A 144,179-nucleotide genomic window follows, 5' to 3' on the forward strand; every position below is an offset into this window, starting at 1 on the left:
GGGCTGGTTCAACAGAAACAGGCCCGCATGTACAGCAGCCTGTCCTACAGAAGCCGGCCAAACATCCGGCTTCTGCCAAAGTGGCATGCCCGAAAATGATCTGCCGATTGGCATCCGATCAGCGCACTCAGGCAATAGTTGCGAGCGCTGACCAATGTGTTCTGATGGGGGGGTCAGTCTCTCTGTCAGAACACAATAGCTCAGCAGGGAGATTGCTGTACTAACATCAGATAGTACAGCAAGTTCCTCCGTTTCTTTTTCGTTAAGCCCACTGGGTTGAAAAAAAAAAAAAAAAAACGGATAGTGCCTACCTAGCAATAGAGACATATGTTAATGCTGTCTAAATGTTGTCTCCTTTGAGGTTGCGATGTATGCCAAGTTTCACCCCAGATTGTTGCAACTCTAAATTCTGGCAGTGTTGGACAAACAGACTCTGTGCTTGGACTATCCAATGCACCTGACCTCCAAGACCAGACTCTCTCTACCTTGGTGGATTTCCAGCCCAGCACAGTATTTTCCTCCAAGGTAGTGGTTCTTGTGATGGATGCTAGCCAGTTGGGCGGGGTTGCAGTCCTGGAAGTTTGCTTTCTTATTAACTTTCCAGATCTCAGTTCTAGAGTGACTGTCTCTTCAACAAGGACAGCAATTCCATTCAATGATATCACGACAGTGGCCTAAATAAATCATCAATGGGGACTAGAAGCCACGCTGCTTAAAGGAAGCAGACTAGATCCTCGCTTGGACATAACTGCATGTTCTGGCCCTGTCTGCCTTCCCCCTTGGAAAACATTCAGTTGGACTTTCTCAGTTGTGGAATAGGCCTAAAGTGTTTTATTCCCTGAGACAGGTAAGGGACAATAGACGTGTATTGGCTGGTGACCAAATTTAGAACATATTGAACAGGCGACACCCTCCAGACTCACTCTCCAGACTCACCCTCATCTTTATCTCAAGCTTGAGATAAAGGGCGTTCTGGTGATTCTCACTGGGGAATCGGGCAAACTCACATTGCTGGCAGATGCTCTGTGGCTCCTTCAGGATCTTCTGTAACAGGGGCCAATGTTGAAGCCACAGTTCTGAAAGACAGGGACCTATGAAAGTCTTATATCGCCATTGTTGAAGGCTAAAAAGTTGACTTTTCACATATTGTACCTGGTCCACTTTTGCACCTGGAAGGCCTGTTTTGCTTGATGTGAGTTGAGGAACTTTTATCCTAGAAAGTATTCAGTGGAAGACATTCTGTGATTTCTCCAGCCTGATTTAAATCTAAATCTGGCTTTTGAGTACCACAAAAGGTAAAAGTCATTTTGTTTCAGAGACCTTTGGCCTCTCAATTAATTAATCTGTTTCTCTCAGCTCTTCAGAAGCCTAAGGCATCCTTCCTCCCAAAGATGATTTCTTCTTTACAACTTAACTAGGACACTTAGTTTTATATCTTTATGTTTGAAGCCTGAAATGTGGCAAAAGGTTGCAAAGTTCAAGGGGGCCGAATACTTTCGCAAGGGACTGTATCTGGGTCTGTCAGCTTTGTTTGCTGTGTTGCCCACCCCTCAGTTTGACTGCTTTTGGATGTCACAGTTGTAATAATTAATAGTCTGTGTTATATACCAGCCTTTTTCAACCAGGTTGCCTTGAGGTTTCTTCAGGGGTGCCTTGGCAAAATGCCTAAAAATATCCCAAAAATTGTATTCAAGCCGGCGTGTGTATGAAGTCTGTGTTTTGGTTACATAAAGCCACGGGTTTTCATTGTACACCATTACAACTTTTTAGCTGTCGGTGGCCTATCGATCATTGGCATCATCAGTTAATATGGAGGATGTCAGTCGCCTCCACAGCATCCTTGTATCCCCCTCTCCATCAGCATTGGGTTCACATTAGCTGAGTGATGGAGAAAAATTGAGGGAGAAGAGTAACACTGATAATACTAGTCAATTTGCAAAAGTGTATTTTCTTTGGAAGAATAAATCCCCTCTAATGTTGGGTGTCCTATGTGTGTGGATGTTGCTGCATTATGTAAAACTATTAGAATCATTTTTACATTTTATAATGGGGTGCCTCAAGATTGTCCATAATTTTGAAGGGTGCCTTGACTGAAAAAGGGTTGAGAAACATTGTTCTACACTGTACAAATAGTAAAATGTTTCTTGGAGTACAGTACCAGATTTAGGCTCCTCTCCTCTGTTCTTATGATCTACCTATTGTTTGCTACAAAAATTAGGCTAGATATAAAGTGGAAGGATTTATATAAGGGGATGTCCCTGCAGCTTTTTTTTTTTTTTTTGCCTGTGTCCAATCACCTGAAGGTAGCTGCTTATAACTCAGTCGGAATGAATAAATGGGTTTGAATAAAAAGTTTGTCTGTGTTATGAGAGCATAACTTTCTAAAAGTACCCTAGATACAGCAAAGATCATATTTTAATAACCCCAGCTTAAACATGTAAGTTTTAATTGACTGAACACAATTGAATGTGCTATATGGACATTTTATGACCAGCCTTGCCACAGGAAACAAAAATGATCAGCCAAAAATACACATGGACTTTAAAGGCACATACACTACTTTCTTAAAAAATCCATACTTTATTAATAAACAATATTAACCACTTAAGCCCCGGAAGATTTTACCCCCTTCCTGACCAGGCCCCATTTTGCGATTCGGTCAAAAAAGGATTACATTTCCATATGTGATTGTGTTCCCAGTACCCCATTGCCAGGTTAGCATATGAGGGCGCAAAATTCGGGCCCATCGCGGTGCCCTGAAGTTGTAGGTAGAATTGTCTGTCAAATTCAAAATAATTATGAGTCAAACAGAAGGCCGTGGAACACAATCACATATGGAAATGTAATCCTTTTTTGGCCAATATCGTGTTTTACCACTTTCAACATAAAAAAATGGAAAAAATTCTGGCCAGACACTGGAACATCTTACGGGAAGACCCTAATCTTAAAACCATAATACCGGAAAGACCCAGGGTGAGTTATCGAAAGGCCTTAAATTTTAAAAATAAAGTGGCCCCTAGTAAAAATCAAATCTATCACTCCGACTACTTCTGTACCGATTCTCATTCCCCTTAAAGGAATGTTCCAATGTCCGAAACCTTTATGCAAAATGTGTTCGTTTGTCAAACACGGCCAAATCTCCTTTCAAACAAAAGGAAAAAGTTTTCATCTGGGTGAATTTTTTAACTGCTCATCAGATTTTGTTATATATGGCCTGTCCTGTCCATGTGGGCTGGTCTATGTGGGCCGCACCATTTGTCCAATTCGCCAACGTTTTGGAGAACATAGACGTTCTATAGAACTTGGCAAAGACAAGCGGTGTTCCTCGACACTTTGCTGAGGCTCACCAGGGATCTACTATAGGTCTAACTGTATGGGTTATTGAACAGATAACAAAAACCCTTACAGCAGCTGAACGTTATAAGAAACTATGTGCCAGGGAGACATATTGGATTTGCTCCCTGGATTCTTTCGCCTGGTGGCCTCAATGAGGGTATCGAGATTGCCACCATATTATGAATACCTACAGGCTATATTTGTTTCAGACATACATGAATGTATATATAGATTCACATGCCTATATGGATGCATATTGATATACAGGAGTGGATTGCCACATTATTTTAATCCTATTTATAATGAATCTATTAATTTTTTTCATAAAATCTCTGACGTTTACCATTATTATCTCTATTTATGAATACTTTTATCAATTTCTGACATCCATTAGCAATATCTCTCATTTAATATTTATATATATATATATATCTTCTAATTTTTTATATATTTTTGTATTTTTATATAAAAATATATATATATTTTTAAATCCTTCTTTCTTTTTTTTTTCACACATTATTTCTATTTCTTATTTTCACGTTTACTTATATTTATTTTATTTACTTTTTGTATATTTATTTTCTCTTTGTCATTGTTTAATAATTTTATAAACAATACCCACCGGTTGATAGCGTTGGTCAGCCACACACAGCCAGCTGGTATATCTTAATATAGGTATTGTGATACACCCATTTTTATATTTTTTTTATTATTTAATGCTACCAAAACATATTTTATATATATAAATATTGGTGAATTACTCTTTTAAAGTTGAATTTTTATCTAGCAATATTATATTGTGACTTTTGATATAATTGACATAATGATTATTATTAGCCCATTTGTATAGATTACTGATTAGACATATTCCCCTTCGTTTGCATCTCTCCTCCCATTTCATTATTAGCCCATTTGTATAGACCACTGATTAGATATATTCCCTCATTTTGGTTCATTTGCATCTCTCCTCCCATTTCATTATTTAAATGTACACCGTGTCACTTGCTATTATACTTGCTGTGAAGAAGGAGCACGGCTGCCCTCCCCCAGGCAGCAAGCACGCTCGGAAATGCGTCGCATGCAGATGACATCATCCAGGTTCGACTATCCACCAAGCCTCACTGTCAAGCAAATACACCGAGCCTACTTCCTGGTTCTAACCTTGCCGTACAAGCCAGCCACGGCGAAAGGATTTCGGTTCCAGCAGCACAGACGTCCATGACCGGATGATGTACACTTCTCCACACTGGAACCTTTGTTTTATGGGCATGAATATATGCTTACTAACGTGAGTGCATAATTTTATTCATTAAACCTGTTGCATAAAGTCTACACTTAGAGGCGCCTCTGTCTGTCTTCAAAATGGTACTCAGTAGTTCGTATGGCCCCCCATGTGCTTGTATGAATGCCTGGCAACATCAGGCCTGCTCCCAATGAGATGATAGATAGTGTCCTGGGAGCACAAGGAGGAATCCAGGACCCACTGCACCAGCATAGGGTCTGACAATGGGTCCAAGGAGTTCATCCCAATCCCTAATGGCAGTCAGGGTGCCATTATATAGCCTGTAGAGGTATTTGTGTCCCTCCATGGATATGCCTCCCCAGGCCATCACTGATCCACCACCAAACCAGTCATGCTGAACAATGTTATTAGAGGCAGCATAACATTCTCCACGGATTCTCCATACCCTTTCATGTCTGTCAAATGTGCTCAGGGTGAACCTGCTCTCATCTGCGAAAAGCACAGGGCGCCGGTGACAAACCTGCCAATTCTGGCGTTCAATGTCAAATGCCAATCAAGCTCCCGGTGCCAGGCAGTGAGCACATGAAACTGATTAATAACTCCCTCTACTACTTAACTGACCAGACCAATACCCCAAGAGTTTATATGACTGGATGCTATACTCTGATTAAAGTGTTTCTTACATTTTTTTTGAGCAGTGTTTGTGTGTGTGCATATTTATGTATCCATATAATTATTTACTAGCATGCTTTAGTATTGCCCAGCAGGTCTAAAAGCTAACTCTGTTGCTGGGAATTTATTATTACTTCTGTTCCTGGTGCCAAGGGGCTTTTAAATCCCTAAATAACTCCTGCGAGTAACTATCCATAATCATTTTTATTGCAATATAACACTAGAGTAGAAAGGTGCTTACCCTGTTTTCCTCATGTCCCCCGTTGGGAATCCATGTTGCGGTCCGGCGTGGGCTCTTTGCCCTCTGACCGTTGGGGCAGTCATATCAGCAAGTGTGTTTTAATATGAGCAAATATAGTACTAATCAAATTGTGTTGATAACAAATGATCTATGATGTTTTTGTACTTATTGTGTGTGTGCTGACCAAGTTTACATTTTCCTAAATAGACGCACCATTTTCTCCTGAAACATGTAGCACCAACTATACTAGTGTAAGAAAACCCTAGCACCTAGAGAGACTTGAAGTGTGTAGCTTAAATCTTTACAAGTCTCCTGGCATGTGCGGTATACATGCTTAACCCATTTGGAATACACAGTGCTCAATAGTTTATATATATATATATATATATTTTTTTTTTTTCTTCCAACTGACATTTTGTATGGAATGTTTTAATATTGTTTATTAATAAAATACGGAATTTTTAAGGAACTGATTGGTGTATGTGCCTTTAAAGTGTATTTTTCCAATTCCTCTAAATTATGCACAATATCGGGACAAAGCACTGATTAAAATTGTGAGTGCTCATGGTACCATCCACTGGGCACTATACCTGTATAGAAAACCGCTGCTAACCTACCAAGACGTGACCTTCCACCTAAAGTGACCGGCCAGGCAAGGAGAGCATTAATCAGAGAAGCAGCCAACAGGCCCATGGTAACTCTGGAAGAGCTGCAGAGATCCACAGCTCAGGTGGGAGAATCTTTCCACAGGACAACTATTAGTCATGCACTCCACAATTCTGGCCTTTACAGAAGAGTGGCAAGAAAAAGCCATTGTTGTTAAGAAAGTCTTAAGTAGTCCCATTTGTAGTTTGTGAGAAGCCATGTGGTGGTCACAGCAAATATGTGGAAGGTGCTCTGGTCAGATGGGACCACAATTTAACTTTTCTGCCAGAACGCAAAATGTGTGACAAAAACACTGAACATCACCCTGATCATACCATTTTTTTTTTTTTTTTCAGAAGGGACAGGAAAGCTGGTCAGAGGTGATGGGAAGATGGATGGAGCCAAACACAGGGCAATCGTCTAAGAAAACCTGTTTGAGTCTGCAAAAGACTTGAGACTGGGGCAGAGGTTCACCTTCCAGCAGGACAATGACCCTAAACATACAGCCAGAGCTACAATGGAATGGTTTAGATTAAAGCATATTCATGTGTTAGAATGACCCACTCAAAAGTCCACCCCTAAATCCAATGGAGACTCTGTAGAAAGACTTGAAAAATGCTCTCCATCTAATCTGACAGAGCTTGAGCGATTTTGCAAAGAATGGGCACATTTTTCACTCTCTAGATGTGCAAAGCAAGTAGAAACATACTCAAAATGACCTGCAGCGAAAGATGGTTTTACAAAGTATTAACGCAGGGGTGCTGAATAAAAGTTCACGTCACACTTTTTCAGATATTTGTAAAAAAAAATGTGTAAAATAATTTATAACTTTCCTTCCACTTCACAATTATGTGCGACTTTGTGCCAATAAAATACATTTATGTTTTCAGTTGTAACATGACAAAATGTGGAAAATTTCAATGGGTTTAACTTTTTCAAGGCACTGTATACAGAAGATCACCATAGGCGACAAGAAGGAGCAAGCTTGCAGAAGGGGGAGCACAGAAGTGCAAAGCCAGGGTGTCAGCAATAAATAAAAACCCACAGGGAACAAAAAGCTGAGGAGTTTGATGAATGCAAACCAAGGAGGTTGTTTGATGAGAAATGGGAACCATTCCAGGGGTGAGTTATCTTACTAAGCAACAGTCTATTCCCCTAATAGGTTTGTTTATTATGGGGAGAGAGATGTGTATGCTCTCCACCAAAAAGTGTATTTGTTTCTCTGGTGAGTTTCAGTTAATTCAAGAAACGGGCATATCAGGAAGGAGTTACTGTATATTGAATAGTTGTACAGGTGGGGGGGCTTTGTAGCTGGTAAGTGCTGTGACACCTAAAGACCGCATATTGATATAGAAACAAATGCCAAAAGTAAAACTTTGGTAAGGTTTATAGACAGCAACCTATACCAAAGTGCAAAAGAAAAAGTTGAGGAAGCAAGACACTTCTCAGCTCAGAAGGCAAGCAATATAGTAGTGCACAGCCTATGTACAGGGGTGGGTGTGTCGTAGGGGGTATAAACTAAGACCTGAGGGTCCTGAGCAATGCAAATGTAAAAGCAGGGTCCAGACAACAGCCCAAACCTTCCTTGGTAGGGCAGCTGCTAGGGATCCCGACTACAGGAAAATTCAGTTAATAAATTTGTCAGCAGGATCAAGTATGATTTTTCAGACAGGGGCAAACAGGGAATGCCATAAAAGCATGTTTGAAAACTTTAAATCAACCAAAGATTAAATATTGAGCTGAATGAAAAAACGGAATTTTTGTAAAATCTTACCTGTAAAATTCCTTTCTCTGAGTCCTCCGACAGTCGCCGCCTCTTCATATTCGTCACATATGGGGTATTAGACTTTGCTCCGAAGGAGTAGCTAGGCAACAGAATATGTTAACAATAAAGCTTTTAACATATCCCACCCTCAAGGGGTGGTCCCCTCAGTCAATACCCTCCTACTTCCTGCAACCATATCTCAGTTTTAGTGGAATAGCAGTAGAGTATACAACCAAACCCCAAAAGAGGGGCGGGGGCGGCGACTGTCGGAGGACTCAGAGAAAGGAATTTTACAGGTAAGATTTTACAAAAATTCCGTTTTCTCTTACGTCCTCCGACAGTCGCCGACCTCTTCATATTCGTCACATATGGGGTATTAGACTTTGCTCCGAAGGAGTAGCTAGGCAACAGAATATGTTAACAATAAAGCTTTTAACATATCCCACCCTCAAGGGGTGGTCCCCTCAGTCAATACCCTCCTACTTCCTGCAACCATATCTCAGTTTTAGTGGAATAGCAGTAGAGTATACAACCAAACCCCAAAAGAGGGGCGGGGGCGGCGACTGTCGGAGGACTCAGAGAAAGGAATTTTACAGGTAAGATTTTACAAAAATTCCGTTTTCTCTTACGTCCTCCGACAGTCGCCGCCTCTTCATATTCGTCACATATGGGGACGTCCCAAAGCAGTGCAAACATGAGGGGTGGGAAACGCATCCGCGCCGAAAGGCAACGCAGTCTCCGCATCAAAGAAAGGAACCTTACCAAAGGAAGGAAACCAGCTGGGCAACAGCAAAAACAAGTGCTCAACAGGAGCAACAACCCAGGAAAAGACAAAAAAACCAGGGGATACAAAACTTATCCCAACAGCCAGGAGTCCCCAACAAGGGACCCTAGGGAACAGCCGCACTAAGAACCTTGCGGCCAAAGGAAGCATCCGCCGATGCCTGAACATCTACTTTGTAGAATTTTGTGAAAGTGTGCACGGTCGACCAAGTCGCCGCCTTACACACCTGGGCTACAGAAGCCCCATGACGACAGGCCCAAGACGTACTCAGAGATCTAGTAGAGTGCGCCTTCACAGGCACAGGGGGAACCTTCCCCTGCAAAGCATAGGCCTGTTCAATGGTCTGCCTGATCCATTTGGCGATGGTAGAGGCCGAAGCCGCCATGCCCTTCCGAGGACCCTCTGGAAGAACAAACAAGGAGTCCGTCTTTCGAAAAGAAACCCTTATCGCCCGAACAACATCCAGAGAATGCAATCTCACCTCCTTTGGATGTTTAGGCTTCGCGCACAACGAAGGCAAGACAATATCCTCATTAAGATGGAATTCCGAAACTCGGTTCGGAAGAAACGAAGGATTAGGTCGCAAGACCACCTTATCCAAATGAATAACCGGGTACGGAGACTTGCAGGACAAAGCCGCCAGCTCCGACACTCTGCGAGCCGAAGTGATCGCCACCAAAAAGGCGACCTCTTTGGACAACATAGACAACGAGATCTCCCTGATCTGTTCAAAAGGAGCACGTTGTAACACAGATAGAACGAGATTCAAGTCCCAAGGGGGCAGAGGATCCCGCCTAGGGGGGACCAGATGCCGCACACCCTGAACAAAGGTGCCAACCAAGGAGTTGGAAGCCACGGGACGTTGAAACAGAACGGCCAGTGCAGACACCTGACCCTTTATCGTAGCCAGCGCCAAACGCTGATCAACACCCGTTTGAAGGAAAGACAGCACACGGGAAACCGAGTACGTGCGGGGCGAAAACCCCCTGGACTTACACCAGGCAAAATAGGCCTTCCAAGTACGGTAATAAACCTTCCCCGAGGAAGACTTCCTCGCGTTGATTAAAGTATGAACGACCTCTGGAGAGAGACCCCTCTCCTTCAGGACCTCGGATTCAACAGCCAGGCCGTCAAAGCCAGCGACTGTAAAGCAGGATGGTATATTGGTCCTTGAGACAGTAGATCGTCTCGAAGAGGCAGACGCCACGGGGCGTCGACCGCCAGATTCACGAGGTCTGCGTACCAGGACCGGCGAGGCCAGTCCGGTGCCACAAGAATCACCGTGCTGCGTTCCGAGTGTAACCTGCGAAGGAACCTGGACAGCAACTGAATCGGTGGAAACGCGTACATCAGCCTGTACTGATGCCACGGGGCCACTAACGCGTCCGACGCGTCTGCCCGAGGGTCGCGCGTCCTTGCCACGAACCTTCTCACCTTGTTGTTGAGACGAGACGCGAACAGGTCCACATCTGGAAGACCCCACTTCGCGCACAACATCTGGAAGACAGCCGGGTGGAGAGACCATTCCCCCTGATCCAGGGTCTGGCGACTCAGATAGTCCGCCTGCCAGTTCTCCACCCCCGGAATGTGAACCACCGTTATCGCCGGGACATGAGTCTCGGCCCAAGACAGAATGTCGGCCACTTCTCGAGCCGCTCGGGCACTCCTGGTGCCCCCTTGGTGGTTGATGTAGGCCACCGCCGTGGCATTGTCCGTCTGCACCCGAACCGGGCAGCCCTGCAGCCGGTCCGTCCAGCGATGAAGACAGAGACTTATCGCACGCAGTTCCAGAATGTTGATCGGAAGGGAAGACTCCCCCTCCGACTAAGTCCCCTGGGCGGACAGAACGCCCAGAACTCCACCCCAGCCCGACAGGCTGGCATCCGTGGTGATTACCGTCCACGAGATCGGACGAAACGACTTGCCCCCGGACACCAACGGGGACTGGAGCCACCACAGAAGGTTTTCTCTGGTGCGATGACTCAACGAGATCTGAAGATCCAGAGATTGAGGTCGCCCGTCCCACCTGGACAGGATCTCCGCTTGGAGACCCCGCGTGTGAAACTGGGCGAATGGAATCGCCTCGAAGGCCGAGACCATCAATCCCAGACATCTCATACACGTCCGCAGAGACGAGTGCGGAACGTCCCTGAGGGACCTGACTTCCTCCTGGAGAGTCCCGAGTTTGTCTGCCGGCAGGAAGACCTTCGCCTGCACCGAGTCCAGAATCATTCCCAGATAGGGAAGGCGAACCGACGGACTCAGTGTCGACTTTGGAAAATTTATCGTCCAACCAAACTCCTGCAGAGTTTGCATCGTGACAGACAGGTCCTTCTCCAGACCCTGGCTGGTCGCAGACCGAACCAGAATGTCGTCCAGATACCCCAGGACAGAAACGCCCTGGGCCCTCAATAATGCCAGAACCGGTGCAAGCACCTTGGTGAAGACCCGCGGAGCCGAGGCGAGACCAAAGGGCAACGCCACGAACTGGTAGTGATCCTCCGCAACGGCAAATCGAAGGTATCTCTGGTGACCCTCGAAAATGGGGATGTGAAGATACGCATCCTTCAAATCGATGGAGGCCATGAATTCCCCCGGAACCAGGGCAGCCACCACCGACCGCAGGGATTCCATGCGGAACTTGCGAACCCGCACAGAGCGGTTCAGAGCCTTCAAGTCCAGAATTGGACGAACCTTGCCCTCCTTTCTGGGCACGGTGAACAGATTGGAATAAAACCTCCGAAACCTGTCCCGATGAGGCACCGGAACCACCACTCCCTGAGCCCTCAGGTCCCGCACCGCCAGGTGCAGGTCCCGCAAGCGCTCTGGAGACAGTTGAAGATTTGAGGGAAAAAATCTGCTCTCCGGCCGAGAGAGAAACTCGATCTTGTAACCAGATCGAACGATTTCCTGAACCCATCTGTCCCGCACACGGGCCAACCAGGGCTGAAGAAAATCGAGCAAGCGTCCCCCCACCCCAAAACTGGGTGAGGGCGCCCCTTCAGGCCGAACTGTTATGGGCTGCAGATCCGGATTGGCCGGACTTCTGTTTACCAGACCAGGGCTTCTTCTGAGAGCCTTGACCTTTGAACGGTTTGCCCTTGTAGTGCGGCCGAAAGGCACGAAAGGACCCCTGAGGGGGCCGAAAATTAGCATGCTTCTTCCCAGAAGCCCCCTTAGCCTTGGGGAAATGGGGCAAGAGAGTGCTCTTACCCCCGGTGATCCCCTTAATCAACACATCCAGGGACTCCCCAAAAAGGCGAGACCCATCATAAGGTAGATTGGCCAAGGTCTTACGTGAAGATTGGTCCACCGACCAACATTTTAACCAAACCAGGCGGCGAGACAACACCGCCACGCTGTGCACACGTGCAGCCAACGGAACCAGGTATAGGTCCGCATCACACAGATACATGACACCCTGGTGGATTTGATCCACCATATCCAGGGTCGCCGGCGAGGCCGAGTCGGCCACTAGGACGCGCCTAAGCATCTGCGTCCAACTTGCGATCGCCTGGGCCGCCATGAGAGAAGCAAACAGAGCCTTAAGCATAGAACCCGTAACAGAATAAGTATGACGGGCAAGAGACTCCAGTCTCCTATCCGTGGCATCACGGAACACAGGGGAATCCTCTGCAGGAATCGCAGTGGCTTTGTTCAAAACCGCAATTGCGTGATCCACTGGGGGAGGCACACACCACCTTTCATCAGTGGAAGGCGAAAAAAGGATAACGCAGCTTGAATCTACTTGGTACCGCAAAAGGTGTGCGCAGATTGCGCCATTGATCCTTAACAGCGCGCTGAAAATCATCATTGCAGGGAAAAACCTGCGGCGTCCTGCGTTTTCTCTGCGTCCCATAAGCCGCCAAGGCAGCGGGGGGACACACTTCGTCCTGCAAACGCAGCGTTTGCTTAATGGAAGCAATCAACTCATCCATGATTGCAAGCTCTTCAGGCGAGCCAGGGGGAGAATTATCAACCCCCTCAACGTCAGCCTCCACCTCAGACCCCACTAGATCAAGAGAGGAGCGGGACCCCGATAAGGAGGCCCCCGCCATAACAGCCCCATCACCTTCACCCTCAGAATCAGAGGAAAGAGCAACTCTGGGCCTTTTAGTAGATTGAGCAGCCACCAGCATCTGCACCTGAGCAGCAAGGCCAGCCACAATAGTGGCTAAATCCCCCCCTGGGGGGGAAACAGCGGTCCCCTGGCTTTCCACCAATGCTGTAGGAAATTTGCCCTCCTGAGAATCCATTGCCCCTGTAATGCCAGACAACAAAGGGTTAACTGCCCCTTTTAAGCAAGCGCGGCAAGCGCAGCCCACCGCACCACACTCAAGCACAATAAGACCCCCACAGGGAATATGCAAACTGAACACAGGCAATGGATAGAACAGAAGGATAAAACCTGAGGAGACCCTCGCCGCTGCTGCTGCCTCGATCGGTGTTCCTGGAAAGAGGAAGTGATGCTGCCAGGGCGCTCTATGTAAGCCTATGGAGGCTACAAGAAAATGGCCGCCATGCATGTAAAACATGCGGCCGGAGCGAGTGTAGGCAAAATGGCGTCGTTTGGCGCCGAAACCGCCGCTCCACAGTGCATTAAAACACACATTACATTCCAAAATCAGAATACATGTCAGATCGCCGCAGCGATCGCTGTATATGCCCAAACATGCCAAAAAAACATGCCCCACAGCACACAGCTTCTCACACTGACCAGTCTGACACACACAGTGTCATACAGCTCCCCCTCCCCCCCTTGCAGCCCACAGCATGCAGCCGAGAGATAGGGAGACAAGCAGTGTGAATAGAGGCAGGTTACACAGTCCCAGACTGACACCCCCCCAGACAGACAGGTCCCCACATAAATACACTTACCTCACATGGCGTGGGGGACCCGCACAGGCGAACAAGCCGCTGCACATGAGGCAGGGAGAGTCGCATTCAAGACGCACACAATGGGGGTTAAGAAACCGCACCGCGTCCAGTGAGGTAGCCACCTCACCAATCATCCCTGCACCGAACAGGGATGGGTCGTTCACTGTGCCAGGAGCGTTACCTGGCTGAACGCTCGATGGCAGACTGGGAAGCCACTGACCCACGACCTGCGACCAGGGGGATCAGCCCGAGACCCAGTCCGCATGATCCTCTTCATCCGAAGAACTAACTAACGCTGACAAAATAACAGCTAAGTAAAGGTAGAGAGAAAACTCAAACAAAATTTTAAAAAGAAGAAAGAGTCTGGGACAGAAAGTCCCAGCACAGAGAGAGCCAGCCACTCCTGACAAGCTAGACATTAAAACTGAGATATGGTTGCAGGAAGTAGGAGGGTATTGACTGAGGGGACCACCCCTTGAGGGTGGGATATGTTAAAAGCTCTATTGTTAACATATTCTGTTGCCTAGCTACTCCTTCGGAGCAAAGTCTAATACCCCATATGTGACGAATATGAAGAGGTCGGCGACTGTCGGAGGACGTAAGAGAAAATGGATTTTTGGAAAATCTTACCGTAAAATCCTTTTCTCTTAAGCTCATTGACAGACGTAGTCCTCGTTGATTAATAACAACTCGGGTTTATACTGCCCTCTACAGGAGTAGGACTAGACAGGAAAGAAAACATTCTGGCCACACCTTAGGGGCAGTCCCAGAGGGTATATCCTCTCTCTCTCTCTCTCTCTCTCTCTCTGCTACAGCAAATCAGTTATGTCACAAAGCAGTGTTTAGAGAATTTAACCCAACCCAACTCAAAAACAGAGGGGCGGGTACTACGTCTGTCAATGAGCTTAAGAGAAAAGGATTTTACGGTAAGATTTTACAAAAATCCATTTTTCTCTGTCGCTCATTGACAGACGTAGTCCTCGTTGATTAATAACAACTCAGGACGTCCCAAAGCAGTACCACAAATGAGGAGTGGGAAAATGGAAATCAAAATCCAATCTAGAAGGCCCAACCGGTGCCAACTAGAAGTTTTAAAGGCTCATCAATCACACGATGAGACTCAACTGAAATTCCAACGGAAAAAAACCCTCGAGGTAGACCACCGGTCTCCTCAAATTGCGGCCTGCAAAACCTTGCGGCCAAATGAGGCATCCGCCGATTCCATCACATCAACTTTATAAAATTTCGTAAAGGTATGTACCGACAACCAGGTGGCCGCCTTGCACACCTGGACCACTGACGCCTGATGGCGGTAGGCCCAGGAAGTACTGAGCGCTCGAGTGGAGTGCGCCTTAACAGGGAACGAAGGATTCCGACCCTTAATAGAATAAGCCTGTACCACCATCTGTCTAATCCATTTGGAGATAGTCGCGGCAGATGCAGGCAACCCCTTTCTGGGGCCATCCGTGATCACAAGAAGTGAATCCGTCTTACGGAACATTTCCGTAGCCTTCAGGTATACCCTGATTGCCCGAACCACATCCAAGGAATGCAACGCATATTCCCGAGGATGATTGGGCTGAGGACACAAGGACGGTAGCACAATATCTTCATTCAGATGAAAGTCTGAAACCACCTTAGGAAGAAAGGATGGCTTCGGATGAAGAACTACCTTATCCCTATGAACCACTAGATATGGGGAATGGCATGATAATGCAGCCAGTTCTGACACCCTGCGTGCAGAAGTGATAGCCACCAAGAAGGCCACCTTCTGAGATAATGTAAGCAAGGGAATCTCCCTGATATTTTCAAAGGGAGGTTTCTGCAGAACCGACAAAACCAAATTAAGATCCCAAGGTGGTAAGGGTGCGCAAACTGGCGGAGCCAGGTGCCGCACCCCCTGGATGAAATTCCGCACCAGGGAATGAGTAGCCAAAGGCTTCTGAAAGAAGATTGCTAATGCTGAAACCTGACCCTTGATGGTGCTCAAGGATAGTTTCTGCTCAACCCCCTTTTGCAGAAAAGCCAAGATTCGGGTCACCGAATAGGTACGTGGGGGAAATCCCAAAGATTCACACCACGCAATATAAGTCTTCCATGTGCGATAATAGACTTTGCTGGAAGTTGCTTTCCTTGCTTTAATTAGAGTAGGAATAACTGAAGCTGACAACCCTCTGCCCTTCAGTACCTGGGTCTCAATGGCCAGGCCATTGAAACCAGCGACTGTAAAGCACGATGGAAGATCGGTCCTTGAGACCGCAGATCCTCCCTGAGAGGAGGTCTCCAAGGAACGTTCGCGACTAGCATGTCCAAGTCGGCCTGACCGGCCTGACGAGGCTAGCCTCGAATTTCCAGGATAACTGGAGTTCCCTCCATCTCTATCCTGCGGAGAAACCTCAGCAGCAACTTGAGAGGGGGGAAGACGTATAGTAGCTGATACTGCCTTTGTAGGCCGTTCAGCGCGTCTGCTGCGTCCGCTAGAGGATCGCGGCCGCGCGTTACCAACCTCCGCGCCTTCCTGTTGAGCCGATCTGCCAACAGATCCACCTCCGGGATGCTCTGATGAAGACACAGATGGTGAAATCCTTGGTGATCGACCTAAGTCATCACCCTGATATTGTCTGACTGGATCCGAACCAGGCTGCCCTAGAGCTGCTTGGTCCAGGCAATCCGACAAAGTCTGATCGCTCTCTGTTCCCACACATTTATCAGAAACTTGATTCTTATCAGGAGTGATGATTTCTCCTGGTTGAGCATTAGAGACCGAAGTCACCAGACTAGAGGCTCCTTGGTCTGTTTGCTCAACCGGATCCTATTCCTGTAGGGAACTGAGACTAATCTTTGGAAAAGGTAAAGAAAATGATCTGTTCAGGGAACGGTAACTACCGCTCCCTGTAGCACCTAAATGTTGGAAGGGAAGAATCGCACAGGTAGCAGTGATCGATACTCGATCTTGTGTCCTGATCGTATGATCTCCTGAACCCCTTACTCCGAGATTCAGGAAGGCTCTAGCTCTGAATGCCGGTGAAGACGTCCCCCCACCCTCAAGCCGGGTGGGGGCGCACCTTCAGGCTGTATTAGCCTTAACTTCAGGTTTGGTTGAGTCGGCCTTTTGTTTGCCCGACCAGCGCCTCTTGAACCCTCCTAGAGGGGCTTTGCCTTTCCCGCTCGCCCCAGCGGAGCGAACGAACCCTTTATGAGCGGCAAAGAAAGGTCGGCAAAGAAAGGTCCACGCTTGTTACGAGGTCCTTTAGCAGCCTGCGGCAAAAAAGTGCTCTGGCCCCAAGTGACATCCTTAATGATCTCATCTAGGGTGGCCCCAAATAGGAGATTCCCCTGAAAGGGGAGATTCGCCAAGGCTTTTTTGGAACCTAGATCCGCTGACCAGCATTTTAACCACAGCACACGTCTGAGGATTACCGCTGACATAGATGCATGCCCTAACAAGGGGGTGGCATCCAGGGCTGCGTCACAGACGAACTGCAGTCCTTGTATAATTTGTTCCATCAAACCAGATGCTGCCTGGGGGATACCTTTCCCCTTTAGGTCATGGCGTACCAATCTTGCCCATTCCGTTAATGTCTGTGAAACTAAACCAATGACAATCACTGGTCTAAAGGCTGACCCTATCAGGGAAAAAATAGTGCGGGACTCCGCTTCCATCTTCCGATCCACCAGATCCTTAAAGGACGGGATAACAGTGGCTTTATTCAGTCTGGAAATAGGTGGATCCACCACTGGTGGTACCGTCCATTTCTTAATGAGGGATTCCTCAAACGGATAGCGTCTAGCAATGCACTTGGAAACAGCAAAGGTACGTTTAGAATGATCCCATTCCTCTTTAATTTTATTACCAAAACATTTGGGTAAGGGAAAAACCTTTGCCGTCTTGGTAGGTTTACTAGTACCAAAGGGAATTTCCATCTCAGTTGCCTCTGCCGGTAAAACCTCCAGTCTTAAGGTTTCCCGGACCGCCACAACTAGTGCGTCCACCAATGCTTCTTCTTGTCCTATGGCGGAGGCAGGAACGTCCTCCTCACTGTCTGAGGGAACTTTACCTGAGACAACAGCCCCTGCAGAGGGTCCTGCAGCTGCCATGACCATCTCAGAATCTGAAGTATCAGATGACATAGGGGTAGGCGGGGGTCGCTTTCTTGACCCCCGTCCCTGACAGGCCGTCTCCACCCGAGACACCAAAACTGCTGTGAATGCATCCATACTCTGTGAACTGGAGGGTCCTGCGGCCACCTCGAGGGAGACAGGTGAGGGTACCTGTGTGGCAGGGTCCATGATTATTCCAGACACTTGCCGGAAAAAATTAATTTGCCCAAAAAAAATAAAACTTTTTTTTTTTTTTTTTTAGACCCCCAGCGCCACAGCGCCCCTCAGTGTTACCTGCTTAGGGACCCCTACAGAGCGAGAGAGAGAGAGACCCCAAGGCTCACCACTTGATGCTCAGAAGTTTCAATACAACCTGTTCCAGCACTGTCTATTACAGACAGGAAGTCTTTGGCTGGCTTTCCCGGGTAAAAGGAGGCGGCTCTGCCCCTTTGCACGCCTTCCGGCGCCTCCCCTTAGCTCCTCGAGGTGTTTGGTCACCTCAAACATGGCCGCCCCCATGCTGGAGACACGAGGCTACGCCGTGTAAAAGGAGGCGGCGCCTCCCCATAGCTCCTCGAGGTGTTTGGTCACCTCAAACATGGCCGCCCCCATGCTGAAGACACGAGGCTACGCCAATATGGCGGCCTCGTGCGATCTGTAAGACAATGGCGGCAGCCTGTATCAGATAGCGGTGCTAGCAGCGGCCTGCGGGATGTCTATGTTCGGCCCGGCGGCCTGCGGGAGTATCTCGGCCCCACAACCTTCACCCTGAATGGTGATAAGCCTGGCCGGCGGTACAGGACCCTGGCGGGCCACATGCGGTCCGTGGGCCGTCGGGAGGCAGCCCTCTGTCCTTCCAAAGTGACCCTTTGCTGGAGGAATGGCGATCTGGACTGCAGTGACACAGGCACCTCCCCATTAGGCATCGGCCTGTGTACACCTCTGACAGGTAGGATACCTTTTACTTCAATAGTAATGCCCCTTATAGTACTGCCACTGACTTCAGTCACCCTTACAGTTTTGCAATGACCTTAGATAGTCAGCTCCCAAACCAAGCCTCCTGGTTTTTGTTCACAAAAAATCACACTCAAATTGGGGGATCTGTGACCTGTTATAGGATAGAGGGGAGACCCATCCTACCATTCCAGAGAGGGGCCCACATCCACCACAAACCCGACAGGGGGGGGAGGGGGAACATACTACTCACCCTACTGGAACCAGGCGGGCGCCCACTCCTGACAGAACCCCTCTCCACCGGGTGGGGGGGTCGGGGTCTGTCGACCAATACGGACGCCGTGATTCTGTTGGTCATTGGCGTTCAGGCGAGACGTTTAACTCGCGGGGTCAGTCCCTGTCCAGTGGGACTATGTCGCGGCCCACCCAGCGTGGAGCTATGGCCTGCACGTGCTCGTAGGCTGAACTGGGGTGACCACTGGATCTCAACATCCAGCCCGTCGCCCAGTTACAGCTTGCTTGCTTGAAGATCTCACAGGAACACTGGAGAAAAAAGCTGTCTAAAAAAAAAAAAAATCTCTAAGAAAAATTCCTGCCAGGACCGAAGATCCTAGCAAGGCATCTAGGTCCTTACTCCTAACTAGACAGAAAAAAACTGATTTGCTGTAGCAGAGAGAGAGAGGATATACCCTCTGGGACTGCCCCTAAGGTGTGGCCAGAATGTTTTCTTTCCTGTCTAGTCCTACTCCTGTAGAGGGCAGTATAAACCCGAGTTGTTATTAATCAACGAGGACTACGTCTGTCAATGAGCGACAGAGAAATTAGGTTAAGAGTAGCCCCAGACATCACTTAGCCATACTGAGTAGAATGAAGGAGTCTTAAGAAGGCTGATTTTGAGCAGCTCTTATTAGGGCTCCAAAAAGTAGTGATGACTTAATAATGAACCTCTCCTGGTAAAATTTTAGTAAAGGGATAGGTGTAAATATAAGGTCACAGATCTAGACTCAGTGGCCTGTTGGAATCAGGTCTCTAAGACACCTTGAAATCTGAATATTTAGGCTGTAAACAGGGATCCCATAATAGAGCATCAAATAAATTAACCTAAATATTGTACAAAGCTGAAAATATCCTGATATGGAAAAAGATGGGGGTTGACCCCTTTAAATGTGTATGCAAAAAAGTGTCAGAAAATCTGTCTCACACTCAATGTGACTTTGAAGCATCAAAAGGGTGCACAGAATCAGGCTGTTCTTGTAAGGTAGCATGTTTACAGCTCACTGAAGAGGTGGTAAAATGAAAAAACATGGTCACAAAAATGGGAGTTTTGACTTACTGTAAAATCCATTTCTCTGCATTCATTGACAGACACAGCTCCTTAGGATTCTTGACCTTTGGGTTATGCTGCCCCCTACAGGAGTAGGACACTAGACAAAAAAAAAAAAAAAGAACTGGAGTCTCTCTGCTATAAGTACTCAGTTTTACTATCAGCAGTGTCAGAAGTATTACAACTCCATAGAGGGGTGGGTGCTGTGTCTGTCAACTAACGCAGAGAAATTGATTTTAAATCCAATTTTCTTTCATTAGTTTAACAAATAGTTTAACATATTAACAAACACAGCTCCTTAGGATTCTTGAACTCTAGGACGGCTCAAAGCAGTGTCAAAACATGAGAGGTGGGAACAGCAAAAAAAAAAAAATAAATAAATAAAATAAAAATTCCAAAGGCTAAACATTAGCCAACAGGAGCTAAAAAAAAAACAACTGGAGCCTACCTGATCAATACACCCCCAGAGAAGGAACAGACCCTCTAAACAGCAGCCAAGGGAAGCATCTACAGATGCAAACACATCCACTTTAAAGAATTTAGTGAAAGTGTGCACTGACGACCAAGTGGCCGCTTTGCAAACCTGCGTCACTGGCACCTGACGACGGAAAGCCCAAGAAGCTCTAAGCCCTCGAGTAGAGCACGCCTTAACAGGCAAAGGAGGAACCTGACCCTTGATCGAAAAGGCCTGAGTCTCAGTCTGTCTGATCCATCTTGAAATGGTCGCAGAAGAAACAGACAGTCCTTTCCTTGGCCCATCCAAGAGCACAGATAGTGAGTCGGACTTCTGAAAAGACTCCGTAGCTGCCAGGTACACCCGAATCGCCCAAACCAAATTCAGGGCATGCCACGCAACTTTCTAAGGAGGTTCAGGCCTGGGACACAGGGAAGGCAACACGTCTTAATTCAAATGGAAATCTGGGACTACTTTAGGAAGGAACGACGGACAGGTGCAAAGAACAACCTTATCTTACCACGTAAGGGGTGTGACAAAATGACGCCACCAATTCCGACTTTCTGGTGATAGCCACCAAAAAGGCCACTTCTGGGACAGCGTAAGCAGGGGACTCTCCCAAATTTTTTTTAAAGGGAGGCTTCTGGAGAACTGAAAGCACAAAGTTTAGATTCCAGGGCGGTAGAGGAGACCACACGATGGAGTCAAATGATGAACCCCTTGAATAAAAGGTACGCACCAGGGAGTGCATGGCCAGGGGTCATTAAAGAAAAAAAGACTGCCAAGGCCGACACCTGGCCCTTGATGGTACTCAAGGACAATTTCTCTTCAACCCCCCGTTGAAGGAAGGTCAAGAAAAAAAATCTACATAAAAAAATACTTTATATGCCAGGACCAAAGATCCCAGCAAGGAACTAGGTCCTTACTCCTAACTAGGCAGAATAAAACTGACATCCTATGCAGGAAGAGAGGGTGTACCCTCTGGGACTGCCCATAGGCGTAGCCAGAACTTTTTTTCTGCCTAGTGTCCTACTCCTGTAGGGGGCAGTATTACCCTACTGATAGGCATCAGAGAGAACTGCGTCTGTCAATAAAGACCAAATTTAAATAGGTAAATGTTACCTGAAGGCTGGATAAAATGAGCAAAGGAAGGAAAAACACAAAATCTGTATATGACCCCCATCACCTAGTACCTTGAAGAAAAGTTTGTGTGCTTAGCACTGCAGTGTCTTTTAGGATATATGTAGTGTATACTAATGATCTAACAGGACATTTAGAGCCAAGGAACCAGTATGTAATTTACAGGGAAACCCCATCTTTTGTCCACATCGCTGATCTGTCCAGGGTCCATGCTTTGGCAGTCATGGTGGGCATACCCCTCAAAGGGGTGTTTGGGTTCTGGGTGCCATAGAAATGGACCACAATCCTAGACATGTAAGGCACCCTGCAGCCAACTCATTTGTTGTACCACTTGCCATGGTTAGTGCCAAAATGCAGGAATCGGTCTCCAAAGCAAAAATTACAGACTGGCCCTGATGTAATAAGACTAATCACTCCGGGAACTGTTAATGAGCCTTGAGGCAAAAAAAAAAAAAAAGTAATATCTTGATAGAAGTGTCACATAATGGGCAGGGTTATATGGATACACTGAAGGGAATTCCCTGCAAAGGGCAGTATCCAGCATCAGTGAAGGAAACAAAGCAGGAAGATATGTACCAGAAGCAGAAGCCTGCAAGTAATGGGAAATGCACAATTGTTTGGTACTGTTGCCCAAAACAAGATACTAAACTTCAGCTATACATAACCCACTTATTTTTGATGCTACTTACTCATCTACAATGTAGAAATGTCCAGTGACCCTTTGGCCCCTTCATGGTAACTATAACCATTGTTTGAATGTTGTGCACTTCTTTCTTAAAACTTTGTGAAACCAAAATGTAAAGCACAGCAAATGTAGCAATAAATGCAAGCAAACACTGTTCCATAAATGTCAGGTAAAAATTCAAATGCATTCCAAATCAGTCTACACTGCTCCACACAAAAATGAACTTGAACATATTAAATGTTTCCATTAGTCACATGCTAAGATTGTGTGGGGAAGTGAACATCTAGATACCCTAAGAGACACTTCAAAAAAAAATAAGAGCACTTCAATACACCTAAGCTTATTTACCATTACCCTGGCAAATAAAGAATGTTTGCAAATGTACTTTTTCAGCTATTTCTCAATGTGCTGAGAGCTGGGGGAAGACGATGTGCATAGAAAGGGGCCTCTGCATACAGAATTATATTAAAGGATCTACATGCTTCCTAGACTTAAGCATAATTCACTGGCAGTGATGAGCAGATAAAGATGAGGTCTCCTCCACTCTTGGCTGATGCTTTTATGAACATTTCCTGGAGCTGTGCTCTATATAAATGATTAGGACTGCTAGCGCTAAACATTATCAGAAATGCAGCTTCAGGTATGACACTTTGTAAGCAAGATGAATTCCAGTGTGTAACATCAAAAAATAACAATATTCTATATAATGGCTACAAACACTTGATCTTTTTCACAGACCAAGCCAAGATCTTCCACTATGCTCAAACAAAACCAAGGATATTCAACTCCTAGGTGCCAAGTGCACACAAATATGCAGCCTCCTGGCAGCCAGGCCATGATCCTGAACGGCCACATAGCTACGGCATGAGCGACGATAGAGCTGCGCCAAAAGCCCCCCCGGCGCCTCACAAAAAGCTCCCAATCATGTGACCACCATGACAGCCAATCACGGTGGTCACAAGCCCCCCCAAATTCACAAGTCCTTAAAGCGCCAAAGGGTTAAACAAAGGAGGTCAATATGCCATTCTCATTCTTCAGTTTACTTAAAATATTACTAACAGTATTATCACAAAAAAACTTCCCACTCAGACTACTACTTTGCTTTTTAGCTCAGATAACAAGGATGCTGAAAATGTAATATCTGGAATTTGTAAGTACATTTTGACATTGCATGTAAAAACCTTTATAGAACAATGTTACTACTGTAAGCTGTAACATATAGAAGGCAACAAAGCATAACTACTCCCCCTTGTGTTTTTTACATTCATGGCAGCCTGTTTTAAAATTTATAAAGTATACATAACCACAGCATACTGAACATTTTCATATCCACGTTCATCATAGCTGGCTTTTAATGAAAACAGGAATAGCTAAAATGAATCAAGGTTAAAAAAAAAAAAAAAAAATACACTACAAATCCTGTACAAGATCTGCAAAAAATCAGTCTGTAGTAGAAATATAGGTAAGTGAAACTAGCTGTTGATGGGCTTCTTTGGTTTCTTTTTCTTCTTTGCCTTTTCAAGTTTTGCAATGTCCACTTTGCCCTTATCTTCATTAATTTTATTTTTCTTTATTACTGGTGCTCCCAAGTTCTCATTTGCTCCACCTTCTTGTTGTCCTGCCTTCTTTCTCTTCCTCTTCTTTTTCTTAGATTTAGTTCCTGGCTGCTTTTCTTCGGAGTTCTCCTCTTTGTTAGCTGTAGAATTCGGATTGTGTTCCTCTCTAGCTTTGCCCTTCTTCCGGTTCTTGCGTTTCTTGCTCTCTGGTAGGACACCCTTCTTTTTTTTTGGCAAGGTACTTCCTTCAGAAACATCCACAGGTACTACTTTTGTCTTTTCCTTTTTAGGCCGCCTACAATTATGGGAAAATAAAAGTAAAAAAAAAAAAAGTTATTAGGCCACTTGCAAGCTCTTACTTTTTTTTTACTATCAAAATGAATTTTGATTAGAGTAAAAGCTAAGCCAAAAATGTGATTTCATTTTAAAGTGGGAAAGGTTTATAACCTCTAAAGTTTTTATTGCCCCTCAGTTTTATTGCCTCTCAATTTCTCTGAATGAATAATAGCTTTCATACCATACAAAATTTGTCAAAAGTTTAAACTGGGCCAACAGAAGATAGGCTAAAATATTATATGCGAAAACAAATAAAAAAAAAAAAAAAAAAAAGCCAGTCAGCACGTGATGTTAAAGGATAAGTTCACCTTTTAAAAAAAAAATAAATAAATAAAAATAATAATAATAATAATAATAATAATAATAATAATAATAATAAATGCACATCTTTTTGCTGGGAAAAAAAGTGCATTTATTATTTTTTTACTTGGAGCCTGGAAAGCTTTGCAACTGTGATCAGCAGATCGCAGGTGCCATGCAAGGCTCCTACAGACTTCTCAGTGTGTCTATCTGCTCGTACATGCAAGCAGATGCACACTGACAGGAAAAATGACAGGAAAAATTAACTACCAGAATGTCAATAGCGTAATAGTAGTTCATTTGAACTACAAGCCGACGGCAGCTAAGGCTTTGAGGGCTTATAGTTTCTCATTCAAAGAGGACTGTGAATAAATGACATGTTCAGGCGGAGCCCCGCATGTTCAAAAAGGTGAACTTATCCTTTATTAACCCACTGCAACGTGAAATAAAATATTGAAGACATGCAGCCCTAAAATAATGTTGAAAACGCAACTAAAATGCCATCTCTCAGCCTAATGAATATATAAATATGTAACAAATGTATAGTTGTGTATACTGTATATATGTTTTATACATTTAGAAATGCATTGGGCTGAGAGACAATTTTAGTTTCATTGCACTTTTAGCATTTTAGTGCTGCATATGGTTTATATTTTATAAAGTTCGCTTAACATCCCAAAGCTACAGTGTTTAAAGTCTATTTACAGCATTAACCACTTAAGCCCCGGAAGATTTTACCCCCATTCCGACCAGGGGGTATTTTGCGATTCGGCACTGCGTGAATTTAACGCACAATTGCGCGGTCGTGCGACGCTGTACCTAAACGAATTTGACGTCCTTTTTTTCCCACAAACAGAGCTTTCTTTTGGTGGTATTTGATCACCTGTGCGATTTTTTGATCACGCGCTATAAACAAAAAAAGAGCGTCAATTTTGCAAAAATAGCAATATTTTTCACATTTTTTTATATGAAATTCCCCCCAAAAAAAATGTAAAAATCAAAATTTTTAAAAATTTTCGGCCAATTTGTTTTATGCTACCTATGTTTGGTAAAAAAAAAAATCGCAAAAAGCGTATTTTGATTGGTTTGCGCAAAAGTTATCGCGTTTACTAACAAAGGGAAAGATTGTCATTTTTGTTGTTTTTTTTTTTAACGCGTAATGGCGGCGATCTGCGATTTTTTTTGCGGTACTGCGACATTGCGGCGGACAGATCGGACCCTTGACTGACATTTTTGACACTTTTGGGGTTACCAGTGACATTTCTACAGTAATCAGTGCTATACATATGCACTGTTACTGTAAAAATACACTGGTAGTGAAGGGGTTAACTTTATTTGGAAGGGAGGGGCTGTGTGTGTCCCTAGGGGCGTGGTTTCTACTGTGATTGGCTGTGGCTCTAGCTGTAAGGACACTGATCAACGGATCTACATACCAGATCCGTTTTATCAGTGTCTTTGCAGCGAGGAGAATGACAGGCAGTTTGTTTACACAAGCTGCCTGACATTCTCCCTCTCCCCCGCCGATCGCCGAGTGGCCGGCGGACATCGGGTCCGCTGGTCACACGCGCGGGGGGGGGGGTCCGTGACCACGCGGGAGCGCGCCTCCGGGGGCGCGCGCTCGCTCCCTAGACCCTCACAAGCAAGCAACGTAGCCCTACGTTAGTTTGCCTGTGAGGGGCTGACCGCCGACGTAGATAGTCGTGCGGCGGTCGGCAAGTGGTTAAGTATCTCTTTACACAGTAAAGCAGTTTTCGAATGTGTCAATATAAGTTTGGAGAAGGAAGAAGCTCTTCTCCTTAAAGGGTAGTTTGCACCATATCGGTTGAGCTTCGCTTTACTGCACACCACACATGTATGTTGAACAGGGCACATAGAAAACAATTGTTTTCTATACATATTCGGTGGCAAGCACTAAAGTGCAGCTCAACGGATATGGTGTGAACAAGCCCTTACACAAGCTCTGTCTTTACTACAGCACCACTGTATGCTTTTGTACATTTGAAAGTAAAACAATGCACAACGCAAATACATACATAAATCCAAGTAACTTCATCACGTTCCAATACATGTCTTCCACTCTTACTGTTTTTCCAAATCCCTCTTTTTGGTTTAGATCTTGGAGGACAGGAAGGAGGTTCTCCAAACTAATTTCAAGTTTCTGCAATTGAAAACACAATGTTTTTTAAAGGCAACTTTGAAAGCAGACAGCAGTATTTCCAAAATATACCTTAGTGAAGGTGGGATGGGAAGCTTGTGTATCCCATTTTTGTACTTCACAGATACATATCAGCTACAGAAATCTTGTGTCAAACATACAGCACATGTAGGATGTCTGCATACAGAATGTTTAGTAACATCTCAAAACATGTAGAGCTGCAGACAGGAACAGGATCCAATCTCCACTCCTCTTCCCAAAACTGCATGGACATCTCTCAATATCTTTTAGTTGTGTGTGTATAGCCTTACACCAATTTAAAATGCTTATGAAAATGGGAACTTTGACTTGCCGTAAAAAAACAATTTTTCTGATGTTCATTTACAGACAGCTCCTCATCTTCATGACTATATGGGTTATACTGCCCCCTACAGGAGTAGGACACTAGGCAGACAAAAATGTAACTACGTCTATGGGGTAATCCCAGGGGGTATACTCCAACTCTCTGCTATAGGTATTCAGTTTTGTTACAAGCAGTGTCAGAAGAGGAAAAACCCAACTCCATAGAAGGTCGGGTGCTGTCTCCGTCAATGAACATCAGAGAAATGGATTTTACAGTAAGTCAAAAGTCCCATTTTCTCTTTCGTTCATCGATGGGACACAGCTCCTCATCTTCAGGACTATATGGGACGTCCCAAAGCAGTGTCAAACATGAGGGGTGGGATTAGTAAGAAAAAAAAAAAAAAAAAACAACCTTCACCAAAGCTTAACATATTCAACCAGGAATCATGGAGCTCAACTATCAACTGGAGCTCATCTGAAAAAAAAATAGAACACCCTTAAAGAGGACAAGTCCTCTAAACAGCAGCCTGCAAAACCTTGCGGCCAAAGGAAGCATCTGTAGATGCCAATGCATCCACCTTAAACATTGTGAATGTGTGCACAGACGACCAGGTACCCGCCTTACAAACCCGCAGCATTGATGTCTGATGACAGGAGGCACTAAGCGCCCGAGTGGAGTGCACCTTAACAGGGAAAGGAGGAACCTGACCATTAATGGAATAAGCCTGAACCACAGTCTGTCTGATCCATCTGCAAATGGTCGCAGCGGAAGCAGCCAGCCCTTTGAAAGGTCCATCAGTGAGGACAAATAGTGAGTCTGACTTTCTAAAAGACTCCCTAGCTGCCAGGTACACCCTTATTGCCCAAACCACATCCAGGGAATGCAAAGCAACTTCCTTAGGATGCTTAGGCCTGGGACACAGGGAAGGAAACACAATGTCTCCGTTCAAATGAAAATCAGAGATGACCTTCGGAAAGAAGGACGGACATGGACAAAAAACCACCTTATCCTTGTGAACCATCAGGTAAGGTGAACGACAAGACAGCGCCACCAGCTCCGACACCCTGCACGCAGAAGTGAGCCACCAAAAAGGCCACCTTCTGGGATAACGTAAGCAGGGGAACCTCCCAAATATGTTCAAAGGGAGGCTTCTGGAGAACTGACCACCCAAAATTGAGGTCCCACGGCAGCAACGGAGACTGCACTGGAAGAACCAAGTGTCTCACTCCCTGGATAAAAGGTATGCACCAAGGAATGTGTGGCAAACGGTCTTGAAAGAAAACCGCCAAGGCCAAGACCTGGCCCTTGACGGTACTCAAGGCCAGGTGCTGGTCAACCCCTCGGAGGAAAGCCAAGATCCGAGTCACCGAAAAAAGAAGCGAGGGTGAACCCTGAGGAATTCACACCATGCAATGTACATCTTTCAAGTAGGATGGCAAATCTTCCTAGAAATAGACTTTCTAGCATTAAACAGCATAGGAATCACAGACTAAACAGCCAAGCCGTCAAAGCCAGCAACTGTAAAGCAGGATGGAAGATTGGCCCTTGGGACAGCAGATTTTCCCTGAAAGGATGTTTCCAAGGGGCATCAACGACAAGCTGTACCAGATCGGTGTACTAAGACCAGGGAGGCCAGTCTGGAGCCACTAGGATGACCGGAATCCCTTCTGCCTCGATCCTGCGTAGGAGTCTCTGCAGAAGCTTGAGAGGAGGAGCGTAAATCAGACGATAATGACGCCAAGGAGCCACTAATACGTCTGTGGCATTGGCCAGAGGATCCCGAGACCGTGCCACAAACCTCTGCACTTTCCTGTTGAGGCGAGAGGCAAACAGATCCACCTCGAGAGTTTCCGACCGGAGACATGACACGGATGAAGTGACCATTCCCCCCTGGTCAAACGCCTGTCAACTGAGGTAATCTGAAGTGGTTAACGACATTGTATCAACATGCTGATCACTTCTGTCCCTTTAGTAAGATTTGGTTGGCACTGTGTTGTGGTGTGTTGCACTTTTCACACTGAAGCTGGTGCTGGGATTTCATCTTTCCCTTCTCACTTCTTGTGCCCCCTTGGTGATTGACATAGGCCACAGCCGTACCAGACACCCCTGGAGACGACTTGTCCAAAGAGCCAAAGTCTGATCGCTCGGAGCTCCAGTACATCGATCGGTAGCCTGGACTCTTTGAGTCCAAGACCCCCTTAACACACACTGTGCTGAGGACGCCGCCCCACCCGGGCTGGCGTCCGTGGTGACAACCGTCCGGGACAGGGGAAGAAATTATTTTCCCTGACGAAGTGCTGGAGATTGAACCCACCAAACCAGGGACCCGGCTCAACAGAATCAGATTGTCTAGAGACTAAGGATCCTTGTTCCATTTCACTAGGATCTCCTTTTGCAGAGATCTTGTGCGATCTCATGGAACTGTGCAAAGGGAACTGCCTCGAAGGTAGACACCATCAGGTCAGGCATCCGTATGCAAGTCCGAAGAGATGACCATCTGCTTGACAGCATAAGCGGCATTGCCTCCTGCAATTTTTGTCTGAGGCAGAGTCCAGCGTCCAGAGCAGATTTCTGAAGATTCAGAATCCAACCGAATTCCCTCAGAGTTCGCAGAGTAATCTCCAAATTGGCCAAAAGAGCAGTGGAAGACTCTGCTCGCAAAAGCAGATCGTCCATATACCCCAGTACTGCTATCCCCCACTGACGCAGCAATGCTAGCACCGGGGACAAAATCTTTGTGAATACACGAGGAGCGGAGGCAAGACCAAAAGGTTAACGCCTCAAACGGATAGTGCCCCTCACCCACGGCAAAGCTGAGGAAGCGCTGGTGGGCTGACGTCACCCGCTGGCACGGAGGAGACCGAGTGACACCGAGTCTGCCTCGCTGTCCCGGTCTGTTTGCTGTTAATGCCCGATGTCCATTTTTTCAAGTAAGAGGCTACTTTGTCATATGTTTTTAGCCAGATTAAAGACAATATTACACTATCCTGGTATCTCTTTCCTTTCTTACCCTGTCATTGGGGAGACATACAGGAGTGTTTAGTTCTAAGTGGAGCAGGTTCATGCTGACTGGAGATTGTCTTTTCCATCATTGACCACTGAGAGGATTAACAAGAGGTCGGAGTCAGTGATCTGTTCATGTGTGCAATGCCCGTATTATATCTATTGAGGTGAGAGGCCACTCTGGAAGGTGGAGGGAGTGTGTGGTGTTTTTCCTGCTGTCTGCACCTGGCTCCGTTGGAATACATTGGGAATTCTTGCACTTTAAGGACTATCACACCTTTTTGACCTTTTACCTGATCTCTTATCAGTTTCTTTTAGATGGACTGTGCATTTACTATTGATTTTATTGTTGTTCATTTTATTCGATTTTAGCTTTTAGAGAGCGCTGCACTGCCTATTGTTTTTTATCTTTGCTACCCAGGTTTGTTTCTGTGCCTGTCTAGTGTTCAGCTGCTATCAGTTAGGGAGAAGCGCTGATATTTCTATCATTTGTTATACTTTGCAGTGTCCACCTATTTATAAAGAAGAACATGTAGCGTGAGTGAAAAGAATCCAGAAAAATCCAGTCCCTGCAACACATCTAACATCGCGTAGCAGTGACATAGCAATCCAGGAAAAACTTGCCCATGCCCCAATGTAAAGTGGCGTGAAAGTGGTCTGTCACAGGACTGCCACTTTCAATCCTGAAAACTGGTATGCATGTCATCAACAGAGAAGCTTGATAATGCTGCATGTTCCACACGTGCCCGGAGTTCAGATTTAAATGTTTAGCAAGATGTGCAAACATCATAAAGACATCAAAATACACAGTGACTGAAAACAGAGTATGCATGTCACTTTCAAACCAAGAAGGAATCAGGATTAGGAATGCAACATCAATCATAGACAAACCGCAAATGAAAGATCAATGAAACAACTATCAGTCCTTCCACACATGCCAGGGTGCTAGGAGTAACCCTGGACTCTGCACTGTCCTTTCAGGCTCACATCCAATCCCTGTCCAAATCATGCTGCCTTAACCTCCGCAACATCGCTAGAATACGGCCCTTTTTAACCAATGACACCACCAAGCTTTTAATTCACGCCCTGGTTATCTCTCGCCTCGACTACTGCAACTCCCTCCTCATTGGATTACCTTTACATAGATTATCCCCTCTTCAGTCCATAATGAATGCTGCTGCAAGACTTATCCACCTTACCAACCATTCAGTGTCCTCCACCCCACTCTGCCAATCCCTTCACTGGCTTTCACTCACCCAACGAATTAAATTCAAACAATAGTTTACAATGCCATCCACAACTCTGCCCCCAGCTACATTACTAACCTGATCTCAAAATATCAACCAAGCCACTCTCTTCGGTCCTCCCAAGACGACCTGCTCTCTAGCTCCCTTGTCATCTCTTCCCATGCTCGCCTCCAGGATTTCTCCAGAGCTTCTCCCATTCTTTGGAACACTCTACCCCAATCTGTCCGACTGTCCCCTAATCTATCCATCTTTAGACGATCCCTGAAAACCCTGCTCTTTAAAGAAGCCTACCCGGCTACTAACTAATAACACTTTCACTTTCTCCATCAGCTCACCCCCACAGCTATTCCTTTTGTATCAATTGACCCTCCCTTTTAGATCGTAAACTCTAACAAGCAGGGCCCTCTGATTCCTTTTGTACCAAATTGTATTGTAACTGTAATGTCTGCCTTCATTTTGTTAAGCGCTGCACAAACTGTTGGCGCTATATAAATCCTGTATATTAATAACAGCAGGGGCTGGCCAAGCAGCCAAGACCAGCTCTCTCCAGGCAAACCCATACTGTTCAAAGCTGTGGAACCACATCTAATGTCAAATACACAAATGCTGTGGTCACAGAAATAAATTCAAGATAACCAGTCATCTCACAGATTCATCTATGCTTGGTGGTTCTCTAGTAATTAGTTCACCCTACAACTTGTTAACTCTAAACTAACTATTACATTGCCACTTCAATGGGAATTAAAACTAAGCCCTCACCAATGGTTTGTTTAGTAAATCTCATTGTATTATAGATTACATTAATTTGTCACACTGTGTAGTTTTCGCAATTCAAAAACACGACTTCGATTAGTTTCCTAAATAAAGTATAACTAAAGAGTTTTTTTTCTTCTTAGATATGGAAAGAATAATGGCAATTTAGAACCACAATCAGATTTTTATTGCGGTCTATGTTAGTTTTAGGGAAATTCATGCTTTCCAACTGCCCTGATCACCAATGTCACTGGAAACAAAACATCATTTTGAGCTGCCACCAGAACAAGAATAGAGAAAAAAATCATCCAACAGGGACACTTGTTTCTGCGAGAACCTCCTAAGTGGAGATTTCCCTCACATTGCAACAATATCCTCACACTTCCCGTTGAGGATGGAAAATAAAGGAAAAGCTCTTACATGAAATACAATTGGGCAAAAAAAAAATGCCAGCAGTTTTAACCTTCTCCTGATCATGTGACCGCTGTGAGGGGGGCCAAGCCGCAGAACTGTGTGTCTAATAGACGCATGAAGCAGCGGCTGGGGAGCGTGCACGTGTCGTTGCCCAAAGGGCAAGCAGCTTTCTCTGGGGGGCATTGCTTGAGGGGAACAAGCCAGAAGCGCCAGCGGGGGACCCGAAAAGAAGAGGATCGGAGCTGCTCTGTGCCAAACCACTGCACAGAGCAGGCAAGTATAACATGTTTGTTAAAAAAAAAAAAAATCAAACAAACAAAAACAAAACTTTAATACCCCTTCGTGCCTAAGCCTTTTTCTGACATTTGTTGCTTGCATGTTAAAATCAGTATTTTTTTGCTAGAAAATTACTTAGAACTCCCAAACAATATAGATTTTTTAGCAGAGACCCTGGAGAATAAAATGGCGATCATTGCAATATTTTATGTCACACGGTATTTGCACAGAGGTCTTTCAAATTAATTTTTTTTGAAAGACACACTTTCATGAATTAAAAAAATAAATAAACAGAGTTAACCCAATTTTGTTGTATAATGTGAAAGATGATGTTACTGAGTAAACAGATATATAACATGTCATGCTTTAAAATTGTGCACACTCGTGGAATGGCCACAAACTACAGTACATTAAATTCTCCATAGGCGACGCTTTAAAAATTTTTTTACCGGTTATTCATATTTGTTTAGAGTTACAGAGGAGGTCTTGTGCTAGATTTAGAGCCCATTCACACTAGCACGACTTGTGAGGCGACTTGTGTAGCCCCAGGTCGCTTGACATAACAAAAGCAATGTTAATCAATCAGTGCCATCTTAATTGGCACTACTGAAGTCGCTCCGACTTCAGAAAAGGGTCCTGTACTACTTTGAGGCGACCTGTGATCCGACTTGTCAATGGGAGTCGCCTCCTTCTCTTAATTGACACGACTTGTTATCAGACTTTCCAGGAAGAAGAAAGATTAGCCAGGCATTCCCCACATTGCAGCCATGCCTATAATGGAATATATATATATATATATATATATATATATATATATATATAAAATGGTATATATATTCCATTATCTCTGCTTGGTCTGTGTGAGTGGCACTGGTGGACACTGATTCGTGGCACTGGTGGACACTGATTCGTGGCACTGGTGGACACTGATACGTGGCACTGGTGGACACTGATACGTGGCACTGGTGGACACTGATACGTGGCACTGGTGGACACTGATACGTGGCACTGGTGGACACTGATACGTGGCACTGGTGGGCAGTGGCACTGGTGGACACTGATACGTGGCACTGGTGGGCAATGAGAAAAAAAAAAAAAACAGAAAAGGGGAATTAGGTCACAACACATCATATTCTGATTGGCCAAACACAAAGTCGTCTGTCATATAAGTCGCGCAAAATAATTCACAAGTCGCACTGAAGTCGCGGTAAAGTCGTGGTAAAATCGCGGTAAAAAGTTGCTCCGACATGGGGCGACTTATGGTCGTGGCAGTGTGAACTGGCTCTTAGTGCTCTTGCTCTAACGATCGCTGCGATCTCACATAATGTGGTTTTAACACCATTTACATATGCAGGCAAAAATATTTCTTATTTAAATTTTATTTTTTTTACACTGTTCCTTTTAGAAAAAATAAAATGTTGATCACTTTTTTGCTGTCACAATTAATGTACACATACTTTGTGACAGGTATTTTTTATGGAGGGATCTGGGGTCCAAACCCCTCTTCTGCACTTCAAAGTATTCAAAACGCCCAAGTTTGGTGCTTTTGAATATTGTAATTTTTCTTTTAAATCTGGCGCCTTTAAGGCTTCAATACCTGGAAGTGATGTCATGACATCACTTCCGGGTTTCTACATGGGAGACCCGATCTAAGTTGAATTCGGCTTTGTTCGGGTCTTCATCCAGCCGGCAGATGTGCCAGCTGGACACTCGGGTCTCCAGGTGGGATCAGAGTCCCAGGCGAGCCGTGGATGGTGGCGGGAGGGGGAAGGGGAAGAGGCGTCTCTACCTGCTCCTTGTAACAAAAAACGAGCAGCTGCTCAGCCCTACCTGCAGGCATCACTACAGTACAATCCCCTGAAGCCGAGGCTGCATATTTGAGTTTTGTCGGCGAAGGGGTATAGAAACAAACTAACTGAAGTCTTTGATTGTTGCAGTCAGAAAGGTATTACTAAAACAATTTCATATAGGAGAGTCAAATCATTTATTATTTTTTTATACATACCTGTTGATTTATGACTCTGAGTAGGTAGTTAAGGAGTTCAAAGCACTTTATTAATTTTTCTTGATCAACTTTCACTTTAATTTCTTCTGTAGTTTTTAACATCTGGCAAAACAAATTCAGGGTTATCCAAAAAAATATTCTATTATCATATATACAGGTGCATCAGCATTAGATCAAATTAGATCAAAACGGTCATTTATTTCTGTAATTCATTTCAAAAAGTAAAACTAATATTCTATAGATTCATTACACACAGAGTGAGATATTTCAAGCATTTCTTTCTTTTCATTTTGAGGATTATGGCTTACAGCTAGTGACAACCCAAAATTCAGTATCTCAGAAAGTTTATTACATAAGACCAATAAAAAAGTCAGGGTTCCTTTCACATAAATTGCTGCATCAATGCAGTGTGTCATGGAGGCGATCAGCCTGCGGCACTGCTGATGTGTTATGGAAGCCGAGGGTGCTTTGATAGCTGCCTTCAGCTTGTTTGCATGGTTGGGTCTCGTGTCTTATTTTCCTCTTGACAATATCCCACAGATTCTCTATGGGGTTTAGGTCAGATGAGTTTGCTGGTCAATCAAGCACAGTGATATCATGATTAAACCAGGTATTGGCTCTTTTGGCAATGTGGGCAAGTGCCAAGTCCTGCTGGAAAATGAAATCAGCATGTCCATCAAGCCAGTCAGCAGAGGGAAGCATTAAGTGCTCTAGAATTTTCTGAGAGAGGGCTGCGCTGACTTTGAACTTGATAAAACACAGTGGACCAATTGTGAAGAGTTTGGGGGAGATGTTGCTCAGTGGTTCAAAGTCCTCTTTTTGAATTAAAGTAAATTTTGCATTTCATTAGGAAATCAAAGTCCCAGAGACTGGAGGAAGAGTGGAGAGGCTCAGAAACAAAGGTGCATGAGTTCCAGTATGAAGTTTCCACAGTCAATGATGACTTGGGGAGCCATGTCACCTGCTGGTGTTGGTACACTGTTTAATCAAATCAAAAGTCACTCGTCCCCCCCCCCCCCCATTCTGGGGATTGTTATTATATAAAGGTTTTGTTATTACATATATATTCAAACTTGTCTTAAATGTATTGTAAATTTAGTATATATTTTTGCTTTCAGAGTTGGTTGATCCTCTTATGCACATGTAAGAAACAGGAGGTCCTGAGAAGGCAGTTATCCAGTGATACACGTCAACCTTATTTCTTGCCCGTTTCAACTCAACCACCATGGTCTATATCCGCTAGGTGGATAACAATTGAGGATATGAAAGTACAAAAATAAATTATATATATATATATATATATATATATATATATATATATATATAGGAAACTGTTTTTAATATGTTTGTATTCATTAAAATAAAGATGGGTATTTTTTTTTTTTTTTTAAAAGGAGTTATGGAATTTGTGCTTATTGGAGGGATATTTAAAATCCTATTACATACAGTCGTATTACTTATTGACTTTTGGATGAGACCCTCTATTAGCACATACATCTAGCAAAAACCTTCCCCAAACACACCTTACATTTTATTAGCGTTTCATTTTTTAAATTGAGTTACTGAAATAAATTATCTTTTTGATGATATTAAAATTTTTGAGATGCACCTGTGTAATTTGATCAACTTGCAGTTTGAAAAACCAGACAGACATTGTATATTGTAATGTCGCCTACAGAAAATCAGTCTGACATTCTACAAATTTGACCCGACTCCTCATTTACAGTGTTTATCTTGCTTTTAGTATGTCACCACCTCACAGCTAAGAATGTGTTGTGATCCAGCTCAGGAAATCCTCTCTGCATTCCAGTCAGACACCTGTCAGCTAAGCAGACTGCCGTGCATATAGTGGGCACGTAAACAAGACCAGTAATGACACAAAAGGGAATGTCCCCAAACAGCACAAGGCATCACCGTTAAAGAAATTAAACACAACAGTGTTCATAAAGACACAATACCGCTGAATAAAAAGGATTGTAATGTTACATGAATTACAATAGAGCAAAGCCTGTAGGCCTCTTAAATATGGATCAGTTTTCTTCTGCCCTCAGAAAAGCAATCTGTGGTTGACCACTTTTCAGCGGGTGGCAGAACATTGGTTTCTGGAAATTCAGGAGGCAATTCTGCCACCTCCTGAATGCGTTGTTTTTTGGCTTTTTTGTATAGAAAAATATTTCAGCACAAAAAATAGCCAAGCATTTTGCAGTTGCAGTGTGGTCCCACTGACTTCAAATGGGAACTTTAACAGGTAGCACTGTCAAACTTGGCATGCTAAGTTACATTTGCTGCCGGGGGGGGGGGGGGGGGGTGTTACGTGACTGGCGCAATATTTGAAAGAAATAAGGTACAAATCAACATTTTTGAAAGTTTATAAGGATACAGATCCATTTCTATTGCTCATTACATGTAATGAGTTTTAGGCTCAGCTTACGCTAGTGCGACTTGCCATGTGACTTTGGACACAAAGTCACATGACAAGTCACAGCCCGTTTATTCCAATGGCACCCGTTCCCACCTATACGACTTTGAAAAAGGTGCCTGTACTACTTTGATGTGACTTTGATTCAGAGTGTAAAGTTGGATCAAAGCTGCACTCAAAGTTGCACTCTAAATCGAACTTAATCTCACTAGTGGAAACGTAGCCACTAGGTTAGAGTGCAACTTTAGAGTGCAGTTTTGATCCCACTTTACACTCTGGATCAAAGTTGCATCAAAAGTTGCATTAAGGTAGTGCATGTATCTTATCAAAGTGACTGTTCATGCGACTGTGTCCAAAGTTACATGACAAGTCGCACTAGTGGAAACGGAGCTTTGGTCTACGTTTCCACTATTGCAATTTAGATTGTGAATCTGATACGACTGATTCCACTTTACGCTCTCTGGATCAAAGTCGCATCAAAAGTTTCATCAAAGCAGTGCAGGTACCTTTTCAAAGGCGCTGATTTTCAAAGTCGCATAGATAGGAACAGGTACCAATGAAATCAATAGGCTGTCTAAAGTCGCACTAGTGGAAACGTAGACTTAGTATGGTTGCCTGTACTATGATCATTGTAGACTGAGCTGAGACCCCAGAGTACTTCCAGCAACACTAAAAGTTCCCTCCCCCCCACCCCATGTCCAGCTTCCTTCTCCTATAGTAATCTATCCTCCCTGCCTGTCAGTGCCGTCCCCTCTGTACAAGCTGCTGTGTGAATACACTCACTGTGTTTCAGAGCGTCGCTCAGCACCCACGTGACCGGCGCCCCCTCTCTCCACCTTTCCTCTCTGCCTTCTTGCTGACGTCAGTGAGGGATTCTTTGCAGTCAATCAGATTGCGGGAGGAGAGTGAGAGGAGAGGGAGGAGAGCGATAGAAGAGCGAGGAGAGAAGCAGCAGCTGATCACGTGAGTGCCGAGCTGCACTATAATATACAGTATTAAATAAAGAGCGCCAAACAGCCTAAGAAATATATGCTTATCTGGATAAAATAGTTAATATTCCTTATAAGGTGCAATATTATAATAGAAAATAAGTGAATAAAAAACGTCAGCCAGAGATATGCAAAGGATGTGAAAAATTATAATAGTGTAATTCCACTAATAAAATGGTACTTCACTCCATAATGGGGAGCATAGAAAGACCCACTATATGTGCTTTAAAAGGACATTTTTATTCACTTATTTTTCTATTATAATATTGTACCTAAGGAATATTAACTATTTTATCTGGATAGGCATATATTTCTTAGGCTTTTGGCTCTGCATTGATTCTTTGTTTAATTTTGGTTTGTGGTTCGTGAAAGGCACTTTGTGTAAGCTGCCATTAGGATTTACACAATTCACTAATATATTGTTTATTGCTGATTTTGCCGATTTATTATCATATTATACAGTATATAGCGGCTTAATTAAAAAAGCAGTTAAGGTATCAAAGTACTGGGAGCATTACGTGCCCTGCAAATGTTACTTTTAATTATTTTATTCCCAAAATTGCTCAAGGATCATTCCAAAGCCTATGGAAATTGGGATTAGGGTGGCTGTAAAGGTTGATAGCTAAAACGTGTTTACAAGAATCAGCAAAGAAAAAAATTTAATAAATTTCAGTATCTGGAATAACAAAAGTGAAATCTAGTGCCCCGCCATTGATGTTCCCGGGAGGAATGGTGCCCCGCCATTGGTGTTCCCGGGAGGAATGGTGCCCCGCCATTGGTGTTCCCGGGAGGAATGGTGCCCCGCCATTGGTTACATAGTTACATAGGTAGGTTAAAAAAAGACATCAGTCCATCCAGTTCAACCTATGATGTGTGTGTGTGTGTGTTTGCTTTTAACCGTACATTGTATACCCCTGTATGTTGTGGTCTTTAAGGTGCCCATCTAATAGTTTTTTGAAACTATCCATGCTCCCTGCTGATACGACTGCTTGTGGAAGAGAATTCCACATCCTTACTGCTCTTACAGTGAAGAACCCCTTACGCATTTTAAGGTTAAACCGCCTTTCCTCTAGGTTTAGTGGGTGGCCACGCGTCTTGTTGTATTTCCTTACTCTGAATAGTTTGTTCCTTATGCTAGGGTCGCCAGTACAGTATTTGTACATTGATATCATATCCCCCCCTCAAACGTCTCTTCTCTAGAGAGAATAGGTTCAGTGCTTGTAGTCTTTCCTCATAGCTGATGTCCTCCATTCCCCTAATTATTTTTGTTGCCCTTCTCTGGACTCTTTCCAATTCCAGCACGTCCTTCCTGAGGACCGGTGCCCAGAACTGGACAGCATACTCTAGATGTGGCCGGACCAGAGTCTTGTAGAGCGGGAGAATCTCTTTATTTCTGGAGTGAATCCCCTTTTTTATACACCACAGTATTCTGTTGGCTTTGCTTGCAGCTGCTTGGCATTGCATGCCACTGCCAAGCCTGCTGTCTACCAGTACCCCCAAGTCTTTTTCCATCCTAGACTCCCCCAGAGGTCCCCCCCCCTAGTGAGTAGCTTGCTTTCTGGTTTCTGGCCCCCAAGTACATTACTTTATTTTTCAACATTAAACCTCATCTGCCATGTAGTTGCCCACCCCGTTATTTTGTTCAGGTCCGCTTGTAAGGTTTCCACATCCTGCATAGAAGATATTGGCATGCTTAGTTTAGTATCATCCGCAAATACTGAGATTGTACTAGATATCCCCTCCTCTAGATCATTTATGAATAAATTAAACAGGATTGGTCCCAGGATCAAACCCTGGGGGACCCCACTTTCCACACCCGCCCAATCCGAGTATTCCCCATTAATCATCACCCTCTGGACTTTCCCCTGGAGCCAGTTCTCTATCCAGGTACTCACCTTATGGTCCATACCTACCTTCCTTAGTTTGTACAGTAAGCGTTTGTGGGGAACGGTGTCAAAGGCCTTTGCAAAGTCCAGATACACCACATCCACAGGCTTACCTTTATCTAGGTGGCAGCTCACTTCAACATAGAAGGTTAATAGATTGGTTTGGCAAGAACGATTTTTCATAAATCCATGCTGATTACTACTAATTATACTGTTTTCATTACTAAAGTCTTGTATGTAGTCCCTTAACATCCCCTCCAAAATCTTGCAGACTACAGATGTTAGGCTGACAGGTCTATAGTTACCCGGGATACATCTCGGCCCCTTCTTAAATATTGGTACTACGTTGGCCTTTTTCCAATCTGCTGGCACCATACCCGTCTGTAAACTATCCTTAAAGATCAAGAATAATGGTCTGGCAATCACCTGGCTGAGCTCTTTAAGAACCCTCGGGTGCAAGCCATCCGGTCCCGGTGATTTATTTATGTTAAGTTTCTCAAGTTTAGTTCTAAGTCTATCTTCTGTTAGCCATGGCGGCACTTCCTGAGGTGTGTTGTTTGGTTTGGCCTTACAAGCTGGGTTCGTGTAGCCCCCCGATTCTTTTGTGAAGACTGAAGAGAAGAAATCATTTAACACTTCCGCCTTTTCCCTGTCGTCAGTGGCCATATTTCCTTTGTCATCTTTTATGGGGCCAATGTGTTCTGACCTCGCTTTCTTACTGTTTATATACTTAAAGAACTTCTTGGGGTTCTTTTTACTCTCTTCCGCTATATGTCTCTCGTGTTCTATTTTAGCCGCCCTGATTTCATCTTTACATTTCTTATTACACTCTTTGTAATGCCTAAATGCTGCCAATGACCCCTCAGCCTTGAATTTTTTGAAAGCCTTTCCTTTAGCACTAATATGCATTTTTAGGTTAGGTTTGAGTTTAGCCACCCAGGGTTTAATTTCGCTCTTTTAAATTTATTTCCCTTTGGAATGCACTGGTCAATCCCCTTGTTAACTATGCTCTTGAAGCACTCCCATTTTTCCTCTGTGTTCTTTGTTCCCAGGGTTCTATCCCATTTGATATTTTCTAGCAGCGAGCGCAGTTTTGGGAAGTTGGCTCTTTTGAAATTCAGCGTCCTTATATTACCCCTCTGCTTCCTATAACTAATTAATACTGAAACTTATTGACCTATGGTCACTGTTTCCTAAGTTGCCCCGTATTTCTATATCCGTGAGCAGGTCTGTATTGTTGGTAATCAGTAGGTCAAGTACCGCATTGTTTCTTGTCGGTGCATTCACCATCTGACCCATGAAATTGTCCTGCAAGATATTTAGGAACTGCCTAGCCTTGGCTGAATGCGCGGTTCCATCTGCCCAGTCTATATCTGGATAATTAAAGTCACCCATTATAATGACATTTCCCATCCTTGCTGCCAATCCTATCTGTAAAACGAGGTCCGCCTCCCCCTCCTCCCTCAGGTTGGGGGGCCTATAGCATACGCCCAATATTACCTTCCCCACTGTGCCTTCCCTTTGAAGCTCTACCCGCAGGGATTCTGCCTCGTCCTTAGCTCCATTATTAAATCATCCCTCATATTTAACTGTATACTGTTCTTAATATACAGACATACCCCTCCTCCTTTTTTACCTTCTCTATCCCTGCAATAAAGTGAATACCCCTGAATGGTCGCCATCCAGTCATGGGAGCTGTCAAACCAAGTCTCTGTTATCCCCACAAAGTCTAAGTCCTCCTCAAACATCAGCAGCTCCAGCTCTCCCATCTTGTTGGCCAGGCTTCTGGCATTGGTATACAAACCTCTTAATTTTGAGCGGCTACATATATCTTCATTTGATGTTTTTAGGCTGCTCTCCTGATTTTTCCCCATTCCCATCCTGGGTATAGGAGCTCCGTACACCCTACCGCTAGTGCCCCCATTTCTGCCCTCTGAAACTTGCTTTCCCCAGGCTAATTCTACCGTTGGTGTTCCCGGGAGGAATGGTGCCCCGCCATTGGTGTTCCCGGGAGGAATGGTGCCCCGCCATTGGTGTTCCCGGGAGGAATGGTGCCCCGCCATTGGTGTTCCCGGGAGGAATGGTGCCCCGTCATTGGTGTTCCCGGGAGGAATGGTGCCCCGTCATTGGTGTTCCCGGGAGGAATGGTGCCCCGTCATTGGTGTTCCCGGGAGGAATGGTGCCCCGTCATTGGTGTTCCCGGGAGGAATGGTGCCCCGTCATTGGTGTTCCGGGGAGGAATGGTGCCCCGTCATTGGTGTTCCCGGGAGGAATGGTGCCCCGTCATTGGTGTTCCCAGGAGGAATAGTGCCCCGTCATTGGTGTTCCCAGGAGGAATAGTGCCCCGTCATTGGTGTTCCCAGGAGGAATAGTGCCCCGTCATTGGTGTTAACGGGAGGAATAGTGCCCGTCATCTGTGTTCCCGGGAGGAATAGTGCCCCGTTATTGGTGTTCCCAGGGGAATAGTGCCCCACCATTGGTATCAATGGGAGGAATAGTGCCCGTCATTGGTGTTATCGGGGGGAACAGTGCCCCATCTTTGGTGTTGCCAGGGGGAAAACCGGCATATTGAGTTTTTTTAATGATTTTAGCCGATTAATATAAATAATCGGCCAACTAATCGATTATGAAAATAATCGTTAGTTGCAGCCCTGCTTGGAAGGTGAAGTGGTGCACGATAAAAACCTGTGGCTTTGTGTAACTAAAAGGCAGGCTTGATCCACCTGCTGGCTTGTGTACATTATTGGCCAATTTTTAGGCATTTTGCCAAGGCACCCCTGGATGCCTATGTACTCTGGTTGAAAAAGGCTGATCTAGCCTGGATTGACTTACCTCTGTAACCTGTGTCAAACTTTCTTTAATCAGATCCAGCCACTCACTCTGAGATAGGGACTGTGTTTGAGCAAGATTCTGCAGAGATTTCATTAGAAGAGTGCAAGCTTGTGCCTAAGAAAAGAAAATATGGTTTTCAGTAATAATTATCCCCCATTCAATCAACCATACAACTAGTGAAATAAACTAAACTTAATGCAAAAAAACTTTCTTGCGTCACATTACAACAACTGAGAAAACAAGTACTGTGATTCACAGAGTGTTTCCGGTACACCGTTCTGTGCTTGTATTCCATTTGTGCCGAATCCCACTCATACAGAGTTATTAAAGGCTCTTTTGGCTCACTGACCCTAAAAGCAATATATCAGACTAGGTTCATGTGTGTCTGTACTCTGTACCTAATGGCTGAAAAGATACTGGCTGTGTAAAATTGTATCCTAACTGGACAGAGAAAATATTTAACATGGGTAAAATGTCAACTAAAGCTCGACAATCCTGCAAGCCAGGAAAACAAGCTTCAGATATAGTTAAGATACTTTTCACTGCAACTGGGTACAGCTTAATGGCTTCAATTCCAGGAACTTTTAGCCCCTTTCCTGCACTGGCCAATTTTTAGCGCCGTCACATTTTGAATGACAATTGCAGAGTTATACAACACTGTACCAACTGGGTTTTTTATTTTTTGCCAAGAAAAAAAAAAAAAAAAAGACTGAAAACTTAAGAAAAAAAAAAAAAAAAACGTGTTTCTTCATTTCGGTTATAAAATTTGGCGAATAAATAATTGATCATAAATTTAAGCCAAAATGTATTCTGCTACATTTCTTTGGTGAAAATAACCCAAAATTAGTGTATATTATTTAGTCCGTAGGAACATTATTGAGTTCACAAAATCTGGTATAAATCTGAAAATCAATCCTGATGCACTTACGGCCTATCTCTGGGAGGAGCAGCAGCTGTGTCCGTGTTGTCGCTGAGTCACAATGGACATTGTACTAGTCTGGGAAAGTAATCAGGAATTTTTTTTTTTTTTTACACACACACACACACACACATTATGATTGCTTATAGCAGTGAATTTCATTGCTATAAGCAAGCATTTTAGGTCAACCAGTGGAGCACACAGGGGGGGGGGGCCAAGGCAGCAGATAAAAGAAACTGGACAGTATCCCCTGTATTTTCCTTCTGCAGCAGCTGAATGCTGGTGGGAGGTAGAGGAGAAGCTGGCTTTACCAGCTTGCCAGCCATATACTGCATATATACAGCGGCAGGGCGCCTCTCCTGGACAGGATCACGTACCTGTACATGATCCTGCACTTTCGGGTCTGGGGCACGTACGTGTGCCATCAGCGACCCACTCCAACTGTGATTGGACAAAGCGGAAGCAAATCAGCGGTTCCAGCAGACACAATGTCGGCCGGGGCCCGCCGTTCGTTCGAGACATAAGCAGAACAGTAGTCTGCCTATGTAAACAAGGCAGATTGCTGTTCTGTGAGATGAGAAGGGAAGGTTGTGATCCTGTGTTCCTGTAAAGCAGGAACACTGATATCTGCCTTCTCATAGTACAAGAACCTCCCACACAGTAGGCACTCCCTACGTACACATTTAACCCTTTGAACGCTGATGTTATCCCCCTTCCCTGCAAGCGTCAGTACAGTGACAGTGCATATTTTTTGCTCTGATCACTGTATTAGTGTCACTGGTCCCCAAAAAGTGTCCCTTCATGTCCGATTTGTCTGCCGCAATGTCGCAGTCCAGCTATAAGTCACTGATCGCTGCCATTACTAGTAAAAAAAAAAACGTATAAAAACTCAAAATATATACCATAGCTTGTAGATGCTATAACTTATACGCGAACCAATCCATATACACTTATTGAGGTTTTGTTTTTTACCAAAAACATGTAGCAGAATTTATATTGGCCTAAATTGATGGATATTAGATTTTTTTTTCCATTTTTTTTTTATTAGATATGTTTTATAGCAGAAAGTAAAAAATATTGCATTTTTTTTTAAATTGACAGTCTTTTTTGTTTATAGCGCGAAATGTAAAAACCGCAGAGGTGATCAAATACCACCCAAAAAAAAAAAAGGGGGGGGGGGGGGACACACATTTTATTTGGGTACAGCGTTGCATGTCAGTTTAATTAATGCAGTGCCATATCTGAAAAAATAGCCTGGTCATAAAGTGCTTAAGCTGTTGTAGGGAGAAAATACACGAGATTGATTCCTGTAAATGCCACCACCTGCTCCTGTCCAGGTTCTGGGGTAGACTAGGAAGGGATGTGGTCATCTGCCCACATTTGTGTTTCAAGAATTTCATTGGATTTTACAGAAAGTTAAAACAAACACAGTTTAACATGAGTTTTGTAGTACATAGTTTCCAGGAATGAGAAGGAACACAGCAAAAAATAAATAAATAAATTGGGTAAAATTGGGTATGTTTAGCTTTCAGTTGTGTCAGGTATCTGCCCACATTTGATGGGCTGCTGAGCCCACTGCCAAATCTGCAGTAAAACACACAGCATGCAGCAAAATCTAAGTCATCAGCAAGTCAAATACAGATTCATGAAAAAAGTGAATAAACTAAAAGAAGGTCAAATACTGCAAGTTTTCAAGGGACCTCAAATTATTTGTATTCTTCTTGCTGCTCATCACCAGTTTTTTTTTTTTTTTTTTTTTTTTATTGTATCCTATTGTAAGCCACTTGTCAGTTTTACAACAAAGTGAGAAAGAACGAGCTGATGTAATATACCCAACACTGACAGCTAATCTGTGTAAAAGACTAAAGCTACAAATTGTCAGAAATTTGACAATCATGCTAATCCCCACCGCTATGTAAAAACATTTTATTTTTTCAGCCTGTCTGTGTATATGATTGTATTGTGTCCCCTCCAAAACATAGCCATTCTGATAATCTCTTATAAGAGAAGGGTGTGAGGCTTAATGACTGGGTGTCCAGAGGACCAAACATGAGGCATTATTAGATCAAACAATATGAGCATTCTTGATTTAGTTATAATGCGTTCAGTAGGGAGGAGTAAGTCATTACAGCTATTTTATTTTTAATTCACCAGCAAATATGGCGTAGGTGTAGAGCAGTGATATTAGCTTTAAGTTTAAAGATATACCTAGCCTTCCAAAATCTTTGTTTGAACATTGTTTTAATTTGTGGTTACAGAACACTGCTATTTCTTTAGCAGATCTTAGGCAACCTTATTAGATTTACAGGTGTTGCAACAATGAAATTTAAAGTAGAAGTCCACCCTAACATTACATTTCTAAATCTACAGGCATCCACGATCTAAGACTAACCTATCTAGCCCTGTAAAGAAGACATCGCTATACATACCTTTTTTGAACCAGTTCCAGTCTGAGCGCTGGAAGCTCTGCAGAAGAGACAGCCGACAAGAGCTGGAAATGAATGGGAAGTGACTCGTTTTGACAGGTAACCTGCTCCCACTTACACTTGAATCCGAACAGAAGTTCTCTTCTCACCCTCCCTCCAAACAGTCTTCTGGGACACATCACAGGTCCTAGAAGGCTACCAGACCATTCAGCAGGCGCAGTGTGATTCACGCATGTGCAGTGCGCACCCGGCTGTGAAGCCGCAAGCTGCCACAGCCAGGTGCCCACAGTTGAAATGCCAGGACCGGGGAGAGAAGAGGAGGAGACAAGCGACAGTTCAGATGACCACCACATCGCTGGATACTGGGACATGCAAGTGTGTTTAATAAAAGTCAGCAGCTACACGTTTTGTAGCTGCAAACTTTTAATGAAAAACAAATGACTGGAGCTCCTCTTTAAATGTTTTTATGTACATATTACATTTACACTCGGAATAAGAAAATAATTATTTAGCTGTTAGTCATGAACATTAAGTTTACACTACAATTCAGCTTCTTCTCATGCTGTAAAATAAATAGAAAACTTCCAGCTTGTCATGCTATATCTACTTTAAGTTTAACGCACTGGGTTATGAAGAACACAGTGGTTTGGCAGTGGCTTTTTTGGACATGGCAGGTCTCTCTCTCTACAGTATGAACATGAGAGATGTACTCAGATTGCTTCTTAGAATTTCATCAGATTGGCACAGTTAATTATTAGCACTCCACATTCTGTGGATTGAAGGTCAGCTGTAGAAAGCTATAAAACAAAGGGAATAGGGCTTCCAGCATCTTCTCTGCAATTCTGTAAGCTTAATTGCCCAAAAGGGAAGAAGAAAATATCTACTGAAACTCAATTCTTGCCAAGACTGACACTGATCAGGAATAAACTGCAAACTATCAACTGATATCGGTTTTTCGTTGCCGATACTGATATTTTGGCTATTGCATATCGGTAACGGCCGAAATTTTGAACATTTAAGGTTTTTGCAAAATAAAACAATTCGACACAAATCTGATACTGAACATATGTTTGTTTATTAACATTTTTAACACTACAGTCAGTGCAAATTAAACTGCTAGAAAAAAAGCTAGACAACAAACAGCTAGACAGTGGATTGAGGAGTCAGCGGACTACTGCTGCAGTAGTGCACTCACTGCAATGATTTTAAATCACTACTGCAGTCAGTGCAAATTAAACTGCTAGAAAAAAGCTAAACAACAACAAACAGCTAGACAGTGGATTGGAGGAGTCAGTGGATTACTGCTGCAGTAGTGCACTCAATGCAATGATTTTAAATCACTAACTGCTGTCAGTGCAAAACTGCTAGAAAAAAAGCTAGACATTGGAATGGATTAGAGTGGAGTGGACTAGTACTATACTACTGCACTTCAATACTCCCAGTTAAGTAGATTATTATTATAGTGCAGAAAGCATAACATTTCAGCATGTTCACCAGTTAAACGGCTTTTTTTTTCATAAATTGCTGCCACTTCATTAAAAACACGCTCACTTGGCACAGAGGAAGGAGGAGCAGAAAGGTATCTTCTAGCATGAGAAGCAAGTCTTTTGTAGCGTGCCTCATTTTCTTTCCACAACTGAAGAGGATCACCACTTCTTCTGTCAATTACTGGTTCCTTCAAATAGAGATGAAGTTCATCATCCAGGGTCATTATTGCAGATTCAGAAGAATCCTCCTCATGAGGCCCCAATAAAACACTGAACATGGCATCTATTTGACGACAATGAAGTTTCTCTTCCGTCCGTTGTCTTTGTATTTGGACATTTTTCTATTTTTGAAGCATCCTGCTCTTTCACATTAGAAACCTGCTCTTCTTGACTTATTTTCCGCAGGAACCTCCTGCACCTCCTGTTGAATATCTTCTGTCAGCCATTGTTTTGCATTGGCCAATAAATCATCAGAAGAGAAAGGATGGTTTTTGTATCGAGGATCCAAAAGACATGCAAGAACATTTTTATTCTCTTCATGCTTCTGAAAAGGTTTGGCGAGGCTGTCCCTCATGGCCTGCCTAAATGTTTTAGTGCCACGTGTGTTGGGTCCTTCATTCTGTTGAAGAAGCATCTTCAGCACTCACACATGGGATGACAGATGACACAGATGAGTTGTAATTACTCACCTCTAGTATAACTTCCTCTATGGGGAGGAGGGTCTCAATGACATTGGCTACAATGTCCCACTGATCAGCAGTAGGACAAGAATATCCTCCATATTCACCTGAATATATGGTAAGAGCTCGATTCTGCTCCAGCATTCTTTGCAGCATGTGAAGTGTTGAGTTCCATCATGTTGGAACAGCGTTAATCAAGTTTTTAGGTAGGCCAAGGTCTTCCTGAATGCACCTCAGTCGCTGCTTGGCAAGGTTTGAATGGTGGAAATAGTCTGCGCACCTCTACAGCATGCAAATTATGTCAAGCAAAGCTCTCTGGTTTGACAGACCATCATTTACCATGTTGGGAGGGTGTGTGCAATGCAACTGAGGTCTGACACTTCAGCAAGTCTCATTCCTTTAACCATTTTCGCTCCGCTGTCTCGAAGCACAAGCATCACTTGGTCTTTGGTGATTCCCCATTCTAGAAACCATTCTCCAATGTACTCCCCAGTGGGGGATCCTTGCATCACTTTTGTATTCAACACCAAATGCCTTGTTGTCCATCCGCTGTCAATGAAGTGGCATGTAAGACTCAATGATTCTGTTTGTCCTGACCAGCAGTCAGTCGTGAATGAGAGTTGCCAGCATTTTCTGGTTTCAGCCTTTACTTTATCAACGACCTTTTGGTGAATCTTTCCCAGCATTTCAGTTTGATAAAACGTGTCACTCTTCAGTGTGTACCTTGGCTCCAGTATGGACATCAACCGCTTAAATCCAGAGTCAGACACTATTGTGAATGGCTAGTTATCAGTGACCATCATCTCCGATTACTCTGTCCAGCAGTTGGGATCTTCCATCCGATTTTTGCCACCTTTTTTTTTCTGAAACATATCGGTTATTGTTGCCTGGGATAGTGATGTTTCACCTTGTGATTCATTTTGTTTTTTCTGTGCTGCGTGATAAAATTCAACATGATGAACTCTTAGATGGGCCCAAAGATTTGACGTATTTTTGTTTTTGCAGTTATTGATCCCATGCTTACATTGTTTGTGCACGTGTTGCACACTGCTGTCACTTTTCCTGGAGATGGAGATGAGAAATAGTCCCAGACCACACTTAATTTTTCTTTCTGCATCCATCTCCATTGAAATTTGAAGGACACTACTAAAATTTAATATAGGCTTAAAATAAACTGGTTGGCAGGCACCCTGTGGTGGGTGGCTGGCAGGCACCCTGTGGTGGGTGGCTGGCAGGCACCCTGTGGTGGGTGGCTGGCAGGCACCCTGTGGTGGGTGGCTGGCAGGCACCCTGTGGTGGGTGGCTGGCAGGCACCCTGTGGTGGGTGGCTGGCAGGCACCCTGTGGTGGGTGGCTGGCAGGCACCCTGTGGTGGGTGGCTGGCAGGACCCCTGTGGTGGGTGGCTGGCAGGACCCCTGTGGTGGGTGGCTGGCAGGACCCCTGTGGTGGGTGGCTGGCAGGACCCCTGTGGTGGGTGGCTGGCAGGACCCCTGTGGTGGCTGGGTGACTGGCTGGCTGTCACCCTGTGGTGGGTGGCTAGCTGGCTGTCACCCTGTGGTGGTGGGGTGGCACGCACGCACCCTGTGGTGGGTGGGTTGCTGTCATCCTTTGGTGGGTGGGTGGCTGGCTGGCACCCTGTGTGGTGGGTGGCTGGCTGGTACAGGCAGGGCCTGAGGCTGGCTGGCTAGTACAGGACTGTGGGTGAGTAGGTGGCTGGCAGGCAACGGGCAGCTGTGGGTGGGTGGGTGGGTGTATGTATGCATGCATGCATGTGGCCGCGGCGGCTGTGTTAAACACACTGTGCACTGTGACTTTAGTGTACGGACAGTTGTACACTCACTGTCCGGACTCCAGACGAGGCAGAGGGAGGCGGCATAAGCTGTCCCAGTGCGCGGAGGCGCAACATACGCGATGACATCACGACACTATCGGCGATATCGATAACCGCCGGGGCCGATTCCGATATATCAGGGAAAGTGCATATCGGCCCTACTGCAAACTACCCTGATATCAAAGAAAGCATCCATCAGCATACACTGATTGATGTGGATATACATCCCCTTACTGTGCTAGGTCTTATACTATAGATCTTATCGTACATGGTATGCATTACACTGCATCTGACAACACAATAAGGGTGAATTAATTAAGGGGCTCAGTAGACATTTGTACCAAGAATAAAGATAAGGAATATTTCTTCAGCAAAGGCAAGGCAAATGCACACAAATTTTATTTATTTTTTTTACACAACTTCAGTCTTAGGCCCCTTTCACACGATTGGACCAATCAGGTCAGTCTATCCTTTTTCAGGCAGACCTGATCAGGCCACCCATTTTCCTCTATGGGGAGGAGGATGTCAGTGGACACATGTCTGCTGAAACCTGCCTGGCATCCGATAAGATCCACTGAAAACAGACGTTCGCCATCTGTCCAGCGGGTCGGATGAAAACGGACAGGCTGTATTTTCATCGGATCTCCCCATAGAGGAGAGCGGGACTCTGCACATAGAGCAGAGACAAACCTGTCATCCACCTGTTCAGTGGGGATCAACGGAGCGGTCCCCACTGACCTAGCAGAGTCTGTCCAAACGGATCCGGTCCATGTGAAAGGGGCCTTGATAGCATCATCAATATTAAATTTTTATTAAAAAAAATGAAATCACTTAAAAGGAAAAATACAAATAAAATGATACGCTCACCTGCTGATGTTGCCTAGCTCCATCCTTAACAGACTTCATTACGATACCCAACAGAGGCTTGCATATAAACTTTAAATAAAAGGATAACACAGATGTCTGAGCATATCAAATTAAATAAATATCATAAAATCTACTTCAAGAGAGCAAAAAGATAACTACTAAAAACATACCAGCAAATAAGGCAAGTTGAAAGTTTGCTCTATCGATTGTTCACTGCTTAAACCGTAATTATCTTGTTTACATGTAATGCACGCCCAGACGAAGTCTATTGAGACGAAACGTTGGCGACTCCAGACGCAACGTCCACACGCCCCTTGAACCTTTTGCCGGCCTTTACTACCTTGGTACCTGGGACAGCCTGTGGGACGCCGCATGTCCATCCCTTGTACTACTATTGTATACATGCTTGGAAACATACGTCATATTGTGAGTACCTTTTTTATTAAACAAGATTGCTATTTTTAAACGGGATCACGCTATGGGCCTCGCTTTCTTTTTCTTTTCACATTTCATTTTTATGATCGATGAGAAATTTTGAGAAGTGCTCCTTCCCTGCTCTGATCCCTCCATGATTCCTGAGAAGTGGTCCACCTTTGAATAAAGCATTCACGTAACATCAGATCTTCAGTGGCCCTGATCAAATAGCTGGGAGAGGCTGAGTCATTAAGTTGATCAGCCATGGAAATCTGGTAAGCTGCTGCATTTATTTCATCACTGAGGTGTGCCCTTTCCTCCACTTACACTTGGTGTCACGGGAAGATACCCTCCTTTTTGGATTATCTCGCATGATCTAGGATTTGATTTCAGATCAATCTTTCTTTGGGACTTTAATAATTGGACACTTTTTTCCCCTTTTTAAATCTACACTATTGTGATCAATAATAATTTTTTCCATTCATTTGGACACTATTTATCATTTTTGTGGTGATCTTTTACTGTCTTTAGCGCTACACTTTATGGTTTTACATGTAATGCTACAGATTCAGTTCGTAAATGGCACATGCTGATTCTTGACACTGGGCTTGGGTAGGTTTGACCACAGACATGAAGCACATCTTCCCTTTATAAAGGCATGTTCATTAACTTCTATTTGGAAGCGGAGACTATTACTAGACCCAACAATTGCCTACCAAAAGGATCTACAAGCTACACAATGAGGAGAGGACAGAATAGTATAAGAAGACAGATGGTCAGTAGGTCCAAGAAGACCGCTAGTAGTGGACTGCGTGATGTCTGCTTAATTTATTGTATTTGCATGTTTGACTTCTTTTACTGCAAACAAATAAACCTATTAAACACCTGTGTTCTAATCCCTTTACGAATAATGGAAGAATATGGTCACCAAAATCCAAATGTCAACTGATGTGTACATTCCCTGCGAAACTCCAAAAATTCCCTTAATGGCTTTTTGTAGAGCTAGAACACCTAAATATTATCAATGAAGTCCCAAGAACATACACAGACGTAATAAAACAGGTTAGGATCAAAGAATGAATATTATTTTGCAATACATATTTAACCTGAGAACCCAGTTTCTAAACGTCCTGAAATAATTTTTATGCTGTTCTGTTATCTGACAATGAATGGTATTACTTACCGGAAACCGATTGAAAAGATCCAAAAACATTGCTGCAGATAGAGGACTGTTTCTCTTGGTCATAAATCCTTTCAGTGATTCTTGGTAGAGTTCCGTGACCCGCTGAAGATCCAGACAGCCCATACAAACCACCTATGAAAACAAAGAACAAGAATTAAGTTGAACCTGTCGCTACACAAGAAAAATTGGGGTAGCAACAGAATTTAAAATAGATTTAACCACTTGACCTCAGGCAATTTTTTGTGATACGGCACTGCGTTACTTTAACTGACAATTGCATGCTTGTGCAACACTATACCAAAATAAAATTTGTAATTTTTCCCCCAACAAGTAGAGCTTTCTTTTGGTGGTATTTGATCACCTCTGCGTTTTTTTTTATTAATTTTTTTTTGTGCTATAAACAAAAAAAGACCAACAATTTTGAAAAAAAAACAAAAACCAATATATTTTAATTTTGGCTAGAAAACATATCCAATATTTTCTTCTTCATACATTTTTTGCTGAAAAAATCCCAAGCAGCGTATATGGATTGGTTTGTGCAAGTTATAGCGTCTACAAACAATAAGATATACTGGTAATGGTAAACTTATGCGCTATATTGAGGTAAGCGATCAGACGGATCTACAAAATCAAGAAAATAATGATAAACGTGGAACTCCTCCAAGCAAGCAGCTGATTCTGATAGTGTCCCCACGTATCACAATGTAAATAAAAAATGGAAAGAATCAGCGCTCAACTCTCAATGAGGGGGACCACTCTCTCTAACTCCAATGTATAATGTAAAATCGTGTCGCAGAACTATAGATCACAAGGATCTGGTGATCAATATCTATGGATGTGTACGTGAAGATGTGGAACAAAAAACGTGAGAAGATAAAGACAATGAAATAATAGTAGTAAGCAGCAATAGTAAACTGGAACGTGCTTAAAATGTCCACCAACTGAATCTGAACATCTAAAAAATGATAATAGTCCCAATAAGGTGCAAGGTGTAAAAAAAAAAAAAAAAAAAAATTATATATAAGGTGATCTTTTCCAGTGCACTCTAGGGGTGAGGTGCTCTTTGCAGACACAGCAGAGTGAGTGTATCCCGGTGAGCTCACAATCCAAACACCGAGTGCAGTGGCCACTCCCCTCCACAACACTCAGACTGAGCGTTAAATATAAATATCCAGGCAACCCTCTCAACTCGTCCGCCAACTGCCTAGCGTCCTCCAGCAGCAATGGATCAAGCAATGGGAGTATAACAGCATAGGAATTTCATAGTGCCTTAATCCCTGTATTGGTGCTCAAGCAAAGAGAGGCTCTCATGGTGCAGAAACGTAGGGTAACTTTTATTGAAAGACAGTACAGGCTACTCACATTACAGAAGGTAATAACGTGCAGACAGTTTCCAATACCCACCGATGCGGTGCGATCCGAAGGGAGCTTCCGGTCTCGGCCGAAGACCGGAAGTGACGTCAATACGGCTTACCCTGACGCGTTGCGCTACGAACACCCGTTGTTTATTCACCTGTTCTATTTTTGATTGGATGACCATCTGAATATACTTTATTACTCTTTCATTCACCATTACTACTATTATTTCATTGTCTTTATCTTCTCACATTTTTTGTTCCACATCTTCACGTACACATCCATAGATATTGATCACCAGATCCTTGTGATCTATAGTTCTGCGACACGATTTTACATTATACATTGGAGTTAGAGAGAGTGGTCCCCCTCATTGAGAGTTGAGCGCTGATTCTTTCCATTTTTTATTTACAATAAGATATACTGGATTTTTTTTATATTAGTAATGGTGGCAATCAGCGACTTGTAGCGGGACTGCAAAATTGCAGCAAACAATCTGATACTTGACACATTGTGTGAACCAATGACACTAATACAGTGATCGGTTCTAAAAATTTACACTGTCATAATGACAATGGTTTTGGAAGGGGCTAAACATCTAGGGCAATCAAAGAGTTAACTGTTTTTGTGTGCTGCTTTTTCTAAGGTGATGGATTTTGTGTCACTGCAAATCTATCACTTTCCCTCTGTCAGAATGGAACTCTGCTTAATTTACACAGCTCCGTTTTGAGTCTCTGCCCGAAGATCAGGTGGTGTCACAGCTCTAGGAGAGTTGGACAGTGATGTAGAAGGTCCTTAACCCATCAGCAGGACCATATCTGCTCCTTTGTGCAAGGAGGAACAGGATGAGCACCGCCTGAGCCCTACAAAACGACCTCCAGCAGGTCACTAGTGAGCATCTCTCTGAACAATCAGAAACAGACTTCATGAGTGGCCTGAGGGCTCAACGTCCTCTAGTGGGTCCTGTGCTCACTGCCTGGAACCATGGCGCTCGACTGGCATTTGCCATTGAACACCAGAATTGGTAGGTCTGCCACTGAGCACGTGACAAGACGTGAAAGGGTCTGGAGGAGCCGTGGGGAACGTTATGCTGCCTGTAACATCATTCGGCATGACTGGTTTGGTGGTGGGTCAGTGATGACCTGAGGAGGCATATACATGGGACGCACAGACCTCTACAGGCTAGACAATGGCCCCCTGACTGCCATTAGGTATCCGGATGAAATTTTTTAGACCCCTTGTCAGACCCTACACTCATGCAGGGGGTCCTGGGTTCCTCCTGGTGCACGACAATGCCCGACTTTATGGGACAAGAGTACGCACACAGTACCTGGAGGATGAAGAAATTTATACCATAGAACAGCCCCCACGCTGGCCTGATTTAAATCCAATAGTACACCTCTGGGACATTAGGTTTCGTTCTATTTGATGCTGCCAGGTTGCACCTTAGTCTGTCCACGAGCTCAGTGATGCCCTGGTCCAGATCTGGCAGAAAATAACCTAGGACACCATTCGTCTCATTAGGAGCACGTTGTCAGACATGCATACAAGCACATGGGGGGCAATACAAACTACTAAGTACCATTTTGAGTTGCTGCAATAAAATTTCAGCAAAATAGACTAGCCTTCTGCATCCCTTTTTCACTTTGACTTTTGGCGTGTCTTTTCATTTCCATCAAATCATGTGGCGTCCTTTCGTTCCTAACACATTGCCCAGTCAATATTAGTATAGATAGGTGCATGCTCAGGATAAAATGGGGGGTCCCTTAGGGGGGTGGTCACTCCATAGGTGAAACTCCCCCCCCCCCCCCTTTTTTTTTCCTCTCTCTTCTACTTTCACTTTGACATGAAATTAGAGGTAATTAAAGGATCCGTTTAAATATAGATTAACAGACGCTCTCAGACATTTAAGAGTGGAGTTTTGTGAGACTAGTATTTGATTGAGCAATAAGTATAAATTCCTTTCCCTTCTTCCTCTTTCTCATTTCTTAGTATGGGTTTTGAAAAATGTAATAAAAATATATATAATATAAAAAAAAAAAAATATATTAAGATCTGATGTGTTTTCAAAGCATTCCTTCATAATTTTTGAGCAGTGTGTGTTCAGAATTAAGCAATCACATTCAAACTCATGTCAAATAGGCGTCAGTACACACCTGCCATCATTTAAAGTGCCTCTGGTTAACACCAAATAAAGTTCAGCTGTTCTAGAAGGTCTTTCCTTACATATTTTTTAGTTGCATCTTAAAGCAAAAGCCATGGTCCGCAGAGAGCTTCCAAAGCATCAGAGATCTCATTGTTAAAAAGGTATCAGTCAGAATAAAAAGGAACAAAATAAATTTTGAAGGCATTCAATATACCACGGAACAGTAAAGACCATCATCATCATCAAGTGAAGAAAATACGGCACAACAGTGACATTACTAAGAACTGGATGTCCCTCCAAAATTGATAAAAAAAACAAGAAAACTGGTTAGGGAGGCTGCCAAGAGGCCTACAGCAACATTAAAAGGACCTGCAAGAATATCTGGCAAGTACATGTGACAGCCATATCCTGTATTCTTCATATGTCTGGGCTATGGGGGTGGCAAGACGGAAGCCTTTTCTTACGAAGAAAAACATCCTAAACACATCTGAAGTCTCCCAAAAGCACGTGGGAAAACATGTTTTGGTCTGATGAAACCAAGGTTGAACTTTTTAGCCAAATTTCCAAAAGATATGATTGGCGCAAACACTGCACATCACCAAAATAAACCGTACCCACAGTAAAGCATGATGGTGGCAGCATCATGCTTTGGGGCGGTTTTTCCTCCACTGTAACCGGGGCCCTAGTCAAGGTAGAGGCAATTATGGACAGTTCCAAATACCAGTCAGTATTGGCACAAAACCTTTAGGCTTCTGCTAGAAAGCTGAACAGGAAGTGGAACTTCATCTTTCAGCATGACAACGGCCCAAAGCATAAATCCAAATCAACAAAGGAATGGCTTTAACAGAAGAAGATTAAAGTTTTGGAATGACCCAGCTACAGCCCAGACCTGAAACCAATTAAAAATCTGTGGGGTGATCTGAAGATGGCTATGCACAGGAGATGCCCATGCAATCTGACAGATTTGGAGTGTTTTTGCAAAAAAGAGTGGGCAAATATTGCCAAGTCAGCATGTGCCATGCCGATAGAGTCATACCCAAAAAGACTGCTGTCATGAAAAATCAAAAGGTGTTTCAACAAAGTATTAGTTTAAGGGTGTGCACACTTAGGCAACCTTATTATTTTCATTTATTTTTATTTCCCTCAACCTAAAAGATTTCAGTTTGTTGCTGAAATTATTTCTCTGTCTTTTTTACATCACAGAAGCCTAACATCTTAACAGGGGTGTGTAGACTTAATATCCACGAGATATATAATCTATATATATATATATATATATATATATATATATATATATATATATATATATATATATATATATAGATATATATCTATATCTATATATCTATATCTGCAAGAAAAAGTATGTGAACCCTTTGGAATGATATGGATTTCTGCACAAATTCGTCATAAAATGTGATCTGATCATCATCTAAGTCACAACAATAGACAATCAGTCTGCTTAAACTAAACACACAAAGAATGACATGTTGCCATGTTTTTATTGAACACACCACATTCACTGTGCAGGTGAAAAAAGTATGTGAACCCCTAGACTAATGACATCTCCAAGAGCTAATTGGAGTGAGATGTCAGCCAACTATAGTCCAATCAATGAGATGAGATTGGAGGTGTTGGTTACAGCTGCCCTGCCCAAAAAAAAAAAAAAAACACCAGTTCTGGGTTTGCCTTTCACAAAAAGCATTGCCTGATGTGAATGATGCCTCGCACAAAAGAGCTCTCAGAAGACCTACGATTAAGAATTGTTGACTTGCATAAAGCTGGAAAGGGTTATAAAAGTATCTCCAAAAGCCTTGCTGTTAGTCCACAGAAAGACAAATTGTCTATAAATGGAGAAAGTTCAGCACTGCTGCTACTCTCCCTAGGAGTGGCCGTCCTGTAAAGATGACTGCAAGAGCACAGCGCAGACTGCTCAATGAGGTCAAGAAGAATCCTAGAGTGTCAGCTAAAGACTTACAAAAGTCACTGGCAAATGCTAACATCCCTGTCCGTGAATCTACAAAACATAAAACACTAAACAAGAATGGATTTCATGGGAGGATACCACAGAGGAAGCCATTGCTGTCCAAACAAAACATTGCTGTACATTTACAGTTTGCACAAGAGCACCTGGATGTTCCACAGCAGTACTGGCAAGAAATTCTGTGGACAGATGAAACCAAAGTTGAGTTGTTTGGAAGAAACACACAACACTATGTGTGGCAAAAAAGAGGCACAGCAAACCAATAACAAAACCTTATCCCAACTGTGAAGTATGGTGGTGGGGACATCATGGTTAAGGGGCGGCTTTGCTGTGTCAGGGCATGGACAGATTGCTATCATTGAAGGAAAAATGAAATCCCAAGTTTATCGAGACATTTTGCAGGAGAACTTAAGGCCATCTGTCTACCAGCTGAAGCTCAACAGAGGATGGGTGTTGCAACAGGACAATGACCCAAAGCATAGAAGTAAATCAACAGAATGGCTTAAACAGAAGAAAATACGCCTTCTGAAGTGGCCCAGTCAGAGTCCTGACCTCAACCCAATTGAGATGCTGTGGCATGACCTCAAGAAAGCGATTCACACCAGACATCCAAAGAATATTGCTGAACTGAAACAGTTCTGTAAAGAGGAATGGTCAAGAATTACTCCTGACCGTTGTGCACGTTTGATCTGCAACTACAGGAAATGTTTGGTTGAAGTTATTGCTGCCAAAGGAGGTTCAACCAGTTATTAAATCCAAGGGTTCACATACTTTTTCCACCTGCACTGTGAATGTTTACATGGTGTTCAATAAAAACATGGCAACATTTCATTCTTTGTGTGTTATTAGTTTAAGCAGACTGTGATTGTCTATTGTTGTGCCTTAGATGATGATCAGATCACATTTATGACCAATTTGGGCAGAAATCCATATCATTCCAAAGGGTTCACATACTTTTTCTTGCAGCTGTATATATATATTTATTAGTGATCGACCGATTTTTCGTTGCCGATATCAATATTTTGCCAATCGCATATAAAATTCGACACAGATCTCTTAATAAACATGTTAATCTTATTTATTAACATTAAGTGCTCATTCTTCACACCTTAACTGCATAAAAACTGATAAGAAAACTTCAATTGCAGGGATATTTGCTTTGCATTTCACATCATTTGATTGTGCATTAATGCATAATAAAAGTGCTGAAGTAGTGGACTCACACACTGCAATATGTTACTGCAGTGCAGTCAGAGCAAAACAGCTAGAAAAAAAGCTAGGCAAGAACAGCTACACAAAGAACACATACACAGTGGATTGGATGGACTGGAGTCAGTGAAGGAGGACTACCTCTGCAGTAAGGCACTGACTGCAACTAATGCAGTGCAGTCAGGGAAAAACTGCTAGAAAAATAGCAAGGCAACAGCTACACATGTCACAGTGGATTGGACTGGAGTCAGTGGAGGACTACCTCTGTCTGCAGTATGGCACTCACTGCAACTACTGCAGTCAGTGCAATACTGCTAGAAAAAAAATCAAGCCAACCGCTAGACAGACTGGATTGGATTCGAGTCAGTGGACTACCTCTGCAGTAGGGCACTCACTGAAACGACAGCAGTCAGTGCAAAACTGCTAGAAAAACCAGTTAGGCAACAGCTAGACATTGGATTTGGACTCTTAGCAGTAGGGCACTCACTGCAACTACAGCAGTCAGTGCAAAACTGCTAGAAAAAAAGGTAGGCAACAGCTAGACAGTGGGTTGGAGTGGAGTTGAGACTACTGTTTTCAATACTCCCAGTTAAGTAGAACATTATAATTGCAGAAAGCAGAACATTTCAGCATGTCCATGGTCACCTGTTAAAGGTCTTCTGTTTTGTTCAAACAATGCTGCAAATTCGTAAACATGCTCAGGAGGAATGGAGGACAGAGAGGCAGAGAGAGAGAGGTATCTTCTAGCATGGGAAGCAAGTCTTTTGTAGCGTGCCTCATTTTCTCTCCACCACTGAAGAGGATGACTTCTTCTGTCAATTACAACTTCTTTCAAATAGAGATGAAGTTTATCAAGGCTCATCGTTGCAGATTCAGAAGAAATTGAATCCTCCACATGAGGCCCCAATAAAACAATGAAAATGTACTGCTCAATTAGACGACGATAAAGCAGATTCTTTTCTGTTCGTTGACGTATTTTTGGACATTTGTCTGTTTTTTCAGCATGCTGCTCTTCATAAAAAGTAGTGTTCTGGACTTGTCTTTTCGGCAGGAACCCCCTGCACCTCCATATCGTCTGTCAGCCATTGTTTCGCCTTAGCCAATACTTAATCAGAAGAGAAAGCATGGTTCTTGTATCGAGGATTCAAAAGACTTGCAGGCACAACATTTTTAATCTCTTCATGCTTCTCAAAACATATATCAATCAAAGCTCTTTGGCTTGACAGACCATCATTTGAAAGTTGGAGGGTGTTGTGTGCCATGATGACACAGAGGTCTGACATATCAGCAAGCCTCATTCCTTTAGGCATGTTTGCTCCCCTGTCTCGAAGTTGCGCAAGCATCACTCAGTCTTTGTTAATTCCCCATTCTTCAAGCATGCCTAGAAACATTTCTCTACTGTACTCAGCTGTGTGAGATCCTTGGATCACTTCTGTATTCAACACCAATTGCCTTTTTGTCAATCTGCAGTCAATGAAGTGGCATGTAAGAATGAGTAGTGACTCAGACTCTGTTTATGACCAGCAGTCCGCCGTGAATGAGAGTAAGTTTCCAGCATTCTCTGGTTGCAGCAAAGCCTTTAATTTGTCAACTACCTTTTGGTGTAGCTTTACCAGCATTTCGGTTCGATAATACTTCTCACCCTTCAGTGTGTAGCTTGGCTCAAGCATGGACATCAACAGCTTAAATCCTGAGTCAGACAACATTGTAAATGGCTGGTTATCAGTGACAATCATCTCTGTGATTACTCTGTCCAGCAGTTGGGATCTTCCATCTGAATCTAGACAATGACATCTGTTTTTGTTCACAAACACATCTGTTATTGTTGCCTAGGATAGTGGAGGAGGTATTGAATCAAAATGACATGCATGCGATGTGATACATGCTGCATGATTTAATTCATATGATGAACTCTTAGATGGGCCCAAAGATTTGAGGTATTTTTGTTTCTTGCAGTTACTGATCCCATGCTTATGTTGTTTGTACGTGTTGCACACTGCTGCCATTCCTGGAGATGGTTGAGTCGAGAAATAGTTCCAGACCACACTTACTCTCTCTCCCCTCATCCATCTCCATTTCAACTTGAAAGACACAAAAAAGATTAAAGAAATGGCTTGCTGAAGCTGAAGTTGCTGCTGGCACCCTGTTGTGGGTTAGTGGCTGATGCCTGGCAGTGTGGCTGGCTTGGTGTCACCCTGTTCTGGGCGGCTGGCTTGCAGTAACACTGTGGTGGAACTGGCTGGCTGGCTTGGGGGTACCCTGTTATGGGTGGCTGGCTTGCAAGAACACTGTGGTGGGTGGCTGGCTTGCAAGAACACTGTGGTTGGTGGCTGGCTTGCAAGAACACTGTGGTGGGTGGCTGGCTTGGGGTCACCCCTGTTGTATGGGTGGCTGGATTGGTGTCACTCACTCACCCTGGCCTGTTGTGGCGGGTGGCTGGCTTGGTGCCATCTGGGTGGCTAGTTGCTTGCTCGCTGGCACCCTGTTGTGGTGGGTGGCTGAGGCCAGGGCCTGTGGGTGGATGGATGGCTGGCAGTGTGACCGGACTGCAGCTGGCTGTGTGAGGCATGGGAGGGGGTCTTAAGTGCAGTGCACGTGATGAAATTGCATCACATACGGGCCGCGCAGGCATGGGAGGCGGTGTTAGAAGGCAGAACGTGTGCGCGCAACATACGGGATGACGTCACGAAAATACCGGCAATATCGGTAAATCCAAAGGCCGATGCAGATAAATCGGGGAAAGTGCATATCTGCCCCGATATATCTGTGTTGCCAATAATCGGTTGATTATATATATATATATATATATATATATATATATATATATTACATATAAATACATATAAATAAGTAATACATATACACACATACATATACACACACACAGTTGTGCTCATAACTTTACATACCCTGGCAGGATTTATGATTTCTTGGCCATTTTTCTGAGAATATGAACACAAACTTTTTTCACTCATGGTTAGGGTTTGGCTGAAGCCATTTATTATCAATCAACTGTGTTTACTTTTATTAAATCATCATAACAGAAACTACCCAAATGACCCTGATCAAAAGTTTACATACCCTAGTTCTTAATACCGTGTATTGCCCCATTTAACATCAATGACAGCTTGAAGTCTTTTGTGGTATTTGTGGATGAGGCTCTTTATCTTCTGTGATGGTAAAGCTGCCCATTCTTCCTGGCAAAAAGCCTCCAGTTCCTGTAAATTCTTGGGCTTTCTTGCATGAACTGGACGTTTGAGATCTCCCCAGTCAGGAGACTAAAATGGCCACTCCAGAACCTTCACTTTATTCTGCTGTAGCCAAAGACAGGTAAACTTGGCCTTGGGTTTAGGATCATTGTCATGTTGGAATGTCCAAGTACATCCCATGCGCAACTTCGGGGCTGATGAATGCAAATTTTCCTCCAGTATTTTTTTGATAACATACTGCATTCATCTTGCCATCAATTCTGTCCAAATTTCCTGTGCCTTTGTAGCTCACACGCCCCCAAAATATCAGCGATCCACCTCCGTGCTTCATAGTAGGAATGGTGTACCTTTCATCATGGGCCTCGTTTACTCCTCTCCAAATGTAGCATTTATGGTTGTGGCCAAAAAGCTCCACTTTGATCTCATCACTCCAAGTGACTTTGTGTCAGGAGGTTTGAGGCTTGTCTCTGTGCTTTTTGGCGTGGATACTTTGTGGCATTTGTGTAGTAATGGCTTTCTTCAAGTGCCTCCTTATTGTGCATCTTATAACAGCCACACCACATGTTTTCAGAGAGTCCTGTATTTCACCTGAAGTTATTTGGGGGTTTTTCTTTGCATCAAAAACAATTTTCCTGGCAGTTGTGGCTGAAATTCTAGTTGGTCTACCTAACCGTGGTTTGGTTTCAACAGAACCCCTCATTTTCTACTTCTTGATTAGAGTTTGAACACTGCTGATTGGCATTCTCAATTCCTTGGATATCTTTTTATATCCCTTTCCTGTTTTATACAGTTCAACTACCTTTTCCTGCAGATCCTTTGACTATTCTTTTGCATTCCCCATGACTCAGAATCCAGAAAGGTCAGTGCAGCACTGGATGAAAGATGCAAGGGTCTGTCAGGAGTCCAGAAACTCATTGACCTTTTATAAACGCACACTATTTACAAGCAAAAAGAGTAAAACACAGTTGATTGATAATAAATGGCTTCAGCCAAACACTAACCATGAGTGAAAAAAGTTTGTGTTATCATTCAAATTCTCCAAAAAATGGCCAAGAAATCAAATTCTGCCAGGGTATGTAAACTTATGAGTGTGTGTGTGTGCGCGATTCTGCACTGAACGACCAACCTGTAGCATAATATCTGCTATGGGGCAGTCGGCAAGTGGTTAAAGTAGCTATGCTGTGTATAGAGCCCAGTTGTGCTCATTGTTTGACACCAGCTGCCATTGCACATAAAGCAAACCTTCAATTCTATTACCAAATCATGTTATTCTCACCTGCTCTGTGCAACAGTACTGCCCAGAGCACCCCGGATCCTTCTCTTCCCAGGTCCCCTGACAGCGATATTGGCTCCTCCTCTTCTTTGTGTGTCCCCATAGCAAACGGCTTGCTATGGGAGCACAGTTACCGCTCGCTCCCAAGCGGTGTGTTCATAGAATTGCTCTGCATAGACACACATAGCAGGGCTTGACCCCGCCCCTTACTTACGCCTTTACTGCTTTTGATTGAAAGCAGCAGGAGCCAATGGCTCTGGCTGCTGTTCGAGTCCCTGTGTAAAGAGGGGAGAAGAGATGCATCTCTTCTCTCCTCTCTTCTCCTTCACACAGGTAAGGGGGGAGGGAGAATAGAGCATTATGAAACGAAAAGGAATGTATCATATTAAGCTAAAGGATATACTATCAAAACAAATACTCCAATTTTCACATTAAAAAGCTTTACATACTTTTGAAGGTGGATCTTTGCTTTTACTTTTCTCATCTTTCTCCACTGTCTGGCTAGTCCATTTCAATACTTTAAACAGGTAAAGTGATGCACTGAAAGGTCAAAAATTACAAACAATAAATGGACAATAGACTACACAGATAGCAACACAAAAGAGCGCTAAAAAGGATGAAGCACATTGTTTTCATCATTAGTTGGCAAGTATTATTAAAAAGGAAGCTATAATCATTTGGGTCCGTTTTAATCTCAAGTTTACAACTTTTGACCTCTTGATGATGATTAAACCCATGTGTGGTCGCAGGAAGGGTCAGCCTTAATACCCACCTACAATACAAATGTATCTGTGGTCGCTGAGATTTCTGTGCTAAGTGCGCACTCACTGCACATTCCCAGCACAGTGACCGAGCTGTCAAAGAAGCTCCCAGTCGCTTTCTCAGCTTACAGGTCCTTACATGGCTGCATTAGTAACCTTTTTGCACATCTTTTTCCATTATTTTAACGTGGTTGCAAAGCCAGTGATCCCAATTTTAGCCAGCCCCTTCTTTAAAATTAGGGAGGTAAATACCTTTTTTTCACATTGCCGATGTGCGGTCACGTGACCTCCCAGCACCCTCCTTTCCCAATTGGAGGACTACAATGGGAGGGGCTGAGATTTCCCCCTGAGGTTAGTCGGGCGGTCACGTGACAGCACATTGGCTATGTGAAAAAAGGTACTTAGCTGCTGAAATTTAAAAACACGCACACACAGTGTAGTATATCTTATTACAGAGGGGCTTGCAGTAATTGGGATTACTAATGTTACTGCCGCACAAAATAGTGACAGGAGGGGAGGGGCAGTTTTTTTTTTTTACCAGCTCACACCCTAGGAAGTGGGAGAGCAGCGGGGTTGACAGGAGGCACGTAAACTGATCACGGTATTATGGATCATCAGCCTCGATTACCGTGGTCAGCACACTAAGGGGGACACAGGAACAGGCAGGATCAACCAGGTATATTACAACATAGAATGAAAAAAATGACACTGCACAAGCACTATGCTGTTTAACATGCTTTAAAGTAACACAATTTTTCTTTTTTTTAGGGTTACAACCTCTTTAACCTGGTAATCCCGCCATTAACGCAATTCCTATGCTAGGGTGTTAACCTTACCGAGCAGCATTATCATCATATGATAGAAAGTGTATTGATATAAAACATCTCCCTCAATTCTCCATAAAAGGCAGAAGTGTTTTCTAGACCACAGAGATAGCGGCAAACAATTCTAAAATGCTTATTATATTGGTTTGACAATTAATAAAAATAGATATACAACACCAGAGAATAGCAACACTTCCTTTTTTAAATTTCATGCAAACCAAGCCAAGCCCTTTTAAATGTGTTTTTGCAAGCCACAATTTTGTATCTGTGCTCAAATCTGAAATCTGTCATTGTGCTCAAAGTAATGTGATTACAGTGGCAGATGAACCAGAAATCTTGTAAGCTGAAGTTACCCGTTTGCAAGAAACCTTTTTTTGCTTGTCAAAAACAGGTATAATAAAATGCTTGTGACACTATTTTAACAGACCAAATACAAGAAATTCATTGTTAGAGCTTACATACACTAAGTTCTGTAAACAGGACTTTTTTTTATCCCTGAACATAAAAAAAAGAAAATATTACAACCATTTTATATCCCTTTAACACCAGTACATTTTACCTACCTGCAAACCACCTAAAAATTACAAAATAAAAATGTAAACATGTCAACGCTTATTTTAGAGGCACAATCCATTTAAATAACCTATTTAAATAATCTGGTGCATTGCATCAACAATGGAAAATGTTTATCATTCTGCTTTGGAATTCCATTTAAACTGACAGTACTAGATTTGTGAAAAATGACTAGCTCTGTTCAGTGGCTTGAAAAAAATTTAAAAAAAAGTCATTGCCTGCCTGAGATATCTTTTTAGACAATACCCAAGCATATTCTACTCACCTGAAACAGTAAAGAGCCACAGAGGAGTCACTTTGTTTGGCAGCTCTCTTTACTAGTCTCTCCATCATATCATGAAGACCATCTTTTAGCTGTGACACATCTTTGCAGTAATGCTTGCTTTTACATAAATCATTCCTAAAAGGTGGCAAACACAAAAAATATTATCATTATTCTCTAAAGCAGACAGAATGCAATAACATTAAAGGTTTGAATGGAAGCGGATGCAATTACTGGACCAAACAACAACTTGAATAGCAGTAACAGCATCAGAAACTCCTTTAGAATTCAATAAGGTACTGAAAAAAACAAGAACGGCACATGCATACACCAGTCAGTGACTCACCTAATAGTAAATAAGTACTACCTAGAAGGGTTAAAACACCTGCAGTGGTAAAGGAGCAGCAAAGACATTAGAGAAGACACAGACCACTGAAAACTAAAGTATAGAAGCTCTGCTAAGTGCATTTAGGATTTAGCTGTGCTGAATGTATCACAAGATTGGCAGATCAGAATGACAATCCTACAGCGTTAAAAGTACTTCATCTGTGGTTTTTACAGTCTCAGCTGTTTTATTTTTATATACTACATGTCATACGACAGGGTCAAACACTGTAAAAAAAAAAAAAAAAATTTTAACCTAACATTATGTTTTTGGGATTATAAAATGGAAGCCAGCGAACCTGAAGGACTTCTACATAAATACAGGGCAGACAATACAAAATCCATACTGATGCTGTTTCTAGTGGGAAATGACTGAGGCTGTAAAGTAGAGATCGACCGATTATCGGCAAAGCCGAAATGCACTTTCCCTGCTATTTTGCTTTTTGATTTACCAATATTGCCGATATTTCGGGAAAGTGCATGTACTGGGGTGATGCCTGCAGCTAAAAGGCATCACCCCGATACCGGTGTACAAAGCCGACGGTTGGCTGTCTTGTAACGACAACCGATGCGGCTGAGAAGCCGCTCGGCTGTCATTCCAAGGAGCGGGAAGGGACACGCCGCCCCCCCCCCCCCCCCGGCCACCTTCTGCAGCTCGCCCAGGTCTCCCGTCCCACGGGGAGACTCGGGCATCCTACCTTCACTGTCGACGCCTGACCGGGTCTCCATTTGCACCAACGCCGTCTGACCGGGTCTCCATTTCTTTGAATTCGGCGCCGCCGAGTACCCGGAAGTGATGTCATGACATCACTTCCGGTTATTGGCACGCCAAATTCAAAAACTTACAGCAATCAATCAAAAACAGCCAAACTTGGTGTTTTGAATGCTTTTAAGACCCCCAGATCCCTCCACCACAGTACCTGTAGACATTATAAAAATAAAACATTTGAATGTCCGAAAGTATCGGCCAATACCGATATCCAATGACCAAAAAAAAACGGTATAGGCGGTAAAAAAACGACATTGGTCGATCAATACTATAAAGCCCCTAACCTTTTACTCAAACCATGAAATCCACTAAACTTTCAGGGTAAGAAACGATACATTACTCCCCAGACATCAAACAAAATAGAGAGCTATATAAAACTAGGCAGCACATTGTAATCACACAGAGAAATTAACAACAGAAACAGCAGAGAACAGGTCCCACAGGAGCCTCCAGAGGGAGACCCAGTGGAATTCAATGTAATTCGAAAAACAGGCGCATAATGAAGGACCCTTATATGTAGCACAATGCCCTACCATCTAATCAAGATAAAAAAATTAAAGTCATAATCACAATATTGGAGTTTTTAAGCAATGCAGAATCACAGCTGGAAGGGTATTTTATGCTGTTGTATGTGGCGCTATACAAGGGAGGAACATTATTAATTTCCATTGATCTAGAGTTGTTATATAGAGTTGTAAAAAAATTAGATTTTAGTCTTACCGTAAAATCCTTTTCTCTGATTTTCATTGACGGACACACCAGAATCTTCGACCATTGGGTTATGCTGCCCCTACAGGAGTAGGACACTAGGCAGGAAAAAGCTTTACCACGCCTATGGGGCAATCCCAGGGGGTATAATCCCACTTCCTGCTATAGGCATTCAGTTTAGTTGTAAGCAGTGTCAGAAGAAAAAAAAAAACTTAATAGAGGGGTGGGTGCTGTGTTTTAAGACAAAAATACAATTTTCTCTTTCGTTCATTGACAGACAGCTCCAGAATCTTCTTGGCCATTAGGACGTCCCAAAGCATGAGGGGTGAGAAAAAACAGCAGAAAAAAATTCCCAAAAAAGGCTAAACCTAGCCAACCAGGTAACATGGAGCTCAACCAGGAACAACTGGAGCTCACCTGAACAAAAACACACACCCTCAAAGAGGACTAGTCCTCCCAAACAGTGGCCTGCAAAACTTGAGGCCAAAAGCAGCATCCGCATATACCAGCACATCTATTTTATAGATTTTTGTGAAAGTGTACACAGATGACCAGGTGTTCGCCTTGCAAACCTGCACCGACACCTGATGGCGGAAGGCCGATGAGGCACTAAGCGCCCATGTAGAATGCGCCTTAACAGGGCAAGGAGGAACCTTACCCTTGGTTAAATAGGCCTGCACTACCGTCTGTTTGATACATCTGGAAATGGTCGCAGCAGATGTGGCCAACCCCTTGCAAGGTCCATCCATACTGACAAAAAGGGAGTCTGATTTCCTAAATGACTCAGTTGCCGCCAAGTACACCCTGATTGCCCAAACCACATCCAGGGAATGCAGGGTAATCTCCTTAGGATGCTTAGGCCAAAAAGGAGGGCAACACAATGTCTTCATTCAGATGGAAAACAGAGACAACCTTAGGAAGGAATGACTGACAAGGGCGAAGCACCACTTTATCACTGTGAAGGGCCAAAACCTGGCCCTTGATGGTACCCAAGGCTAGGTGCTGTTCCACACCTCTTTGGAGGAATGCCAAAATTCGAGCCACCGAAAAGGAACGGGGAGAAACCCCCAGCGACTCGCACCGTGCAATGTACAACTTCCAGACGCTATGGTAAATATTCCTAGAGGTAGATTTCCTAGCTTTTATCAGCGTGGGAATCACGAGTCCAATAACTTCCTATCCTTCAGCACCTTGCCTTCAACAGCTATGCCGTTAAAGCCAGCGTCTGTAAAGCAGGATGGAAGATCGGCCCTTGGGCCAATAGGTCTTCTCTGAGAGGGAGTCACCAAGGGACATCGGCAACCAGCCAAATTAGAGCTACGTACCAAGACCCACGAAGGCCAGTCTGGGGCCACTAGGATGACCGTAATTCCTTCTGCCTCGATCCTTCGCAGAGGTTTTAGAGAGGCAAAAACCTCTATCAGACAGTACTGGCCCCAAGGAGCCACCAGTGCGGCTAGAGGATCCAGAGACCTTGCCACGAATCTCTGCACCTTCCTGTTGAGGCGAAAGGCCAGCAGGTCCACCTCGGGAGTTCCCCACCAGAAGACACAGCTGAAACACCTCCGGATGAAGTGACCACTCTCCCTGGTCCAAGGCCTGTCGACTGAGGTAATCCGCCTGCCAAATTTCCACCCCTGGATTATGTACAGCAGAGAGCTGGAATGAAACCTTCCGCCCACCTTAGAATGCTGGCTACTTCCCGAGCTGCTAGGACACTTTTTGTGCCCCCTTGGGGATTGACATATGCCACAGCCGTGGAATTGTCCGATTGAATCCGTACCGAACACCCCTAAAGACAAACCGTCCAATGGGCCAGACGAAGTCTGATCGCCCAAAGTTCCAGTACATTGATCACAAGTCTGGACTCTGGACCCCCTTGAGCACATTTTGTGCCCAAGACACCTCCCCACCTAGGGGAGCTGCCATCCGTGGTGACTACCGTCCAGTACAGGGTAAGGAAGGATTTTCCTTGTCGAAGAGCCAGAGAACGAAACCACCAGATCAGGGACCCTCTCGTACCCCGACTCAGCAGAATCAGATTGTCTAGAGACTGGATTCTTGTCCCACTTGGCAAGAATCTCTCTCTGCAGAGGTCTTGTGTGGAACTGTGCAAAACGGAACTGCCTCGAAGGTAGACACCATCAGGCCCAGCACCTACATGCGAGTCCTGAGAGACTGCTGGACAACCGAAGTAAAATGGCATTCTGCAGCTTGTCCAGCTGAACAAACACCCTGGCTGAGGCTGATTCCAGAGTCAGACCCAGATAGTCCAGCAGAAGTAACACCCTGGCTGAGGCTGAGTCAGACCCAGATAATCCAGCTTTATGGACGGAATCAGAGCAGGCTTCTGGAAATTTAATATCCAACCTAACTCCTGCAGAGTCCGCACAGTGATGTCCAGTATGTTCTTTAGAGCTGTTGGAGACTGCTCGCAGAAGATCGTCCCAGTACCGCAATCCCCTGCTGTCGCATTGGAAGAACTTTGCCTTCCTTCTGGGAACTGTAAACAGGTTTGAATAAAAAACCCCAAAAACGTTCCGCGTTTGGAACCGGTACAATTACCCTTTGTAGTAGCAAATCTTGTACCGCCCTGAAGAGACCATGCAGGCGGTCTTGGGACAAATGCAGGATGGAAGGAAAAAAACATCTCTCTAGGATAAGACTGAAATTCGATCTTGTAGCCAGACCGAATGAACTTGTGGACCCACCTGTCCTGAATCAGAGAGGTCCACTGGCCCAGAAAAAAAAAACGTCCCCCCCACCCTTGATATGCGTGAGGGCGCCCCTTCAGGCAGAAGAGAGCTTGCCTAAAGGTCTGGAAGGACTTGCTCTCGGCTTACCAGGCCAGGGCCTCTCAGAACCTCGGGAAACAGTCCTAACAGATTTGGATCCTTTGTCTTGAGACCCTGAGGGACAAAAAAGCAGATTATGAGCTGAGAAAAAAGGACAATGTCTGCGACGAGACTCTTTGCCCCTGGAGGTCTGTGGGAGGAGAGTACTCTTCCCTCCTGTGACTCCCTTAATGATTTCATCCAGGGAAGACCCAAATAGACGATATCTCACAAAGGGGAGATCTGATAAGGCCTTCTTGGAAGCGTGGTCCGCAGACCAGCATTTCAGCCATATAATGCACCAAAGGACCACTGCTGTCTCGGACAGCCTAGAAACTAAGGGAGCCGCATCCAGAGAGGCATCACAGATAAACTGTACCCCCTGGACCAACTGGTCTGCCAGCTCAGCAAAGGCAGGGGGAAGCTGTACCCCCCCTCCAGCCTCCTGGCGCAAAAGCTTAGCCCACTCTGTCAACGTCTGGGACTCCAAGGCAATGGTGAACCCCGGTCTAAGGACCGAACCGGCCATAGTAAACGTGCTGGACCAAGGTCTCCATTTTCCTATCAAGAGGGTCCTTAAAAGCCAGAGACTCCTCCACCAGAATTAGAGTGGATTTGATCAGCCTGGAAAACTGAGAATCCACCACAGGTGGGACTGTCCACTTTAACAGGGACTCCTCAAAGGGGTACCTTCCAGCTTAACGCTTAGGAACCATCACATTGCGTTTAGGGAAACCCCACTGATTTGCGCAATTTTGTCAAAATGGGCGGGAAAAGGAAAAAAATATTTGCCACTTTTGAGGATTTTCGGGGTACCAAAGGTGACCGGCGCCTCAGGCCCAGCCGTAACTGTATCCTCCATTTTTAAAGTTTAAAAGATACAATCAGTGCACCTACCAGCGCTTTTTCATGCACGGCTGTAGTGGAAGAGGAGTCATCCTCACTATCAGAGCACTCACAGTGTGTGGACGCAGAGCCAGCAGGGTGACTCGCGTCCGCCGTGGCCAGATCAGACTCAGAAATTGAGGAGACAGGTAAACACGGTGGACGCTTTTTGCTGGTCCTTTTTTTGCAAGGTCAAATCAACCTTGGACACCAAGGACTCCAGAGCTGCCGCCATTGCAGAAAAGGTGGACTGGGACCCAGAAGGGCCTGCCGCCACTGAGATGGGATCAGAGGGTGAAATTTGCTCCAGGGACTCCATGATAACCAGAGACCACATAGGTAAAAGTAGAAAAACACACTGCTGAGTGACCCCCACGTTGCCACGCTAGAGGCACTACTGGTCCCAGCACAGCTGAATCGCTGCTATAGCAGAGAGGGGGATCCTCAGGGCACCTAAAATACCGCACCTACCCCGGTCAGCACAAAGCTGAGCTGGATGCTGCACACCATGCGGTGAACAGAAAGAAGTAGTCCAGGAGTCAGCACTAGAGGTCCACCGCCACAGTCACCACCCACAAGTCTCCAAAAACATGGCTGCGGCTTTATTCAATGGGAAACCACCAAGAAAATGGTCGCCGGACTACACAAACATGGCCGCCGTATATACAGCCAGCCATTTACGACAAAATGGAGGCTCCACTGACCCACAGGGGACACCAAGGACAATATTACAGTAAAAGTGGTGCCTGGGCAGGAGCCCCCACTAGGAAAACTCCCCCTAAAAACCATGCATTCGGCTGCTTTGAAAAAAAAAAAAAAGAAAACCTTTAACGAATTAAAAATAATAAAAAAATATACCCCAATTTTTTTGTATAATGTGAAAGATAATTTTACGCCAAGTAAACAGATACCTAACATGTCACATTTTAAAATTGAGTCTACCCATGGAATGGCGGCAACCTACGGTGCCTAAAATTTTCCATAAGCGTCGCTTTAATCGCCTTTACAAGTTACCAGTTTAGACAGACATGCGGGGTCTGGGGCTAGAATTATTGCTCTCACTCGGACATTTGCGACAATACCCCACAAGTGTATGGTGCAATCCCCATTTACTTATGCGTGCAGGAGTTTAAATTTTTTACACTTTTTTTGGGATTAACGTTTTTGCTATCACAAGGGATGAACAACATCCCTTGTGACAGCATGGGCCATGATGGGTCCTCTTTATGGAGAGATCTGGGGGACCCCCTTCCGCCACCCACAGAAGTGATCAAGTAGTTATTTAACCACTCTAATCACTTCTGCTACAATCAGAATCACCAGCTTAAAAATGTAGTACCGGGATGATGCCTGTAGGTGCAGAAGAAAACCATTTGTATCTTTAATCACACATGTACTTAAATAATAAGTATAAAACATGCTTTTATACTTACATGAATATGTCTGCTGTTTTTCGAAGAAAGTCCTGTTCCTGTTGGTTAGATTCTGAGCTCATACTCTGCTCTATTACAGAAAGCAAAGGCTCTATAACATTAAACACAAGTGGACTGCTAGACTGCTTCTTCACAAACACTTCAATCAGGTCCAGAACCTTCATATAAAATTACAAAAATGCAATTAACAAGAGGCATAAAATGTTACTTTTACAAACCACAAAGCCCATATTTCCACATCATTGTGTTTTCATCTTAAAGATATATTTCACTTTTTGTAAGACACTGATAAACACACCCACATTGCAAAAAGAAAAGGCAAAAATGTATAAACCTTTTGCAATTAAGCCTGCAAAGCAAGTGCAATCAGCACATCACAGGTGCAATACACAGCTTCCCTGGGTAGACTATTCTTTTAGCCCAAGATCCATTTGGTTGCAAGTATGGATCTTCTGCTATGGAGTTGGAGAAGGTAATTAATGAGTGGGGTGACATGACCAAACTTGCGATACACTGAAAACTGAGTCCCTCTGCTGCAGGGGCAGAGATTTATCAACTACTAATATTTAAAAAAAGAGCAAGTATTCCTCCTTAAGGTTCATTGAAACCAGATGTGTGATCAATACAGGCTCAATGCATATGAACAGAAAAACAATTGCTGACAATGTGATTCAATCATACCAAGCTAGCATGTTAGCATGTGTTTAGCAGAATTTTTATTCAGCGCAGCACACAAATGTGTAACACAGCGCTGTTGTGCAAAGAGTTTAATAAACTGTTAGTTCAACAATGTTTAAAAATAAAGCTGTATGACCAAGCCTTATGGGCACACTTTGCACTGTTGTATATTTGGTTTACCTTTTCGGAAAACCTTAATAAAAAATACTGGAAAATAAAAATAAATAAAGCAAGCATTGGGATGTGATTATACAACCATCTTAGTAAGCATTTTATGTGGACCATAAAGCAAGCCTGCAGCAGTAAACTAAAGGGGACACCATGTTAGGGCAGCATATACATTCTAAATATACTGGTTGCTTACACTAGCACAAGCTTTGCTGCCATCTGATGGAAACAATTGAAACTACATTTTCACAGCTTTCTGCTACATTGGGTTCTAAAGAAACAGTGGTGTGTGTTTTCAAATGTAGAGGAGGATTGTACGGTTATGTGAATTTTCTTTATTTGCATTAACAGTTCATTTTTCAAGAAAATCTTTTGAAAGGTCTACCTCAAGTATAAGAGACGACAGTATGCAATTGTGTTGTTGCAACTGCACTTATACAACTACAATCACCTTAAACTGCATTTGAAAACGGAAACACAGAGGTTTTATTTTGACATTTTGAGGGGGGGGGGGGGGGGGATGTCATTCCCACCTAGGTGACAAAGAGAAGGTTGCCACAGAAAAGGCATTTAACAACCCCTCTGCCATGAAAATATTATTCATGTCCAACTGAACATTTGTATAATGGGGAGGAATAGGAGAGGGTGCACTTTGTCACTTGCAAATCTTTTTCCACCTTACAGTCAGAAATAGTTTGCAACATGATAAAAACATTAGTTTCATTTAAAAGGAAATCCTTTAGCACCTTCGTCTTGAAATCCCTTCTTAAAATTTTCTCGCGACGGATTTTGGCTTTCTCGTCCTTCTTTGCCTGAATGCGTTTCTTCTGCTCAGCAAATAAAGCAGACAGATTTTCATCAAGAGCCATCATTGTTTCATCATCCAGCTCTTCATCACTGTCGTCACCATCCTATATGAAAAATAATAACTTATTTGTCACGGTGTTCATATTTTAACCCACATGTGTCAAACACAAAGCCGCGGACCTCTAACCTCTCCTGCAGCATCCCCCTAGTCTCCACCCCCACCTTGTCTCAGCAGTCAGAAACAGAGGACGACAGAACATCTTAGTGCACCTGCGGAGAGGTTCAGGATCTAGCATCCAGCAAACTCTGGCACCTGACTCCAGCCCTCCTCTGGTCCTCCTCCAGATTTTGTACTTTCTGCTTCCCAGCTCCATCCCCAGCTTCTTTCTGCCATCAGCACATCGTAAGGGGGGTGCACTGTGATGTAAAAGAGGGAGGGGGAAGTCGACTTCTAATGTAAGGTGCTCTGGACATCTGGCCTTTTAGATACAATTGGCCCTTGGAGGGAGATCATATTGCTAATGTGGTCTGTGATAAAATCAAGTTGGACATCCCTTTTTTAACCCTACCGCCCACTGTTAGCTCACCATAGCTTTGCCTGCATGCAGAGCATCCATTATTTGTTTTCGGAAAACCTCATTCACATCTTCTTCAGGTAACTCCTCTTCATCTTCACTTTCTTTGTCTTCTTGATCATCCTCCATGGCACTGTCCTCATCAGAACTGCTCTCTTCATCCTTATGGCCAACAATGGACATTAAGTTATCGGTTGGCATATTTGAATGTAAATACTCTTATTTTAAAAAACCTCTTACTGAAAATGGCCCACGTTTACAAAAGAAAGGTAAGAGCAAGCTCTGAGTAAAATTTAAAAGCAAAAGGTGCCATTGACGGAAACCATGCATTGTTACATGACACAAAGTTAAAGTACAAAAACTGCATATTGCATGCATCCTGACTAGATAAAAGAAAATCCTACTTGGTTGCATAAAGCTAAATTTCCAGCTAATTCATCTTGGATATTTGATAGTTTACATACATCTCTACATGACAATTCCCCCTATACCTTATTTTATAGACCTGGAATAAGTCACCTACTAGTAGATCCCCTACATGTTCTACTAAAGCTGCTGTTGCTCTAAATATATGGGATTTCTTCAGCTATACTAAAGAAATTTAAAGCTTTACCTAAGCCTACCATGGCTCCAACCCCCTTACAACACCTATATTAACTACCCTGTGGAAGGAAGATGCTTATATATACCTATTCTCAAGGTGGTCTGGTCACATGATCGACTCAACAGCAGCAGTTTCAGGGGAGAGTAGGCACAGCTGACAACTGATGCCCCATAGTATAAACTTATGGGTGATGTCACCACATAAGCATTTCAGCTGTTGTCGGTGATCTCTCCTCTCCCCTGAAGCCAACCATTGGGGAGATCACATGACTAGACCGGAGAGCCCTTAGATTAGGCAAATATAAAGCATCTCCCTTCTACAGGGTAGCTAGAATAGGTTTCAGAAAGTGGGTGGGAGCAGTTTTAGGATTAGTTATCTAAAGTTTGGAATTCCACTTTAAGTAACTAAGAGTACTGAAGCTAGAAGGTCAAGTTGTCAGTAAGCAGCTCCTGCATGGTGTCTTGGCAGGTCAAGGGGCTTCTGTGCACCAGAAGTTCAGCTTTAAATACAGTTTTGGGTGACTGTCTTCTGCAACACAACGTATCTTTTAAAAACAAGCTGTTTTTCAGACTAATTCACTAGCAAATATGAGAAAAACAGCAAACAGTTAAAAGGAATCACTTCTGGGAACAACCATCTGTGGGAAGCAACTTCAAGTTCAGTTTCTTCTTCTCAAGCAAGCAGATCTATTGCCATTCTTTTTACTGTTCTGTCTCCTATGTTGCTAGGTGCTTCCTAAAAATAACTGAGTTCTAATCCACAACCTCTCCCCTCCCTCTTTGGGCGATCCAACAACAGCTAAGAAGGAGACTGACAACACATAATGGCAGCTTGTCTCGGCTCTTAGCACTGTCCTAAAACATGCCACAGGAAGCAATCTTCTTGCAGTTGCTTGTCTGATGAAAGTTCTGAGAGCTGAAAAATAAGCTGCCGCTATGCAGTGTCGTTTTTCCTGGCTGTTATTGGATTGATTATGGCAAGAGGGGAGGGGGCAGGTCAGATCTAGATTTAGGAAGCACCTTGGAACACTGAACAAAGTACTACATGTACTTCATCCCATATGGACCAAACAGTAATAAAAAAAAAACAAAATGACATCTTTTTATGCCTATCCCACTCAAGTAAACCTTAATGGTTAAGCCTTTATTCGGTACACAAGCGTATAAGTATACACCATTATTGAGGAGTTGCATACAATATAAATGTTTCAGACAATCACAATTTTGTATAATGTATAAACTTCAGTATACATAAAATAAATAACCTTGTTACCGTTTTTTAAAATGTGTTTCTGTAAAATTCCATATGTACATGATTAGGCACCTTTTCTCATCACACATGAAAGCTTCCCAGTTTTCCCTGCTAAAAAATGGCTGGGCATTACCACATCTTCTCACAAGTCTATGGGTAAGCTGTCCCACTGAAAATAGTGCACTCTGCCTGACATCTTATCTCAACAGCTAATTAAAAGTGGAGTTCCACCCATTTTAATAACTTGGATTACATAATGTAACGTAATCCCCTTTAAAATTACTTTTACCAATGGAAACTTTTTTTTTTTTGCTAGGAAATACCTTATTTTCTTCTTTATTCATCCTCTCCTCACTTCCGGGTCTGGCCGCCGATCGGCGATTACGTCATTCGGCGATTCGCAAGGGCTGCTGGGATGTATCATGGGATGAAATCTCGCATTATTACACAGGAGCCCTGAGCTATACTCATATGTATTGGATTGAGGCCGTGCTTCGCCCCGCCTCCTCTCAGTGAGCTGTACTCGGATGCATTGGATTGAGTCCGTGCTCCGCCCCACATTCGCTCCGCCCCCTCTCAGTGAGCGAGGACTGAAAGCATTATATCCTCACTGAGCTCACTGAGAGGAGGCGGGGCAGAGCACGGACTCAATCCAATACATACAGTACAGCACAGGACAGGACACCTGTGTAATAATGCGAGATTTCATCCCATAAGATACATCCCAGCAGCCCTTGCGAATCGCCGAATGACGTAATCGCCGATCGGCGGCCGGAAGTGAGGAGAGGATGAATAAAGAAGAAAATAAGGTATTTCCTAGCAAAAAAAAAAAAGTTTCCATTGGTAAAAGTAGTTTTAAAGGGGATTACATACATCTAAAAGTTACTAAAATGGGTGGAACTCCACTTTAACAAGAAGAAAATTATAGTGAAATTCAAACCTCCCTACAGTAGCTACAAGTCTCTAAAGTTTAAAAAATACTATTTGTATATAAAATGCTATTTAAAAAAAGTAATTTCTCCATTAAGCTGCACCTAGCACAAAGGTGACAGATATATTCCGTACCGCAATACCAAATATTTTAATTTAGTAGAATGAGACATTTCAGTAAGATTTGAAAAGTCACCTCGTCACCAGAAGCCTGCATTTTCTGAGCCTTTTCATCTGTAACAACAACAGCACTTTCCTCATTCTGCTCCTCTTCAGGGTCAAAAACCTGCAAGATATTTTTCACCAGCTCATTAGGATTTACAAAAATATAATTCTTTACAATAAAATGCTTCAAAAACATTAAAGCTTTCTTAAACCTACATTTAGGATCAGCTGTAAAGCATTCTTGGTAACGAATGGGCAAATCATCTTGAACACGTTTCTTGCCACCATGCGGAAAAGCTTGCTGGGTTGAGAGAAGAGTGACAGAAGAATTTCCACCATCACTTCTACCCACTCTGGTTCTTGTGAATCTATGAATATAAAATGCTAAATGTTTGTACAACAGACATTTCTTTTATCTAAAAAAGGTCTAGGTTAATAGCTATAAAGAAAAATTTGCGGCAAAAAATGCGGTAAAAAATGTGTGACTTTGACGTCACACAAGTGTTAAAAAGGGGCCTTCAGTAGTCAAGGAACAGTGCCTTGAAAAAGTATCCCCCCCCCCCATCAATGCAGTGACCAGCTTGTCTGCCCCCATCATCAATGCAGAGACCAGCTTGTCTGCCCCCATCATCAATGCAGAGACCAGCTTGTCTGCCCCCATCATCAATGCAGAGAGCAGCTTGTCTGCCCCCATCATCAATGCAGAGACCAGCTTGTCTGCCGCCATCATCAATGCAGAGACCAGCTTGTCTGCCGCCATCATCAATGCAGAGACCAGCTTGTCTGCCGCCATCATCAATGCAGAGACCAGCTTGTCTGCCGCCATCATCAATGCAGAGAGCAGCTTGTCTGCCGCCATCATCAATGCAGAGAGCAGCTTGTCTGCCGCCATCATCAATGCAGAGAGCAGCTTGTCTGCCGCCATCATCAATGCAGAGAGCAGCTTGTCTGCCGCCATCATCAATGCAGAGAGCAGCTTGTCTGCCGCCATCATCAATGCAGAGAGCAGCTTGTCTGCCGCCATCATCAATGCAGAGAGCAGCTTGTCTGCCGCCATCATCAATGCAGAGAGCAGCTTGTCTGCCCCCATCATCAATGCAGAGACCAGCTTGTCTGCCGCCATCATCAATGCAGAGACCAGCTTGTCTGCCGCCATCATCAATGCAGAGACCAGCTTGTCTGCCGCCATCATCAATGCAGAGACCAGCTTGTCTGCCGCCATCATCAATGCAGAGACCAGCTTGTCTGCCGCCATCATCAATGCAGAGACCAGCTTGTCTGCCGCCATCATCAATGCAGTGACCAGCTTGTCTGCCCCCATCATCAATGCAGAGACCAGCTTGTCTGCCCCATCATCAATGCAGTGACCAGCTTGTCCGCCCCCATCAATGCAGTGACCAGCTTGTCCGCCCCCATCAATGCAGTGACCAGCTTGTCTGCCCCCATCATCAATGCAGAGACCAGCGTGCGTGCATCCTTCAAAGCAGTGTGGGCCCCCCCGAGGCATCACTGACTTCACTTACCTCACACACTGTTGCCGTCACCGCGTGCTGCTGCTGACGGGAGTCGGCCGAGTACTGACTGAGACGCAGACGAGTCTTTAACACGAGACGACTTCTTCTGTCTTCTTGCTCGATCAAGCGCCGGCCCTCCTCTCTGGTCTGACGGCGCCAGCAGGCGGGAAGGTGATGACGTGACGGTGACTGACTGATGCCCCCACACGTCACGTCACCCGGGATGTCCTCCTGTATAAATGGTCCAGGCTGGAGTCTGAACCAATCACAGCGAGGACAGCACTAAAGTGGGGAGTGTCGGGGCGCATTGCTCTGCGCCCCGATGACCCCCCAGAAGGCCGCCAATCGGCGCCTCTGCCTGCCGCATGTGGGGTGCAAACCCCCCCCCCATAGCCACCAGGAGGTCCGGCGCCCCTAGTGGGCTGAAAATTGTATTTTTCTTTGGCCACAGATTGGGGGGGCGGCGCCCCTGCGCCCCCTATTGACCGGCCGCCACTGCTTATCTACCACGAGGAATATTACCATTAAATGTTACAGTACAATAACAAATGAATTATCAATCACACCATTGTATCTTTTTAGAGTCCATCAAGAATGTGCCTCACGGAATAAAATATTTTTGGTCGGAATAATAGCCAAAATAGGAATAATGGCCATTAAAAAATGTCATGGTACTTGTGAACTACACAAAAATAACAGTGTGTTTACAGTCTTGTACAGTGCACAGCATCCATACAATAAAAATCACTTAAGTAAAGAAGGATAATTAAAGCACGTGCATGAACGTATAATTGTAGATACCACATCAAATCACAATAACATTATTTTGGTATTTTGTGACATGGTTACACAGGTATAGTCAGCCCACAATTAGAAATGTTTTCAACTACTAATTATACTGTAGTATTTTAGGTCTTCTGTGTGAACATTTGGTTGGAAAAAGTGACAGCAACAGGAAAGAACATAATCCATAAGGGGGGTTACAGGGGCATAACATTTAAAATCTAGTAGGACTCCCCATCTGTAAACCATCCAATCAATGGGGTAACTCTTGAGAGAACATATACTCACATTTCAATAAAGTGGTCTGCAAAACACCATCTTAAAGTGGATGTAAACCCTCACTTATCCAGTGAAGTGAACAGCATCAGATGATACATAGAGATGAAACAAATCTACCTACATGAGTTTTACATACATATCTGTCTTCAGCTTTATATACTCTTTAGAAAGTGAACATCATGTTAGAAATGTTAGTTTCCTGTTCAGCATTGGGAGTCTTGTGTTGGTATACACTGTAGGACAACTGATTGTAGGAAAGGCACACACCCCCTCTCCACATAGGCAGAGGAAGAAAGGAATGGGCTGTGAATAGACCAGCTCTATGCTAATCTATTTATAGCACCCACCCAACAGAAAATTCAGCCTGGTTTTATCTCAGTCGATGGAGAACTTGTCAGAAGTTATGCTGATAACAGAAGAACAGGTTTATGTCCACTTTAACTTCTGGTCACTTTTGGACTACAGAAAGGACCTTTCAAGTAGCCGCAGGACAGGGGAAGAAGAAGCCACCACTACTTGGACAGTCTAACATCCATGTTTGAATCCTAAAACTAAAAACCCAAACTTTCAGCTCTGGAGCAACAAAATCACCAAGCCTAGAAACTACTTCTAAAAACAGACACCCTGCTGTCGGATTATGCAGCATGACTAGTGATGTGAGAATCAAGACAAGTTGAACAGAATTAAAAACTCTTTGGCAGGTACAACAGATACACATATAGTGTATTTAGCTTTCTGCCTGCTGTTCTGCTTAAAGAGAAATAATGCAAATTAACCTACTGTTTAGCAGGATCAAGAGGTGCAATTGTAAAAGGAAATTAAAAATATTAACTAAAAGCACTATCAAGAAAATATGGAAAAAAAAATCATCAAATTCTAACATACTAAAAACAGGACAAACCTTCAATTTCATTTTTCTTTTTCTTCTTTTTGGTCATGGCTTTTTCCAGACAGTTGTGGATATCATTTAATAGCTCCATACTCTCCTCTGGGGTCTAGATAAAATAAATATGGTCATTCAAAGTGAATATTGAAGCTACAATAGTATACAAGAGTAAAACCGAGGTGCGACAATGGTTTTCAACAGAGGCAGATAAATCTGGATAATCTAAAATGGTCAAAATTAGTATAAATTGGCATTTTATAGGATAATAAAACGTCACATAATATGCACATGCATACAAAAACTTTTACTAGTAAGATTATGTTTCATAGTTCCTGTATTTATATAATGGGGAATATTAAAGCAAACACATACTTCTTCCAAGACTGGGAAAGGAATAGATTTATCTGGCAACAGACACCACCAGGGGTGAGTGCTTACTTCTCTCCACTTCTATGCCACCCTGATCTGCCACTGCAGCTTTCAAAAAAGAAGAACTTCTTCTAGGTATGGAGAAACGGGTGACACACCCTTTACTTCCCACAGTGCAGTGGTCAAAGCCTATGCAAAGCCCTGACCACTCGTAAAAATAAAAAAACCTTTCACATTTATTTCTGTGGGGCCTACAGCAGTGGATCAGAGTACCACTGGAAACCCGCTTCTTATGAAGCCTGCAATCAAGAGCAATTGAGACTTTTTCAAGTCCAGGCAAAAAACAAATTTACTTCAACAATGTTTTACAAAGGACACAAACCAATATCTGCCCCTAAATGAGCCTAAGGGTGCTTATCATGGTATGGGAGAAAAGCTTAAAGTGGTTGTAAACCTCAGACACGAAATATAAACAAAGCAAATCCCTCTAAAATGTGCACTTGTCTCAGGTACAGCTCTTTTGGCTGTACTTCTCCTGTGGATCACAAGAGTGCAGTTTGTTCTGCACTCCTCAGCCTCTTAGCGAGCTGCTCACGCCCTGTCCACAGCTCAGTGCTCCAGTGAGCGTAGGGGGGGTTTAGAGAGCAAACTGCGGTGACTGTCACCAGCTCTCTGCTCAGAGTTCTGAGAACTGAGCGGTCAGTGGTGTTTAATCGCTCAGTTCTAGGTCTTAGAGCCGACGGGGGACAGATACTGCATTCCACTTAGGTAAGTTTGATTCTTTAAAATTAAACAAAATCTTCAACTTCTATTTTAAGAAAACTGTGGGGTTAAATTACTAAAACAGGAGAGTGCAACCTGGTGCTGCTCTGAAAATGAAACCAATCAGCATCCAGCTTAAAGTGGATGTAAACCCTCACATATACCCAGTGAAGTGAACAGCGTCAGATGATACATAGAGATGAAACAAATCTCCCTACATAGGTTTTACATGCATATCTGCTGTCTTTAGCTTTATATATTCTTTAGAAAGTGCACATCATGTTAGAAATATTCTCTCTCTGTTCAACATTGGGAGTGGATTCTTGGCATACAGCCAAGACAGCTGATTGGAAGAAAGCCCCCTCCACATAGGCAGAGATTTGTAGAGAGGTGATGTGTTGTGACAAGACAAGCTCTCTGCTTTCCTATTTATAGCGACACAAATTTTTAGCCCGGTTTTATCTTGGTTGACGGAGAACAAAGAAGTTCTCATGTGATAACAGAGCAACAAAACAGCAGAAAGACAGGGGACCTAGGGCTTTGGAGAGAGAAGAAAACACTATAGATATATGTGCTTAGGTCAAATTTAATGAATAAGGTATACATCCACTTTAACCACATAAGCCCCGGAAGATTTTACCCCCTTTCTGACCAGACCCCTTTTTTCAACTTGTGACTTTAACTGACAATTGCGCGGTCATGCAATGCTGTACCCAAACGAAATTGACGTCCTTTTTTTCCCACAAACAGAGCTTTCTTTTGGTGGTATTTGATCACCTCTGCGCTTTTTATTTTTTGCGATATTAATAAAAAAAAAAAACACTTTTTGGAAAGTAGACATCCTAAGAAATGTTCCGAGAGGCATGTTGAGCTCATTGAATATTTAATTTTTTTGTCACAGGTGTTTGAAAAATGACTAAATTTTTTTTTTTTTTTTTTACACAAAGTGGTCATTGAAATGATATATTGCTCACACATGCCATGGGTATATGGGTAATTACACCCCAAAATATATTCTGCTACTTCTGAGTACAGGGATACCACATATGTGAGACTTTTTGGGAGCCTAGCTGTGTACGGGAGCCCGAAAACAAATCAACATCAGAATTTCAAAGGGCGTACATTTTTCATTGCATTTTCTCACTACCTATAACGGTTTAGGAGTCCCTGAAATGTGAAGATACCTCAAACCCCCCCCCCCCCCCCAAAATGACCCCATTTTGGAAAGTAGACACCCCAAGCTGTTTGCTGAGAGGCATGGTGAGTCCATGGAATATTTTATATTTTGCCACAAGTTTTGGGAAAATTACAATTTTTTTTTTTTTTTTACACAACGTTGTCACTAAAAGATAAATTTCTCACACATGACATGGGTATATGTGGAATGGCACCCCAAAATACATTCTACCGCTTCTCCTGAGTATGGGGATGCCCCATGTGTGAGACTTTTTGGGAGCCTAGCTGTGTACAGGACCGCGAAAACCAATCAACACTCAGGTTTTCTAATGGCGTAAATTGTGCATGTCACCTCTGCACTACCTGTCACAGTTTCAGAGGCCCTAAAATTCCAATTCTTTTTTTTACACAAAGTCGTCAGTAAATTATATATTTCTCACGCATACCATGGATATATGTGAAATGACACCCCAAAATACATTCTGCTGCTTCTCTTGAGTACAGGGATACCCCATGTGTGAGACTTTTTTGCAGTCTAGCCGAGTACAGGACCCCGAAAACCAATCCCCACTTTCAGGCTTTCCAAGGGTGTAAATTGTTGATTTCACTCCTGACTACTGATCACAGTTTCGGAGGCCATGAAATGCCAAGACAGCACAACCCCCCCACCCCCCCCAAATGACCCCCTTTCGGAAAGTAGACTCCCTAAGCTATTTGCAGAGAGGCATGTTGAGTGTTTTGCAGATCTCACTTTGTCACAAAGTTTTGGAAATTGAAAAAAGTGGAAAAAAAATGCATTTTCCTGTTTTTTCTTCATGCTTGTAGCTTCCAGTATCTTAGGCCATAGAGATGATTGGAGCCTCTCATCTCCAATTAGCTCTATGGTTAAATAATTGAACCACCAGGTGGCACTCTCGGGTTAACCGGTGGGACAGGAGAGCCTCAGAAAAACCACGGAAGGCTGCGGATGGGGGGGTGGGGGAGTCCCCTCCCACTGCATGTAAAAGCAGTCTAGCGGCCAATTACCTGCTAGGATTGCTTTTACATGTAAGCCGACCGCTGGCTGTAAAAAACGATACCAAGATGATGCCTAAATCTGCAGGCATCATCCTGGTATAACCACTCAAAGTCCAGCAACGTACCAGTACATTGCTGGTCCTTGTTTGGCATATAGTGTAGGTTTTTTTTTTTCCATGCAGCCTGTGGGCTGAACGGAAAAAAAGAGAACCTATCAGAAATCAGCACAGGAATAATGTGTAGTATTACTCATCATTAACCGCCCAAACAACCACCCACTGAATTTAATGATGGGTATACACGACACTGTCCACGTATACCAAAATAGGATTTTAACTGCAGTGCTGAAATCAGAAAATCACCACAGCTGCTGCCAGCAAAGGTATCCATATATGCTAAGCGCAAACGCGGTTTGTGTCAGAATATATAAAATCAATACCGTGGCAGCCGACGAGTACCTGCAAGAGAATCAGGTCACAAAAGAATGAAAAAACAAAGTATATTAAAAGTACAGTAGGAAGAGTAGAAGAACATATAAAATGACTGACACAACAACAGTTTTTGGATCCTTTTATTTTTCTTTCTAACTGTTGTTCCTTGATTTGGGACTGCGATCTTTCAGCTTGGGTCTCTCAAAATTTCGATGGACATCCAACATCTTTCGATGGTAGCGCTCAAAACATTCCCCGATGCAGAGACCAGGTTGGTCAGGACATTTGGGACAATAATAACGGGTGTCACGCCTAAATCCGTGACTGCTACAGACACAACATCTTTTTTGGGGGTATCTTTGGGTAGGGGTACTCGGGAGGACATAAGGAAAATGTCTCTCATGCAGCCGGCTCACTGCATCTGGAAGGGGAAGTTGGGCAGGCATGCCTCCTGGGTACAGGTAGGCAAGGATGATCGCTTCCTGGAATTCCCGGAAGGATCCAGTTCATCCTGACGCCCTGTATAGGACAAAGGCGTTCAGCATAGCCAATTGGTAAAGGTAAACAGACACTTTTTTGTACCAGCGTCTGGCTTTACGGGCAACTAAATACGGCGCCAAAAGCTGGTCGTTAAGGTCCACCCCTTCCCCTATTAAGGTTATATTCGTGGACACAGGGGTTTCTCCATAACGCCAGTTGCCGTAGGGATTTGGATCGTCGCGTCTGCGTGAAGGGAGGACAGAACATAAACATCCCATGTATCCTTCCACTTCACCGCAAGCAATTTGTCCGTTTTCAAGCAGGCTCTCGCCCCCCCGACTAAGACGGGAATTTACAAGCCGTTGGGGGAAGCCCCGGCGATTAGGTCGCACGGTGCCACATGCGCCAATTTGTAAATCGAGAAGGTGACTAAATAGTGGCACGCTTGTATAAAAGTTGTCCACGTACAAATGGTACCCCTTTCCGGATAAGGGTGACACCAAGTCCCAAACAATCTTACCGCTGCTCCCTATGTAGTCTGGGAAGTTCGGGGGCTCCACACAGCTATCTTTTCCCTCATAGACCCGGAAACTAACTGTATAACCTGTGGCCCTGTCACACAATTTATACAGCTTGACCCCGTACTTGGCACACTTGCTGGGGAGGTACTGTTTCATAGCAAGGCGGCCAGTAAATTTAATCAGGGACTCGTCAACGCAGACAACTTGTTCGGGGGTAAACAAGGCTGCAAACCGCTGATTGAAGTGGTCTATGAGGGGCCGAATTTTGTGGAGCCGATCATATTCAGGGTCTCCCCGAGGACGACAGATTTCATTGTCGCTGAAATGCATAAATCGCAGAATTTGCTCGTATCTCCCCCTGGACATGGAGGCAGAGTACATGCGCATATGGTGAACTGGGCTAGTGGACCAATATAGCCGCAATTCACTCTGTTTAGTTATGCCCATGTGGAGGGAAAGGCCCAGAAAGATTTTAAAAATCGGAAACCGTTATAGGTTTCCAGCCGAATGGTATGGCAAGGGGCGAATTTGGGTTGGCGGCGATGAATTGTCGTGCATATAAATTTGATTGATCCACAATAGATCTGTAAAGATCTTCCGTAAAGAAAAGCTCAAAAAAAGTTCAGGGGTGTAAAACCAGCTGTCTCCACGTGGATTCCAGGTTGGGCAGTGAATGGGGGGGAAGTACTGGCGCTGTAGAATCAGTGGGTTGCCAATTAGGAAATGCCAGCGCATCAGGGAGGGCACTATAGGCCTGTCTTCGAATACGCGGTGGCTGCGGGCCACTACTCCTGCTAGCCACCGCACCAGCTTCAACTGCACTTAGGGGACTCGCCGCGTCACCAGGTGATACTGCAGTGCTGGTTGTAGTAGGTCCAGGGTGTTCTAGGCCCCTGGCGCTTGCCAGGTCACCAGAAAAATGAGCGGCACTAGTACCCACACTCTGCTCCATACGAGCACCCTGCGATTCCTGCATCTCAACTCCAGAAAAGGGTCAGGTACGCCTGGGTCTAACAGGGACCCATCTGTCATAGGAGCTATCTGTCAGGGAGCCGCTTCTGTCATCAGGTTCATATACTGACACTAATTCTGTCAGTGTAGCTTCCCCATCGCTATCTTCTGACACGGCCAGTATATTATAAGCCTCTTCACCACTGTACAAACGTTTAGACATTTTGGTAACTAAATTTACCTGTACAGTGGTGTTGACTCACAGGTAATAAAAGCACCTGGTTGTCAAGGACTATTTCAAGTGCTACCAAAAAAGCTGCTAATGCTAGCAGGGGTCAGGCCTGACTCTGCTAACACAGCGGTTTTGTGTGTTGTGTTTTTTTTAGTGACAGTAATCTATTGATTACTACACTTGCCTGGGTGAAAGGGTTAAACGCAGGCAGGAATCAGTGCTGATCGTGCAAACACCGCATTTTGGGAACCCTAAACTATGGGGGCGCTAGTATAGTTCTGATCAGATCAGATATTGATCTGTTAAAACACTATACTAGTAATGGAAGTGTATGTGTGTGTGTGGTAATCAAGGGGTTATTTCTAACTATGCGCCGGGGATGGCGGGGACCCTAAACCTCCTTTGGGATAGAAACTAACTCGCTAGTGCAACCTCAAGTCACAATCACACTAATACAAAATACAGTAAAAACACTATATTACATGTGTATTAGTGTGCAATGTGACAGGGGGGAAGGGGTTAACTGGATGTGATCAGGAGGGGATCAGGGGGTTAAATCTTTATGGGGGGGGGGTGGCGGGTAATTTAAGTGGAAAATGGGGGGTCGCAAGCGCTACACCTGTTCACAAATCACACTTATACGGGTATATAGGAAAATGCTATATACTGTATACGGTGAGTGTTGTGACAGGGGGTGTAGGGGGTGATCAGGGGGTTAAATCTTTATTGGGGGGGTGGCGGGGACCCTAAACCTTCTTGGGACAGAAACGTAGTCGTCTGCGCTAATTCTGATCACAATCCAAAAAAACACAGTATATTAAGTTTGTATTAGTGTTGAATGTGACAGTGGGGTAGGGGTTAACTGGAGGTGATCAGGGGGGGGGGGGGGGATCAGGGGGTTAAATCTTTATTGGGGGGGTGGCGGGTAATTTAAGTGGAAAAGGGGGGGGGGGGTCACAAGCGCTACACCTGACCACAAATCACACTTATACAGGTATATAGGAAAATGCTATATACTGTATACAGTATGTGTTGTTACAGGGGGTATAGGGGTTAACTGGGTGGACGATCGGGGGTTAAATGTGCCTATCTAAGTGTATGTGAGTGTGCTTGGTGCAGTACTTAGTTAGATGTGCTCTCCTCTCAAGATGAATCCAAAAAGGATCATGGGAGAGGAGGGCACATCTTTTCTGAGCCTGTGTTTACATTTCACAGGCTCAGAACAGGATCTGATTGGGCAGGACCGATCTACAGGTCCAGGCCAAAAATCATTGGCCTGGACCTGATGACTGATCGGTTCTGAACCCAATCCAGCCATCGGTGTCGGCGGGGGGCGCGCGGGAGCGCGCACAGGACCGGCGGGAAGTAGCGACGTAGACCTACGTCACTCTGCCTGGCCGGGGCTGACCGCCGCAGTAAACAGTCGTGCGGCGGTCAGCAAGTGGTTAATTGATCAAGCTAAAGTTAAAGTGGGGGTAATCTTCCATGTATGTTGTTTACCTATAGTAGAATATTTTATTATCAATAATAAGGCTTACCAATAGATACAGTAAATATCTCCTAAACATGCAACGTTTAGGAGATATTTACTTTAGATGCAGCCGGTGACACCATCGCCGGCTCGACCATTTATATGGTTGAAGCCAGCCAACCTGGGAAAGAAGACTGGGTACAGATATAAGAGCCTTCAGCTGTGACAACACGCCACTGGAGGGCTTTGTTTTTAGGTACGTCTGTCATAACATGCTAGTATGCGATGCATACTAGCACATTGTGACAAACTGACCGGTGCCATTTTTTTTTTTATGCAGTTTACTACCACTTTAAAAATGGGGATTGGCTACCATGCCAAGATTTTGCACTCTGCATTTTTAGTAAATCAACCCCTTCGTATAATTTCTGTTTTCTGCTTCCTTCCTCTGCTATGTACACAAATTAATGACAGGTTACTACATGAATCACTGACAATGACAAGTTTTCCTGACAAAGAGAAAAAAAAAAAAATAAGTGACAGCGGAGGGACTTCCAGCAGTTTGAAAGTCTCAGCTCTGTTTTGGTGTGCTTTGTGAAGCGGGGTTTGTCCCTTGACTCCGATCAGCTCTTAGCGCTCTCATCACTGACCTCTGCAGTGTAATTTCATCTCTCTGCCACCATTCTTCTGGCAGCTCAGACAAGCTTCATACATTCTGGACTTTGAATAGATGTAGAGAATAGAAGACTGTAGAAAAACAGGTGCAACTTATGTAGGAGAATTATGTGCATTACCTGAGGCCAGAAACTTCAATGGGTATATGTAAGGTTTTACGACCACTTTAAATTTGAAATTGCAGATCTCTTCCTGGGTAACAGACCAAGTCAGAACACCAGGTCTGTGCGCTAGTATTGGTTCAAGGATCATATAATGTATTGAAATGATGAGCATAACAACCAGTCAAACATGCACTTATTAGGGTTTCGGCAATGGCGGCCTACTTATCAGAGGAAGGCTCTCATGGTGAAGACAACTAATGTGCCCATTCTTCTTATACAATTAAAACACACATACATTACACACTGTAGCACCATTTAGGTCTAGTGCCAACTAAACCACCAGTATGTTTTTGGATTGTGAAAGGAAAGCAAAGCACTGGTAGTAAACCTCACAGAGGAAGAACAAAATAACCCTTCCCCCTACTGAGAGTGTTTATATCTTACCACCCAATAAGACATGATGAAGCTAGTAGTGAGGAAAAATAAATCAGTAAATACAACTTATTTGATCACCACAGTTTCTCTCAGATCGCATGTTCTAGCAGATTACACCGTACCTTAAAAAGATGAATTCCTACTAACAGCAACAACTGTTGATATGCCGATAGTTCCATGCTACTTGATTTCTTAGTTGCTTGCTTCTTTTGAAGGCCTTCTACATATTGAAGCATTCTGCATAGAAGAAACAGGTAAATCCAACAAGATAGATCAACTAAATATTGTAAAATACTAATATTTAAATGTACAATCTGATGGTCTGACCGTATATAGATACCAATATTTGTATGACTTCTATGCCCACAAATGCAACCAAAAAAAAAGGATTGCCAATGCACTGTGACTATTATATTGTAATGTTACATTAAGGGTTTTAAATAAAACATTTTCCTGATAAAAAAAAAAAAATGTACAATCTGGTCACCTAACAGTTCAATGCGGTAATTTATAAAATAAACAATTTTTATTTCTTTTTACAAATAAGTGTCTACAGTGTTTCTAAAACATGTGGGTACTCCGTCATCTAAACATTGGTAGCTTTCAAAATTTCCATGAGCTGTGCTCAAATATTGACAACAGTGCATGCTTTTCACTGTTTTCTTCCAAAATGAAAGACAAAAAATTAAAACCCAAGTATATTTTAAGAGAACATTCTGCTTATTGTACTGAGGAAATGTTGGTGAAATAAAAAAGCCTGTTCTACATCTAGTTGGAAATTTTTCTTCCATATAACTTGCAGTCTACATTTATCTTACATCATGCCATGTGGAGTTTAGATCAGTTTAGCATTTGCAAAAACAAACTCTTGGAATACAAAAGAGTAAATACTGTATATAAGCATACATATCAACATGGTATGAATTTGGATAAAAGCAAGCCTTAAGGAATTGTAAAAAGAAAATTACATAAACCAGTCTGTTCTTCATTCTTCCCTTCAATAGTGCCAATACTTTAACATAATGAACCAGTAACGGAGCTTACCGATCCCAAGCTTCCTTTTCCTCTTCGCTGAATGGTTTAACAGCTTTAACAACTTTCTCACGTGACAGCAGCAAATTAGCGTAGCGCACCATGCAATTAATCCAAAGGCCCCCATCTGCGGTAACTCCAACCACATGTCTCTCCTTTATAGTGTTATCTGCAGAACTTTCTCCAAGGGCAGGCATGTTGTTTAGATTAAGCAACAAGCTGAAATTCAATCAAACACAGACACAAATGCATTAATGTTTCTACCTTCTTGGAATACAACTTAAATTTTGGTCGACCCGTTAAATCAATGGCGAAAAACGAATTTAACTGCGTTTCCATCTTGTATTATAAGGATGAGAAGTACAATCAGAGCACAATTCTATTATCACTACAGCCCTAATCCAATATAAAAAAGTAAAGTCATTAACCATACTGGGTGTCCCTTATTTGTACGCTCTGCCTTCAAGGTTAAACAGCAAATCTAAAGAAGGGTAAAGGCAGCGCTATACCCCTTATGGGTTATAATCTTCTGCAAAGAGAGAAAGAACTAGCAGTGGTAAACCAATAGATAAAAATATAATCTGCAATTGCAGAAAATGACAACAAATGGGTGGAATCTGTGCCCCCACCACCCCACTAGAGAAAAGAAGTGAACAGTGAAAAAAAAAAAAAATTTCCCCCTAGAACAAAGTGAGGGATTTAGCAAAAGCTTTTGGGGATGGTCAAAAGCAGTTTAATTATAAAAAAAAAAAAAAAACAAGGGGGGAAAAAGGGTAGAGGAAAAACTGGCATCAGCAAAAGTTGTTGCAGAAACCCTGTGGATCAGGGGAGGCCTTGCAGTCAGCAGCAGAAGCATCCAAAGGAAGAGAGAGTAAAGGGGAATGGGGATTATTGTAAGCAAATAGTCTCCTGCTACCCTGTCCAGCATTCAAACGACCAATAATACAGGTGAATTTGAAAGAAAACCCTCCGTTTCAGTCAGAGCAAGTAAGGGGTTTACATGCATACTGCCCTGAATTTAACTAATTATGCTGAACCCTCAAACCAGAGAGCAGAGTAAGGCATTAGTGTTACCGTTTGCCTTTGGGGGGGGGGGGGGGTGAGAACAAGATAACAAACTTTACACTTTTGTGACCACACTTTAAGAGGCTTGACCTGTACCCCCAAAGTTCTGTTGTGTCCCCCAGTGAACATTTAGGAAAAAAATTGCAATCCAAGTGAACACAAAAAAATCTTTCCTCTAAAAGACGAAATCAATTTCAATATTAACCTGAAAAATGCTTCAGCAACATGTGAACGTATTTGGTCATTCAGGGGTACTGATAGGCGTATCTCTGTTTCCGGAATGTCAGACACAGACTTCTTTGCTTCAAAAAATGCATGGAATAAAACAAACCTAAAGATTAAAAAGCATAGTAAATTTTGTTAGCAGGATTCTAGTACAGTGATAAAACATTTAAACTTGCAGTTCAGCGATCAGGAAATTACTACATAGAACAGAAAACACAAAACAAAAATATTGAATTCACCATATGTAGTGGCAAAAACCAATATCTTACCGCGCAATATCCATCACTTGATCCTCATCTCGCTTTACTTGGGTATTGTCAATTATACTTGTAAGCCGAGGAATAATCCATTTTCTCAGGCGTAATACTACATGGTCAGTTCTTCAAACAAATATATGAGAAAGTTACAAATTAATTGTCATGGGGTTCCCATAAAAAAATATAAAATATAACAGCTGGTTCTGCTTCACAATATGCACACACATCAATCCTTAAACTCACGTCATCTCTTGCTCCTGTTTCTCCTTCTGGCGCTTGGTACTAAAATCTAGGCAGGAATCAAGATCTGGACTAAGGAACATGTTCTTCAACCAATCAATGTATTTTTGCAGAGCAGATGGCTTTAAATGCCTAACCACTTTCCATGTGCTGGGAACCACTGGGTATCCTTGGTTTGTAAGCGATGAGAAACCAATAAGAACTTTAAGTTGCTTTTGTGCATCTTCGCAGTTTTCCAAAAAGGCCTCTACATAGGTGTTCATCTCAGGGGCAAACTTAAACCGGTCTATAGGCTATATAAAACAAATATATTACAACACAAACATTAAACATGTCAACTTTACTTCAAATAATATAAATACCATAATATCTGTATGTCTATTAGCAGGCCTGTAAATATACCACAAGTTAGCAACCACAAATTCATATATAAAACAGTGATATGCTACAATGCTTACCCTTCAAAAACAAATATTATTATGGCAGTAATGCATTTCAAATATTAATTTGTAAGAAAAAAAAATATTTTAATTTTGAGTTCTTTTTTTCTCTAAAATTGAATGTTTCCATGCTTTCCAGGCACTGTGCACATCTTTCCTAAATGTCTTACTTTTACTGAATGAGCCCATAGTGGGGAAAATAATGATTTGATCTCCTGCAGATTTTGTAAGTTTGCCAACTTACAAAGAAATGAAGGGTCTAACTCTATAATTTTTATCAACAGGTGTATATTTATTGATTTTTTTTTTTTTTTTTTTTTTTTTTAATTTATATGTATTGAATTTTGAGTTTAGAAAAAAAAATTGTACAAAAAGAAAAAACCCACAATAAAATCAGTACAAGAACATCTCGCACGGCTCATGTTGTTGGTAATAATGGTGCCCCCCAGAAAGTGCAATAATAGCAAATACAATATCAGTCAGAACAAATTGCAGAACAATGTAAATTATAGAGTGATTATGACTGTATAGAAGCCAAAGTTAAATGACTAGTAAACCACTTGCCCCAAATTTTATGGAACATTCGATTTCTTCCAAATTTTAAAAAGGTAAGTTTACATAAGGGTAGGAAGTAATTAACAAGTTTTAACCAATGCATCAGAGTAGGTGATGTTGATCCCTTCCAAGATAACAAGCGATTTCTTGGCATAAAAATGTAGTATACACAGTCTCATAGCATGTGAAGTGTTAGGTCCCCAAATATACCCAACAGAATTCTTGGGGTTCAAAATATTCAGCAGATTCAATGCAGTGGTAATGAAGGAACCTATGTCTGTCCAAAATCTTTGAACTTCTGAGCAGGACCAGAAACTGTAGAAAGGTAGCAGCCTGGCTGTAGCCTTGGAAGCACTCTGCAGAGGGACTCCAGCCCAACATATACAGTCTAGCAGAAGTAAGGTGGGATTGATGGAAAATGTTTAAATTGTATAATTCTATCCTTCGATGAAAAAACAGGTTTAAAAAGGTGTCACTGAACTTAAACCACTCCGCCTCTGCCAAAGGTATATCCAGGTATGCTCATTTAGTGTTTGCAGCCTTAAACCTTGGATTAGATTCTGTTAGAAGGGCCTAGTAACAAGTTGAAATAAGTTTAGTGGGGTCTGGCTCTCAACCTTTTCTCCAAGGGCGGTACTTGGCTAGGATTAGCTAGGGAGCCAATATTTGCTTGCACCGCATGGGGGAGTTGGTAATTGTAAAATATATATAGTGGTGGGGCAAATAAAAAGTCCTGCCGTAGCTGGTAGAACTTAAAGCCTTGCATATCATGCAGGCGATGCAAGTATTTAAACCCTTTAGAGGACAATCTCTATTGGTCAGGCAGGGAGTGCAGTTAGAAAAAAGTAGGATTAAACCATAGGGGGTTAATAGGGGATGACAACCATACATTAGTGGAAGATCTTGTCACTATTGTTTAAAAAAGCGAAAGAGGTGTGTAAAAATCGAGGTGCCTGGTCAAACCGGCACACAACGAGTGTAAATATATTGTGACAAGGCTTTGAAGGAGGAGGTAATAGCTGCCTCTGTGGTGGTACATGTATTAGCTGAGACAGGGTATAGTCAGACATGGACCTGGACTAGCTGGGAGGTTAAATAGTAGAAGAAGTTAGGGAATGCTAGACCTGCTAAATGAGTCGGTAGTCTTAAGTCCTATTCAAGGAGGGGGGGGGGGCATGTGTTTTTTTCTGGATTTTTGTTTGATAATCGCTATAATTTAAAAATCACCTTTGATAACAATTATAGACCCATCACTATTTTGTAAGTGGGCAAACTTACAAAATCTGCAGGGGTTAAAATAATGATTTTACCACTGTAGGTATTGATGGTATTGGGCAATTCAGCTGTATGTCAATTGCCTATAAGGAATGAGGTTGGTGGAACGTGCACTGAAGAGAGGATTATGCTTCCCAAACTGCATCAGCCCTTCAAGCTGTGCAACATATGACAAGTCTGGCATGTTCCTCAAAAGGCCACCTCGTCCCAAACAAGGCACAGTTATTATAGCCTGTTAAATTAAATTTAGATAAATTGTCTACCTAGGCGAGCAGCATAGGACCACCATTGTTTAACAACTTAAGGAGAGGAAGGTTTTACCCCCCTTAATGACCAGGCCATTTTTTTATGTTATTTTTCCCCCACAAATAGAGCTTTCTTTTGGTGGTATTTGATCACCTCTGCAATTTAATAAAATTCTTTTCCGCACTATAAACAAAAATAAAATAAATAAATTATATATATATATATATATATATATATATATATATATATATATATATATATATATATATATATATATATATATATATATATATATATACACACACACACTTTTTTTTACTTTCTGCGATAAAATATTCCCAATAAAAAAAAAATTCTTATTTTAGGCCAATATGTATTCTGCTACATATTTCTGGTAAAAAAAAAATCCAATAAGAGTATATTGATTGGTTTGCGCAAAAGTTATCGTGTCTACAAACTAGGGAAAAGATGTCATTTTTTATTTACTTTTTTACTAGTAATGGCAGTGATCAGCGATTTTTAGCAGGACTGCAACATTACGGTGGACAGATCGGACGCCTGTCATTTTTGACACTTTTGGGGGGGGGGGGGGGGGGACCAGTGACATTAGTACAATAACCAAATAACCAGTGCTCAAAATATGCACTGTTGCTGTACTGACACTTTCAGTTAACACCAGGGACTGTGTGCGGGATGGGCTCACTGGATGAACACAGAGACCTGTGTTCCTAAATAGACCGGCGTGCTGTCTCCACAGGGATCGATTGCGGGTGCCCACACTAACTGCTTTAAAAAGCAATGTACATGTATGTCGTTTCGAGTAACAGATCTGACCTGCCACAGTAAAAACTATGGTGGCTGGTCGGCAAGTGGTCAACAGGCATCAATCGCAGACTATGATCTGTGTCACTAGTGCAGAGGGAGCACAAAATGCAGAGTCTTCTAAGGCAGACAATATAGTATTTGATTAGGGAGTAAAGTGGTGTTTGACTTTTTTTTACCAAGTGTCCCACTTCCTAAAATCTTGGACCTATGTTCATTTGTCTAAAAGAATGAACCTCTTCTATCCTTCAGAAAAGAGTAATAATGATGCTACAAACAAAAATACAAAAAAAATTCAAGTCAGCCAGAGCTGTCAGAAGGTTCCTACCTGAGTTGAGACACAGTGATTTCCATAATGTAACATGACTTCACTCCTAAGGACAAGCTGCAATTGGCTTTTATCTAATAGAGGTAAAGAAGCACCCAGAAGCCTATAACACATGTATCTGAAAAAAAAAAAGTTATAAAATGAAACTTGGACAAACCAAAACAAGCAGTATGTTAAAAATGAAGCGCTGACACTATGAATAAATATTACTACATGAAGTTGATTGGAGTTGTATATTTGGTCTTGCAAGGTAAGTAAATGCAAGGTGTAAATTTGTCAAAAAAGGTCAGTTAGCATTATGGCAACCTAAACAGGCATAAGAAACACAAACACTTACATGCATGGTCCAAACTGTTCCTGCATCAGACCATTCTCCACAATCTCTTTCCAAAACAATTCAAAAGCCTCTTCCTTTAGAGAGATCTTCACCAAGTCCAGAGCTACTGCTGGAAGACACCTCTCTTTTTTCACAGACTTGGCAGCCATTTTTAACAGATCTACCAACCTTGATAAAATGGAAGAGAATAAGTATTTACCATCCATATTACAATAGAACGCACTTATTACATACGTCAGCAGGTTCCCGTGAAACAACGTGCACATACGTCACTTCTCGGGAGCGATCGTGGGGGCATGCGTCCATTCATCAGAGGGGAAGCTGATCTGAGGGGGCGGTGGCCACGATCACAGTCAGGCACCCGTGATCACTCCCCGTGGAGTAGACGCTATAACTTCTGCACAAATCAATCAATATACACTTATTGGTATTTTTTTTAACAAATATATGCGGCAAAAACGGAATTTTTGTAAAATCTTACCTGTAAAATTCCTTTCTCTGAGTCCTCCGACAGTCGCCGCCTCTTCATATTCGTCACATATGGGGGTATTAGACTTTGCTCCGAAGGAGTAGCTAGGCAACAGAATATGTTAACAATAAAGCTTTAACATATCCCACCCTCAAGGGGTGGTCCCCTCAGTCAATACCCTCCTACTTCCTGCAACCATATCTCAGTTTTAGTGGAATAGCAGTACAGTATACATTCAAACCCCAAAAGAGGGGCGGGGGCGGCGACTGTCGGAGGACTCAGAGAAAGGAATTTTACAGGTAAGATTTTACAAAAATTCCGTTTTCTCTTACGTCCTCCGACAGTCGCCGCCTCTTCATATTCGTCACATATGGGGACGTCCCAAAGCAGTGCAAACATGAGGGGTGGGAAACGCATCCGCGCCGAAAGGCAACGCAGTCTCCACATCAAAGAAAGGAACCTTACCAAAGGAAGGAAACCAGCTGGGCAACAGCAAAAATAAGTGCTCAACAGGAGCAACAACCCAGGAAAAGACAAAAAACCCAGGGGATACAAAAAACTATCCCAACAGCCAGGAGTCCCCAACAAGGGACCCTAGGGAACAGCCGCACTAAGAACCTTGTGGCCAAAGGAAGCATCCGCCGATGCCTGAACATCTACTTTGTAGAATTTTGTGAAAGTATGCACGGTCGACCAAGTCGCCGCCTTACACACCTGGGCTACAGAAGCCCCATGACGGCAGGCCCAAGACGTACTCAGAGATCTAGTAGAGTGCGCCTTCACAGGCACAGGGGGAACCTTCCCCTGCAAGGCATAGGCCTGTTCAATGGTCTGCCTGATCCATTTGGCGATGGTAGAGGCCGAAGCCGCCATGCCCTTCCGAGGACCCTCTGGAAGAACAAACAAGGAGTCCGTCTTACGAAAAGACTCAGTCGATTTAAGGTAAACCCTTATCGCCCGAACAACATCCAGAGAGTGCAATCTCATCTCCTTTGGATGTTTAGGCTTCGTGCACAACGAAGGCAAAACAATATCCTCGTTAAGATGGAATTCCGAAACTCGTTTCGGCAGAAAAGAAGGATTAGGTCGCAAGACCACCTTATCCAAATGAACAACCAGGTACGGAGACTTGCAGGACAAAGCCGCCAGTTCCGTCACTCTGCGAGCCGAAGTGATCGCCACCAAAAAGGCGACCTTTTTGGACAACATAGACAACGAGATCTCCCTGATCTGTTCAAAAGGAGCACGTTGTAACACAGATAGAACGAGATTCAAGTCCCAAGGGGGCAAAGGATCCCTCCTAGGAGGAACCAGATGCCGCACATCCTGAATAAAGGTGCCAACCAAGGAGTTGGAAGCCACGGGACGTTGAAACAGAACGGCCAGCGCAGACACCTGACCCTTTATCGTAGCCAGCGCCAAACGCTGATCGACACCCGTCTGAAGGAAAGACAGCACACGGGAAACCGAGTACGTGCGGGGTGAAAACCCCCTGGACTCACACCAGGCAAAATAGGCCTTCCAAGTACGGTAATAAACCTTCCCCGAGGAAGACTTCCTCGCGTTGATCAAAGTATGAACGACCTCTGGAGAGAGACCCTTCTCCTTCAGGACCTCGGTCTCAACAGCCAGGCCGTCAAAGCCAGCGACTGTAAAGCAGGATGGTAAATCGGTCCTTGAGACAGTAGATCGTCTCGAAGAGGCAGACGCCAAGGGGCGTCGACCGCCAGATTCACGAGGTCTGCGTACCAGGACCGGCGAGGCCAGTCCGGTGCCACAAGAATCACCGTGCTGCGTTCCGAGTGTAACCTGCGAAGGAACCTGGACAGCAACTGAATCTGTGGAAACGCGTACATCAGCCTGTACTGATGCCACGGGGCCACTAACGCGTCCGACGCGTCTGCCCGAGGGTCGCGCGTCCGTGCCACGAACCTCTTCACCTTGTAGTTGAGGCGAGACGCGAACAGGTCCACATCTGGAAGACCCCACTTCGCGCACAACATCTGGAAGACAGCCGGGTGGAGAGACCATTCCCCCTGATCCAGGGTCTGGCGGCTCAGATAGTCCGCCTGCCAGTTCTCCACTCCCGGAATGTGAACCGCCGTTATCGCCGGGACATGAGTCTCGGCCCAAGATAGAATGTCGGCCACTTCTCGAGCCGCTCGGGCACTCCTGGTGCCCCCTTGGTGGTTGATGTAGGCCACCGCCGTGGCATTGTCCGTCTGCACCCGAACCGGGCAGCCCTGCAGCCGGTCCGTCCAGCGATGAAGACAGAGCCTTATCGCACGCAATTCCAGAATGTTGATCGGGAGGGAAGACTCCCCCTCCGACCAGGTCCCCTGGGCGGACAGAACGCCCAGAACACCACCCCAGCCCGACAGGCTGGCATCCGTGGTGATTACCGTCCACGAGATCGGACGAAACGACTTGCCCCCGGACACCAACGGGGACTGGAGCCACCACAGAAGGTTTTCCCTGGTGCGATGACTCAACGAGATCTGAAGATCCAGAGATTGAGGTCGCCCGTCCCACCTGGACAGGATCTCCGCTTGGAGACCCCGCGTGTGAAACTGCGCGAAAGGAATCGCCTCGAAGGCCGAGACCATCAATCCCAGACATCTCATACACGTCCGCAGAGACGAGTGTGGAACGTCCCTGAGGGACCTGACTTCCTCCTGAAGAGTCCTGAGTTTGTCTTCCGGCAGGAAGACCTTCGCCTGCACCGAGTCCAGTATCATTCCCAGATAGGGGAGACGAACCGACGGACTCAGTGTCGACTTTGGAACATTTATCGTCCAACCAAACTCCTGCAGAGTTTGCATTGTGACAGACAGGTCCTCCTCCAGACCCTGTCTGGTCGCAGACCGAACCAGAATGTCGTCCAGATACCCCAGGACAGAAATGCCCTGGGCCCTCAATAATGCCAGAACCGGTGCAAGCACCTTGGTGAAGACCCGCGGAGCCGAGGCGAGACCAAAGGGCAACGCCACGAACTGGTAGTGATCCTCCGCAATGGCAAATCGAAGGTATCTCTGATGACCCTCGAATATGGGGATGTGAAGGTACGCATCCTTCAAATCGATGGAGGCCATGAATTCCCCCGGAACGAGGGCAGCCACCACCGAGCGCAGGGATTCCATGCGGAACTTGCGAACCCGCACAGAGCGGTTCAGAGCCTTCAAGTCCAGAATCGGACGAACCTTGCCCTCCTTCCTGGGCACGGTGAACAGATTGGAATAAAACCCCCGAAATCTGTCCCGATGAGGCACCGGAACCACCACTCCCTGAGCCCTCAGGTCCCGCACCGCCAGGTGCAGATCCCGCAGGCGCTCTGGAGACAGTTGAAGATTTGAGGGAAAAAATCTGCTCTCCGGCCGAGAGAGAAACTCGATCTTGTAACCAGATCGAACGATTTCCAGAACCCATCTGTCCCGCACACGGGCCAACCAGGGCTGAAGAAAACCGAGCAAGCGTCCCCCCACCCCAAAACTGGGTGAGGGCGCCCCTTCAGGCCGAACTGTTATGGGCTGCAGGTCCGGATTGGCCGGACTTCTGTTTCCCAGACCAGGGCTTCTTCTGAGAGCCTTGGCCTTTGAACGGTTTGCCCTTGTAGTGCGGCCGAAAGGCACGAAAGGACCCCTGAGGGGGCCGAAAATTAGCATGCTTCTTCCCAGAAGCCCCCTTAGCCTTGGGGAAATGGGGCAAGAGAGTGCTCTTACCCCCGGTGATCCCCTTAATCAACACATCCAGGGACTCCCCAAAAAGGCGAGACCCATCATAAGGCAGATTGGCTAAGGTCTTACGTGAAGATTGGTCCACCGACCAACATTTCAACCAAACCAGGCGGCGAGACAACACCGCCACGCTGTGCACACGTGCAGCCAACGGAATCAGGTCCAGGTCCGCATCACACAGATACATGACACCCTGGTGGATCTGATCCACCATATCCAGGGTCGCCGCCGAGGCCGAATCGGCCACTAGGACGCGCCTAAGCATCTGCGTCCAACTTGCGATCGCCTGGGCCGCCATGAGAGAAGCAAACAGAGCCTTAAGCATAGAACCCGTAACAGAATAAGTATGACGGGCAAGAGACTCCAGTCTCCTATCCGTGGCATCACGGAAAACAGGGGAACCCTCTGCAGGAATCGCAGTGGCTTTGTTCAAAACCGCAATTGCATGATCCACTGGCGGAGGCACACACCACCGTTCATCAGTGGCAGGCGAGAAAGGATAACGCAGCTTGAATTTACTTGGTACCGCAAAAGGCTTGCGCAGATCGCGCCATTGATCCTTAACAGCGCGCTGAAAATCAGCATTGCAGGGAAAAACCTGCGGCGTCCTGCGTTTCCTCTGCGTCCCATAAGCCGCCAAGGCAGCGGGGGGACACACTTCGTCCTGCAAACGTAGCGTCTGCTTAATGGAAGCAATCAACTCATCCATGATTGCAAGCTCTTCAGGCGAGCCAGGGGGAGAATTATCAACCCCCTCAACTTCAGCCTCTACCTCAGACCCCACTAGATCAAGAGAGGAGCGGGACCCCGATAAGGAGGTCCCTGCCAGAACAGCCCCATCACCTTCACCCTCAGAATCAGAGGACAGAGCAACTCTGGGCCGTTTAGTAGATTGAGCAGCCACCAGCATTTGCACCTGGGCAGCAAGGCCAGCCACAATAGTGGCTAAATCCCCCCCTGGGGGGGAAACAGCGGTCCCCTGGCTTTCCACCAATACTGTAGGAAACTTGCCCTCCTGAGAATCCATTGCCCCTGTAATGCCAGACAACCAAGGGTTAACTGCCCCCTTTTAGCAAGCGCGGCAAGCGCAGCCCACCGCACCACACTCAGGCACAATGAGACCCCCACAGGGAATATACAAACTGAATACAGGCAATGGATAGCAAGAACAGAAGGATAAAACCTGAGGAGACCCCGCTGCTGCTGCTGCCGCCTCGATCGGTGTTCCTGGAAAGAGGAAGTGATGCTGCCAGGGCGCTCTATGTAAGCCTATGGAGGCTACAAGAAAATGGCCGCCGTGCATGTAAACCATGCGGCCGGAGCGGGCGCCGGTAAAATGGCGTCGTTTGGCGCTGAAAACGCCGCTCCACAGTGCATAAAAACACACACATTACATCCCAATATAAGGATACATGTTAGATCGCCGCAGCGATCGCTGTATATGCCCAAACATGCCAAGAAAAAACATGCCCCACAGCACACAGCTTCTCACACTGCCCAGCCTGACACACACAGTGTCATACAGCTCCCCCCCCCCCCCCTTGCAGCCCACAGCATGCAGCCGAGAGATAGGGAGACAAGCAGTGTGATTAAAGGCAGGTTACACAGTCCCAGACTGAGACCCCCCCAGACAGACAGGTCCCCACATAAATACACTTACCTCACATGGCGTGGGGAACCCGCACAGGCGAACAAGCCGCTGCACATGAGGCAGGGAGAGTCGCAATTCAAGACGCACAAAATGGGGGTTAAGAAACCGCACAGCGTCCAGTGAGGTAGCCACCTCACCAATCATCCCTGCACCGAACAGGGATGGGTCGTTCACTGTGCCAGGAGCGTTACCTGGCTGAACGCTCGATGGCAGACTGGGAAGCCACTGACCCACGACCTGCGACCAGGGGGATCAGCCCGAGACCCAGTCCGCATGATCCTCTTCGTCCGAAGAACTAACTAATGCTGACAAAAATAACAGCTAAGGAAAGATAGAGAGAAAACTCAAACAAAATATTAAAAAGAAGAAAGAGTCTGGGACAGAAAGTCCCAGCACAGAGAGAGCCAGCCACTCCTGACAAGCTAGACATTAAAACTGAGATATGGTTGCAGGAAGTAGGAGGGTATTGACTGAGGGGACCACCCCTTGAGGGTGGGATATGTTAAAGCTTTATTGTTAACATATTCTGTTGCCTAGCTACTCCTTCGGAGCAAAGTCTAATACCCCCATATGTGACGAATATGAAGAGGCGGCGACTGTCGGAGGACGTAAGAGAAATACAAATTGGCCGAAAATGATGAAGAAAATTTGATATTAAATTTTTTTTTATTGGGAATGTTAAATAGCAGAAAGTGAAAAATATTGTTTTTTTTTTCCGAATGGTCGCTTTTTGTTTATAGCGCAAAAAAAAAAAAAAAAAAAAAAAAAAAAAAAAAAATCGCACAGGTGATCAAATACCACAAAAAGAAAGCTCTATTTGTGGGGAAAAAAAGGATATCCATTATATTTGGGTACAGCGTCTCACAACCGCGCAACTGTTTGTTAAAATAATGTAGTGTCGAATCGCAAAAAATGGCCTGGTCATTAAGGGGGAAAATCTTCCGGTCCAGAAATGGTTAAGGTCTCAACAAGAATATCACTTTTCAAGCACTACTAGAGACAAGGAGAACAGTGAATACATAAAAGTATTCTGTTGTAATTAGGTTTTTGTGCATATTTCTACATTTTTGCAACAATCCAGGGATTGTTATCCTTTCCCTACTGATCATGAAGAAAAAACAAAATGTTGGCACAGATGAGGTAAAGCCATAATCCCTCCTGGAATACATTAAACACCGGCCTGAGTATGAAGGAACTTTAGAGTGAGGGTATAGCCCAGGTTTTAATGTTTATCATGTGTGTGTGTGAATATATATATATTACACACACATACATACATACATACATACATTCATATTCACATACATACATATACACACACACACATATAAATAAGTAGATTTGTGGGGGACCAGAGGTCTCATGCACACTGGACATTATTGTACCTGCAACTAGAGGCATCAGACTTTTTTTCCCTGCCATAACTCTCCTGAATGTTAGTTTGTGTGTCCATACACACATAGGATTTAAGCAGCATCTAGCGTCAGAGTCTTTTAGGTGCAATAAAAAAAAACCCAACTGCCAGTTCATCCAGGAGCAAGGAGCAGCAGTGTTTTAGCAGAAAAACCGCTTTACGATTGTTAATGCTCATTAACGCTAGGTGCCTTTAGCTCTTGAGCGTGAATTCATTTCAATGGCCAGAACAAATTATAAAAAAATAATTACAGCGCTTGATGCCTGGTAACACACCTTAACTGGGGTACACATTTTAACAAGTGTAAGGAGTTGTTTTCTGCCAAAAAACGCTGCTGTCTGGAGGAAAGGATTTTAGGAGAGTTTCCAAAACGTCTAGTGTGCACGAGGCCTAAAGCCTGTCAAAAAAGTAGCATGACATTTTAAAATTAGGTCTTCAAATTATAAACTTTTGAAAATGCTGGTTGCATTGCTTAGTCTAGCTTCAATTCTTTCTGATTCACTGCCCTAGAATATACAGATTAAGTCAGGATGGAGTAAGAGCTTCTAATCTGCATACAAGTCTCAGGACAATGACAGCCAGCATTTTCAAGGAGAGGTCAACAATGGCAACTCCCATAGGTCTCTAAGCAAAGGCTCCCAGACCGCTCTGGTCATCTTACTTTGGTAGATTTTCCTGTGCAGTAATCATGGAAGACCCAAGAAGCTTCTTTAAATTCTTGGGCTTAAGCACTCCTGGAAACTTCTGCATTCCCACAAGCAGCAAGTGTAATTGTTCTGGAGTGCTAAATGCTGATGTCAGGTCAGAGCGCAGCACCTCAAACAGCACTTCTTGAAAAGTAGATTCAGGAATCTAAACAAAAAGGAAAAATGATTTCATATGAGTTACCAGGTTTAAATAATATACACAAGTAAATTCATATGCTCGGAGTAGTTCTTCAAATACTGTAGTTACTGCATACAAGTTATGATTAACCGCATTTGTATCGCAGACATGCTAAAAAAATGAAATGTCAAAATAACTTTTAATTCACTTTTATGCACCGCAGCTTGGCTACAGTGTGCCGAAACTGACGGTACATGTAGTCTTCAGATGAGCTCTGGTCCATGGCAGAAAAATGGATACAGTATTTTTCTGCACTGTACTGCTCAGCACCCGGGGGCTCTGTTGCAGTGTGAACAGAAGTGTAATTCAAAGATACAAAGTAACATTGTTACTTTGCTTTTGCTCTGTTTGGTTCATCTGCAGATAAAAATGGTGCACGCCTATCTGAAAAAGATGTCAGTTAAAGCAACTTTTAAAAAAAAAAAAGTTAGTACTGTAAGGGAGGGCAGGCTCAGCTGGTATTGGGAGCAGTAAACCACGCATAAAACAGGGATTTCCAGGATAACTCTAAACAGGTTCATCATTTGCTTTTATTCAACAAGGCAATAAACAGAGTTCAGTGTAGGAGGGCTTGGTACAGCAAGTTCATAGTACAAAAAAACAAAGCATCTACTTGTTTAAGCCATTAACAAAACTACAGTCACCTACTAACATGGTGCCCCAAATAGGTTTCCCAAAACAGGCAGTTTTTTTTGTTTTTTTTTAATGTTCTGTCAGCACTCAAAAGTGAACATGTCAAGAGTTTAAAAAACACATCTACATTCTAGCTTTAGACATACAGTACTTAAAGCGGTTGTATCCCGCTTTTTTACACTTTTACCTACAGGTAAGCCTATAATAAGGCTTACCTGTAGGTACAAATAATATCTCCTAAACCGGCACGGTTTAGGAGATATTTACAGTGCATGCAGCCGCTCGAGCGAGCGGCGCATGCGCTCTGAAGGTCCGGGGGGACCTTCAATTAACTTGCCGGGAGCTTGCCGGAAAAATCACTCCCGCGCGCATGCGCGGGAGTGACGTCATCGCGGCTCCGGCCAATCAGCGCGCTGGAGCCGTCTCTTCCGGCCAATCAGCGCGCCGGAGCCGCCGAACCGGGAAGAGACGACGAGGGATCATGGCAGCGCCCGCATCGATGTCCGGGGGTCCGTGTCGGGGCTTCGTTTTAAGGTAAGTTAAACATAATGGGCTAGTATGCGATGCATACTAGCTCATTATGCCTTTGTCTTGCAGGTTTTTTTTTTTTTATTTTTTTTTTTTACAGGGTTTACAACCGCTTTAATAGGTTGCCCTAGGAAATCAAGAACAAGTATAATCTTCTGCTAGGTTGCCTGAGCATGACCCAACAGTGGTCCTAATTAGATAACATTTCTGCATTTTTGATACACATGCTATAATTCTGGACTATAAACAGCAAAATAAAATCAGGTGTACAACTACATATACATAAATGTAAGGTCACTTTATGACCAGATTTCCCATTTTTGCACATGTAAAAATAAAAGCACTTGTATAAGGTTCAACAGATACTTAAATAGTATAGTACACTCTATAATCTCTTGTTACCATTGGTTTGTACAAAATCAAGTGAGTCAAAATACTTTTCTTAGTAGTAACTACATTTGTAATACAGGTAATTTTTTATTTTCGTTCCCCACCTCAGATAGAATATCAACCAATGTTTTCCTGGGCAAATCCTTCAAGTCATCTCTGTATTGTGCCAGTCTCTGCAGCAACTGCACACACTGAAGTAATACTTTTGTGTCCTGTATAAGGAAAGAAAAGAAGATACTGCAAACAGTTGAATCTAAAACATGCATTTGGTGATGCATACATTAAAAAGGAAACTGAATTGGCACTACTAAAGACTTATTACTCTGTAACTCCTTTTCCAGGAATGTTCCAAGACAGTTGATTAAAAGAATGGCAGTGCCCACAACAGTTATAAAGGTTTAAAAGGCTTAACAGCAAGATGACAAACCTTTAGGCTCAGTTCATACATCAGCGCACTGCTCTGAAAATCACATGTGAGGTCTGTGCAATGCGACTTCAGATATACAGATAGTATGGCTGAATTCGCATCTGATTCGGCACAAAATCGCAGAGGACCCTTTTTTGGGTATGCAGCAGAATCGGCTCGCATGGTGGCTCACACCTATGCGATACGATTTATGTCCGAATATCAGATCGCACTGCGATATGTGAACTGATCTGGGGGTGTCGTTAAGTTTGAGTTGACACCCCCAGCAATTCGCATATGGCAGTGTGAACTGCCTGTGCTGGGAATGCGATGCGGGAACCTGCAGTGGATTTGCAGGGTTCCCGCATCGCATAAGTGTGAACCGAGACTAAAAGAAATGTACCACCCCAAAGGTTTTTTGGGGGTTGATGCCAGTTGACAGAAGGATGAAAGAGCCACTCCCTGGTTCTTGTGAAAACTTGTGACTAATTCTAGTAGGAAGGCAGGATGTCCTCTTAACTATTTTCAACACAAAGTAATAAAAGGTTTTCACTCAGAGGGCTTGAATTTTCGCTGGCCATACAAACAGATGTAATAGTGATTAGAAACACTAGTTTGTGTGGTATTGAACAAGAACATTTGTAATTAGCTGAAATGGGGAATTTGTATGTCTTTGCAGTACCATCTGCAAGTCCCCAGATATTGTAAGGACTTTTGGAGAACTGAAGCGCCGATTGATCAGGGAGTTATTGGGTAGGCTCTCATCTAGGTCATATACTAATGGAAATATAATTGGACCTTGAGCATGCTTGGAGGCTTAAGCCCTGCACACACGGGGCGACTGTCAGCCAGAATGGGCATGACTGAAAAAGCTCTGCTAACCAGTCCTGATTAGCGCTCTCAGCCATTGGATGAGAGCACAAACCAGAGTTTTCTGGCATAGGGGCAGTCCCCCTGTTAGAAAACAATAGAAAAGCAGGGGAGATCACTGTACTAACATTGGATTGTTAGCACAGTGGCTCCGACCTGAGATGTCAGTTTTTTTTTCGTTCATTCCACTGGGTTTAAAGAAAAAAAACTAGCAGTGTGTACTAGGCTTAAGGCCCTCCTTGTCTGCCTCTCTTTGTAAGGGGCACTGTACTGAGGCTACCTGTAGAGGACATTGTTACTGGTAGGTTTTTCAAACCTTGCCATAAATAACCCTGGCGACTAGTTTTACGCTTTGAAGCAGTAGGCGGATCATGTTGCCAGGTAAACAAAGGATAAGTTCACCTTTAGAACATGTTATATGCTCCACCGGTATTAAGGGAGCAACATGTTCCAGCCTCTTCCTCCTCTGCCGTGCATTGTGAAAGTTCCGACTTGTGGGCTACTGCATCTAGCCCCACCGAGTTCCTTTGTGGTTTGAGAAAGTAAAACTCTCTCACCTTGGTATTTTGCACCTTAATAAATACCTCTAAAAGAACTGCGGATTCTCCTTGTCTGAGTTTGTTTTGGCTCTGCAAATCTGCCCTGCCATAAAATTGGGATCAGACTTTCTTCCACCTGTGTAACTATGGCCTTCAACATCTTTTGAAGTGTCTTGGATGTGGTCCCCCCAGCAACTAAGATAGGAAACGGTCAATCTCTTTTATGACGGCAACCAAACATGTTTTGCTGAAATATAGGATCTAAAATGTCAGAACGCTTCCCAAATCAGCTCTGGGGTGGCTAATGTCATGATGCGAAAAAGGGACATAGCTTGCCTTGTTGGCAATGTTTCAACATTCCACACCAGGCATGCAGCGGAGAGGGGGTGGTGTGTGCAGACTGTCACCTGAAGGTGGAGGGGGGCTACATGTGTTGGCCCAACCTGTCATCTCCATAGGCTGTGGGCATGTGCAGACTGTAAGCCCTGCTTTCCTCCCTCCTCCTTTTCTTTTCCCCTGCACTGGTATATTCGGAAATTACGAAGAGTATTACTAGCAAAATCACCAGATGAAAATTAAGGTTGTGTAACGGTGTGTACTGCAGCCGATCTGACCGAAGCTGGCATGACCGAAAAAGGTCTGAGGACTGGCTCCAGATCAGCACTCTCAGCCAATAACTGGGAACGCTGACCAGAGTGTTCACAAAAAGCACAGCAGGGGAGATCGCTGTACTAACATTGCATGGTTAGTACAGCGGCTCCTCCTGAGCGGTCTGAAAAAAAAAAAAAAAAAAAAAAAAAAAAAAAAAAAAAAAACTTTTAGCGCTGCTGGGTTGAGCAAAAAAAAAAAAAATAAACTGATAGTGTGCACTAGGTTTAAAGCAGCCAACTAGGGATAGGTAAGTTGCAATAGATTACATTTTTGGTTTTGGTCTTAGATATGCTCTCAGGTATAATACTATCTGCTTTTACCATCTTGTCAGACAATGATATTTTAAAGGCGGAGTTCCAGTCTCCTGTAAAAAAAATAAAACTCAGCAGCTGCTAAAACTGTAGCTGCTGACTTTTATAAAAACAGCTACTCACCTGTCCCATGTTCTAGCGGTGTGCGCACCTCAGTCATTTTCACCCGCTGGCATCTTCACGAGAATACTTCCGCTCTGATCGCCTAGGCAGTCGGAGTGGGAACCTGTCAAAATCGGATATACGCTCCTCAAAAGTGCCAATTGCTGAAGAGGAGCAAGGGACGAGTCCTTAAAGTGGAGCTTCCCCTTTTGAATGGAGTTCCACTTTAAGATCCAACACAATGAATAACTAGAATTTTACCTGCTACTTTTACAATGCATGGTCTCTGTCGAGCACACTTACTCCCAATGTGCTACAGTAACCGATATTCATATACTAAAAGTCTTCACTTCTCTATCCCTATCACAATTTTTGAGTCTCGGTTAAACACAATTATGTGTAAAATATATTTTACATTATTTCCCAAGACAAACAAGATTGCACGCACACAAAACATGCCATGCTTTATGCTTGTACAGAAACATTATTCACAGTTTTATCCACAGTACTCATTCTCTATTAACTTATAAGAAGCATTTTCAGGAGGCAGCCAATAATCAAATAAATCTCACTTATTTCCTCCCTTGTATGTTTTGATAAAGAATATTACCTTGCCAAGGCGACCAGACTGGAACAAAGCGAGAACTCCAAAAAAATTCCCAAAGGCTGCATTTCTGATCAATTTCTGAAAATTGCAATTTAATAATTAATTAGTCAGGGCTTAGGTCAAATGCAATAATCCTAATTCAACATAAGCTGCTACTAAAAGAAATGTCACATTTGAGATGCTACAGCAAGAACAAAAAACAGTGTTTTATAGTGTTGCACTCTAAAGTGGAACTCACCTTTCAAATTATGTATGATTAAAAATTTGGCCAATATGTATTCTGCTACATATTTTTGGTAAAAAAAAAAAAAATCCCAATGAGAGTATATTGACTGGTTTGTGCAAAAGTTAGAACGTGGTAGCGTAATGGTAGCGATCAGCGGCTTATAGAGGGGCTGCGCTACTGGGGCGGACAGTCGGGACACTAACACCTTTTGGGTACCAGTTACACAAATATGCACTGTCACTGTACTAATGACATTGGCTGGCAAGGGGTTAAGATCAGGGGAGATCGAAGACTTAACTGTGTGGCTAGTGCTTCTACTAGTGGAAGTCACTGATCCAGGAACACAGGATCAATGACTTCACTGCTGACAGAACGGCAATCTGCCTTATATACATACAGTAGGCAGACTGACGTCCTGCCTGTGAAACAAACAATTGGCGGACATAGAGTCCCCGGTACCCGCCGATCTGCTCCAACGGAGAATAATCACCACGGAAGCTGGTCAGCGGCGGCATGCCTGTGCGCCCCCCCAAGCTGGAAGTGCTGAATCACCTACTAGGTACTTGATGCAATGCAGTAGAGCTACTGTATACCTAAGCGATACAGTCGGCAAGCAGTTAACAGATTGCAGAAGAAAGTATGTGAGCGCTCACCTTTTTTACTCTTTGAAGGTTATATTTCTCATCAATGTATTCAAATACTGTTGCCAATGGGATTTCTTCAAAACACTGCACAATCTTCGAAAAAAAAAAAAAAAAACACAAGGGTTTAAAGTTATAAATTTTTGCAGAAAGTCCAGGGATGGAAAAAAACATAAAATAAGTAACTGTTTGTAACTAATGACTCTAAATAAGGATTTAACTAAACCCATTCTCAGGTTTACTACTACGACTAAAAACTGCAATAACTGGGAAGTGACTTACTTCACCTGCCTGCTGTTTGCTACTTCAATCCAGGATACCACATACAAAAATGGCCACACTACACAACACAATATACAAGCACGCATACAGAACATTATAGCCTCAATTCACAAGCTTTAAACAAAAGGATAAGTGCTGTATCATTCTCAACCATGCCACTATTTTATACATCTTTTTGGACTAAATAAAAAAGGTCACTTTTTTGAAAATTTAGATTGTTAGCTTGGTATGTTGACTTTGTGAACAGAACCTGATGTATCAGACAGTTATACGGGAGCATAGAAAGGACATGGCGGTCATTTACAGCACCCATTTTAATATCACTCTCTAAGCACCCCTGGGGAAAATTCAACAAAGAACCTGACTAGATACTGTAATGTATACAGGTTAGCCCCACATTTTCAATGTGAATACTAGGAGTAGGCTCTGATATCTACAGTATATTTAGGGCGCTTTGGGCTGTGAAGCTGAAAGACAAAAGTTCAAATTGAAGTCAACTCGTTGATTTAACCGTTTAAAAAACAGTTACACTCCGAGCATGTGTCGGAAATGTAACTGTCACTTTGGGTGTTCTCACAATCAAACTGTCAAATCCATCAAATGGCTGGTGTCTCATAAGTTATAACATGTGCAGCATCACAGCATTTGAAGATCAAATAAAGGCCAGGATGGCAGCTTCCTTGGCTGAAAAGCATAGGAGGGTTTAGTTCTGCTTTCAGCAACCAGCCTGAACACAAAGGATAAAAGCAACAAGATTGTAGCAGCTATGCAAGGCCACCAATCAACTTCAAGCTTTTATTTCCAAAGTTTAAAGTGTTTGTAAAGATTTGGGGTTTTTTAAATACCAAACATGTAATACTTACCTGCTCTGTATGTACAATAGTTTTGCATAGAGCAGCCTTAATTTTCCTCTTCTGTGGTCCCCCCACCAGCACTATCCTCTCCTCCTTTTGTGTCTGCCCCCTTAGCAAACACTAAAAAAACTAAAAATCCAAAAATAATGTCCCCCGGTGTAGATCCATCAATAATCACGCCAAAAAGAAAAGCTCCGCACTCATCAAAGGCTTACACAGCCGAATGTCCGCCCCTCCGTCTGAGAGTTCTTAAACAAGTAAAGGGTGGGGTCAGCTGTTAACATCACACAGTGGCCCGCTCCCTTGTGACATTTCCACCCCCCCCCCACCCCGCCAGGGATGCTGCGGTCAGTGACGTCACAAGGAGGCGGACCACCAGGTGACATCATCGGGTGGCCCCGCGCCCCTTACCCATTTAGGAAACTGTCAGAGGAGATGGCAGTCAGCGGTTAGCCTTCGACAAGTGCAGAGTTTTTTTTCGGGTCCGGGGGTCAGCGTGATGGATCTACATTGGGGGACATTTTATTATTTTTAATAAAGGAATTGTCAAAAACTGTGTTCGTGTTTTTGTGTGACAATTTTTGTTGGCAAATGAGTAGGGGTACAATGTACGACGACAAGATCTGGGGACCTCCCTTGTTAAAGGGGGCTTCCAGATTCTGATAAGCCACCCACAGACCCCCGCAACCACAGCCCAGGGTTGTGGGGAAAAGGCCCTTGTCCCCACCAACATGAGTACAAGGTGCTTAAGCGCGGGGGGGCAGTGACCCCTCACCCCAAAGCATCACCCTGTGTTGAGGGCATGCGGCCTAGTATGGTTGGTGTGTTTCGCTCATCCCCTCCTTTTCTTGACCTGCAGTGCTGTATGCTCGGATAAAGGTCTGGTATGGATTTGGTACCATTTTTTTTCTTTTATTTTGGCATTGGGTTCCCCCCCAAATCCATACAGGCTTGAAGGGCCTGGTATGGATCCGAAGGAGCACCCAACGCCGTTTTTTTCTTCCACAAATTTTTTTTTTTTATACAAATCAGCTGTCAGCGGGAAAGCCCACTGACAGCTGATGACTCGTCGGTTGTTAAGGATGCAGCGGCTGGCTTCCCCGCCTGCTCCTTAGCAACTAGGCTGCATACAGACAAGGGCCACATGCAGGCTGTCTGTTCAAAAGCACTTAACCAAGACAATGGTGATCGTTTTTGTTTGTGGACATGCTTGAAAATCATTTAATGGCACCTTTTTGTGTTAACTGTACATTTATCTTAAAACAAAAAAAAAAAAAAAAAAAAGGATTCAAATATAGAGCACTCAGAACAATCAGAATAAATGGAAAACATATTCAGCTCTGAAATACTAACCTGAGCTAATGCCAAGCTGAATCCTGGCCGTGCTGACTCACGGGTAGCTGCCAATCCATCCACAAGTCTCTTGAAGGTGTATTTCAGCTCATCTTCCTGTGTGAGGTGTAAAAAAATATTGGCCTTGCATTAGCAATTTCAAATAAAATTAATAACGCTGTCATCCATAAAGCATTTTCTTGCTGTACAAGAAAAATATATGATTGATTTAGGTGATTGTGAGAGATTTGGCAGATGCAACACAAAGGCTGCATAATACAAGTATAACAAACATGCTGTACAAAAATTGAACTGATTAAAAGTTTTTTTCAACACAAAAAAAAGTCTATACTAAACTTCTCAGTACTGTGATGCAGTCAGTGCAGAACTCATATTGCAGATTGTTGTAGAAACCCAAGGTCACGTGTCTTGCAGTGGAATTACATTAATCTTGTTCAGTCTACTCGCACCATAACAGTGTGCTACAACACATGTGGTTTTGTGTTTTAAGGTGAATATCCCAGGCTGGCAATTTATTTTGAATGGCCTGTCATCTCACCTTAACACATAAAAAATAGGTCCTGCACATTTTTTTAAAGCGGAAATAAACTTCCATGGATTGTTTGTGCATATAGGTAAGCGGCTTACCTATGGGTACTGCAAATATCACTTTCCTAAACATGCAACGTTTAGGAGATATTTACTGTATATGCTGCCGATTATGTAATCGGCGCATGCTCTCTGAAGGAACGGCCACCCGTGATGTTTCTTCAGACAGGTGTGCCATGACTGGCGGCTCCTGCACTTATGTGCAGGAGTGATGACACATGGCTCCGGCCAGTCACACAGCCGGAGTCCCTGGACCCAGAAGGAAGACGGGCGAAGATGGATGCAGCCTCCATCGGCGACAACGAAGACTTTGTTTGCAGGTACGTTTCACATAGTGTGCTAGTATGCCTTTGCTTTGCAGGTCAGGAGAAAGAAAAATAAAAGAGGCAGCGTGTACTTTCTCTAAGACTAGTGAAATGCAATGCACAAAACATATGGATGTACGCACTGCAGTGTGCTGTACTGCAGCTCACTGTTGATTGGGGCTGAGCTGCAATTACCTTAAATGTTAATACTCATCTACAATGCATTACCGTGCATGGTCGTAATGTATATCACGACTTGATATGTGTCTGAACCTTTTATGTGTATAAAGTGTTACTTACATATAATTAAGAGACATTGTCACCTTGCCCATGCAGGGCAGAGACAGTGTCCATCAACCCCCTTATACTCACCTTACATTTAACACCCTTCAGCTACTTGCTCTTCAGCAATCAGGAAAACATGAGAAAGGGCCGCATGTGCCCCTTTTCCCTGTGACAGTGCCCAGGCCTAGAGGCCAATGGGTAGGCCCAAGCACAAACCGATCACGGGAGGGGGGGATGTTGCCAACACAGCCAATCGATTCAGTGACAGCTGCGAGGGTGGAAGCAGCTGCAATGGAGCAGAAGAGGATTGTATAGGAGTCCCCTTGACAGAGATACTGTCACTGACAATTTCACTATATAACAGACAATATATAAGCTATATGACACTTACTTTACCAAAGCCTGCAAATTTTGGCTTGTTTGCACCAGTGACATCCCACCATTGCAGGTAGGCAGAATTACTATTCCAACATATCCGTTATATATTTAAATATCTTATGTTTTTAGAATCTCCAAGGCACAGACAACATCTTACATCTGCAGGATCTTGTCTGCTAGGCCTCAGGGGTTCTGACTGTCCGGGCTTGGTACAGTATCCTCACCATTATTTTTTATAACAATCAGCTGTTACAACAATATATACCACTGGTATGGTTGGGCAGAAGAGGCAGAATTATTTAAGATACCCCCTATACCCTGATGAAGGAGTTGCATAACCTCTGAAACCCTGGATGGAGGGCATTGGTGTTTAAGTATCAGGGTACATTGGTGTAATTTCAGCTGTGTGTTCCATGTATAGTTTGCAAAGATTGCTTTTATTGATGAAACATGAATAAAAATAGATTTTACAAAATACATTTGTTATATTAGTTAAGTGCCCAAAAAGTCCCATTTCCAATTCTATGTTCTAATTCAGGGATGTGGCACATTATGTAGTCTAACCACCAATACCCCTAGAAGAAAAAAAACCAAAAAACAAAACAAAACAAAAAAAAAAAAAAAAAAAAAAATATATATATATATATATATATATATATATATATATATATATATATATATATATATATATATATATATATATATATATATATATATATATATAAAATACACACACAGTATCTCACAAAAGTGAGTACACCCCTCACATTTTTGTAAATATTTTATTATATCTTTTCATGTGACAACACTGAAGAAATGACACTGTGCTACAATGTAAAGTAGTGAGTGTACAGTTTGTATAACAGTGTAATGCTGGCCTTACACTAGCCGAAAAATCTTTCGAAAATCTGTCATTTGGTCAGATTGTTCGTTTTTCGTCCAGTTAATGGGCACAAATAGAAAATTGTTATTAACTTTTCAGAGCCGAATAATTGAAGAACAGTTTGGAAAATTCTGCCGAACGAGCGATAAATTGAAAGGTTAATGTGTTTCTTGGCCAAACTGTTTGCCCTAGGCATATGTAACAAAATGGACGAAAAACAACCATTGAACGATTTATCGTTTGAAATTCTGTCATTACATGATGGCACGATCGTCTGCTCTCATGGCCGATTTTTCGTTTTTCGAAAATTAGTTTGGACAATTTTTCGGCTACTGTATGACTAGCTTTAATTTGCTGTCCCCTCAAAATAACTCAACACACAGCCATTAATGTCTAAACTGCTGGCAAAAGCGTAAAGGTGAACATATAAAACTCCTCCAGTGTATCTGGTCTCATCACACCAGAACGCGTCATGGAAAACCTGTGTCTCGTGTGCGTTTCCATCACCACATTCAAAACGCACTGCAGTTGCAATCTGCAGCGGGTCTCAAAGTTAGGTCAATGACACTCCAAACGCAGGATGCAAACGCAGTGCGTTTGCTGGCACAGAAGTACCATGCGACAGAGTTGCAATGAGTTTCCAAAAGCATGCACTCAAAATGAATGGGCTGAAATTGCACCACACAGAATCGCATGTGAATTGCACAGGAACGCACAGCGCATTGGTATTTAGGATTTCTCCATTCAAGTGTTTGGTGTGTATGGGAAAATTTTTAGATTTTCACTTATTCAGCCTATAGACTAAATAAGTGAAAATCTAGCTGTGTATAGCTAGCCCTAAATGCTAATTCCACTCTTTGCAAAATAAAAAAAAAAATCACCGCAGGTGCCTGTGGGAAAAATAAACTCAGATTCTGTAAGAGGGCTGTGGGGTGAAGAGGGGCTACAGAAAGCAGGACCTAGCATTTAGCCCTACTGACATACTTCATCTATTAAAGTGGTTCTAAGGCAGTAGTTATCAACTCCGGTCCTCAGGACCCACTAACATGCCAGATTTTAAGTATCACCATGGGGGGATGCAGACTAAAATACTGCAATCACTGAGCAGCAAATTATATCACCTGTGATTTATTTCAGTTACCTTGCAAACCTGGCCTGTTAGTGGGTCTCGAGTTGAGAACCACTGTTCTAAGGGCAGAAGATTTTTACCTTAATGAAGTCTGTGTGCAGCTCCCCCCTCCTATACTTACCTGAGCCTGATCTCAATCCAGCTGCTCTCTGCTTTCTTCCTCCTCGCAAGGTAGACTGATAGCCACTGGCTCCCGCTGCAGTCAATCAAATCCTATGACAAAAGGAGCAGGGGGAGGGCAGAGCAACACGGTCTGGGTTTATGGACACAGGCAGTACAGCTCTGGATCAGGCCAACAGGTGTGCCACCATAGGAAACAGCTTCCTACGGCGGCACACCAAGAAGAGGAGGAGCCAGGAGTGCTGGCGGGGGAAGCAAAAAGAGGAGGAGGATTAGAGCTGCTCTGTGCAAAACCAGTGCACAGAGTCAGAGCAAATAAGTATAAAATATTTTTAAAAAACAAAAGTCCCTCTTAGCCCCCGTTCACACTAAGGCGACCTGTGAGGCGACCTGATCGCCTCACAGGTCGCCTCCCATAGGGAAGCTGCGGACCCGTTCTAATAGGAGCGACACAAGTCGCTCCGACTTAGAAAAAGGGTCCGGAGCTTCTTTGGGGCGACCAGGAGGCGACCGCCATAAACTTCAATGTTATGAAGTCCGTGGCGGCCGCTCGCAGGTCGCGGTGCGAAGTAGCGTCGCCTGCATGTGAACGGGGGCTTACAATCACTTTAATTTTTGATTTGGTACACAGGTCACTTTCACATGATTGCCCTGCAGTCCACTCAGCAGAATATTTGCAAACACATCCCCTGCAGAATCAGAGCAGAACAGAATGTGTATTATTTCTTTAAAAAAATATTTTTTATATTTTTTGTGTGTCAATTAGAATAGTATATGTTCCTAAACCACAATGTAGATTGGTATCAGTCCCTATACAACGTTCATCTAAAATGTTGTACTTTTAAATTAACACTGCATACTCATGTTAATGGTGCCAGTATTGTAAAGTACCAATTAAACCCCTCTCTTTTCCCCTCTGTCGGTTTTCATTCCTTTTTATGTGCAACTTTGACATCTATGTCAGTTTAGCGTTGCTTCAAAACCAAACCTTTCTGGACCCATATTAGATCTATGGGCTTCCGTTTACATCAGAGTACCTCTGATCCATCGCATTTAGGTTGGATCCATTTTTATTTTTCCAGACCCCGAAGAGGGAATCAGATATAAACAGATGCACATCCATTTACATCTGCCTGCTGATGGAGGTTCCAATCAGGTCCGGCCATTAGTTTTTCAAGTGGATTAGACCGGCCATGTGAAAAGGCCAGAGTTCCACTTTAACTAGAAAAACTTAAAGTGGCTGTAAAGACACTGTGTTCTCTCCACACAATCCTCTCTATTTGATAAAGATAGGTGCCCGAGTGTATGTGCTTTATAAATAAAATGCCTTTCTATACCTTATTCCAGAGCACTGCTCAGTGCTCACGTGCCCGACCTCCTCTGCCTTCTCTCTATCTGACAGCTACAGCTACTTGCAATCGCTCCCCGTGGAGAGAAAACGGCGGTCTGCTGTTGTAAACACGGCAGATCGCTGTTCTGTCAGTAATGAACACCGGGATCCTGTGCTCCTATTTAGGAACACAGGTCTCGGTGTATATTCAGCAAGCCCATCCCCCACGCAGTTTGAAAGCACCCACTAGGGAGACATTTAACCCTTTGATCACCCCTAGGTTAACCCCTTCCCTGCCAATGTCAAGTACAGTAACAGGGAATATTTTTGGCACCGATTACTGTAGTAATGTCACTGGTCTCCCCAAAAGTGTCAAAAATGTCATTTAGGTGTCTGATCTGTCCGCCGCAATGTCGCAGTCCCGCTAAAACCGCTGAACGCCGCAATTACTAGTATAAAAAAAATAAATAAATCTTTCCCCTAGTTTTGTAGACATGATAACTTTTGCGCAAACCAATAGATATACACTTCTTGCAATTCTTTTACTAAAAATGTAGCAAAATACATATTGGCCTAAAATGATGAAAAAGTTATTTTTTTTTTTTTTATTGGGAATGTTATATAGCAGAAAGTAAAACATTGTTTTTTTTAATTTCAGAATTGTTGCACTTTATTGCGCAAAAAAAAATGCACAGGTGATCAAATACCACCAAAAGAAAGCTCTATTTGTGGGGGGAAAAATACATAAATTTAAACTTCTTCCGATCCGCGCTATAGCCGAAGTACGGCTGCAGCGCGGACTCGAATTTCCAGGAGGTCGTCTTTAAACGGCCTCCCAGAGACAGGCTCCCCGCACGCTCACGCGCATCGGGGAAAATCTGTGTCGGCTGTGTCCCTTGGACACAGCCAATCACAGATCGTGGTAAATGGCCATTTACCACGTGATCGGCCCATGCAATGAGAGATGATCTCATATGTAAACATATGAGATCATCTCTCATCGCCAGCTCTCCTTCCTCACACAGAGACTGCAGTGTGAGGAAGAGGAGAGCCGATCAGCCATTCGGGGACACAGAGGTATGTAATCAGGGCACTGATCAACAGTGCCCTGATTACACAAGGTAAATAAAATACACTAAGTGCCCACCATCAGTGCCCAGTGCCCGCCATCAGTGCCCATAGTGCTGCCAGTCACTGCCCATCAGTGCCTGCTCATCTAGAGTGTGGGCACTGATGGTGCTGCCCATCAGTGCTCATTAGTGCCACCCGTCAGTGTCCATCAGTGCCGCCTCTCAGTGCAGCATATTAGTGCCGCCTCATCAGTGCCGCCTCATCAGCGCCCATCAGTGCCGCCTCATCAGCGCCCATCAGTGCCGCCTCATCAGCGCACATCAGTGCCGCCTCATCAGCGCACATCAGTGAAGGAGAAAATGTATTTATTTTCAAAATTTACTTGCAGAAAATAAGAAAAAAATGTTTTTTCAAAATTTTCTGTCTTTTTTCTTTTTGTAAGAAATAAAAAAACCCAGAGATGATTAAATACCACCAAAAGAAAGCTTTCTTTTTGTGGAAAAAATGATAAAAATTTCATATGGGTACAGTGTAGCATGACCACGCAATTGTCATTTAAAGCGTGAGAGCGCTGAAATCTGAAAATTGGCCTCGATAGGAAGGGGGTGAAAGTGCCCGGTAGGCAAGTGGTTAATAGGGTACAGCGTCGCATGACCGTACAATTGTCAGTTAAAGTAACGCAGTGCCGTATCGCAAAAAAAATGGCCTAGGAGTTAAGGGGGTAAAACCTTTCGGTCCAGAAGTGGTTAATGTGTGTCCAGGTTTAAAGGGATGAAGTGACAACCCTAGTCACAATGTGGGTCTCTGCTTAACCAGCCACAACCATTTCCAGCATGACTGAAGAGCTGGAAGCCAGAGAGCCTGGCTAGGGACTGCTCAGTCACTAAGTGGGAAAAGTGAAATGGCCATGCAGAGAGTGGGACCATAACACGTGTTTACAGAGGCACTGGTGCCTACAGCTCCCATCCCCCTCCCTAGTATGGACAGGCTGCTAGCACAGGTATATGACCGGACCGCTGGGCTTACCTTCTCGCTGCTTTTCAGATACTCAATCAGGTTCTCTGTGGCTTTCAGCCTCACTTCCTGTTCGGGCTTGGCGATGTCCCAAAAGAAGTCCAAGAACTGTCTGTTCTGCTGTAAGACCCCACGAACAGCGGACAGCCTGTCCTCCTTCGGAGCAGAGACCGCTCCTTCCATGTCTGAGAGCGCAGCCATGCCGTACACCGTCCTGCACCACACGTGTGTGCGAGCACTTCCGGGGTCATTGCGCATGCGCCGACTGCACCAACGTGGCTGGAAGTGTACACTACTCTACATCAGTGTAGTCATTTCACTATCTGATTAACTTCACCTTGCTTGAAAATCATGTTTGAAAGCACTTCTCAAATGACTTGCAGGGACCACATGCTATTAGGGCCAGTTCACACCACTTGCAGTCCAGTGCATTTTTTTTTTTTTTTTTTCCTGCATGGAAAGGTTATATGGTTTTCAATGGCATACACCAGTGCGGTCAGTTCCAGTGCGTTCCTGTTCCGGAAACAAAAAAAAACATGCTGTATTTTTCCTGCACTGGACTGTACTAGAACTCTGCAAACGCATCAAAACGCAATGGAACGCTCCAAAAACGCACTGGAACACACATGTCCTTATTAAAGTATAAGAATATAATGCACTGGACTGCATCAAAAACGGACTGGAACGCATCACAAACGCACATGCAGAAAAGCATCTGGTACTGCGTTTCTATGGTGAGAACTGGCCCTTAGTGTAAAGCTAAATACTGTCTAAATCTAAGAGTCTTATATTCTTACATGAATTAGGGTGAACTTTGTGTATTTCTTCCAGATCTGTGCAGTAATTCAGCCTAAGCGCCCATTAACTACTTTTGGACTGGAAGATTTGCCCCCTCAATGACCAGGCCATCTTTTGCAATTTGGCACTGCGTTACTTTAACAGACAATTGCGCGGACGTGCGACGCTGTACACAAATAAAATTGATCTTTTTTTCCCCCCACAAATAGAGCTTTCTTTCGGAGGTATTTGATCCCCTGTGCATTTTTTATTTTTTGCGCTATAAACAAAAAAAGAGCGACAATTCTGAAAAAATATATATATTTTTTTACATTCTGCTATATAACATCCCCCACCCCCAAACAAAAAGTTAAAAATCAAATTTTTTCATTATTTTAGGCCAATTTGTTTTCTGCTACATATTTTTGGTTAAAAAAAATCACAATAAGCGTATTTTGATTGGTTTGCGCAAAAGTTATGGTGTCTACTAACTAAGGGAAAGATTTATATAATTTTTATTATTTATTTAATTATTTTTTTACTAGTAATGGCGGCGATCTGCTAATTTTTAGCGGGACTGCGACATTGTGGCAGACAGAAAAAAAACTGTGGGGGTGGGGGACTTGTGAAATGGCCATAGAGACCTGTGTTCCTAGATAGAAGGATCACAGGAGCTCTGTGATCATTTCAGAGAGAAAAACGGTCAGCTGTGTTTACAACAACTGACCGTTCCTCTCTCTCAGCGGGTAGCGATCGCAGGTGCCCTGTAGCAATCGTGGCTGCTGGTCCCATGGATCGGCATCCCTGCTGCCTAGAGGGGGTGAGAGCGCGCTACCAGCAGCTAGCGCTTGCCCCCAAGCACTACTCCCGCGAACCGACATACCCGTACGTCGATTCGTGCAGCCATGCCAGCCTGCCGCAGTATATATGCAGTGGGTTGTCGGCAAGTGGTTAAAGAGGAAGTAAAGCGCTGCTTTTTCTTTTTTTTCTGACCTGCAAAAGTAAAGGCATAGGTTTAGGTTTCACTTTGGATGCTAAAGACTTTTTTTTATTAAACCAGAGTTCCGCCCAGAAAAGGAAGCTTTGCTTATCTGATTCCTCCTCCCCTCCGGTGTAACATTTGGCCCCTTTCAGGGCGGAGGGGATGCGGGAACCTGTTTTTGACAGGTACCCATTCCCACTTTCGGGGGATCAGGCCCCCCTTCTCCTTCCCCCACCACTGGGCCATTCAGAAAGAGCAGCGCTCTCCGTGCATGCGCAGTGGGGAACCAGCTGTGAAGCCTTCACTTCCGGTTTCCCTTACAGACAATGGTGGTGGCAGCACCCGAGAGCTGATAGAAACATCGGCTGGGGAGCCAGCATCACTGGATTCCAGGACAGGTAAGTGTCCTACAATTAAAAGTTAGCAGCTACAGTTGGGGTGGGGGGGGGGGGTGGAACTCTGCTTTCACACAGAATTATAAAGAGGTCTTAAACTCCTTAAACTCAGTAGTGCTGCACCAGTTGAGCCATTTTGGATGGTATAACGGGATGGTATAGCAACAGAAGATAGCACGAATAATTGTATATATATTATTTTTTATTATCATTTTATCACTGCGGTGTATATATTTATTTGCCCACAAGGTTGAAATTAGGGTCACTTTTTGTATAGGTAGCGCTGATTGCACTTAATATATTGAATATACCAATATGATTCTTGTTGTTACTGCCATGCTTATGTGCTTTATGATTACTGTCCTCATGGGCTCCCCTTTTTTCTTCACTGTCTTTTCTTTTTTCTGTATGCAAAATGTTTGTGAAAACCAAAATAAAATTTACTCAAAAAAAGAAAAAAAACTTGCATTTCCTTTGAGACTTTTGTCTTCTCTGGACTTTTATGTGCCCTGCATTTTCGTGTATTCACATGCATTTGCGTGCATGCAGAAAAATGGGGCTTGCTGTACTTTTCTTCACTGCATTCCAATAACGTGAACAATGATAATAGTATAACTTGGATTTTGGATTGTTTATGCAGTTGGAGGACAGGTAAAAATGCATCCCACCGCATCTGGTGTGAATAGGCCCTGAAATTCCACCTCTGGAAAACCTTCTTATAATAAAGAATGGTCACTGCCGCTCCCTCTCCTTCTGTAGGGTGACTTGTCTTGTCTCCACCCTCTCAGGCAGAGTGTAGTTGGTGGAGCCTGTTGGGCCCCTCCCACAGCTCTGCTTTTTGCACAGGCTTTGGACAGTGCAGCGATGATGTCGTTGCTACTTATACAAAGTAATATTAAAATTTGCAAAGGCATTTGGCACATACAAAATGGATTTGTATTCGTCATGAATACATTTAAAGTGGTAGTAAACACTGTGTTTTTTTTTTTTTTTTGCAACCTGCAAGGTAAAGCCATAATGTGCTAGTATGCATCGCACACTAGCACATTATGTGAAACTTACCTTAGAAAGAAGCCTTCCAGCTGTGACCCTGTCACTGCTGACAAGGCTTCCATCTTCACCCGGTCTTCCTTCCGGGTTTGCGGACTCCGGCTGTGTGAGTGGCTGGAGCTGCGATGACGTCACTCCACTTTTCATGGCAATGGACTCGGAATGGCTTGGGTGGCCATTCCGCATGCACTAGTGACATCACCGGCTGCATGTACAGTAAATATCTTCTAAACGGTGCATGTTTAGGAGATATTTACAGTACCTATAGGTAAGCCTTATTATAGGCCTATCTATAGGTACAAATTATGCATGGGAGTTTTCTCCCACTTTAACCTCCCTGCCGGTATTCCCAAGTGTGGCTCGGGGTGGGATTTCACTGCCATAAGCGGTAACCCCGAGCCACACTCGGGGTGCCGCCAGGGAGCATGGCTGGATCCTTGTAGAGGTTACTTACCTTGTCACCGGGATCCAGCGATGTGTCCCTTCGGCATACGGCGGCTGGATCTTCCGCCGATGCTGTAGAGCTCCGGCTTCGGTCTCCTGCGACGTGACGTTCGCAGGTGGGTGGAACCGGCGGCAAATTTGAAAAGTTATACACACAAGCACACTGATTTCATTGCAAAATAAAATAAACTGATATTAGTTTGCCCCCCAGTGCCCTTTCCTGCGTTTATACTGTACTTTATATATATATATATATATATATATATACACACACACACGTGTGTATATATATATATATATATGTGTGTATGTATATATATATATATATATATATATATATAGATATACACACACATATATATATATAACATGTGTATATGTATATATATATATATATATATTTATATATATATATATATATATATACTCTTTAACTTATTTATAGTTATTTATTATATTATAATTTATGATTTTGTGTTTCAAACTTTATCATACCTGAGATGTTATAAAGAAGAACGCACAGTAAAAAAAAAAATCATATGTACAGTAACTAGTTGTTTTGGGCTGCTCGTCCTTAAGAATTACATGCAAAATAATTGTACCGCTTTCAGTACCTAAAATCGGAAAGAATCATACTGCCAGGGAGGTTAAGGCCTCATCCACACAAGGCATTAAAAAAAAAAAAACGAGTTGCAAAAAAGTACCGGCTTCAAGAAAAGCGGCTGTAATAGTGTGCTTTTAGAAGCGTTTTGCATTGCTGTTAATGCGCGTTTAGCCGCGTTAGCATATAGCAGAGTTTCTCTGCTCTCTTTTATTTTCCACTACCAAATCCAATTACTACAGCTTAAAAACACTTTACGTGGTTTAACGCTGTATACAGCGTTATCACGCATTTAGCAAGCGTTTATACAGCTGTAACACTGCTGCTCCAGAACGCGCTGGCCCTGGGTTTTTTTGCAGCTTGAAAATGCCTATGCCACTTACAGCTCCTAAAAGCCTATGTAAGCATGGACACAAAGAATAACATGCATTTTTAAGCTGTAAAAAAAAAAAAAATTGCCTGACGCTACTAGGAGCAGCTTTAAAAACGACAAGTGTGCATGAGGCCCTGATGAAATCTTTTGTGCCTGGAGTTCAGCTTCAAGCTAATGATGTTCATTTTCACCGCAACGTAACAAACTATGGAGAAACTGTGACTCTATACCAGGGGTCTTCAAACTATGGCCCTCCAGTTGTTCAAGAACTACAATTCCCATCATGCCTAGTCATGTCTGTGAATGTCAGAGTTTTACAATGCCTTATGGGATGTGTAGTTCTGCAACAGCTGGAGGGCTGTAGTTTAAGGATCCCTGCGTCTAAACTCACAAGAGGTCAATTCCAAAATCATGATCAATGCGAAAATGACAGCAATATTGAACAAAAGTTTGGCTTTGTTTAATAAGGGTTCAAACAATACCTACCTCCAGATTTCAAGAACTGCCTATGACTCATAAACAGGATCCATTTAGTAGCCAAATGCAGTAGTTTCCATTTTAATTAAATTGAAAAAATGTGATCGGTATAACAAATAGCCTAATAATATTCATCTTTTTTTGCCCAATTCGCACTGAGCGAGTGTACATCCACTTTCACTGGGTGAAATGCAATTCAATTTTCTTTTATCAATACACACTTATGATTTGGAAACAAGCAATGCAATCATTTAGAGGTTGGACACTTTCAGGTGCAAAAACTAAATTCAGAACAAAAAATACCTGAGGAGCCACAAAATCAGAAACGCTATTTTTTTTCCTTCAGAATACCAATACAGGCGGTCCCCGGGTTACAAACAAGATAGGGACAGTAGGTTTGTTCTTAAGTCAAATTTGTTTGTAAGTCGGAACAGGTACATTTTTTAAGTGTAACTCCAGCCAAAAGAATCATTTTTAAGTTTTTTGGATAGCATAGGGAAGAGTTAACACCCCTGTACCCCTGTTCAGAAGATTTCACCTCACTTTCTGACCCTATGACAACTGGATTATGAACATTTTGGGTTGTTGTGGAAACAAGGATTGGTGATAAAGCTTCAGTGGAGACACCTTTTTCCCATGAGAACTCTTACAGGAGTGAATTTCTCCTCACTTCCTGTTGTCTCCCTCCGTTTGTAAGAAGGAGTCGTTTGTAAGTTGGATGTTTGTAACCCGGGGACCGCCTGTATCTGTAATTCTTCTTAAACTTTCTTAGAAAGTACAGAGATAGCTCATCTCTTGCTGCTACTTTTTACTTGACTCAAGTCTACACATTACCTTCAACAACTAATAGGAAATTGCAGGAGGGAGCAGGCCAGCTCTCAAGTTTTGGCAGGTAAAGGTTTGCACAATGAAGCAGGGGTTGTAACTCCCAGATTATTGAGGGTTTTTTTCAGAAGCTAGCAATGGCACCTGAGGAGAATGCCTACTTTTGATGCATTAAAACAGGGGTGTCCAAATTTTTGGCATTCCTGGGCCACATTGGAAGTAGAGGGATTGTTTTGGGTCGCACATAAAATATATTAACAATAAGGAGAGCTGATGAGCAGAAAGTCAACAGATCACAAGTTAACGATCACTGATATAGATAATGGACCTACAGTATCTCACAAAAGTGAGTACACCCCTCACATTTGTGTAAATATTTTATTATATCTTTTATTGTGACAACACTGAAGAAATGACACACTGCTACAATGTAAAGTATTGAGTGTACAGCTTGTAAAAGGCCCCTTTCACACTAGCGGACGGTTCAGATCCCCCTGTCAGTTTTTCAGGCGGATCTGAATGGATGCCCCATGCATCTCTATGGGGCATCGAATGTCAGCAGAGACATTATGGTCTGCCGAATGGGTTGAGCGCACGCGCTCAGCGTAATTTCCGGGGGCTGTCTTTGGGAAATAGACATATGAGTGCTGCCAGCCTTGCTGCAGAGGTTGAAGGGGTTGGGGGTCAGCCTGTCAGTGCTCAGACCATACGCCGCACACTGCATAATATTGGTCTGCATGACTGTCGTCCCAGAAGAAAGCCTCTTCTAAAGATGATGCAAAAGAAAGCAGTTGCTTAAAGCGGAGTTCCAGCCTAAACACACTCACCTGTCCAACGGTCCAGCGATGTGGCCGCTCGAAGCCTCACTCTTCTCCCTCTCTGCTCTGCGGTGCCGGCATCACTGGTGTGGGCACCCGGCTGTGACAGTTTGCGGATTCACAGCCGGGTACGCACTGCGCATACGCGAGTTGCGTTACGCGTCGTGATTGGCCAGCAATCTTCTGGGACCTCTGACATGTCCCAGAAGATTGCAGGGAGGGAGGGGGAGAGGAGAACTTCCGCTCAGGGCGCCGCGGTGCTCCGAGCGGAAGTGGGAGCGGGTCAAAACTAGGTACCCGCTCCCCCCCCCCAACAAAAAAAATGACATGCCAAATGTGGCATGTCAGGGGGTTAGAACTACCTAAAGCAGAAGTTCCACTTTTGGGTGGAACTCCGCTTTAAGACAAGCAGATTAAGGACATAGATTACTGGAACCATTTTGTGTGGTCTGATGAGACCAAGATAAATCTATTTGTTTCAGATGGTGCCAAGCATGTGTGGCGGCAACCTGGTGAGTTATTTTCTGCTATAAAATATATCCAATAAAAAATAAAAAAAAAAAAACGAATTTCTTCATATTTTTTTTTCTTTTTTGAGGCTGGAACTCTACTTTAACCACTTCAGCTCCAGAAGGTTTACCCCCCTTCATGACCAGGCCATTTTTTGCGATACGGCACTGCAGTATTTTAACTGACAATTGCGCAGTCATGCGACATTGTACCTAAAAAAAAATTATGTCCTTTTTTTCCCCACAAATAGAGCTTTTTTTGGTGGTATTTGATAACCTCTGTGGTTTTTATTTTTTGCGCTATAAACAAAAAATGACAGACAATTTTGAAAAAAAAATATATATATATATTTTTTACTTTCTGCTATAAAATGCACCCGATAAAAAAATGTAAAAAATCGAATTTATTCATCAGTTTAGGCCAATATCTATTCTGCTACATGTTTTTGCTAAAAAAAAAAAAACAAATCCCAATAAGCGTATATTGATTGGTTTGCGCAAAGGTTATAGCGTCTACAATCTATGGGATAGCTTTATGAATTTTCTTAATTTTTTTTTTACTACTAATGGCGGCGATTAGCAATTTTTAGCGGGACTGTGACATTACGGTGGACAAATCTGATACTAAATGATACTTTTTGGGACCAGTGACACTAATACATTGATTAGTAATAATAATATGCACTGTTACTGTACTGACACTGCCAGAAACACAGGATCTCTGTCTCCCCTACTAGCTGAATGGCAATCAGCCTTGTTTACATAGGCAGGTCGCCTTTCTGCCTCTCTTGTGTATGATCGACGGGTCCTGGCAGACATTGGGTAGGCTGGACCTGCTGATTGGCTCCTTCTGTGTCCAATCACTGTCCCAGCGGACATTGGGTCTGCTGGACCCACTGAATGGCTTCCACTGCGTCCAAGCGCCGCAGACCCGGAAGAGCGACATCATGTACCTGTACGTGATTTCGCAGAGAAGATCCGCGGCCCCACAATATATTTATACGTGGGGCAGTCAGCAAGTGGTTAAAGTGGTTGTAAACCTCTGAAATGCGAAATGAACAGAGCCTATCCCTCTATAGTGTGTACTAGCCTCAATCCAAAGTACCGAGTGTGATTTCTGTCTTCTTAGCTCTCCTCCCTCTGCTATCTGCATTAGTCACTTTTAACAGGCTATCCTGACACCACAGAATCTTTAGAGCTGGTCCCTGCTATGTGCTGTGCGATGTGTGACCTCCCCATCTCCTGCCTCCTGAAGCTTAGAAATTGCCTTTAATCTGTGTTTTAGAAGGTTGTTAGGAAGCTAGGACTGCAGATAAACAGGTACAAGTTATATAGGAGGATTTATTTCATTTCTGTGTATCACCTGAAGCATGTCTCTTCACTGGGTATATCTAAGGATTTGCAACCACTTTAAAGCGGAGTTCCACCCAAAAGTGGAACTTCCGCTTTAGGGAGTCCTGACCCCCTGACATGCCACATTTGGCATGTCATTTTTTTGGGGGGGGAGCGGGTACCTAGTTTTGACAGGTACCCGCTCCCACTTCCGCTCGGAGCGCCGCGGCGCCCTGAACGGAAGTTCTCCTCTCCCCCTCCCTCCCTGCAATCTTCTGGGACACGTCAGAGGTCCCAGAAGATTGCCGGCCAATCACGGCGCGCAGCGTGACTCGCGCATGCGCAGTAGGTACCCGGCTGTGAAGCCGCAAACTATCACAGCCGGGTGCCCACAGCAGTGATGCCGGCGCCGAGGGAGAGGATCGAGGCTTCGGGCGGCCGCATCGCTGGACCGTTGGACAGGTGAGTGAATGGCTGGAACTCGGCTTTAAGCATTGTTATAGGCGGTAGTAGTAAAATACAGCATTATGGCCAATAGATGGAGCCAAGGAGCATATGAGATACTAGTGTCTTTGTAGCAACAGTTACAATGTAACAATTCTACAAGATGCTTTAGTGCATTAGCAAATAAATTTAACCTTTTTAGAACAAAACTACTTCCTGGCCAGTGTACTTATATAAACATCCTCGTCTGGAAGTGGTTATACCAAGATCATAGCTAGAGCTATGTTCCTGGTGTCATTTTTTTAGTGCCAGCGATGCTCTCTTATGTAAAAGTGATCAGAGAGGCTTTATAGCCATATGATCGCTTTTAAAGAGTTTGGAAGGGGGTCCTCCCCGCTGCATTTCCCAGGCGATGCTGTTCCACTGGGGAGCCCAATACAGTAGTGACCTGTCACATCAGAAGGACACTGAAGAGTGGAGGGAATTCCATTTCTTGATCTCTCTTCTGTGATGTAAGAAACCTGAAGGGAAGAGGATTTAGTCACTTCCAGTTTTGGTTTTATTTTACAAGCCGTTACTGGCTAGTGAAGCAACTGATCAAACTGATTTTGGTTTGATCGGCTGCATTGCAGGGCAGAAGAAAGATCTGGAGTCCAATAGACCTCAGATCTCTCAATAAAGAGGACCTATCAGAGCCTGGATATCACAAAGGATGTTATTCATCCCTTGTGATAGGAATACATTTAAATAAAAAAATGTAAAGAAACAATGAATACATTTAAATAAAGTCAATAAATACATACGGTAAGTAATAAAACATCAGAGTGAGAGCAATAATTCTAGCATCAGACCACCCATTTAACTCTAAACTGGTAAACCGTAAAGGCTTTTAAAACACCACCTATGGATAATTGAATGTACTGCAGTTTGTGCCATTCCACATGCCTGTGCAATTTTTAAAGCGTGACATATTAGGAGTCTATTTACTTGACGTAACATCTTTTATATTTTACCCAAAAACTTGATATTTATTTGTGGTTTTTGTGCACTAAAATTGAATAAAGTGCATTTCTTCCTGAAAATTTGTGTTTGATAAGCCACTGCGCAGATATCATGTGACACCCACCATTTTATTCTGCAGGGCTGTGCTTTCAGAAAATACATACAATATCTCACAAAAGTGAGTACACCCCTCACATTTTTGTAAATATTTTATATCTTTTCATGTGACAACACTGAAGAAATGACACTTTGCTACAATGTAAAGTAGTGAGCGTACAGCTTGTATAACAGTGTAAATGTGCTGTCACCTCTAAATAACTCAACACACAGCCAATAATGTATAAACCGCTGGCAACAAAAGTGAGTACACCCCTGAGTTAACATGTCCAAATTGGGCCCAAAGTGTGAATATTTTGTGTGGCCACCATTATTTTCCAGTACTGCTTTAACCCCCTTGGGCATGGAGTTCACCAGAGCTTCAGAGGTTGCCATTGGAGTCCTCTTCCACAACGACATCACAGAGCTGGTGGATGTTAGAGACCTTGCGTTTGAGGATGCCCCGCAGATGCTCAATAGGGTTTAGGTCTGGAGACATGCTTGGCCAGTCCATCACCTTTACCCTCAGGTGTGTTTGGGGTTGTTATCATGTTGGAATACTGCCCTGCGGCCCAGTCGCCAAAGCTCTATCTTCAGTATGTCACAGTACATATTGGCATTCATAGTTCCCTCAATGAACTGTAGCTTCCAAGTGCCGGCAGCACTCATGGAGCCCAATACGTCTATTTCCCAAAGACAACCTCTGAATATGACCCTGAGCATGTGTACTCAACTCCTTTGGTCGACCATGGCGAGGCCTGTTCTGAGTGGAACATGTTCTGGTAAGCCACTGTATGGTCTTGGCCACTGTGTTGCAGCTCAGTTTCAGGGTCTTGGCAATCTTCTTATAGCCTAGTCCATCTTTATGTAGAGCAACAACTCTTTTTTTTTCAGATCCTCAGAGAGTTCTTTGCTATGAAGTGCCATGTTGAACTTCCAGTGACCAGTACGAGAGAGTGAGAGCGATACCACCAAATTTAACACACCTGCTCCCTAATCACACCTGAGATTTTGTAGCACTAATGAGTCACATGACACAGGGGAGGAAAAATGGCTGATTGGGCACAATTTGGACATTTTGATTTAGGGATGTACTAACTTTTTTTGCCAGCGGTTTAGATATTAATGGCTGTGTGTTGAGTTGTTTTGAGGGGACAGCAAATTTACACTGTTATACAAGCTGTACTCTCACTACTTTACATTGTAGCAAAGTGCCATTTCTTCAGTGTTGTGGCATGAAAAGATATAATAAAATATCTACAAAAATGTGAGGAGTGTACTCACTTTTGTGAGATACTGTAATGTTTGGGGGTTCTAAATAATTGTCAACAAAAATAAATGCAGATTTTTACATATGTGTGAGAAATGTCACAACTGGACCGGTAGGCAAGCAGTTAAAGATCTGTAGTAAGAAATAGCTTTATGATGTTCACCCCCAGGCTTATCATGGGTTCCTCATCATGGGCCTCTGCCAGTTTTCTCATATTTGTAGTACCTAAAACCCCTTTTAATATGTAGATCCCTGATATTCAGCCACCACAAGCCCCCTAATGTAAAGCCCCACATATTTAGATACCACTGACCCTATATATTGTAAGCCATCACCAGCTTTAATAATTATTGTGAACTCCCCATCAAATTTAGCCCCCCTTCCGATAAAAGCCCACAGGTCAGTCAGTGTAAAATCCCTTGTTGCAGTGTGGAATCTTTCATTATAAGAGTGGTAAGTGTAAAATCCCATGTTTCCTTGGTGATCAAAGCAAATGCGACTACAGTAAACCCCGCTCCATCGCGGTTCAGTTTTTGCGGTCCCGGTATATTGCGTTTTTTTTGTAATGTTATTTTACTATATAAATCATTAAAAATGAAATATTTTTGTGTTTTCCATAGCTCTTGCTATGTCTCTCAGTATCTTTTATGTGTTTAAATGAGTTTCTATTGTTTTAAAAGTGTGTTTAAAGACCTTAAAATGCTTCTACACGTACAGTGACAGTAAAAAAAACATGCCTACAATGCATTTTAATAGGGTTTTTCTATTTCGCGGATTTTCACTTTTCGCGGCTGGGTCCGGAACGTTACCCCCGCAATGGAGAGGGGTTTACTGTATTGCATTGATAATTTGTGCAAATGCTACAATTACATTGTTGGTCTGTCTAGTGTTCCCCTATATTAGTGGTTAATGGGAGTACCCCCTTATATTGGTGTTTTCATTGGTCATTTAATTCTGCCAGGAGATTCAGAAGTGACTCTGAATCCACTGGCTTTTCTTGGTGACGACAGAGGTTGGGTAATTCAGGGAGAGCAATTTCTCTGAGCAGATGAGAAAGACATGGTCCAGGGAAAAGACATTTCAAGAACTAGTTGCCATCTCTGATAACAATATTGTTATGTGGTGTTTCCTGCAGATCCACAGATTCCTTGGCACACAGGTCTGTAGGAACCCCTATATAGGTAATATGTAGCTACTGAGTGCAGGTCAAGCATGATGAGTGCAAATGGGCCCCGTGAACTACAGCCAGACTATAGGCTCTCACATGGGCAGCCTTGCTTGTGACTGAGCTCTGCTATTACTGCCTGGTGTTGGACGTTTATTGATACACACAAATGTACACTTCTCTTTACAGAAAATCCCTGCCCACACATATTTATACCCAACTACAACATTTCAGCAGTACCTTATTAGTTAACAGTTGTTTCAAATTTCTTAGGGCTGTTTGTCAGTGCATTTAATCAGGACAGTTTTTCAAGGGAAGGATGGCACCCCAGACATAAACAGTACTGCCAGGTACTTGGTATCCTTTGTCCTATTCCATTATCTTCCCTCCAGATGTCCATGGCCATACATAAAACATTCATACATTCCTGTGTTCTCTTCCAAGAGAACCCATGATACAGAAAGAACCAGTTATATTTAGCTTATAGCCCCCGTTCACAGGTCAAATCGCATGACAAGTCGCATCCTATTGTTGGTATTTGCAGTGTTCAAATCGATGCAATGCCGACTTTGCTGCATCGATTTGAATAAGTAGTTTGTGCACTACTTTTGGTAATTTTGGGGGCGACTTGAATAGATATCTGTGCATTAAGGCCACACAGATGTCTTCCAAGTCACACCCGAAGTCGCACTGACATGTGGCTTTGAAATCATACGATTTCTGATGAAGTCGCACGATCTCAATGCCGCAGTCAATGTGAACGGAGGCTAGGAACTACAATGAGCCTAAATATGCATTTTACTTTAAGGTATAACTGTAGGCAAGAATTTTTTATTTGGATTAAGTGGAGAGGTAATAGAACACCTGTCAAGGTTTTAATGCTTTCTGTGCCCCCCGTTAGGGAGATTCACTCTCTGCTCTCTGTGCTTGTCCTATTTACCTTATCACCGAGAGTAAAACTAAAAGTAAATTCCAATCTTCCAATAGAGACACTAGTCACTAGACACTAGTTTTGATGACCCTGGTGACAACCAGGGATTCCCTCACTATGGAGGGATATCCTTATGTAACAGAACCGCGACCCATACTGTGTTTGTATGCTTCCATCAGTATACCGCTTCCTTCAGTCTTGAACATAAATATCAGATATTCTACAAGAATAACTTGTATAAGATCTGGAACATTTATTGAACAAACTCACACCGAATATATACCTCACCAGGTCAGGTGCCTGATTACATTATCCTATGCATATGAAATTGTGTACAGAAATATAATTAACATATCTAAGGAACAACCAACAAAAACAGTATTCTACTTTCCCACTAGCAACCAATAGAGGATAATACAGTGATTTAAATAACTTGAGCTAATTAACTAGCAGACTTGCCGTCATTGAGCTTAGTGCTGGGACAAGATCATCTACAGCCCAGGGTGAACCTGCCAAATGGTGCGCCCACCCCCTCCCAAGATATATGATTATGTGTCAGCAAAAATCCCCCTCCCCCCCTAAAAATGTTTTTTTTTTAATCCTCCTGGCACAAATCTTTGCCCCCCCCCCCATCCCAAATCCCCTCCCCAAATGCCCCCAGCACACCCCCCCCCCCCTTAAAAAATAAACTTCCCTCTCCTAGCACAAATCCTCTTCCCCTTAAATTTCCCCCCGAGCACAAATCCTCTCCCCCCCCACTCCATATATACCCCCCAAATCCCTCCTACTAGCACAAATCCTCTTCCCCCATCTCCCCTCCCAACACAAATCTGCCCCACGTCACCACTCCTAGCACACCTCCCCAAATTTCCCCTCCTAAAACAATTCTTACCCCCTACCACATCTCCCCCCCCCCCAAATTCTCTCTCCCAACACAAATTCCCTCCCCCCAACCTGCACCTGGTGCCCCCCTACGTCACACGATACCACAGTGCCCAGGGCAGCCCCAGCCCTGCTCGAGCTCATGAAGTACAATACACATTATTATAAGTGTAAACACATCACACCTTAATACACAGACAATAGCAGGAGACCACCAGTAACAGACTGTCCATCTCCTACATTAAAGAACGTGGAACAGAGGCCAATGTGACCAGCTCTTTCAATGAACATGTTCAGAATCAAACAAACCAGGAATAGTCCTCATATATTTCTTGAGAGATATTGTTGATAAATATAACTGTACCATTTGAAGTAATCCAAACCATATTCTCAGTGTCCATTAAGTAGCTGTCCATAATTTTCTTGGTCACCCTGAGACCCTAATAGACACAGGGTGACTTACACATAAGAGGGGCCTAGGGAGCTGAGAGAGGGATTTCTAAACCTTTCTAAGGTAAACTGGGTTCCACGGGCTCCCCAATCAAAGTGACTCCCATCACACATCTCACTTCCTGTTTTTGCTATGGGACAGGAAGTGAAGGAAAATCTTCCCAAAGGGATACCGTTTGCAAAAATAGCAGGAACTTTAACCCTCCCTTACTCTATCCAAAATGAAAAAATAAAATTTTGTCTTCAGTTTTTTTAAGTTCAATCATTGTCATGCTTAAGCCTTTGTGCAGCTCCAGGGAACAGTATCCCCCTACCCTCTGTCCTCTATTTGTAGGTTCACCTCTATCTTTTTGCACTCTCCCACGTTCAGTGTTCCATAGTGTTCTCAGTCCATCCTTTCTCTACATTTTTTCCTCTCAGCCCATATCCACAGCCAGCCAGACCCCTCCTCTTTGTTAGGCCCCCTTTACATCAAAGCATTATATTTCATTGTGTTACACATGTGCATTAAGGTAAGTTGTGCTGGCCTTAGCTTATGTTGCAATTTATTTTTTTAATAGGCTTCTAATGTACAACACAAGAAAAATATGGACCTGATAGTAATTATTAGGGTGCTACAATGCACTGTGTTTCAGTGCACTGCAATGCAGATCTGTTAGGCCCTATTGTTTTTGTATGGTGGGATGCAATTTGGAATGAACAGAGTGGTGTGCGCCACCACCCATTTCTTTGACCCATGATAAAAAGTTTGTTTGCCATACATTAACGCAATGCACTCTCCAAGCTTTGGGTAATCTCTCTCTCAAAGTACAAAGTTTATTGCAGTCATTTTTCTCACCACTGTGTCTCTTCTTTCTGCTGAGCCTTCTGTACCATACTTCACTCCTGAGCCCCGGTTCACACTTCTGCGAGTGCGGGGTTCGCATGTAATGTCGGAGCGCACTGCTCCTTCATTACATGCGATCGGCTGTGCGGTGCGAGTTTAGCCATACACTTTGTATGGCTAAATTCGCACCTGCACCCGCAGCAAACTCGCACAGGACCCTTTTTGGAAGCCGCATCAGGATCGGATCGCACAGCGTTTCACACTTGTGCGATACGATCCTGTGCGAACTGCACGATCGCACTGCGATATGCGATCAAACCTCGGGGCTTCTTTTCCTCCTATTGCGGGTATCATCTATGGTTGATCCAATACCGTCTATCTGAGTTCCCTATCTGAGTGAGGAGACACAACGGATCGGTTCCATACATATCCCTCCTGCCTCCTTATCATCGGGAGTCGGTAAGGGTGTTTTATCCATCAGAGGTGTTCCCCCCACTTGCTTGCATGTTCAAGTCACACCTATCCAGTCTTATATAAGCTCTCCATATTCATCCTTGTGGTAAGCTGCTGTCCTATTGGGGTGATCCCCCTTCCCCCCTTTTTGGTGTATCTGCTATTTTTCATTTATATTTTGGTAAGGAGTACCTACTGGGGTTCTGTGGCATCCTTTATCACATTTATTTCACTACGGGAGCATTGGTGCTCTCAATGCACTTTGGGTGTCCTTTCTTTACACTTATTTTTTGGTTTTACGCTATGGCGGTATATTTTTTTGTATTACACATGTTACCACTCCATTGAGGGATCCGCGTTGGAACCTGGTAGTCCACCTGGACCTCATCCCTAGGACGTATTTTGAACATATTGATGGGCCTTTGTTTATCTTATTTCCGGTAAGCGGTACCTGCACAAGTTACCCGTTTTTGTTTCCATATTCTGGACATTATTCGGATTCTTCACTATTTCACCATACAATCAACTTGTATACATCATCCACAGCGCAACTTATTTTATATTGATCAAACTGGGGGTGTCGTTAAGATTACATTGACACCCCCAGCGTATCGCATATGGCAGTGTGAACTGCCGGGGGTGCGTGTGCGATGCGGGAACAGGCTGCGGATTCGCAGCCTTCCCGCATCGCATAAGTGTAAACTGGACCTGATCGAATACTTCTCCTCTATTTGTGAAGCTCAGCACCACTCCCCAAAGAGACACAGTCATTACCTGAAAATATGTCCGGGTTTCAGATGTCCTGAAGTCCAGCCACATGATGCCAAACCAGGTCTGTGAAAGTGAACAGGTGGCAACCCTAGGTTAAACCCACAAGTGTTTTGTTTTTTTTTACGACTACTATTCCTTTATAGTGGCTTTTGTCATTTACAAATGCACCAATGTAGAAATTGGATGAAAGGTTTAGCACTGGAAAACACTTTTTGATAGATAAGTAGTGAATTTTATATACAATTATTCAGATCAGACCAAAATAAGGGACTAATTAGGAGGAAAGAGGGACAGAAGGACTTTGTTCCGAATGAGGGACAGTCCCTCGAAATCAGGGACAGTTGAGACCTATGCTTTATCCAAAAAAAAAAAAGGTTTTGCCTATAGTTCTACTTTAAGTTACTTGAGGGGTAGGGTCCGACCTGAATGTACAATATGGACAAAAATGTGTCGTTTTGGTGCTATATTTATATCAATAATACATATATTTGTATTGCTGACTATTTCCACCAAAAAAGAAAAGGGGAACACCAATATTTTTGAGTTGCCCCAAAACACAAGTTCAAAGGAATTTTTCTGACTGTTCTGGGGACAACAAAGAAGAGCGTTTCCCTGACTTTGGAAGACTTCCTGTTGTATCTCTGGAAAGTGAAGGAAAATTTCACTAATTAAACGCAGCATAAAGTAAACAGGCAAAAAGTTTCTTTCCAATATTTTTTTGAAGTTTTTCAAAAAGAAAGACATGAAAGTACATAACAGTACAATGATTTTCTTTGGTCCATCTCAGCATACAATACTGGTTACAAAAGAGGGTACTTTGTATGTCAGTAGCATATAACCTATGTAACCTTTAATGTGGTCAGATAGCCGAGCTGAAAGAGTCCTAAATAGGGTATGAATCACTTAGACATATTCTCCAAAGAAATGAAATAACTCTGAGGAAAATTCAAACAAGGACAAGACCATATCCATGTACAGGTATGTATTAACAGGTAATTAACAACAACCTATTGGACGCAGTGGACTTCTTCAAACCCTTCACCAATTTATCTGGTAAAGAAGTTGCACCACACCAAGTACAAGACATGCACCCGCTGTGTGTGGTACAAAAAGATCCCTCCGTCCAGATCAGGAGGATCTTGCAAGGTATTTTATAAATGGATCCTATGTTTTCTCGAGATAGACCAGCTTATCCCAGAGAATAACAATCATTTGTTCATTGATCATGATCCATGTCAATTTGGCATTTAACCACTTGACCTCCAGAAGACTTACCCCCTTCGTGACAAGGTCATTTTTTGCGAAAGGGCACTGCGTTACTTTACCTGACAATTGTGCGGTCATGTGACGCTGTAACCAAATAAAATGAATGCCTTTTTTTTCACACAAATAAAGCTTTCTTTTGGTGGTATTTGATCACCTGTGCGGTTTTTATTGTTTGCGCTATAAACAAAAAAAGACTGAGCCCCCATTCACACTAGGGCGACTCACGAGGCGACTTGTGTCGCCCCAGGTCGCCCCAGGTCGCTTGACATGACCAAACCAATGTAAATGAATCAGTGCCGTCTTAATTGCCGCTATTAAGGTCGCTCCGACTTCAGAAAAGGGTCCTGTACTACTTTCAGGCGACCAGTGATCCGACCTGTCCCATATACTTCAATGGGAGTCGCCTCCTTATCTTAATTGAAGCGACCTGTAATCCGACTTGTCATCCGACTTTGCTAAAAAATGGCAGTGAACAAGAAAAGAGCATAATTTTCTTGCAGGCATTAGCGGTCATTTTTTTAGGCAGGCATGTAATTTTTTGGATTTCGTTTCTGGGGGGTCTAAAAAGTGTCCCTGTCAAGTTTCAGCTCTGTAGCATGTCCAGAACCCCTAAAAAAAAAACATTTTTCTTTTAATTTTTTGTAGTGTCTTTACCAGCTGTCTTTTATACTTGCAGGCATTCATCAGCGGTCATTTTTTTAGGCAGGCATGTCATTTTTTGGATTTCGTTTCTGGGGGGTCTAAAAAGTGTCCCTGTCAAGTTTCAGCTCTGTAGCATGTCCAGAACCCCTAAAAAACAGCATTTTTACTATATTTTCAGGAATACGGCTTCTCTGCGGCTGGCTTTTTTTCTTGCAGGCATTTAGCGGGCATTTTTTTAGGCAGGCATGTAATTTTTTGGATTTCGTTTCTGGGGGGTCTAAAAAGTGTCCCTGTCAAGTTTCAGCTCTGTAGCATGTCCAGAACCCCTAAAAAAAAACATTTTTCTTTTAATTTTTTGTAGTGTCTTTACCAGTTGTCTTTTATACTTGCAGGCATTCATCAGCGGTCATTTTTTTAGGCAGGCATGTCATTTTTTGGATTTCGTTTCTGGGGGGTCTACAAAGTGTCCCTGTCAAGTTTCAGCTCTGTAGCATGTCCAGAACCCCTAAAAAAAATCATTTTTCTTTTAATTTTTTGTAGTGTCTTACCAGCTGTCTTTTTTTCTTGCAGGCATTTAGCGGGCATTTTTTTAGGCAGGCATGTCATTTTTTTATTTAGTGTCTGGGGGGTCTAAAAAGTGTACCTGTCAATTTTCAGCTCTGTAGCATGTCCAGAACCCCTAAAAAAAAATCATTTTTCTTTTAATTTTTTGTAGTGTCTTACCAGCTGTCTTTTTTTCTTGCAGGCATTTAGCGGGCATTTTTTTAGGCAGGCATGTCATTTTTTTTATTTAGTGTCTGGGGGGTCTAAAAAGTGTACCTGTCAATTTTCAGCTCTGTAGCATGTCCAGAACCCCTAAAAAACAGCATTTTTACTATATTTTCAGGAATACGGCTTCTCTGCGGCTGGCTTTTTTTCTTGCAGACATTTAGCGGGCATTTTTTTAGGCAGGCATGTCATTTTCTGGATTTAGTGTCTGGGGGGTCAAAAAAGTGTCCCTGTCAAGTTTCAGCTATGTAGCATGTCCAGAACCCCTAAAAAAAAATCATTTTTCTTATAATTTTTTGTAGTGTCTTACCAGCTGTCTTTTTTTCTTGCAGGCATTTAGCGGGCATTTTTTTAGGCAGGCATGTCATTTTTTTTATTTAGTGTCTGGGGGGTCTAAAAAGTGTACCTGTCAATTTTCAGCTCTGTAGCATGTCCAGAACCCCTAAAAAACAGCATTTTTACTATATTTTCAGGAATACGGCTTCTCTGCGGCTGGCTTTTTTTCTTGCAGACATTTTACGGGCATTTTTTGGGTGTCTTTGGAGGCATGTGCTTCTTAAAAATTATAGGAAAAAAGCTCTTTTTTTTTTTTTACGTTTCTGGACAGACAAACAAAGCTATGTGAGACACACAACACTGCACACATGGGAAAAAGGAAATATGTAAAAAAAAAAACACAGGAAAAGGAAATTAGGTCACAAGACATCAGATTGTGATTGGCCAAATAAAAAGTTGCCTCGCGATTAGGTCGCGTCAAAGTCGCGCTAAGTCGCGCCAAAGTCGCGTCAAAGTCGCGCCAAAGTCGCGTCAAAATCGCGTCAAAGTCGCGCTGGAAGCGACGCTACTTTAGTGGTAGCGGCAGTGTGAACCAGCACTGACAATTTTGAAAAAAAACAAACAAACAATATTTTTTACTTTCTGCTATAAAACATTATTATATAAATACATTTAAAAAATATAATTTATTTCATATATTTAGGCCAATATAAATTCTGCTACATATTCTTGGTAAAAAAAAAATCCCAATAAGTGTATGTTGATTGGTTTTCACAAAAGTACTAGCGCCTACAAACAAAGGGGATATTTTTTTTTTTTTTTTTTTTTTTTTTTACTAGAATGGCAGCGATCAGTGACTTATAGAGGGACTGCGATATCACGGCGGACATTCAGACTCTAGCTGACATTTTTTACACTTTTTGGGGACCAGTGACACAAATTCAATGATCAGTGCTAAAAAAAATGCACTGTCACCTTACTAATGACACTAGCAGGGACATCAGGGGCGATCAAAGGGTTAACTGTGTGCCTAGCCTGTGTTTTTCTACAGTGTGGGAGGTGCTTTTACTAGGGGAAGGCATAGATCTATGTTGCTGCTTTGCAGAAACACAGGATCCATGCCTTCCCTCCTGACAGAATGGCGATTTGACTTGTTTACATACAGTGGGGAAAATAAATATTTGATTAGATTTTGTAAGTTTGCCCACTTACAAAGAAATGAAGGGTCTATCATTTTTATAATAGGTGTATTTTAAATGATAGAGACAGAATATCAACCGGAAATCCAGAAAAAACACATGATACAAATGTTATAAAGTGAGCTGCAGTTCGGTAAGTAAAAATAAGTATTTGATCCTCTACCAATCAACAATAATTCTGCCTCCCACAGACCGGCTACAGTATATGCTCATGTGGTACACAGATTAGTCCTGTCAATTTAAGAAGGTGCTCCTAACGACAATTTGTTATGTGTATAAAAGACACTTTTCCACAGAATTTCTTTCTTCCATTCAAACCTCACCATCATGGGTAAGACCAAAGAGCTGTCAAAAGGCATCGGGAACAAGATTGTAGACCTGCACAAGGCTAGAATGGGCTACAAGACCATCAACAAGAAGCTTGGTGAGAGGGAGACAACTGTTTGAGCGAATATTCACAAAGAAATACAAAATAACCATCAATCCTCCTCGATCTGGAGCTCCATGCAAGATTTTGCCTCATGGGGAAAGGATAATCATGAGAAAAGTGAGGAATCAGCCAATAACTACACAGGAGGAGCGTGTAAATGACCTCAAGGCAGTTGGGACCACAGTCATCAAACAAACCATTGGTAACACAATACACTGCCATTGATTTAAATCCTGCAGCTCCCGCAAGGTCCCCCTCTGCAAGAAGACACATGTACAGGGCTGTTTAAAGTTTGCCAATAAACATCTAACATCAGAGAAGGATTGAGAAAGTGTTGTGGTCTGATGAGACCAAAATGTGGTGTTTGGAGGAAGAAAAATGCTGACTATGACCCTAAGAACACCATCCCTACAGTCAAGCATGGAGGTGGAAACATTATGCTTTGGGGCTGTTTCTCTGCTAAAGGCACAGGCCGACTTTGCCACATTTAAGGGCCAATGGACTGGGGGCCATGTATAGTAAAATCTTGGATGAGAACCTTCTTCCCTCAGCCAGAACACTGAAGATGGGCCCTGGATGGGTCTTCCAGTATTACAATGACCCAAAACATACTGCCAAGGTAACAAAGGAGTGGCTCAAGAAAAAGCACATTAAGGTCATGGAGTGGCCTATCCAGTCTCCAGACATTAATCCTATACAACAAGGGTTTCTCCACCAAGTACCAAGTCATGATTTGCTTGGGGATCAAATACTTATTTTACTCACTGAACTGCGACTCAATTTATAACATTTGTATCATATGTTTTTTCTGGATTTTCGGTTGATATTCTGTCTCTATCATTTAAAATACAACTATGATAAAAATTATAGACCCTTCATTTCTTTGTAAATGAGCAAACTTACAAAATCTGCAAGGGATCAAATAATTATTTTCCCCACTGTAAGCAGACCACCGTTCTGCCTCTCTGCTGGTGGATCGGAGGGTGCTGGTGCACATCAAGCCCACATTTCCCGCATAGGCGCCCCCCTACCTGGAAGAGTCGAATCATGTATATATACGTGATCCGGTGCAGAGGTGCAGTAAAACTGCTACAGAGCGGGCCTTTAACCACTTAAGCCCCGGAAGATTTTACCCCCATTCCGACCAGGGGGTATTTTGTGATTCGGCACTGCGTGACTTTAACGGACAATTGCGCGGTCGTGCGACGCTGTACCTAAACAAATTTGGCGTCCTTTTTTTCCCACAAACAGAGCTTTCTTTTGGTGTTATTTGATCACCTGTGCGATTTTTTGATCACGCGCTATAACCAAAAAAAGAGCGTCAATTTTGCAAAAATAGCAATATTTTTCACATTTTTTTATATGAAATTCCCCCCCAAAAAAATGTAAAAATCAAAATTTTTTAACATTTTCGGCCAATTTGTTTTATGCTACCTATGTTTGGTAAAAAAAATTGCAAAAAGCGTATTTTGATTGGTTTGCGCAAAAGTTATCGCGTTTACTAACAAAGGGAAAGATTTTTGTCATTTTTGTTGTTTTTTTTTTAACGTGTAATGGCGGCGATCTGCGATTTTTTTGCGGTACTGCGACATTGGGGCGGACAGATCGGACCCTTGACTGACATTTTTGACACTTTTGGGGTTACCAGTGACATTTCTACAGTAATCAGTGCTATACATATGCACTGTTACTGTAAAAATACACTGGTAGTGAAGGGGTTAACTTTATTTGGGAGGGAGGGGCTATGTGTGTCCCTAGGGGCGTGCTTTCTACTGTGATTGGCTGTGGCTTCAGCTGTAAGGACACTGATCAACGGATCTACATAGTAGATCCGTGT

The 144,179-nt window shown here is 43.4% G+C and overlaps 1 protein-coding gene across 1 annotated transcript; it reads right to left on the reverse strand.

The window, feature by feature from the left end:
* Nucleotides 1-23,616: 23,616 nt before the first annotated feature.
* MYBBP1A (MYB binding protein 1a) lies at nucleotides 23,617-121,089 on the reverse strand (the record flags this gene model as incomplete). Its single annotated transcript, XM_082246192.1, has 27 exons — nucleotides 23,617-24,073; nucleotides 26,448-26,572; nucleotides 34,611-34,712; nucleotides 42,737-42,850; nucleotides 50,947-51,015; nucleotides 52,544-52,675; nucleotides 64,170-64,260; nucleotides 66,144-66,278; nucleotides 73,154-73,311; nucleotides 74,746-74,910; nucleotides 75,394-75,543; nucleotides 78,363-78,452; nucleotides 78,548-78,699; nucleotides 81,809-81,902; nucleotides 90,540-90,654; nucleotides 91,462-91,668; nucleotides 92,720-92,845; nucleotides 93,009-93,119; nucleotides 93,240-93,529; nucleotides 96,903-97,020; nucleotides 97,240-97,407; nucleotides 105,169-105,359; nucleotides 107,048-107,155; nucleotides 110,433-110,507; nucleotides 111,309-111,392; nucleotides 113,786-113,881; nucleotides 120,901-121,089. 27 exons carry the CDS (start codon nucleotides 121,087-121,089, stop codon nucleotides 23,695-23,697), a joined length of 3,834 nt encoding a protein of 1,277 aa, XP_082102318.1. The 3' UTR covers nucleotides 23,617-23,694.
* Between the last annotated feature and the right edge of the window lie 23,090 nt (nucleotides 121,090-144,179).

The sequence above is a fragment of the Pelophylax lessonae genome (assembly GCF_965119305.1).
Source record: "Pelophylax lessonae genome assembly, chromosome: 2".
NCBI lineage: Eukaryota > Metazoa > Chordata > Amphibia > Anura > Ranidae > Pelophylax > Pelophylax lessonae.